This window comes from Mchenga conophoros, linkage group LG1 (genome assembly GCF_057382185.1).
Source record: "Mchenga conophoros isolate Kocher_MC1m ecotype Shallow Benthic linkage group LG1, M_conophoros_male_GT1.1, whole genome shotgun sequence".
NCBI classification, from domain to species: domain Eukaryota; kingdom Metazoa; phylum Chordata; class Actinopteri; order Cichliformes; family Cichlidae; genus Mchenga; species Mchenga conophoros.
In genome coordinates, this window is record NC_140526.1 from 30,346,334 (window position 1) to 30,462,495 (window position 116,162).

Genomic DNA, 116,162 nt, shown 5'->3' on the forward strand with positions numbered 1-116,162 from the left:
AGCATCTCTGGATGGATAACACATCAAACTTTAGCAGATGGGCTACCAGAAGACTCTAACCCCAAGAAAAGGAAACTGAGGCAACAACGTGCACAGGCTTTTAAACACCACAGCCTGAGTAACATGAGTATTGTTGTTGACCGTGTCCATCAGTATGACCACAGTGTACCCACATTCACATCAACTGACAAATCTGCAACAACTGTGCGATGATGTCATGTCAAGATGGACCAAAACCTCTGAGGAATGTTTCCAGCACCTTGTTTTATCTTTGCCATGATGAACTAAGAGAGTTTGGGAGGCAAGTGAAGTCAATCCCAGGACTAGAAAGGTTAAGACCAAAGTCAGTTTAATCCATTCGCTCTTTGGTGATTGAGGACCAAAAAATAAATAAATAAATAAAAAATCATAATGAGGCTTGATGTTGGGGTTTGAATAAATTTAATGCCACCAGAAAGAGCAGTGTGCTACATGTCTTAGGAGATGTTTCAATAAGCCAAAGTAAAAAGTTGCATGACACCTATTTACATGGAGGCCAGGGATCGAGTTCAAAACCTACATAATAGTGTAATATTTACAGTTTCAATTCTACACAGTATATTCTAAAATTTGTTTTTTTAATAATCAGCATTATGCTTAGTCTGGCATTCGATCAATCAATGACCTTTGAAAAGAAAAACAATGACATAGGAGAAAAAAAAAAAAAGAAGCACAACGGTCTATAGAGGCATGTGGTCGTCTTTGGATAGTACAAAGCATTCAAAAGCATAAAAAGTTCCATTTATAGAGTGTTTATAAGTTTGTTCATGTTTTTAAGGAGAAATATTTCCAGAATTCAAAAAGTAACAAATACAGCAATTACAACTTAAATATTGCTCTTGTTCTGAAAAAATGATAATTCCACCAGAATAATTCCTAATATGATTTGATAGAATTAAAAAACAAAACAAACAAAAGACCCAACTTGGTATCCAAAAGATGCATAGTTTCCCTTCAATTTCCTCACAATTACCCATTCTTGTATGTTAAAAGCAAGATGAAAATTTTGAGGGCAATTTAAGGCTTTCTGCGTCTGGAAGAAAGAAAACAAAGACAACCAAGAACAGAGTTTAGTTTGAACTGAAAACCAAAATCTAAAGTACATAAAACAAACACATGCTTTGTGCTTACTTTTGATACCCATGGGATGAATTTGTGCTAGCCGCTGGAGCCTAGGGAGGGAAAGTTTGAACAGGGATTAGAAAGCATAGGTAAAGTTTTGCTCGTGGTTGTATTTACGCTTTTTAAGAGCTTACCCTGTTTTCTATGTCCTCCCCTTCAGCTGGTCCTTCTGCAGATCCTGATCGCCTTTTGCGACTGAAACAAAGAGCGTTGTTTTTAAGTCAGTTCTCTTATAAAGTAAGGATTCAAACCTTTCCCAGTCTCTATTTGGGAACATTTAATAACTTGTATTTGATTAGCATTAATAAGTGCTATGTTTTGGTATTATAGTCATATTTCTCTGTGCACACAGAAATATATCACATTTCTGTACATAATACTGTACCTTGGTGCTAACGGGCACACTTGTTTGAGCGTCTCAATGTCTGTAAATTGCACAGCTTGTCCGCCACTTCTGGTCTTAAACACATCACCCTGGTGAGGTTTAAACAACAAGAACAAAAAAAAAAAAAAAAAAAGAAGAAAAAAAAAAGGAAAGAGGAGGAAAGTGTTATCAGAATTAAATCTGTAAGTAAATAGGAAGGAGCGTCCCACTAAAACACTGTAATCAAGTGAAATTCATGCAACATCTAAAATGATCAAAATCAAACACCAAAAATTAGTCACATTTTTTGATTTTACCTTAATCAGTTTGGTTTCGATCTCCCCGTCAGAGGCAAGCTCTTGATGTCTAAGCACATACTTGTGGCATTTAGACAGAGCCTTCTCACTTGGGGTGGACACCTTGATTGCATTGGGTATGATTGGCTGCATGACAGTGTCTAACTCCAAATTAGAAGGTGGTTTGTGGTCTACCCATTTCTCCCCACCGGCAGAGTGTGAACGCCTGTGTTTTGGATGAACTGGAAGAGCCTTCTGGTGATCCCAATGTGAGAAAGACAAACCAGGAAGTTATTCACATGTGACTCCAATCAAACTATGTCGAGGTTAGTAGGGAAGGTGAAACGCTAGAAGGTGTTAGCTTGTTAGGAAAATAAATGTATTACTGGAAGTCACAGGAAGTTGATGCATTATAGACTTTATTTCTGGAAATTTCTAATCAAAGTTTAATAGTTTATTTAAAAGTTTAACTGTCTTCCAGCAATACACATTGTCAAAGGGTGTTTTCACACCTGCAGTGTTTTGTCAGTTTATATTGAACTCTGGTTCGTTTCCCCCTTGGTGCGGTTCACTTGTGCAGGTGTGGTTCACTTGTGCAGGTGTGAACACAGTAATCACACTCAGGTGCAGACCAATGCAGATGAACTAAGGGGTTTCTTCATGGTTTGAATGTGACCCGACCTCAATCCAAACAAACTAGCAGGTGCATCTTACATGTTTGAGCTACTTACAAGGGAAAAAAAGCCATGTGTGTTTTGTATTCTGGAATGTGGCAGGGTACTAAATGGCCTGGTAAATGGCCTGTATTTATATAGCGCTTTACTAGTCCCTAAGGACCCCAAAGCGCTACATATCCAGTCATCCACCCATTCACACACTGGTGATGGCAGCTACATTGTAGCCACAGCCACCCTGGGGCGCACTGACAGAGGTGAGGCTGCCGGACACTGGCGCCACCGGGCCCTCTGACCACCACCAGTAGGCAACAGGTGAAGTGTCTTGCCCAAGGACACAACGACCGAGACTGTCCAAGCTGGGGCTCGAACCGGCAACCTTCCGATTACAAGGCGAACTCCCAACTCTTGAGCCACGATCGCCCATAGAGATGTGTAAAGATCTGTACGGGTCAGCAACTAGCTGTGAAATGAATGCAAATTCTGTGTTCTCCAAGAGTTCAAAACCCAGCAACTTCCTGCATCTACTTTTGTTGCTCCCGCCCCAGACACATCTGGCCAATTAGCAGACTGAACGTTCTCGCGTGGTCTGTAGTGATGCATTTTGGTTTGCTTGAAGTCCACTTGCGAACCAAATCAAAAGGGGAAAGCTTAAAGTTACAAAGTCATTAACTGATTCAGACCAGAGTAAACAAACTATAGGTGTGAAAATTCCCTTCGATTAAGTGATAGCACTCTAAAGAATTAAGAAATTAATGACAATGCATGCAAAGAAGCACAAAGGTAGCATATCTTGTAATGCAGACACCCATTACAAAAGCCAATCTTTTCCCCACCCACGTTGGCCGACTTATTATCATCCAGTTTTATTGAGCAAATTTCAGCATTAATTTGAAAATTAGCAACACTGGTGCTGCTATAAGGCTCAGGACCGAGAACTCCGGAGGACCGTTGTCAACGGCCTAGACCCTAGACTATTAATACTCAGTGTTTTTTGGGGGGTTTTTTGAACAAAGATGTTTCTGTTCATTTCAATACCATGTTTATGCCATTTTGCTACTGGAGTACAAGAAAAAAAAAAAAAAAAAAAAAAAAAAAAAAAAGCATTTCTAGAGAGCAGTTTGCATCCAGAAAAAGAAAGATCTACAAACATGATGTAAATACTCATGAGCCTTAAGATGCAAGCCAAGAAGATTTCCAAGCATGACAGATCAGTCTGCCTAAGAGCGAGGACAGGAGACACACCAGTCTACACTGATGCTGCTACTCAATGTATTTCTAAACAAGGCGACAGCTGTTGGAATCACAGATGCAGTTCTACACCAAGGCGAAGCTTAAACTACAGGCTCACAGAGATGAACATCTAGGTTCTAGCACACACTGACCCTTGTGCCTGCCTCTAGGTCTAGTCCATAGACAAGAGTGGTGGCAGGGACCTCAGTGCCTGGGGCCCTGCGCTGGCCTCTCCTGTGACCAACACTGCTGGTGCTGTGGCATGTGGCCGGAGTCCGGCTCCTGCATTGGGGAGTCCCGGTGAACCTATTCTGGCTGCCTGAATCTACAGGGAACCTCTGCTCCCACCTAGAGATGCTGGAGGCTACTGAAGAATAGTCAGAGGAGGATGGTGTGGAGGTGGGGTCCTGAAACACCCTAACTCTGGCTTTATTTTGGTGGGAAGGAGTTTGGCTGAAATCCTGAAAGGGATGAGGTATTGTGGATGTTAGGTGCTCCAGATTAACACAAATTCACAACAGAGCAACAGACAAAGTAGAAAACAAAGTGATGTAACCAGTAAGCGTATACATGTCAGGATTCCTGCTCATGATTTTCACAATGATTAGAAACATGCTGATTCAATCGGGTTGACAGAATGATTAGGTGCACATTGGCGAAACATGCAGCATCAGCAAATAACTCACAGGAAGTGGTGATGGAGAGGGAGACCTCTTCTGTTGGATGTTTCGATCTCTCTCCCTTGAGGGCCTCTCGGGCTTCTCTGGACGCTCAGTGGGAGCGCTGCCACCGCTGCTGCTCTCCGTCACTATGGCCTTCAGCTGCTTCAGCTTCTCATCCTTTACCCACAGCTTGTTCTGCATCTCCAGCTGCTTTGCGTTCACCCGTCTCTCCTAATCAGAAACCATGGACAAGAAAATATTTAAAGTCTTATTTGATCGTGTCATATCTAACAATTGGAATTACAAACTTACATGAACGATCTGAGGGACATTACAAAGTGGAGTTTAGTATAATTACATTGCACTGTTCATGTTTTGGTAGATTATGTGGGTTAATCTCCGTGTGTACCCATACAAATGTTTCCAAACAGTAGGGCTCTCAATGCATATTTGAAATGCAATTGTAAAATATAACTTATAATTGTGCAAATTAACGTTTGATTGCAGAAAAATAATTTACAATACCTGATATCCTAATGGCTCAAAACAGTGAACAACTCCACTTACACACTCCTTCTCCCACTTGAGTCTGGTGTCCGTCACCGCGCCCTGCATGCGCTGCTCCATGCGCTTCCTCTCTGACAGCTCGCTCTGTAGCCTGTGCTCCCGGGTCTCCAGCTCCTGCTGAAGTGCACGTTTGTCCTGCTCGTACATGTCCGTCGTCTTCTGCAGGATATCGATCTGAAGACGAGCAGCGTACACAAACAGTTAAATGCAGGCCATTATTTAAAAGAAAATTAACTGAATGCACATTTCCAAGAACATGTGTTTTGTGTCAGTTGTAGAAAGAAGACAGCACCTTATACTCCAACGTTTTGGACTTTTTCTCCAGTCGTTCTATCTCCGTCTTCTGACTGAGAATGACTTTGTCTTTTTCATTCAGTTTGCTCTGTTGATCGTGAAGGAAGTAATCCTTTGCACTGAGCTGGCTGTCAAACTGCTGCAGCATGGATTTCACTGTATTAGCTGTAGGAAGAAGCACACGGATATTAACAGATGTAGATTTATATTTATTTTTAAATAGAAATGTTACTTGTTTGTGAAAACAAAAACAATCCATATTACAGAAAAAAGATTTAGATACTGAAAACACTCAGACTGATGCATCACTGCTGTACCGAATAAATCTGCTCTAACAGCCTAATCCTGAAATTCCAAACTTTGCGTGATGGAGACAAATGGCCTGTACCAGTTTTATTGAATTGTTCTGTCATCATCTGTCGGATTTGATGCCTCCTTTCCAGGACCTCAATCATGCGGGGCAGCGTCTGGTCATCAGCTGGGTCGACCAGCTCGCAAGTAGGTAAATCTGGAAGGCTTTCTATAAGCTGAGTCATCAGAACTCTGTCATCTACTATGAGAATCAGATATGGTAAAGATTGTTTAAACTGAGTAACATACAAAAAATAAAACATCTCCGATTGCTTTAAGTTTAAATGTATGAATGCAGCATAATAACAGCACAATGAGCAAGCAGCAGAGACTTGAAGGTGATCTACCAGCATTGCTGGGCCCTCCTCGTTCTTCCAGACGACGTGAGAGCTCGTCTCTGAAAGCCTGGTTTCTGTGCCTGCGTCCAGGAGCAAGGCCACATATTGGACGGTCAACCGGCCGTGCCACTTCTACCTCTTGGGTCATTTCTGCAAAGCGCATCACCAACTGCAACACACAATATGGAGGACTCTTTAGAAATAGTCTACTTGGCAGGGACAGCTCAGTAGGTGGAGTGGTGGCCCCATGATCGGAAGGTCGGGGGTTCGAATCCACTGAACGGCTACCCTGAGGTACCCCTGAGCAAGGTACCGTCCCTACACACTGCTCCCCGGGTGCCCAATGGCTGCCCACTGCTTTACTGAGTGAATGGTTTAAATGCAGAGAGGAATTTCCCCACGGGGATCAATAAAGTACACACATTATTTCATAAAGCATCCAGCAAGGCTGCAAAAGAAAAGTTTGCTCATGCAGGCCATTCTACCACACGAAAAGAAAATGTCTTACCACAGTTTCTTCATAGTCATCAGCATTTGGGTTGACACAAACAATCATCCTGACTTTTCCCTCCCCATCAAAGTAGTTTTTAAATAGATGGGTAACTTTGGAGTCTCTGTATGGCACCATCTGAAAGAAAACAACAGCTCTGAAACTGCAATGAATGAAAAACAAAAAACAAAAAAAACAAACAACAACAAATGTTAAAAACAGAGATCAAGGAGGTGGGAAAATGATAAAACACGAACCTTATTAGTTCCACACATCTGATTTTCACGCAGGACTTCAATACATGTGCGCAGCGTCATCAGGGACTGGTTAATATTTCCTGCAAATGAGACATCACTAAAAATGCTTGGTCTCCTAAGAAAAGTGATTTCTACATAAAGAAACTTTCAGAATGTGGTTAACATTAGAAAAGCTGAAAAAACAACAACAACAAAAAACAAAAACAAAAACACAAACAACAGACAAACCCGCTTCACGGAGACGGCTTCCCTCTGCTCTGGTCCTGTTAGTGCGCTCACTGCCGGCCAGGTCAACCAGACACAGCTGGCTCACATTCACCTGGTTTTTGTCCTGTTGTTCAGTGACATTGTGTCAGCATCACCAAGCATTATAAAAAACAAAAACATCGGTCTTTCTTTGAATAAAAAGGTATAATTGAAGATACCGATATCACTGACATATGTAAACATGTTTAAATAAGGGCTGCGCGTCACCTGTAGTATGTGGTCCCCATCAGCATCTAGCGGTGCCTGGGCCAGTTTTATTGTGAAGACACTGTGGGAGCGGCTGGATTCACGGTTGAGCTGAGTGTTGGCTATCCTCCTTTTCTTTTGACCTGGACAGAGAGGAGATCATTAACACAATCTGTGAGCTCAAAAACCAGCAGTAACAACTTTAATTTACTACAATTTCCATTTATTTGCGTTAATTTGATTTATCACTTATTATAAATGCTGCCATATCCTCCTGACTACCAGGGGAAAAAAAAGTTGTCCAATCAAATTTTTTTTTTTTTTTTTTTTTAAATCCCCCAATGTTTGTAAGGTAATCAGAAAGACAGAAATAATTTTTTTGGGGAAAAAAAGGTTTTTCTTTTTTAGATATCACATGTCCACTGCAGAGGACATAGGAAGGCCAAGCATGTAAAACTGAACTTTTATGGCAAACATTTGCTTCAACTCTTCACCAAGGAGCAGTTTGAAGTCAGGGAATTTTAGTGGTTTCTTCACCCAAACCTGCAAGTCACTGCTATACTGAAGCCATGAGTTGGTGATTGCCAGATCAAGAAAGTACAGAACTGCAAGTTCAGGAGGACTTCGTCTGAGTACCGTCTCTGATGCTCCCCTTTCTTTCTGCTTGAAGGGCTTATTCCCTATGATCTTCTTCGTCAGACAACTCAAGATCTGAGTTTCCCTCAACAAACTGCAATAAATTTATTTCTGCTTCTAAAAAGGACTCATTTTCTGGTCATTTAAAAAAAAAAAAAAACAGAACAAAATGGAAGAAATGACTACAAATGTCCACTACGGAGGACATTTTTTAAACACTTCAATACTATACTAAAAAGGTTAGAATTAAGCATACTATGTTTTAATGTGTTATTAAGAGCCTCATCTAAAATATGCTAACATTTATAGCCAAAAATTGCTCAATGAAAAGTTTTATGCACTTACTTTTGTTCTCCCCATAAAATGTGCTTGCAGCGATGGCCGCCATGTTCCTTGATTAAAAAACTAAAGTTCCCAAAGGCCCACCCCTTTACATTTGGTATCATTGGAAAACCCTAAATGCCCTCTGTAGATTCCAAAAGGAGGTAATTCTGTAGTATGCAGTGGATGGGAGATATTCAGGTTTAGAAAGGTCCTCTACAGAGGACAAATTTGCATTGCTGGTAGTCAGGAGGATGTCTGTAGGAAGCTCAAAATTGTTCTGCTGTACATCAGCAATCCCAGCATGGCACAAACATTGTAAAATCTAAGTCACTGCTCTCCATTTACATGCAATATAGAAACTCTTTTAAAGCTTATATTTTACAAAAAAAAAATAATTCAGATTTCAATTTATCTGATGAGTTTTCCACTTTGCCTCATTCCATTCTTTTAATTAGCTTTGGCCCGCCCAAAAAAAGATGACAGCATTTCTGGATTATGTTCAAATATGGCTGCTTCTTTGCATGATAGGGCTTTAAACTGGATCTGTAGATGGCAGTGAAAAGTTGTTCTGAGCCTCTGCAGGGATTTTAACCACATAATAATGCCCATTTTAAATCCAGTGCCTTGTAGCGGCCCAGAAGTCATGGTCATCCAATACTGATTTTCGGCCCTATACCCTGCGCACAGAGATTCTGAATCTGTTGATGATATCAGGTACTGATGATAATGATATTCAGCCCATCTTTACTTTTGCAGCCAAATATCATAATTAGTTGCAAAGTCTTCCTCCAGCTGGTTGTTTCTAGTACCACTTACTTTATTGTTTTTTACATTTTACTCAGCATCTGTACTCTTTTCAAACTCATAAGAACTGTTTGATTTAAATATTTTACTGATTTCCATCATAAGAAAAAACAAACAGACACAATACCGTTTAAAATGTTTCAACACATTCAAGTTCTGACTTCTACTCACCCTTCCAGAAGACTTCAAAAGCTTCCTCTGTTGATTTTACCTCCACCTCTGTGCAGCCAGCCACATACATGTTATGATTCTGATCTTCTCGTAGAATCTTAGATTGAGGTGGTCTACAACAAATTCAAAATATTTCTAAGCAAACACCAGTGAGGTAACGCAATTACATGTTGGTATAGTAAGCAAAGCAGCAAAAGCCAGATGCCAAATAATTGTTAGCGCCATTATTTAAATTTAAATTTAAAAAAAAAAAAAAAAAAAAAAAAAGCAATCTAGGAAGACATACACATTCATTTAGGGGTACAGACACATGCACACAGCATTTGCACAAAAGCAGCTTGAAATGTTTAAAGACACTGTTTCCTCTACGTTGACAGAGAGCCAATTAACTACAACGGCGGGAGAAAAAAAACAAAGACAAACAAAAAAACAAAACAGTAAGCTACACCTATGCTACAAACAGACGACTGGATTAATGGGAAGGGAATGCACTGATTACTTAAACAACTTATCAGCTACAGCCAAGTTATGCCTATGAAAAACAGTACTGTGTAATGCAATTTTACTGGCCACATACACATACTCATTGCTCCGCACAGGCGTGCTTCCACCGAGCCACCTAACAAAAAACAGGGTTTTTACAAGTACAATTTGTCAGTAAAGACCTACGAAGCACAAAAAAAATAAAAAATAAAATAAAAAAAACATGGTATCATTTTATACTTTCTCAGTTTCAACACTGCTATCTTCATGTGCACCACAAGTATGGGTGCTGTCGGGTAGCTTTGTACACAGAGCTTTTTAACAAGACGTTATGTTTCAAAAGCATATGTTGATTTCTAATCTCTTACTTTGGTCTGATCGGGTCATACGGAGCATCTTCAAGGAGATCGTAGATGTAGTTGTTGTAGATCTCAATGTAGGAAACAAACACACCGTAACAACCGTCTTCATCCACATTCTCCGATTTACAGGCCTCATCTGGGCTGATCATATCTGCAAATTCAGGGTCAGGCTTCTGCCTAAAAAAAAAAAAAAAGAAAGAAGAGAAAGTAAAAAGTAACCTAACAATGAAATGCAAACTTTAAACTCAAATGTCAACAGTGCTCGTGACCACCATGAAAGTATAAAGTGAAGAGTGGACTAAAATGACTCCTTAGCTACCTAGAAGATGGCGTTTTGGGCACTGCCTGCTGACTGTCTCGCTTCTGCCTCTCGAGGAGAGCATCAACTTGACTCTGGATCTCCATGCCATTTTTATCATCTGGTTTGAACACCTGAAGAGGTTTAAAACAAATATTCGGTAATTTCAGTAAATGCCTCACTCTGCAAAAAAACAAAACAAAAACAAAACTGTTCAGTCTTACAAATCTTTTAGCCTGAAAGGGTCCAATGCTGTTGAAGATCATGTCTAGAGAACGGGGGAGAAGACCACCTTCTCCAGGTGAGCCAGTCATAGTGAAGGTCTTACCACTTCCAGTAACACCATACGTAAACAACAGACCTGTGGTGAAGGTAGGTAGGATATTGCAACATCACAGTAAAGCAACTCTCACAGAGAACCAGCACGGCAAACTAGCAGTAATCTTTTGGCAAGTCTTCAAAGTACACATTACACATGTCAAGTGACTTACCATTTTTACAGTGAATTAGATCCTCTACCAGTGGCTTGGCAACATCCTCAAACAACTCCAACTGAGTGGTGTTAATACCGAATACTTTCTTAAAGGAGTACTGTGTCTGAAGGGTAAACAAACAAGAACATACATCAATGGTATTAAGAAGAATAGAGACAATAATAGCAGTTACTATAATTTATGAAATCGCTGTCAAAAAAATTCTTTGGTAGCCGCTTTCAGGTATTTGCTGGGTTCAGTATTGTTTTGTGATTTTCAGCACAGTTTAACAGCGATAAACTGAGCTCATGAAAGGGGGGGGGGATACTAATCAAGTATGAGTGGCCAGCTTGTTTTACATTTTTATAAAACACACTTACCTCCTTGTATTCCCCATTTCGGTTAGCTTTAAGACCATCAGGAGCATGCAGCTGAATGGTGGTGCTGCTGATCATCTCAACACAGCATTCCTCATCCTCTGATCCAAGGGGCCGTATACGGCAGTACACCTACAATAAATGTTGTTTTTATAAAAGCTCTTTGTTTGGCGCCCACGCATGACCAATTTGTCTGGAGACCCTACTAGAAACAAAACATAACCCCTGTGATCACTGGAACACACAAAGCCCTCCACCATGATGGAGGGTAATTCACGGACATATATGGATTTGAAGTCTGTCTGTGAGCTTAAAACGGACAAAATTATTCAACAGGACTGTAACTAACAATTCTTTAGACTAGAAGATTTTAAGTCAATCAGTCACATGATTAACTGTTTAGTTTCTGAAACCCCAGAACACTGGGAAAATGTGTCAAACTTTTCTAACTCAAGTCCAAGTAACAATCCAGTTTGCCATTTTGCTCAGTTAACAGTACAAATCCAAATATTCAGTTTACTAACAAATACGATAAGCAAGACAACAAATCTCAACAGTTAACTGGCATGGTCATAACAAAGGGCTCAAAAAGGTTGAAATTAAGTCACCTTTTTCTCATTTTTGTTTGAAAAACAGCAATTATCTGTCACAAGCACTGGCAGCTGTAAAGAACTACATCGATCACCTTGTCTTGTCTTTGTTTACACGAAGCACTAAACTACAAAAAAAGAGGATTTGACAGTAATGGCTTCTCCATTAATTATACTTTAGTTTCATGAATAATGAGTAAATAAGTTCACTTACTCCCACAGGATCTCTCTCTGTGTTGGACGCCTTCTTTGGCCCAGGCCTCCGAGGAGTCTTCCCTTTGCTGGAAGTGTCAGTACAACACCATCAACACCAAACACATTATTTAGTTACGGAATAACCGACCTATCTTAACGTGTGTGTGTCTTGTGCGGTATTATGTAGAAACAGACGTGTGCTTAAAGTGCCAAACTACACAGTTAGACAGGGGTAGGTAGGCGGAAGGAAAAAAAACTGTCAGTGAGGGTCTGACGTGTATGATGAATGGAGTCTTCTTATGAATTACGCTAACTAGCTAGCCAAGTTAGCTTCTAACTCGCTAACCACGGTAACGTAATTTTTATTTCTTACTCGATATTATATTTTGAACGTTAAGCAAACCGAAGTCACGCTACCCTTTAGGTTTAAAAAAAGTGTAGCAAACACTGTCAGAAACAGCCGAGGAGTTGAATCTGAGCTTGGAAGCCAGTTGAGCAGTTACCAGACGGTTTTAATTACGCGGCGATAATCTCAAAGCTCCCTTTTCAGAGAACAACCGTAAACTAACGTCCTTTTAATACGTCTCTCATTTATAATGTGCTACCTGTTCACTGTTAGACGTGTAAACGATGATAATACTGACCCCGGTCTTTGCATTGTTTGTTTTGTGAACACCCTCTCCGCTGTTCTCACGAGCGCCTCTTCTCGATTTGAAAATTTCCCTCTTGTAAACGTTCTTCCGAAAATCTGAACTTCCAGCCAATCTCAATACTCTGCAGCGGAAGTCCCGCCTCCATCCTCTCCCCCTCCTAACTCCGTTACTAGCTCTGGATCAAACAGGCAGGTCCGAAAATCTGGTAAGCTGTATTTTCACAAGTTTAGCATGACTTTCCTCTTCATTCCTATTTTTTAGAGCAATGTCGTAACATTTAGCTTCTGTTTTATTTCTGAACTTTGAAACTAGTAATTAACCTTAATTAAATTACACCTGAGACGTTAAAGAAGGGGGACTTGGGTGACAATATATTAGAGTGACTATTTGGGGAAATAACTCGTTTTTCTAATTAATCTGCAATTAATTAGTTCGACAGTTTATTTTTTCCAACACTTCAGTGAGTCGTCTAAGCGTCAGACACCTGCCTGATCTCCTGTATTCTGTTACATTTTATACCCAATGCCCCCCCTATTTTAGTGCAATCTGTTTATTTGGTTGAAGAATTACACAAACGGTAGATAAAGGTTGCATTTATATTGTAGTAGGCCTCACTGGGTCTCTTTATTATGGAAAAATGTTGACACGATGCAAACTCCTTTCGGGTACTGGCATTATAAGGGTGACCAGATGTTACAATTTTGTGGGACAGCACAGCATTTTGGTCCCCTCATTCCACCCTCTGAGTCAAAGTCTCTTATTTTGATTGGCTGTAGTATACAAAAATTAGCAGTACATGGCAGACACTTTTCTAAAATTTGGCCTTTAACGGCTGTGAAGAAAGCAGAAAGGCTTTCTTCATGGGTCATTTGCAGGATAACATGTCATTTTCTGACCAAAATAAACATGAATATCATGGAAGTTACCACATGTGAAATGCAACAAGACTGGAAAAGTGCTTATAAGTGTGTGAAGTCAGTGAAAGTCAGTTTCCAGTGCTTTTCCCAAGTTATCATTGTTTTCAGTTTCACACAGGAGAGGATCATGATATGGAGTGACCAAATAGTACAGGTGGGAATTACCACGATACACTCCATGATACAGTGTGTGGTGGGGCGTGGCCTGTGGTGCCGTGCAGAGGAGGCGGACGCACCTGCACGGCATCCGCAATTACGCCCCGCCGAATTAAACATTGTACTGGGTCCTGTGGTTGGCGTTGTTGTTGTGGTGGTGTTGAGCGGGCAGCGGGAGAGCTGCAGCTCTACGTGTATTGTGAACAGCAACCATCCAGTATTAATAAAGAATGGTTAAAATGCCACTGGGTCTGCCATGGTTGTTTACACAGTGTTATTGCAAACATTCCCAGTTAAACATTGGCAGTATACATTTATTCAATAAGAAAGTTAATGGATAAATAATTTTTACATTGTATAAAGTTATAAAATGAGCTTGTCACTGAAACCTACCAAATGTTGCCATAAGAGGGAGTCAGTCTACTGTAAGTCTGTTTGAATGTGTCCTTGGAAATCACCTATCTGTTATTGGGCACAAAGACAGAAATCCACGTTTAGCTCTCACATATGGAAAAGAAATAGAAAAAACTTATAAAAGACTTGCATCAGATGTGGCCTACTTCATATAGTGAATCATATAAGGCTTATATGATTTACTCAGGAAAGTGGCCACTTTCATATATTATTTTACTAAGTATCCAAAACATACAAGTTTCATTTATATAATTTTTCTAGGGATCTTATATCTGTTTTCACTCTCGTATGCTTTTCATACAAGTTTCACACAAGACAGATACAAACTTTATAAGATTTATATATCTCTTTTCCATATGGGTTATGCTCAGTAACAGTCCTGTTCTGTCGGTATATAACCAGAAAACAACCAACTGACAGGCAGTTGAGTCGAGTCCCCTCGAGTTGTGCAGACTGATCAGAATCAGAGAAACTTTGTTAATCCCAGAAAAGAATGCTACTGTGAATTGTCACAGCAGCATGCATACAACAAATCACATAAAATGAATTTTCTCTTTATAGAGATATAAATATAACTATATACATGAATATAAAAGGACACTATTAACTAATATTTCTGTGATATTAAAGATATTAGTGTACAGGTGTGCAAGTATACATTGTGGAGTACAAAGTGACAGAGTGCAGTGAGCAATGTTTAGTCTGGTTCAGTATGTGTGGGTCTGACCCAAGTGGATGAACTAAAGAGAGTGATAGCAGCAGGAAGGAACAAACTCCTGCGTTGTTCCCTCAGACAGCAAGGTTGAAGGAATCTGTTGCTGAAACTGCTCTTCATATTGTCCAGTGTGTTATGAAGAAGGTGGGAGTCATTTTCCATGATTGCCAGCAGTCTTGGCGACATGTTGGCATGTCTGCATTTCGAAATTAGACAGCAGTGGTTGGCAACCCTTTGAAAATCTCTCTGAGAGTGATTCCAGCCAGTCCAACTCAGGCTACAAGTGTTTGCAGAAAAGTTGCCTCTTATCAGACGACCTGTGCAATTACCTTGGGATCAAAAGTGGTTGTGACTTTAAAACATCCACAATCTGGGTAACCATTTAGTCACCACAAGTTGCAATCAGTGTTAGCAGGCCATTTTTTGTAGATGCAAGCAGGTTGCTGTCCTGCTTTTGCTCACATGACTCTGCCCATATGAATACTATGTATTCGAATACTATATTTGGCCCTCACATTTGACCTGCATAGCTTACATCTGTTTATTCTTTTAGGTTGGACACTCCAGGCCTCACATGTCTCACACTCATACTCATATATTTCTCTCAGACAAACAAACTGTTTGTCCCACATTTAGTTTATTGGGATCTGGTCACCCTGTTATAGGATGTAAATACTTGTAGGATAAACACTAATGTGCCAGCATTATGCAACAGGATGCTCCTAATTAAAATAAAAGGGACACAGACAATCGTAGTTTACAGTTTATATGAAAAACTCATAATAAATAACTTTGTTCTTAAATACTCTGTTTTGTAATCCAGGAAAATGTAACACCAGAAACATCAGACATTCTGAGGGAAATAAATGACTCAGAGGACATCAGCTCTGTGCTCAGTGACCACACTGTCAGTCTATTAAGCTGAAGTTTAAACTAAAAAAAAACAACATCTGATCTCCCTGAACAAAACTGCTTCATTTGTTTGATGTGCATTATTTGACTGATGTCACATTTAACTTAACGGCAGTCATGAGAAACATGAAAAGGCACATTGTCAGTTCAGCATCAAAACCTGCAATTGAAAGGGAAAAAACAGTATTTTACATAGTTTTTGTTCCCTGCAGTCTCTTCATACACCACAAGTGTGGAAATCGGAGAAGCAAAAAGATAAACACACATGCGCTGCCTCGTAATGTAGCTAACCTGCTACATTTGTAGCTTCATGTAGAAACAGGTTTCCTCAGAAACATTTAAAAGTCGTTACATATTATGAAACTTAACAAACACGTTGTTAATTTTCATGCTATGTTTGTGTACCTTGCACCTATATTTTCAGCCTATCAGCACAGCAGCAGGCATCTCATTGATAATTAAAGGCCAAATGCAACCGTGATTCATTTAAACATCATGTCAGTTCCTCATCTGGTGCACCCTTCACTATGTTATACCATTTATATTACCCATAATGCAATTTCTTTAGTCTTGGGACCATATAAAGTGTATGATTTGGATGAGTTAAAGCCCTTTAAACCATGACCAATGAAGCTGGAGGTTCAGCTGTGGGGGCAGAGTTTGTCTTTCTTTGGTCCTCTACTGTACTTCTTGTCTTTGCAGACTGGGCCCAAGAGGAGAGGTAGGCTGTAGAGGAAGATGACAACCAAATTCAACACCACACAAAGCAGCGCCGGACCCACTGAGTTGGCAAATGTGATGGGGATTGAGTTTTCCACGAGCCAGGAACGGCGTATCGTCATGTCCTGCTCCATGGCCTGCATCTGGAAGTGGGTGCCGAGGATGGCGCACACATGGAAAAGCTGATGGCTGTGACCTGCAGAGGGAGCAGTTGATATGTGTTTGTTAGAGGAAAGAGGTAGACTGCAAACGTTCAGCACTGAGCAAATGATTCACATTGGAAGCACAACATTAACACAGGATATGTGAAAAAACAGAGGTGATTATGCATTATTGTTGTAGCACAGCAGAGAGAATACTTTTTAATATCCACTTAATAAAGTGCAGTGCTGGAAAATGATTTAAGTCAAACTAGTCAAACATTTGTTCAATGCTGGTTTGGTTTATAATTGATGGATGTTTTTCCGTTGGAACTCTTTATGATCTTTTTGTCACTGATTAATTACCCCTTAGTGTTGGTGAATGCTTATTAACCTCACCTTAGGATCAGAAATTAGCATTAAAATTCACTTTATTTGAAGTACAAAAACCATAAAGACGTGAAAATCACAGACTTATTGCAAAAAAATAGCCAAAACAAATGACTTATAATAAATAGTACATTGACCATTCAAAAAAGCTAAAAAAAATTTCATGCTGAAGGAAAAGACAAGAAATGCAGCACAATACAGCGATGCAGAGAGCATTTTTAACGTAATCTTTGCCAACAAAGAGACAGTAGTTAAAGTTCTTTCATGGATCTCTGCTTTCAGTAGCTTGTAAATGTCTCTTTTGTCTGTCTTCCTTTCAGTGCTGAGCAGGTTGTGTACAGTGGTTTACTTTGGGGGTTTTTGTGAAACTCTATGTACAGCTAAGAGGAACCGGCGATAACGCTCTATCAGTAAACAGGCCGAAAAAGCTAAACATGCTAATAATTATAAAGAGTGCTCGTCAGATCTGGTTTACCTATGAAGTCGAAGCTTCCGGGTGCCAGGCGCTCGGGTAAATGGGTGGCAAACAGAAAAGCAGTGAGAAAAGCCAGGGTGATGTGGTAGTAGTGGAGGATGTTGGTAGCGTTATCTGTACAGCCCTCCCCTTTACACAGGAACACCTGCGAACACGACAGCACAATCGCTTTTAACTTCAATGGTTAAATAGCCGATGACTGTTTTTTACTTTAACACCCCAAAATTTCTTAATGAGGGTCAAACTCTCTGCATCTGCCAGTGGAGCTGCTTTCATGTCATAAACGCAGATTGAGAAAAAAACAAGAGTATTTTTTCACATTTATGATATTTATGATATTGTTTTCATCATAAATGTTAAACGCATGTATCTAAACAGGGAGCTAATTGGTTGTAAAGTATTCAGGTGGGTTCCAAACATGAGCAATTGGCTTCTGCTTTGTAAGTCTTTCAAAGAAAATACTCGGCTCCTCTTGATATACACTGAAGGGGTTACGTCATTTTATAGAAGGTTACCGCCTTCAATAAAAGGAGTTTATTGTTTTATGATATAATAAAATATTTTCTTCAGGGGTTAGTGATTTTTATCTGTTTATTATGCCCTTTTCTGTAGTAGCTGTGAATTTTACCCTGTAACATACATAATTTTAGATTATTATACCAAGGATGCAGCAATATATTGAATATGTATTGGAATATTAGCCCCGTACTATATAGCTTCTGTGTAGCCATCTACTGATGCTATTTGCCAACGTTTTTCTGTTGTTTCGCGTCAGTGTTTGCTGGCTAAACTTTCAAAGGCAGTGTGATGATAAAATTAACTTCTGCATAACTTGTGTAAGGGAAATAATTGTTATTTTTGTTTATTTAAAGCAGCAACAGCTTTAAAGTTAAATCTGAGGTAGCGTTGATGGCTAAGTTATACAAATGGAAGTGGAACATTGAGCACCAGGGTCAAAAACCCTTAAAAAATGCTGTGTTTTTTGGTGTAGCAAAGAAGTTTGAAGATGATACTCACACAGAAAATTACAAACACACACATGCTTTCAGTCTGTTACCTATTGTATGGTTACCTCTCTAGAACTAACCGCATATTTTGCTTTATAGTGTTTCAGGTGTGTCTTGTGAGGCAAGTGGATGTTTAAAGTGCCTTACCCGGTAGAACAGAGGAATGTTGTCAAACAGGTAAGGGTAGGCAAAGGCTACGACTCTAAGACATTTGCTAAACTTTGGACTCTGGTACTCAGGGAATCTGGAGGGGGAAAAAAAAGAAAGAAAGGCATTTTCAGTGGAGGAAGCTCTACAGAAACAGAAACAGAATCATCATCGATAATGAAAACATTATGTAAGAACTGATTATTAACCTGCTACATTTTTTAAACAGAACATAAATTAAAATGGAATTACAGCTGAAAACAGCTTGAATGAGCCAGAAATGATAATAAAACAAATCTTTCTTTAAACAACTCAAAATATAAATACACGCAAATATATTTAAATTTACGAAGCATGTGGACCATGCTTCGTAAATTGCAGTGCACGCTCCTTTCCTATTGTTGCGTGAAGCCAAGATTGACTTTGAGTCAGTGAGTCAGGCTGTTACAGAACACGTTTAGCTGCCCTGTGTGTCAGCTCCTCCAACCTGCTCCAATTGAAACTGTGCTTGGAGTCAGTCACCGTTCAGGGCTGGTCCGTATAGTTGTGTAAAGCGCTTTGGGGCCCTTAGGGACTAGAAAAGCGCTATACAAATACAGGCCATTTACCAGGCCATTTACAGATACATAACAACAGTTGTGTTAAGAAGCAAGTTGCTCAATTCCACCTTCGAAATTCCATTCACCTACTGTGGTGTGTCCGAAGACTTGTCAATACTTTAAATAGATGACTCGCATGTTTTACGTAGGCACCTTGCATTTAAATAATGACAATGTAATGAAAAATACAGTTCAGAGGACGATAAACGAGACGGAGGAGCAGATTATTAGCAAATACGTTTTGTTTACCTCTTAATGATGTCGTGATTATACTGTAGAAATGGTAAGCCAAGCCTTAGCGGTGGGAGAGATAAGTGAAAGAACAATCATTAGCTAGACCAAGCCAACATTTTCCAGTACATAAAGGTAATAAATATGATTATTGCTGTAAATGGAAAACGTGGAAAAGTGAATACTGTGTTTTGCCTCTTATGATCAAAGCAAGCTTTACATTTTCCAAGAGTTCTGATTTGCAGTCGCTGAGAATGATCTAGATTTTGATGTAAGCCACGCCCACCATTGTGCTCTACCAGACACGGTGCTCAGGCTGTTTGACAAGATTTACGTGACTCATGTACTCAAGTACAACCTCGAGATACAAAGACGACAAATATTTGTTAGTTGTCACATTACAATGTTGTCCTGGACCAGGTTCTCCCAACTGCTATAAACATATTTTCCTTCTTATTAGTTCAGCTGGAGTTGAAACACTGACTGCGTAACTGTATGCTTCCTAGAAAGTGTTACTGTGCTAATGACGACACGATAACATGCATGTTCGCCTATACAGCGTTACGTATAGCATGGGAAAAGGAAAAAGCATTTAGTGTGTTATTATGAGAGGATGCAAATGTTAGATCTTAACTGAATTTCTCAGAGGACTCCTCTAAAGCTTTCCATTTCAAAGTTTCACCCACAGCTGGAGCTTTAAATGGGCAAAAACGTTTAGATCAAACACACAGTCACACAGGCTAAAAAGGACCTGCAGCATGTTTGTGCTCAGTTCTGCACCATGCACCCGCAAAAAAAAGCTTTACTGTTGTTAGTTTTATTGTATCTGCACTCTTATGCGATGGAGAGGTTCTATCCTGTTTTTCCCCCCTTCATTTTCATACACAGTGAGGCACTTATATTTTATTCATCTTGCATAAGATGAGCTTTTAGATTTTAGATTGGCTTGAATCAGTTAAAAATTGATTTTGAGCTGGGGACGTAATGTTTTTTTCAGTTGGAAAATTTTGTTAAAAGCACAAAGTGAAGCCATCTGCTGTTAAGAAGGCTCGCATGTTAAATTGCATAGTACAGACACCTCGTCTTGCATAATAAAAGCATAAATCTAGGATAGAAACAGCATCAGCAGTAGGGATGTAAAAGTCATTTTTTCAGCTTACCTGGAGTAGCATGCTAGGATGGTGCAGATGACGGTGTTGAACACAGTGATGGTGATGTAGGACTGGTGGAAGGAGCTGTTCACCCACTTGTCGGGGAAAATGTAAGCTGAATAGACGATCGCTGAGCCTGCAGCCGAGCACACCATAAGCATGAAAATCTAGTCTTCCAGCACTCCATAATTCCATTAAAATCTGACCTAGAAAACTACCATAAGTTTAGACTGCGCCTGAACTTTAGAAAAGGGAATCCACATTGGTTTCACTGAACATGTAGTGGACCCACTACTGTGCAGTGGACGTCCCTGCCCCTTTCGAGTAGAAGTACAAATTCACCCATCGTGTATCTTCCTCGAACAGCTTTTGTTTTTCACTTACCCAGGCTGTAGAAACTGATAGAGCCATAGTCAAAAAAGAAGCAGATGTGGCGTGCCCGCACTGACATGGTGCTGAAGGTGTGAGCGCAGCTCGACGCCAGTGGATAAATGCAGCAGGTGAACAGGAAGATCACCATGGGCCAGGTGAAGGAGTCCTGCCACGCTTTCTGCATCAGCACCACCGTTACTAGTTTCCATAGGAAGTACCTGCCGGGAGAAAAACTGGGTTGAAGAAATCAGAATGGATGTAACACATGCTTATGACAGATGCGTCTAGTTATAAGGAGTATTTAGTAGTTTTAATTCGTTTAGTTTTGGAGTGTGATTATTTGATGGTGTACTCAGAACAAAAAGGGCTGTGTGCACAGACAGACTGCAGGAAGAAGAAACGGAGAAACACGATGCACGTGCTTTCATACGGGAAGGTCTAATGAATAGTTTGATGGTATGATATAAATCGAATGCTATGGCTTTTATAGTCACCAAATCAATGCTGCTGAACAAACATGGCAGATTTTCCAGCCGTGGCAAACAGAGCTCTGAGTCTGTTTAGGGTGACACTTTAGGTGGGGTTTTCCTTTCATTCGTCAGACATGGAAAAGGTTAATTATTAACTAAAGAGCACTGTAGCTAACTGATAATTATAAGGTTAAAAAAGAATCTGGCAGTCAAAGCTGAAAGACGCACATCGATGACTAAACCCAACTTCTATCATTGCTCTGTTTTGTTAGTAAGCTGCTCAGCGCTGAATTCACTGTGGTCATACCATTTGCGGTCACGTATAAATATGAAATAATATACTCTATATGTCAGCTGTGAGCACAGTAAACACACGTTGGCTCCCATGTTTCACACGGCTTTCTGTACAACCACTGAATGTCATTTTTCACATTTCTGTTTGCTGAAGGATTAAAGAACCACAAAGCAAAGTCTCAAGGACTACGAGGTGACATCCCAGCTGTTTCCCCTTCAAGTCTGTACACTGCGCTATGCTGTCTAGCTCCATATTTTATACACAGACCTGAGAGTCAAACTTTTCCTCAAGGCAAGAAAACTAATAAGTTTTTAAGTGTCCAGAAGTATTAACTGGAGCCGGAACGTCCAGCTGGCTCCGTGCTTTGAAGCGACACAGCAACATTAAGGAGGCCAGAAAACCTACATATAATAGCAGAAAGTTGTATGTAGCACCTATCAGTGTAGAAAAAGTACTTTATTACTCAGAAAATGATGTATTTGGCAGTTACCTCTGCAGCTGACTTGACTTTCCAAACACTTTTATCCTATCATGAGGATATTGTATTGCCTTGTGTATTGCAGTCACTGCCTCGACTTCTCAGAGCGCCTCACTAACAAATCAACATTACTCGTGCTTTTCCCATCACCGAGCAGTTAACTAATTGTGGCAGTTTATGCAAAAGTCTTCAGCACAGATCTGCTCATTACTACCTAGGTCTACATAGAGCCCCTGGACACCAACACCCATGTGTCCTTTGCTTATCTGAACACAAAGACACTCACAACCACCCATGCAATCAAAGGAAGGAAGGAAGTGCAGAGCGACTACTGGGAAAAGAAGCCTCTGAAGTACCTTTAAATCCTTACACAACAAGAACAGCATCGAGACGTTAGCTACAGAGCTGCCACAAGTCATGGACAGAGTCACGTTTGTCAAACAGACAGAGAGGAATCGCAAGTTTAGGAGGCCGAGGAGCCAAAACTACTTTAGAAAAGAGTCCTCGGTATTTTTCTTTGTCCACCTTTACTTCTGTTTGTTAGTCATGCAAACTCTTACGTTGGGTTTATCGTTGTGCTAACTGACGGCTTTAAACTGGACAGGCTTAAATTACTGCACACAGTCGTCAGACTGGATTCCTTATCGCAGTTTTCAGATTTTAGTAATTCCCTCACGTAACGCACTGCCTAATCAGTGTAGCTCATGCTGAAACCACATCTACACTTGAGTCTTGAGTATAAAAAAGGACATTAAGTCTCCATCATAACTATGCTCAAATAGAAAAATGAAAGGTTTTCTGTAAATGCCAGGATGAATGATGATGAGCTAACTAGATTTAATGAGTTACTGATCAACTTTACAAATTTGAAAACTTCTTTGTCTGTTGTCTGGAAAGCTTTGTAATCCTCCTTCGTCCCAAATAGTCACAAATTTTGGTCAACAGGACAGTGCTGATAATGAATTGTGTAAACACAAACAGGCTCATATTAAGATTGAGCATCGTCATACGCAAAATGACAGTGACAGGGAGGCACGGTGATGGGGGACCCGCATCGTTGCTGAAATCACAACAAACATCTGTGTATATTCAGTCCTCGTGTTACGTAAGTCAGTGCAAACAGATGCTGCTGAAGCTGCAGGTCCCGTGAGCCTTTTGATCTCCATTCTGTGAAAACTGGCCACGCTACTTTTAAACTTTTTTTTTTTAGTATTAGTACTGTAACGTGCCACTGATCCTCTGCCATCTGTTGAACTCCATCAAGACGTGCACATAACATGAATTCCAAGCGCACTGTACTGATAGAGGTGATAAGACTTAAGTCCGACTGCAGAAAATGCCACGAAGGTATAAGGTAAGCAAATATTCAAAGAAAATTCTAGAAAACTCAGAGTCCTACGAGCTTTACAAGATGTGCAAGATTCCTTCTTTCATGAATCCGACCAGGCTGGTCAGGAGGGAGTGTAAAATCACGTACACTCTTCTCTGCTTTAAAAAGCTGCTTCTCTGCTGCCCCTTTATTCACAGCCGGGTCAGCACAGCCGGGAGCGCTGCTTTTCTGCTCAGCTTTGCTTCTGTATTAATATTTTTATTTAGTAAACGGAGAAAATAGTAGAAAGTCTTCAGTAACTATGATGTAAGACTGTACTTGATCGCTCAGCTGTCACCTCATGTACAAACCAGGCCACCTGCCAGCTGAATCTAAATTCTGTCAGGTGTGTCGCATGTTGTCAATCTTTCCAAGCACACAGCAGGGGGGTGAAAACAACTTTGCAGTGAAAGAAAAACAAGAGAAAAAAAATTGTCAGCTGTACCAGGTGGGCAGAAAATGGGTCCAGATATTGAGCGTCTCATTGGTCATCTGGAAGAGGCTCAGGATGCAGTCGGTGGCTGAGCTCCGGGGGTGCCGGTACCCAGTAATAATGCCGTCCTCATGGAAAACCTCAATGAAGAAACACTTGCAGTTAGTGCTCTGCCCAAATGTGAGAAGACCAATTTTGTTTTCACCTCTTCTCTTTAACAAAGAATGCATGACTAGGACTTCTCAAATATAAAAGCGGTTTGTTTCTTTTTCAACATTTTGCATGTTTGAGATTTGTCTTTGAAATTTTTTCTTTTTTCAAATTTCTAGCACTTATAAAAAGCGAAAAATTGTAAAGATTGAGTGAAGGTAAACTTACTTTGGGCACTTGATTGATGGTGAAGACTCGTGGCAATTTGATGAGGCTGAGCATGACTATGGCAAGGTGCTGCTGTCTGAGAGGCGAGCTTAACTGAAGCTATAAGCCGGGTGTGTCTCCGTCTTTTATAAGGTTTGCGTTGTCATGCTGTTCTCAAGGTTCCTCCCCTATCGTGTCCTCCCTCTTCAAACCCAACGAGAATTTCCAGTGTACCTGTGCCACTCCTACTCCTGCTGTCTCTCTGGAGGCAGAGGGTATGCACACACATGTGTATGCTAACATAAACAGACACATACACACACCTGCTGCTTGGCCACAAAAAAAAAGTTTGACAAGACTGGACCAAAATTACTCATGTCACAGCGACATTAGCGTTATGAAACAAAGCTATTGTTATTTTGTAATTGCGTAACACTCCTGTGGCAAAGACAGTCTGCCCAGTAAGGCAGGTTTTGCAACGGAGGACAATATTTTTAGACAGAAGTTCAGAGTTTCAGGCCAGATAAGGCTGACATCATGAATGTAGGGTGTAAATCGGCCTGGCAGAAAAGTCAACAGAGTTCCTTTCACGCACTTTCCTGCTCGCCTCCCTGTTAAACTGACATGTCACCATCTACCCTCCACCTCCCCACCCCCAAACCGAGACGGCCGAGCCCAGTCGGACCTCCCCGGGCCTGTTATCTTGTTCAAACTCTGAAGCAATGAAAGCAAACATGTCTCACTGCTCCTGCAGAATTAGGAAGGGGAAAGTAGGATAAGCCTTTTTATGTGGCTTGTTAGATCCTTTGTGTTGCACATGAGAGAGAAAATCAATTTGGTTCTTTTTTCTTTTTCTATTTTCAATTTGGCGAAATAATTTTAAATCACGAAAGAGTTTTTGATCTGAGTAAAACTACGAGCTGTTATAAAAAATGTCATGCTGGCTTAAGAATAGACACCAAGTTAATCATCCATCTGGTTTTATTCCTCTAATCCTTGATATCAAGCTTCTGTTTTCACATTCCTTCAAACTATTCTGGACCTGTTTTGTTTTAAATATACACAAAGTCCCTTAAACCACTCGATCTTGTACTGGTCTCCAAACCATCACTATTGCACCCTCAGTGATCCACCTTTTCCGTGTTGGGTTGTGAGCTGCAGCTCAGTGCCATGAACTAACGCGTGCACTGCAATGGAGCACCTTGGGATTTCATTCCGCGTTCCCTCAGAGGAGCAGAGCTGCCAGAGCAACATCTCGAGTTGAAAATCCACCAACAGGAGCTGCTCGTCTCACCGGGAGTTTGGCTTGGCTCGAGGTCAGTTACAGTTAAAGTGTGAGTTAATATGTAAGTATTTAAGAGTTTTAGGGCCAACAGTGTAAACAAAGTCAAGTGCAGAGGGTTGTGACTTTGGTAGAGGAGAGAAAAACAAGGTTATTTGTAGGACACCCCAAAGCACACCCCAGTGAGAGCGAATTCATGGTCTCCCTGCGGAGTGAAGAGAGAAACGGACGAAACATGGTGTCTGAATTTTATAATTACACCTCATTTTTTTGTTTTAATATAATTATACTCATAAACTTGACTTGAGTTATTCAATACAAGGGAGGAAAAAACACAATGAGAAAACAAATTTCCAGAAGTTTCTGCTCACACTCATCCAGCTTTACTGATGGGTGTGGTTGGCACACAGGACAACACATTTCACGCGCTAGCTTAATCCTGAACGGTACAGGCTAATGGAAAATTTCTTGTGGCAATGTTGTGGTTGAATCTGCACAGACGAACAAAATCTTCTACAGTGTTGTTTTGGTTTTTGTACTTACAGTAACTACAAAGTACTGGTACTGTCCAGTTTTACAGTATTTTTTCCTCTTCAGTGAGTCACAAATCGAATTAAATGAAGTGTATTTAATTTGATTACCTCCATCTATAAGTCATCTGCGCAAAATCATGTTGCAGCATGTCTCATTTAGCACACGGTTACTGTGAAGAAGTGAACAAGGAGGCGCAGGAAATTGTAGCTGTGTACGCTCTGCCCTGGAGAGCACAAAGACTTCATTTAGAAGTGTTGCTATGATTATACTTTAACTGATGTGAAGATGTGATGTGGGTTTTTTTCAGTGTTTGTGTGAACAAGAATAAGGTTGACATTTAACTAGCAACAAGCCAGTGAGGCGAATCACAACAAAAGCTGAAACCCCCACCATCATGCTGTAATTTAAACTGAATTCATGCTAAATGAACATGATTAAGGCCCTGTTTAGTGTTGGGACAGGTGTTTTTAAACATTTAAAGTACTGAAACATCATGAAATAACTTCTTCATGAGATCACAGAAGAAAACTGCGTTGCCACGTTGTTAGCTATACCCGTTCCACTGCTTGTTAACTCAAATGTTTAAGTAGCCAATCAACTTGGTGTATCAACTGATTTTTTGAACATGACAATGAGTTTAACAGCTCAGCAGATAATACTTTTATTAATATTAACATCATATCTCCTTATCTCAGCAGATTTAAGTCTAATAGAGCGCCGTGGGATGTAGTTGAAAGGGAGTTTGTACTGTAATTTTTACAGTGGGAGCCTGTTATAGTACAAAAACTTTAAAATAACAAATAGAGCTGGGAGTACTTTACTGTAATTTAACAGGGTGATTTCTTATGGTGTGTCTGAAAACATTTGCACGCTGTAAAAAGATTTTATCGCAGTGTCTCTACCACTTCCTGCTGTTTATCAGCTGACAGAGTCTGCACCGAACCTGTCGCCTCATATACCGTCTGCCCACTGTTTCATTAGTTTTTCTTACCACTGCAAGGCCTTCACCCTATGACATCCAGCAAATCTCAAACCACCTTCTCATATTACAGGAATAATTAACAACAGGCAACAGCAACAAGCCAGTAAGCAAGCCTCAAAGACCTGCTGCTCTTATACACATTAAATACACTCCTTGCATTTTAAAATTTGTTTCTTAATCTTGAATGTTTAACAAATAAGACGTATTATTAATGACAGCATTAGTAGTAATAAACTGGATTTTTAGCTTCCAGCTGATACCTGGTTTAGTTATTTTGGTATCGCAGAGCTGACTGAAATATTATATTGGTGAATATTGCTCCTGTACAGACAGGTGAGTTGGTGGAATCTCTGTTGTTATTACTACTTACTATGTACAATGCCATGAAAAAGCCCCCTCCTCTCGTTTCTTCTTCTTCTTCTTTTTTAAAATGATTATATTAGACAAAGATAACCTGAGTGAACATAAAATGGAAATGATTACTGCAAGACAAATCACTTAAATAGAATCTGTTTGAAATGGGTCTAAGATCTCAAAAAGCAACACATCATGCCACGATCTACAGAAACAACTAAGAAACAAAGTCAGTGACATCTACAGTCAAGGGTCAAAAGTCATTTCTAGGGCTTTGGGACTACAGTGAATCAAAGGGAGAGCAATCAATTACAAATGGAGAAACTATGAAACAGTGGTGAACCTGCCCAGGAGAGGCTGGCCTACCAAAATCAGTGCAGCGATGACTCATGCAGGAGGCTGGCAAAGAACCCAGAACAATATCTGAAGAACTGCAGGCCTCACATGCCTCGGGTAAGTTCCACAGTCATGAATCAACAATAAAACAAAATGGACAAAAATGTCAGGAATGGCATTCAAGTAGAAAATCACTTCTGACCAAAATGAACACAAAGACTTTGTCTGTGAAGGTTCTCAGTCATCCAGGTCATCGTAGTCAAAGGAGACCCAGCAACACGCTCAGACAAAAACTGGTTCACCCGAAAGACAAAACGCCAAAACACAGACTTAACAATGTGGTGTATGCTGTACAGTGCAGCGAGGAATGCTCAGACCTCTACATTGGAGAGACCAAACAGCCACTTCACAGGCGCATGGCACAACACAGAAGAGCCACCTCCACAGGACAAGACTCAGCTGTCCATCTGCATCTTAAGGATAAAGGACACTCTTTCGAGGATGCCAATGTTCACATTTTGGACAGAGAGGACAGATGGTTTGAAAGAGGAGTGAAAGAAGCCATCTATGTCCACTGTGAGCGACCATCTTTGAACAGAGGCGGTGGTTTACGACACCAACTCTCTGCCATCTATAATCCAGTTTTGAGATCCCTTCCCAGACGCCTTAACGCCCACTCACATCCTGGGACAGCTGATCTCAGGAATTCGCATGATAAGGTGGGGCCAGGTTTCACAATGAACTCACCCGAAACTCTGGCTGATTGGGACCCACACCCAGTTTCACACCTTGGCTCAGGCGATTAGAGGATCATCAGGGGGTCCTTTTGTCCCTCTGTGGGGGGTCACTCCCACTAGGGTTATATCTGGGACTCTCCACCATTTGACCTCAGAACTGAAGAAGCTTCTCGGATGAGAGGTGAAACGTCTTCAAGTAACTTAAAGAAGTCCAGACGCTTTTCTTTGCAAGCTCCTTTGACAACACAAAGACTTGTCTCACATTTACCAGAAAACATCCTGATGATCGCTGAGACTTTTGGGAAAATATTCTGTGGGCTGATGAGGCAGAAGCTGAACTCTCTGGAAGGTTTGAGTCCCACCTCTGCGTAAAACTAACAGCATTTCAAAAAAAGAAAGAAAATCATAGAAACAGTCAAACATGGTGGTGGTAGTGTGATGGTCTGGGCTGTTTTGCTGCCTCGGGACTCGGAAGACTCGCTTTGGTAAATGGAACCATGAATTCTTCTACCAAAACATCTTGAAGGATAACATCCAGCCATCGGTTCATGCCCTGAAGCTCAAGCTCACTTGGTTTATGCAGCATGACTGAAAACACACCAACATGTACACCTCTGAATGGCTCAAAAAACAAACTGGCGTTTTTGTAGTAGCCTATTCAAAGTCATAACTGTAAATAGATGTCGTCCATCTAAAGCGCCAGGAAGAAGCTGTGATGGCAAAAAAAGAAACAGCTGGAGAAATGAGAGAAAATATAAAAATATAAACTGCAAATTTATTTTTAAATTTATAAAAATGGACTTTACTGCTACAAAAATGAAATAAAAATAGCCAAACAATCCTACATCTCCCAACAATGATCTGTCTAATTCTAATATACATCAAACACCATCATTCATAAGTTCCCCTCACACTGACCAGCTGACGTGCAGTAAAAGAGCTGCGATATCGACTGAGGCGAAACATTAAGGTGATGACATATTAAAAGGATAAACTTGAGCTAATGAGCACAGAGACATAACAAAGGCATGATGATGATCCCATACAGGGTCACTGGAAGGTTTACTGAAAACGTGACTCGAATGCTGTGACCTTTACGTGCGTCAGTATTTGATGCCGGCTGAAGACTGTTATAGATGACTCTGATGTGTGAAACAGCTGTCTCCACCATCATCAGTCAAGCACTGTTTTAAGGATCATCTATAGAGAAATAATGCAAATGTGAAGAATCACTGATATGAGTGGATGGTAGCAGACAAGTGCATTTTACTTCACGGACACCCAAAATCAAAATAAGACTCTCTGTTAAATTGGCACTTGTAATTTCCCATCTTGCCACAAGGTGTCAGTGTTTTATTTTGGATTCTTACCTTTGTTTTCCTCTTGGATTAATTAATTTGTCACTCAGTGCACAGCTACTTTTTTTTTTTTTGTTTTAACCTTATGTCACAGGGAATTAAAGCAGATCACTGTAGGGAGAGAAAGGTCTTCATGTGCCGCTAACTCCTTTTATTGACTGTTAATGAGAAAAAGTAACAAGTTCGCTTCAGGCTAGAGCCCCCCTCCTTCTTCCCTCTCCCCTCTCCCATGCAAGAGATGAACCTCCTGTGGCAAGCCCTGAATGTTCGTGTAACATCAGCACAACCACCGTGGAGCTCTCCTCGCATTAAGCATTCATTGAGTCATTGTTGCTGAGGCAAACATTGCCGTACTTAAGAGAAGTCGGTTTCTGCTTACTGCGGATGACTGCACAAATATTAAAACCAGTCTTCTCATTTTGATGGAAGAAAAAAATGATTAAAAAAAAATAAGTGAATTTAATTTTCAGCATCTTAAAGCCACCCTTCCACTGAGGTCATTTCTGATGAGGCTTCAGTGAACAGCAGATGGGTTAACTGAAGAGTCAGATGCATTTCTCAGGTCTTTGCCAGGTTTATTCTGATGACTTTCAGATACTGCTACAGACAGTTTTTTAGGCCTATCTCTTCTTCGTTTATTCTCAACTTGTCCCATTTTCTCATTTTTTTTAAGGACACACTGCAACCATGTTGATAATTAAAATTGTTTCTGTTATGTACAGTGTTGGGAAGGTTACTTTTCAAATGTATTCCACTACAGATTACAGAATACATGCCCCAAAACGTATTTTGTAACATATTCCGTTATGTTACTCAATGAGAGTAACGTATTCTGAATACTTTGGATTACTTAATATATTTTCATGCTTTTACAACTACATGAATGTACTATTGCTGTGTGATTTATTACTATTATTGAAGGTTACTCGCCATAATACCAACTAGATTTTTAAATCTTAATATAAATGAGTAACAGTAGGTGGACATTAGGTAAGGCTGCACTTTTTGCAGTGATCTCGTGTTGAAAACTATTCCACGCGTATATAAAACAGGTCAGCGGCCCCGAACCGTATCAAAGGGACCTCTGGCTCATACGTCGGGTTCCGTGTCGGGCTCGTAGCTGAAAACTAGCTTTACTTTGTTGTCTGGGTCAACTTTGCTAGCGAGAGACAGAGAAAGGCTACTCCAACATACTGTTTCGGAGGAAAACACGAACACAGTGTACAGTCGAGTATTAATAGCTTGTTTACAACTGGGCTCGTCAGGCACTCATTTTGGCTGCAGTGGTTATTATTATATTTACATGCTTCCAGCTCCCGTTTCTGGTCGGTGACAACTGGTACTTTTTGATTCTCCTTGTTCTAATAATAACCAAAAATAGGAGGGCATAGCCTAACATATGAAACAGGAAAAGACTGCTGTGTAATCCATTTATTTCAACAAAGTAACTGTATTCTGAATATCGCCTTTTTAAATGGTAACTGTATTCAGTTACTCATATTTTGTATTTTAAATGCGTAACACCAGTACATGTATTCCGCTACTCCCCAGCCCCAGCAGGTTACAGTGGGGCAAAAAAGTATTTAGTCAGCCACCGATTGTGCAAGTTCCCCCACCTAAAATGATGACAGAGGTCAGTAATTTGCACCAGAGGTACACTTCAACTGTGAGAGACAGAATGTGAAAAAAAAATCCATGAATCCACATGGTAGGATTTGTAAAGAACTTATTCGTAAATCAGGGTGGAAAATAAGTATTTGGTCAATAACAAAAATACAACTCAATACTTTGTAACATAACCTTTGTTGGCAATAACAGAGGCCAAACGTTTACTATAGGTCTTTACCAGGTTTGCACACACAGTAGCTGGTATTTTGGCCCATTCCTCCATGCAGATCTTCTCAAGAGCAGTGATGTTTTGGGGCTGTCGCCGAGCAACACGGACTTTCAACTCCCGCCACAGATTTTCTATGGGGTTGAGGTCTGGAGACTGGCTAGGCCACTCCAGGACTTTCAAATGCTTCTTACGGAGCCACTCCTTTGTTGCCCGGGCGGTGTGTTTTGGATCATTGTCATGTTGGAAGACCCAGCCTCGTTTCATCTTCAAAGTTCTCACTGATGGAAGGAGGTTTTGGCTCAAAATCTCACGATACATGGCCCCATTCATTCTGTCCTTAACACGGATCAGTCGTCCTGTCCCCTTGGCAGAAAAACAGCCCCATAGCATGATGTTTCCACCCCCATGCTTCACAGTAGGTATGGTGTTCTTGGGATGCAACTCAGTATTCTTCTTCCTCCAAACACGACGAGTTGAGTTTATACCAAAAAGTTCTACTTTGGTTTCATCTGACCACATGACATTCTCCCAATCCTCTGCTGTATCATCCATGTGCTCTCTGGCAAACTTCAGACGGGCCTGGACATGCACTGGCTTCAGCAGCGGAACACGTCTGGCACTGCGGGATTTGATTCCCTGCCGTTGTAGTGTGTTACTGATGGTGACCTTTGTTACTTTGGTCCCAGCTCTCTGCAGGTCATTCACCAGGTCCCCCCGTGTGGTTCTGGGATCTTTGCTCACCGTTCTCATGATCATTTTGACCCCACGGGATGAGATCTTGCGTGGAGCCCCAGATCGAGGGAGATTATCAGTGGTCTTGTATGTCTTCCATTTTCTGATGATTGCTCCCACAGTTGATTTTTTCACACCAAGCTGCTTGCCTATTGTAGATTCACTCTTCCCAGTCTGGTGCAGGTCTACAATACTTTTCCTGGTGTCCTTCCAAAGCTCTTTGGTCTTGGCCATGGCGGAGTTTGGAGTCTGACTGTTTGAGGCTGTGGACAGGTGTCTTTTATACAGATGATGAGTTCAAAAAGGTGCCATTCATACAGGTAACGAGTGGGGGACAGAAAAGCTTCTTACAGAAGACGTTACAGGTCTGTGAGAGCCAGAGATTTTCCTTGTTTGAGGTGACCAAATACTTATTTTCCACCCTGATTTACGAATAAATTCTTTACAAATCCTACCATGTGAATTCATGGATTTTTTTTTCACATTCTGTCTCTCACAGTTGAAGTGTACCTCTGGTGCAAATTACTGACCTCTGTCATCATTTTAAGTGGAGGAACTTGCACAATCGGTGGCTGACTAAATACTTTTTTGCCCCACTGTATGTACACAACACTGGCTCAACCCTTTAGCTGGGTTCCTTTGATAGTCATAGATCAGTGTCACAAACAAAATCAAAAACCACTGAAAATGGAGTGAAAAAGCAGCAAATGTCTAAAACCTTCAGTTCGGATGTAGAACGAATGCTCCACATCCGAAGCCAGATATAAAAGTGAGGGTGCACAACACTATAAAGTACCTATAATACACACATTGACCAACTACAACATCAGAATGTTTGGTGCCTTTAAACAAGATGGTCCTTCGCTCAAGTAAAAGTAGCAATGCTACGAGATAGTTTCAAAACTTTAATCTTGCACTTGTAGTACAGATTAACTGCTGTTGTTACTACTACTCATAAATTATCATGAAAGCAGCTTTTATTGTTGTATTTGATGGAGGTGCCACTATTTTTATTAAGTGACAGGGAGTTAAACCTGTAACAATACATCATGTTTTTACAAGCACGGTTATAAAATTCACAGCTACACATAAGCAAACTGGCATTAAAAAATACACACAAGTACAAATAACATAGCAAGATACACATGTTACAATCAAACAATCATCTTCCTGCTTCACAGTTACCATTTTTAATAATAGTAGCGATTGTGTTCTGCTGATTCTGTGTTTTTTTGTGCGAGTGTCGGGGAATACAAAGAGACCAATCGGGCTGCTGTGCTGCAGCTGCTCAAAGACTCTGCTGCCTCCCTGGTGTTTTGGTTGATGAGGTGTAGTTTGTGTCTCCAAATGAGGAGCATGTGTGGCAGACAGCCCCCTGATACATTATTAATAGTTGCTAGACTCCAGGCGCTCTTTTCTTCCCTCTGTTGAATTTCAGACCTTCACAGCTTCTTCTTCTTCGCTCCGTCTAGAAACACTCCCACCACACACTTGCTTTCCCCCCCTCTGTACATCAGTGCATCATTTTCCTGTTTACCCTACCCCCTGCCGTCACCCCATCCCCTCATTGTTCTCCACCAGCTTCCATCTTCATACCTGACTCAGCTGCTGATTAGCAGCGAAGGCTTCTATTCTCTCGGCTGCGTAAACCAAAGTCTGTCAGCTTCTTATAAATGAGCAAAAAATAAAGCAATTACCTGGCTTAGAAACTGAAACAGTAGATTCATTTCATTCTACAGTAATGACTTCTTCTTTGTCTCTGGTGTTCTTTTAGTAGCGAGGATGAGGCCGAGCTGAATTTGACACACCGTCAGCTCAATAGCACAAATGAAACCAGATAAGAAGTGAAGTTGGGAAATGATTTGGCAGAGCGCAGGGAGAAACAGATTGCCTGACAACAGTAGGTAAAAGCTAATGAGGACTTCAAGGAACTTCAACAGTTTGGAACATGTGTTTCTTCTCTTTCAGAGAGCAGATCGATTGATTCTTTAGGAAAATCAACCTGGTAGTAGCTGGCTTACGGGGATGTGTTATATGTGTTATTTTGTGTTTAATTGTCTCAGTTTTTACAAAATAGTTTAAACTGAAACATGTTAATACATAGAAGGTTGAGATTTAGCATATTGGAAGGGCTAAGCTAGCTGTCCAGACCCATGAATTCTTCTTGCTAAGCTCGTTGGTTGTTGGTTGTAGCCTGATAGATCAATTAAATAACTATGAACGTAGCATGGTTGGAATATCCTGTAACCTAAATAACCACTAGTTATGTATGCAGAAGAGCGTCTCTGAATGCACATCGCACCTTGAAGCAGATGCCCAGCAGCAGAAGACCACACCGGGTGTCCTCCTGCCAGCTAAGAACAGCAAACTGAGGCTATAATTTGCAGAACCTCACAAAAATTGGACAACAGAAGAGTGGAAGAACACTGCCTGGTCTGATGAGTCCTGATATCCGCTCTATCATTCAGATAGTGGGATTGGAAGTGGACGTAAGCTTGGATCTGTCCTGCCTTTTATCAGTTGTCCAGTGGTGTAATGATGTGGGGGGTATTTTCTTGCAAGTATTTTCTTTCTTTCTCCATTTCAGGATCTATCCAAAAAGTTGCTTCTGATCATCAGGATGTAGCGAGAAACAAGTAACGAGACACGTTTCTCCTCCTGAAAATGTCCAGATGAACAGACTCAACTTTTTGGGATTTCCTTACCTGGATGTTTGAGCATAAAGACATTTCAGGATCGAGTTTAAAACTCGATTACTTGTATTTAAGAGTGCCAATGGTTTGGGCCCCCGTCATTGACAGAGTGTTTGTCACCCTACAGTCCTACCAGAGCACTGAGGTCTACTAAGCAGCTGTTTCGAGCTTAAACGCAGAGGTGATTGGAGCTTTTCAGTGGTGGCTCCTAATCTTTGGAACAACTTACCCTTTTTCCATGAGAGCTGCTGTCTCTCAAACATCATAAAGCATTTTTAAAAACCTGCTTATTCTTGCTTGTTTTTGAGCCTAGTGTTTGTATATTATTATGCAAACACGGCCTTTTTTACTGTATTTTTTGTTGATTTAGTGACTGTGTATTGTGTATACGTTGCAAACTTGTACAGCATTTGTTCTATAGAAATAAACTTTGACTTGTTGCAACTGAGCACCATTTAAATGCCAAAGCCTACCTGAGTATTGCTGACCACGTCCATCCCTTTATGACCACAGTGAACCCATCTTCCAGCAGGCTAATACACCATGACACAAAGCTCAAATCACCTCAGTGTGGTTTCTTGAACATGACAATTGAGCACCTTTAGGATATCAGTAGATGGACCAGAATCTCCGAGTGCTGTTTCCAGCATATACATAAGTATTTCGATCAACGTGTAAAAGACTACAAACTCCGTGGAAGTTTTGAAGTTGCACTGTTGCACTGTTTCTGTTTTCTTTCAGCTCGATATTTCCACCTCCATTTCTTTTCTTTTCCCACCTCCCCTGAGAACCCAGACAACACACAAACAAATCCAATAACGCAGGGTTCAACGGTGTGTTAATTTCATCAAGTGGGTAAATTTATGGACACTATAAAGCCTGTGGCTTCTGGGCGCCAGAGTACCAAGTATTCACTGTAATTTTATCATGGGCATCTCAAAGGCATCTGAATGGCAGCAGAGGAGGTAGAAGAGGCTGATACAAAGGCCGTGAAGAGGCCGAGCTTATCGGGTTTATGTAGGGCTAATTACAGGACTGGGAGACAGACTCTCTGTCAGGAGGCACAGTAACATCATTAGCGTCAAGAAAAGAGGAGGAATGTGACGTGTGGGGTAGTGAGGGAGAAATTATGGGTGGATTGTATTAATGCCAAAAGGTAATGAAAAATGCAAGCGGGTGGCAGGAGATACAGTCCTTCTCAGGTGTCTGCGCTTTTTCACTGGACCAGAATAGCCTAATTAGGATTAATAATTAATCAGGATTGTTTTCCTTCCCAGCAGTTTCACAGAGACCGTGTTCAGTATGGATAAACTGTTTCTATAATACAGTCAGAAATGCCTGTCACCCATAATAATGTGTGAAGTTGAGTTAGAAATGTTCGAAAGAGCTCTGATACAAACAGCAACTTTACCAGAGGCGTCAGGTAAAGTCGTTCAAAGGAAAAGATCTGATCGGGTGTGGAGTGTCACTCAAAGTACCGAGAGGAGCCAGTTGACATGTACAATCTGGCACTGGAGTATATCTGGAATAACTGGGAACTAGTTAAAAGCCACTCAACCCTCTCTGATGACAGCGAATCAGAAATTAGAGATGTTAATACAGAGGATGGCAGAGCAGGTGGTTTGATTATGAGGCGCACAATTAAATTATACAGGAGGGTTTGTCATTAGACCCGAGCAGGCAGAAATGACATTAGTGGGGTGCAGGCTTGAGTGATGGACTAAATGGTTACACTGATGATCAAATCAATCCCGCTGGTCTGGTTTCACCTGAACAGAATTTTTTGTTGCGACTCAGTAATTCCAACTTAATTAGTTTCATGCTGGCATGCAGTGCTGCGAAAAAGTATTTGCCCACTTTCAGATTTCTTAGTTTTTTGTATATATGCCACATTTACATGTTTCAGATCATCAAATTCATTTCGATATTGGATAAAAAATTAAAAAAAACCTACAAAAACACAAAATGCAGTTTTTAAATGATGATTTCATGTATTAAGGGAAAAAAGTTACCCAAACCTACTTGTCCCTATGTGACAAAGTAGTTGCCCCTAAACCTGATAACTGGTTGCGCCAGTTATGGCAGCAAGAATTGCAATCAAGTGTTCAAGTAACTGGCAACGAGTCTTTCATAATGATGTGGAGGAATTTTGTCCCACTTTTCTTTGCAGAATTGCTTTAATTCAGTCACTGTGGAGAGTTTTCAAACACGAGGGGCGTGTTTAAGGTTTGTGTCTTAATCTGATTTAATTCTGGACTTCCTGACTTTTCTTTTTTGAGCCATCCAGAGTTCGATTTCCAGTAAGTCGTCCAAGTCCTGAAGCAGCAAAGCAGCCTCAGACCATCATGCTACCACCACGTTTGACTGGTGATATAATGTTCTTTTTATGAAATGCTGTGTTAATTTTACACCACATGTACCAGGACTCAGTTTCCAAAGTATTTTCCCAGAGGATCATCAAGATTTTTTTGTCATTTTCGCTCAGTCTCTTTCTTATTGTTGGATTATAAACTCTGACCTTAACTGGTTGAAGTGAGGCCTGCACTTCTTTAATGTTGTTCTGGGATCTTTTGTGACCTCGTGGATGAGTCGTTGATGCACTCTGGGAGTGTCTCTGATGGGCCACTTTTCCAAGTCTTTTTCTCTATTTGTGTATAATGGCTCTCACTGTAATTCACTGGAGTCCCAAAGCCTTAGAAATGACTTTGTCACCCTTTCCAGATGATAGAGGTCACTGACTTTGTTTTCTGAGCTGCTTCTTTAGATTGTGAGATGATGCGTTTGAGGATCTTTTAACCTGCTTCGCTTTCGTCAGACAGGTTCTACTTGCGTTAGATTTGCGATTTCCCTGAGTTATCACAGTTAATCACTGTATTTGGCAACTTCACCCCTTTTATCCAGAAACCAATAGCAGACTGACCCCAAATTATTGTGGTCACAATGCATCATTTCCCCCCAGTGTAGCTGTAGGATAATCATTTGGAGTCATTGTTGTATGGACGTGGAACCTCTCGGTGTGCGCTGGGCTTGTTTAGCACATACTGTCGATCAGACGTGCATCTGGTGGTTCTTTGTGTTCCCCGACCTGCTCCTGAGATTGTAAGAGACGGCACAGCAAACGAACTTGCTGAGAAAGCTGCTGCTGTCGGGCAATCTTGTTGCTGTGGGTGTGCTAGTCTAGGCAACATGCCAAAATAACATGAATGTCAGCAAGTGTTTGCAGGCTCTATTTTTCATTTTCTATTGCAAAATAATACTCCTTAGAATACAATTTAGATGTATCCTTAAGATATAATTATAAATATTCAATTATTGAAATTGTAACTTTTAATATAATAACTTAATTTATTTGCATCTCTACTGATTTCCATGGATCCACTGTTCTAATTTCTTGAAGTCCATGGTGCCATCTTTACGTTAAAAATCAAATATATTCAGTTGTTAATCAAATATGAGGGGAAAAAAATATAAAAGTGTCAGAAATGAAAAGCTACAACCAATAAATGTTTTTATATTTTCTAGAAATCTAGAAACTGATAAATGGCTAAAACCGATCACCATTTATCGACAACTGATTGATAATTGCATAAATCTATAGCTTCATTAGACATATCTATTCTTTATCTATTCTTCATTAGGCTGCTGTGTTCATGTCAAACCTCTGAAAAACAAAACAAATCAGGAATTTAAGAAAAAAAATGCTTTTATTTATTGATTTTTTTTTTTTTTTTTTTTTTTACATCTTTAAAAAGCAAAACCTTAAAGCACAAAGATTTACTCTGTATATAAACACCTCTCTTCATTGGACTAAAAAAATGGTAGCATTTGCACATTGTGCTTCGGTTGCAAAGTCTGTACAACAACTCTGGGTCTCTCGTAGTGTCACGACCCCAGTAAACATTTTATTGCATAAATCACATTTGACCTCAGTGGCCATTTGCTGACGTGTTGAAACAAGGAGTGTAGAGACAGAGGAGAGGGTACCACTGAAATGAGGAGAAAGAAGCTCTCATACCTGTTACACAGTGAATAACAATAGCAGCTTTCTTAATGAAGGCGTTGCACATTGTCCTGAAAAGGAAAAAAGTAATCCATAAAAGAGAAATACAACTAAACTCATGTGACAATAATCGACAGTTGTGCTTTTGTCTAACTAGAAAAACTCTTATTCCTCTGCAGAGGAAAAAAAGAAATAAAATTAAATAAAATAAAAAAAACTCAAGGAGAACCTGCAGCTATTGGCTCATTTCCCTTTAAACAGTAGCTTACTAAACACTAATCTCTAGTTGCACACAACCCCTTTTACAATAAGCATTTACATATCTACTCAACCTACATCTGAAAAAGTAGCATTTCTCAAAAGGCAGTGTCTCTCCATGACATCTCCAAGGAGACTTTACATCATTAAAATGCTGAATGGAAGTCGGTTTTTGCACAAAAATATACAAATACACCTCGAATCAATGACTTTGGTATAAACAACATGGAGCTCGTTATTCTCACACAAAGACTTCTACTCCTGAACGTTACCCCCCCCTCCCCACCGGACATATTTCTGCTCGTCGTGTATAAATTATGCAAGTGTTTACAGGAAGAAAAAGCCAACAGGAAGTAAAGAAAACTAGAATCAGCAAAAACAACAACAACAACAAAAAGAAAAACCCTAACAGATTACCCAAAGATCTCAAACATCTTTTATGGTATAAACATTCCCACAACCTATAAAGGAGAAAAATGAATAAAAATGAATATAATCATCATTAAAAAAAAAAAGATTGATGGAAAATAAATGTTAAAAGTTATAAGGTTTCCTCTTTATTGGACACAGTTGTAATTTTTCAATTATAAAACAAGAGTACAAAAACAATAAATGACAAAGCAGGGTTATATAACAAATAGATTAGAGACATGCTTACACATTAGAACCATTATTTTGAGAACCAAACGTTTTTTTGTGATTAAACTTGATGTTTAAAAATGTGCATTATTGTGTTCTGCTTTTCTACTGAAGTCAGGATTTGTTAATCAGTTTGGAAAAAGGGAACTTGGATGTATTTTTGTCCTGCCAGTGCAAACTCAAACAACCTGAAACGCTGGCTTTGTGGGAAAACGATTTTTGTCTCAAAAAACTGGCGTTATATATATATATTTTTAAACAGGATTCAGAAGAAACCAATCTGCAGCTTCTTTAAATCTTCAAAGCTGGATCAATGAAAGCCTCATTGCTGCTGAGGGCTCCGCTTTGTGTTGTTTGTGAGTACGACGCCGGTGAACGCTGACTCATCCGTGAGCAGCGACTATACCGTGAACAGGCTCTCCAGCCTATTAGCCGGGTGAATTGTTAGAGCACAGGCAGGCCTCTTTCTCTGCGCTCGGCGGTCAACAGGGCAGCGCTCAGATTAAAAGCGCCGAGTTCATGCACTCGCAGCGGCTGAGAGGAGCAACGAGAGCCTGCTGGGACCGAGCCTTTGCATGCTCGTCAGGAATTTACCTCCAGCTTTAGTACTTCCTGGCATTGTCTATTTAAATGGTGTGAATTAACATTGTAGTGAGATGCAGCTGTGCTTCTGCTGCCCACGTTCATCTCCTCCAATACACAACAGAGACATCTACACCACCCACGCTTGTATCCTGCAATTATCATGTTCCAAGTATGAGTTACAGAAGAAAGGCTTTTCAGACGAGTTCCCGAGTAAACAACGAGCTGAAAAGGTCAAAAAGGAGGAGGGGAACGAGGGGGGTGGGCACAAGAATGAATTAAAATGTGGCTACGACTGACGGTGCTGATATTCACACCAAGCAAAAAACACAGATCTGAAATTATAACAATGACGTGGGGAGCTGGAGTTTGGCATTTAAAGTTTCACATCACCTTTTAACTGATGCCTCTTGGTTAATCTAGTATTAAATGTTTAGCCTCGTTCAGGCCTGCGATCACGCGTGTAAGTAGGAAACACAGTTTTTCCTTTTGAAACAAAACTTTAGATTGTGCAGCTGAAAAGAAGCGAGCATTTATCCTGGTCTTAAATTCAGCCAGCTGGGATTTCTCACATGGGACACACATGTGTTAATAAACACGCTGAACTCAAAGTTAATCATATGTGAAGTTGCAACCTTGAACAAAAACGGTTACACGGTGGTATCACTGCCTGACCATCGGATACAGGTAGCAACATTACAGAAGCTACAGCTAATTATGATAACTTCCTCATTTTTAAGCATTATTGCAGGGCTGCATTGATTTATCTCAGTGAATACCACAGGAACAATCACATTGCTACTGAGAACGAGCTCGATTATTACTCAGAGCAGCTTTCAAGCAGCTTAACAGAAGCCTCACATTTACTTTAGAGGGGAAAAGATAAATCTACTAAAGACATAATACTATAATTATTGGCTAACATTAATCTGTGTTTAGACAGAATCATAAAACGTTTGATTTTCTAGCATTTCCACAAAGGGATGAATTCTCTAATAAACATCTCTAACCAAACATTAAATGTGAGACACTTAAAAAAAAAAAGTCCTGCGTTGTAATTTAAAACTGTTTAGTATTGAAGGGTTTGCATTAAAAATGTTGTTGTGGTGAAATATTCGAATGCTTCTTATATATTGAAAAGATGCGCTTTTTTGTTTTTTGGCAACGTTCTCCTTCAAATAATTTATAATATATTCTGTTATATACAGTTTGTTTTAATAAACTTTAATCTGAAATGACGTTAAAAAAAATACAATTGCAGAAGAAAAATGTGCTGGATGCATCGAAGAATGTCTGAAATGTGATTCACAGAGTTTTTAATCTTTCACCAATGTCATATATTCTTTTTAAAAACGCACACACACACGCACACACGCACGAACACATACACACTTTCTTCCTGAATGCAGACACTCTCACTTTGAAATGAGGTTTGTGCATAACTACAAACACTAACTCAAGAGGTGAAGGAAAAGAAAAGAAACAGGGAGAGGAGAGCTACAGTGGATGTTGCAGAAATTAAAAAACCTGCAACAGAGCACACGAGAGAGTATTGAGAGCTTCAGCTGATTAAACTCATACTTCAGATTTTGGACTTCAACCAGATCGAGGACGTGCACGCGAGCATAGGCCGCTCATTCATTCCTTCAGTCGCACAGAATATATCGATCTTCTTCTCATCTCAGCCTTTATAGTGTGTGGGTTGGAGTTTAGTCTAATTGTGCTTGGCACGAATCCCCTTTAAGTAGGTTTTCCAGCGCTTGACCACATCCTTGAAGATGGGGGAGTTGTCTATGGATGCCAGCAGCTGTAGCTGATTAATGTGTGTGGTGTGATAGTCCCAGCGAGCCAAGTTGGGCGCAGTGCCCAACATGAAGTGACGCAGGTCATAAATGCTCCCAGACCCGGTGTCATAGAGCGGCAGCATGGCCTTCAGCGACTCCATGCCGCGGCTGAACAGCTGCCCTGCCTCCCTGCCGAGCTTCTCTCCAGCTGTCTCAGTCAAGTCGTAGAGCCCCAGCAGGGAGTAGATGAAGCCGTTGAGCACAAAGGAGCTGGGTGTGGTGGGGTATTCTTCATACCAGTCATACTTGTTCATGAACACAGCTTTGACCCCATGCTGTGCTGAAGGCACCTTATAAGGTCCTACTGCCTTCAGGGCAGCGTTGAGGTACGCCTGGTCCTTGGTGAGGAGGTAGGCTCTCACAAGGGTGGACATGGCCTGGCCCTGAGCCATGGCCGAGTACCAGCCGGGCTCCAGAGGTCTGAAGCCTTCGCCTAGTTTACGGGTGACCATGATAGGCCATCCGCCTCGCTCGTCCTGGTTGCGCAGCAGCCAGTCGCTGGCGGCAAAGAAGGCGGCCATGTGCGCAGTGGTGGAGATGGTGATGTTGTCAACAAATCCACGCCCATGCAGGACTAATCGCACCACACGTCTGGGCATAATCTGAAAAGAGACAGTAGATGAAGGGAGTTAGGACTTGGCATTCATGAGTTCAACACACTGCAGATTTAGTCTTCATAAAGCCAAATAATAACAGTATTTAGTTCACATACATGGAGTTAAATCTAACACAAAGAAACCCTCTGACACAATACAAGTGGCAAAGACTTGTAAGTAGCTTTGGTAATGAAAAGCATACATCACCATAAATGTAACTATACTTCCTTAATGGACTGTTTTCTATAAAATGTGAGAAAGTAGTGAAAAATGTACAAAAAGTACATTAAAAGGTTTTTTTGTGGAACTTTTGCTTTTAAAATGAGAGCTGCCAGTTCAACTAATCAACTAATTATCCCAGCTGCAAGTGCATCGTCACTAGACCACAAATATTTGAGCAGAGGTGCTTTTTGAACCAGCGCTTTGAGTTGAACGGACCTTTGTGGCCTTAACAGCCTTTGTGTTGGACAGCCCGACGCCCTTCCTGAGGTCGGTGAGCAGATCCCGGGTCAGAGTGCTCCAAGCGGTTCGCGGTCCAATCCCGTAGGTGATGTCACGCTCTCTGAAGGCGATGAGCTGTGTGCTGGTCACGTAGTGGATTGTGAAGGGAGGGCCCTTCTCTGTGGTTTCAAGGATTACAGACACGCTGCCGTTGGAGATAAACTTGAGGTCCAAGCTGAGGATGAAGTCTTTGGAGTTGCCCATCTGGAGGGACACGCCTTCGGAGGAGTCTGTGGTAATGGGAAGTGAGTGGGGTGGGTGCAGCAGATAAATAAGTCAAAATTGCGGGAGAAAAAACATTTATTCAAAGACACTTGGTCTCATTTGACTGACTTCTTTAAGAACTTGATGATTACTGGCTGATAACGTGCTATTTTTAGTTTACTGGAAGCTTTTTAAATCCGAGTCTGTCTCTTAATACACTCCTCTGGTGGTCTGTTTATATAATGGCTCATATTTTTTTTCCCTTTTTTAATACTCTCAATGATCAATCACAATGAGCCTACTTTAAAATCAATCACTGGTCAGAAGCTTAACATTTTAACTACCCTGGATTTTGTATTATTACCCATGTGATGTTCCTTGCTGTTTGTGTGTGTGTGAGAGAGAGTGCACACACACACACACACACACACTAGGACGAGCTTCTCCTGGGATGTGCAGTACGGCTGTGTCTCTGCACACTGAGCTTAATAAGGAGGACAGAGAGGAGAGAGAAGACAGTGTGGAAAGGAATAGAGGAGCAGTATGAGGGAACAACAGAGTGAAAGAAGAAGTTGATATACTGCAACTTCTCTATTTGCATCCCCGCATCTCCTCCAGTCAGAGCTTAAGTAGAAACTCGGATGATTTTTACTTTCCACACTGCCACCTCTGACACTGGATCACCTTTGTGTCACTATAGTTCAGCTCCGACTTCATTTCAAGACCCCGAAGCAGCGAGCGGTTCAAGAATGATCTCTGCTTTTGCCTTACTCTTTGGTGTGCACAGCAGAAAAACAACAAAAAAAACGAGGAGAATGTTTTCTAATCGAGGCTCCTCCAAGGATAAAGAAGAGAAAGGGTCAAAAAGTCAAGGAAAAGGAGAGTAATGGAGTGATGGCTCACACAAGAGCTCTTAAAGCCAGGCCTAGATGGGAGAGGGTGAAAATGAGCCAATAGTGAGGAGACAATTGAAATCAGAAGACGGAGAGATCTCACATCACATACGCTGAGAAAGCAGAAGCAGATGAGGCCTAGTGAGGCTCAAAGACAGTCGATCAGGAAGAGAATGAAGGAGAGAGACAGTCTGGCAGGGGCCTCTGGATGACTACGGCTCTTTAATGCACTCATAAATCCATTACTTAAGGCAATGCAGAGAGTAAGTGGATTTGTACTCTGGCCCTGTGATTACTCTGCCATCAATAAAGGATGGGCAGGGAATATAGACGAGATTCCACCTCCACCGCTCGGGCTCCCTAGCTGTTTAGCAATAAGTCTGGAGACAGGGAAGACACGCGGCTAGAAATACGCCTGTGTAAATCACGCTTGTGTACATGACCGAGTGTGTGAGACGAACACTTGAAAGCGTGCACAGTGCCTGCAGTACATGTGCGGACAACAAAAGACCTGACAAGTGACGAGACAACAGTCGATGGAAGTGTGATTTTTCCATCACTACAGCACACGCACAGCTAAAACAGCAAATTTAATTAAAAAACAATAATAAGTGGTGTTTTTTTTGGAAAGTTTTAATGTATTTAGGACTGCAAAGTGGGGTTTTTTTTCGATATTGATTAATCAGTCAGTTTTTTCCCCCCAAACTGTGAGAAAATTCCTCTTTGGTTACTTCAGTCTTCAGTCTGTGCAGAAAGCTCTTCAGCAGCTTTACACCTAATGCTCTGAAATTCCCCTGCACCATTCTTCTTTGAAACTTTGTGTTATTTTGCACGGGGATTGTGAGCAAACAGCATTTTTCCAAGACCCTAGAAGATCTCGATAAATACTCAGCCACGACAGACACTGTTGACTTTGATATGAAAAGATACAATTCTAAAGACTTTTTTGAAAATCACACCTTTCTCTGCAACACCACCTCAAAGTATTTACATGCAGGATAATCTCTCGGTATAGTTGCATTCTTTTTCCTGTGATGGGTTCAGATTGCTTAATAATCCACAAAGGATTCAAAGAAAGACGTTTCACGCCTGTGACCCGGCGCTACCGCTTTTGATGTCGAATCCACCGTTTACAGTTCAGTCTCCTTTACCTCTATCAGAGCTGTTTTTAAGCTGCTCAAATGCAAACGCCACATCTCTTATCTCTGCAGCCTCACATTCAGCCATCAGACGAGAGGTGGGCGACTTCTCATCAAGAGCGCCCACAAAATAGGACTATAAGAATTAAAATAAAAACAAAAAGCACCAAGATTTGCAAGGATGTAACGGAGCAAAGAGCAGCTGCTGGAAGTTAACCAACCTAAATGATCCCCGCTGATCTGGGAAAAACTACTTGTTCTGTTCGAAGCATGAAATCAGATTGTGGTAGCAGTTATTATTGACTGACATATTTATTAGATCACTGACTGGGTTTGGTTGAAAAAGGAAGAAAAATTCCTGAAAGGATATTTTGTGTTCATACATTAAAAAAAAGACAAAGTAAGCCGACTGTGGTTCAGTATCATCACTAAACCTCATGTAGCTGATGTTAGCTGTTCTTCCTCTCCATCTACATACATTATTATTAAGTATTTACTAAAGTGAAACCATGGCTCTGTACTAATCTGAGACATGTCAACCATAATGCTTATCCTACAAGCAGTGTAGCTATTAGCCATTTCTCATGAGTAACACCGTTTCTGTAGCAAAACTAGTAAGTGTATGTAGTTGCTGCTCTTTTGCCGAGGGACTAGGCTGCTCTTTAACCGGTCTCAACATGACAGTAATGATACAGTACAAGTCTGGAAACTCAGACACAGACACAGGCTAACTCGCTTTTCCTCGATTGAACGAGTGGTGAAGGGTGACTCGTTGCGGTCACAAAGGATGGCACTGTTCATGCCAAAGTTGCCGTGCAGATTGTACCACAGATACCCGCGCAGGGTCGTCTGCACACACCACAAAAGCTATTTTTCTTTGATAGCGTGATTCCACCTTATCAGGGGAACAAAGTGCATTTCTGAACTATCAACCAACCACAAGGGGATTGAGAAAATAAAGGTGCTCAGTGGCAGACAGCGTTTGGGCAGGAAAGTGCAGATGGTGGATGGTAGGTTATTATCAGGGGACTGACGATTGATCCAGTTGTCAGAGGCTTGGAGAGATTGCTCAACACTCGTGCCCTAGATACAGTAAGGAGGAAAGAAAAAAAAAGAAGGACTGCAACAGGAAGAAGGGAGTAGGAGGAGGAAGTGTAGGGAGGCAGAGACAGAAAGGAAAACTGACAGCAGAGGAAGAAAATGAGGAAAGTTTGATGAGAGACAAGAATAAGGCATCAGAATGGATTGGGGAAATATGACTGCAATGTTTAGGAAGCACAGGAGTGCTGAGGGGCGATAAGTGGGTGGAAATAAGTCAACAGAGGTGGAAGACTGACAGAAATCTGGAGTAGACAGGGAAGATAAATTGAGAATGAAGGCTACTTAGTGAGAAATGATCATGATAACATGAAGTCAAGGTAGGAAAGAGCAATAATGGTGAGCTCAGCTTTAAAGCAAAGTGAGCAAGCAGCAGGGAGAAAAAAGTGGAGGGTGGTGGAAAAAAAGAAATTGGTGATGATGAGAGGTTGAAAGTGGAAGAAGGGGGGGGGAGATTACTGTAGAGACAGGAGCTCGGCAGAGGACGGGACAGAGAGTGTGTCCTGGAAACATCAGCAGGAGATCAGAGGAGAATAAAGACAGCTCACAGTCAGCACCGGGTATAAGATGTTGACTTCTTCCGATCCCCAAAATAACTCTGCCAGCTATCTCCTGGCCTCGGTCACTTTAAAGCTCTAAAACTAGGCCAAGATCTCCAATCTTTACTGTAACAACCAATCTGATGAGTAGAGCTTTAATTTACCACTCGAAAGATGCACAGAGGTGCTGCATTTCCTGTTTCACAACATAATAACAGAAAACACTGCACACTGTCTAGAGTCTGATCATGTGTTAACAATAGAGCCTGACCAAGTTTTAAGACCATTACTGATATTAAAGTTTATCTTATCTTATATTTGGCGACTTAAAAATCTCCTATCAGCTGATGTTTTTTCACCGTTTTAGACACATGAAATGAAACATTTATCAAGCTGGTAAGAGTATTTATTTGAGCATCAGTGTGAATCCCAAAGCAAAAGAACACGTTTGGAGTCCCCAGCCTTAGCTGAGACCACCGTTTCATGCTCTGCTACCTTACAGTTAACCTAAATGAACATTAGCCCGTGCAAATCCTGCTTTTCCTGGGAATATTATTTGTGTCAGTGGTTGATGCTTTTATTATAGAGATACTCTGCAAATGTGACTTTTACAACAGCCAGTGCATAGCTGCCGTTTCACACTGTGTATTTTGTACTTGTTGTTAGATCATCGTTGGAATAAGGTATGCTACAGAGTGAACATCTCAGGTGCAGTGCTGTCTTCGATAGTAAAGTATAGTGTCGAGAAAGACGCCCATATTGCAGCATTCCCAAGGGATCCTCTATATTTATCATCCCCTAGGATTCTCAGACTATTCTCACACTTCCAATTTTAAACTATAAACTCTTGCAAAAAAAATAAAATAACAAACTGAAACAATTTGAAATAAATGTACTAACATATTTGTGACAAGTATTAAATCATAAGATTAATGGTTCTGTGGGAGCATCTGTGCTCACTAGTTTTCTTTACAGTGTTAAATCCAATAACTTTGTGCTACCTGCAAGCTTATCTGAAACAAACATAAGGTCGTTTGTTAATGTTTGTACTTCTACAAAGAATCTAAAACTGAGTGTAAAGCTACACAGAAGAGCACATTAATCAAACACCAGCCGAGTCTCCTTTTTTTTTCTTAATTTGCCGACTCACAGGATTAACACGGACATGACAAGAGTTGAGTAAATACGTCACAGAGAGTTAATAAATCATAATACAAGCTACAGTCTAAGCACTCTTAGATCAACAATTTCAGTCTAAATATGCATATATGAAATTATTCAGGCATACTCTGAAGCAGATGTAACAGCAATTTATTTCTCCCTAAATGGCACCGCGTCTCCTCCAAGTCAACCACACGGTGAGAATAAGAGTCGCCTGCTCAAACTTGCAGTATCTTATCCATACCCACCACATGCTGCAGCCCTCAATACAACTCTGTTTGGAACAATGTAAAAACATGAAGTGGGAGACTTGTTCCTTTTTCTTTTTTACCCCTTTTTATAGATCAATTTTTAGATGCATAAGAGAGAAGGCCATATGAGTGAGTGAGCTGAATGAAATTAGATTCCTCATAGTTGAAACAGTGCGAAATGGCAGCAAGGACAGCCCCATTATTCAGTCTGTTTTATTACAAGTGATGAAATTCTCCATTTTCTGAAGCCCTATTAACTAAGCACTTATGGAGAAATAGGCAGTATATGTTAATATTCATCAGTCTCTGCTGCGGTTCTTACTGCAACATTCAAATCTCACTGAAACCTCGACAACAAACAAAGAAAACGTCTTCGGTAGCCTTCACTTATCACGAGCCTTCATAGATTATTAATAACACATTCTGTTATGATACTGCTAGTACTGTGTTACTAAAATACATTTTAATTAAGCGTTAAAAAACTAATTGTTGATGAATAAACTCTGGGCAACAGTGATAAAATCATTAATACATCACTTCTGACAGTGTGACAGTTATCTGATGACCACTCAGTGACACTAGCTTGCCACTGCAGCATAGTGAACTACCATTAGCTTCACAGCTATTAATGCTTGTACTAGTATACCGTAGTAGGCAAATCAGCATTAAAAACAATTTGCTTTAAAGGGTTAATCTATTCTACATATGTTTATTAACACATGCAATGGAAATACCCACATACAGTCTAGTAGAAATGTACTTTGAATCGGCTAAAACAGATACTTTTTATACTGACTGCTACAACAGGTCCTGGCAGGAAATAGCTCCTTTTTAAATGGTATAAGTACTCTTGTGTTAACAAAAAGTGACATAAAACAAGTCCTTACAAAGAACACAATAACCTATAATGGCTTTATTTTGCCTGCGACTAATAAAGATGGTGAAGTTCCATTTCAACACCTACATTTACATACTTATGTTTTACCAGAGAGGGAAAAAACTGAACTAATCTCATCAAAATGTTTTTGTCTCTAACACCAGCTGCAATTTCAGTGTCTGATTAATAGGACAAAACAGGATGAAATGTGTGCTTCTTTAACCATCACACTGTCTAAGAATATCATTATGCTGTGGGTCCACTGTCAGACCAGACAGCCTGTCAGCGTACTCTTCCTGTGGCGCTGACTCACTGCAGACTATCATCCTGTCCTCAGGGGATGCTTGCTACAGCCACAGTTAACACGAGATAAGCTTCTTGCCCAGAGGCCATCTGGGCTAATGGAAGGCTTAAATACCTGGAGCGCTGAACTGCCGCACGGAGGTAGCCCTGGTCTTGTCATAGACGCGGCTGAGCCCGCAACCTTTCGGTACACTCCAGGTCGCGGCGTTGGCTCGGCTGTCCCTCTCCTCGGCCGTGTCATAGACATCAACGTGGGGAGCGCGCTCGGTCAGGTTTTTGCTGTAATGGCTCAAACCGTACTGGGAAATCTGGATGGCGTAAAAGTAGCCCTGAGGGCCCCACTGAGTGGACAGAGGCACGCCTGGGTGGAAAGAAAGAAGGAAGAAAAGGAGGATATTAATGTTAAATAAATACTGGAAATAGCCTGATATGCAAGAAGTGCAGTCGCTTTAAAACTGGCTGGAACTTTTATGAAGCACAGCGATGGTTCTTAATCTTGGCTGACATGATAAGCTGGGTTTTCTTTTAAGCTCTTTGCAGTTTATTTCAAGCAGATGTTCTTTTTAAGATGACACTTGTCATAACATTGCCTTACTTTTTTTTTTAAACTTTGTTGAAGAATGACTAAATCTGTTAAGTGCAGCATGACACCGAGTTCATAACCACAGTATAAAAAGAAACTGGTCCAAAATTAAATATTAATACAAACACTGTACAAAAGGGTTAGGGTTGTGTATGGGATTTCCTATGCCCCCTGAATGCACCATCGGGGTGCATGTCCGCAACTTTAGTTCAGAGACAAACGACAGCCAAACAACGGACAGTGTGTGCGTTCATAAGACCGTAAGTTAATGTTTTACTTCACTCAGTTATGTTGGTGTTCAGCCATGAGTGTATTTGATGACTTACCAGCAGTTTCTGCTTCTGTTTAAGTGACGTTATGTACAAGTGGCAGTTCGCTAGCATAACAGATTTGTTTGCTAATTAGCTTCTAGCAGAGAGATTCGTTGTTATCGTGTTGTTGATTCTGTGCTCTAACCGATGTAAAGTTGCCTTCAGTGCATAGTTGTATGCGGTGTGTTAATGCATAATGTCTGACTTTAAGTTTATGTAACCAGGCTGAAGTATAATGTCAGCTTATTTAGCTATATACTGTACTTGAGTACACCTCAGTTGTATCTTTATGTTTATTATGTAATCTGATTCCTAATTGATTGTATTATTATGCTTTGTCTGCAGAAACCACACATACACACACACACTCTATTTCGCCCAGCTGCGGGCACATTCTCAATTGAAAATACAAAGAATGACAACTTTATTCCTGGACTCTGCCTGTTTGTTCCTCTCACATCTGAACATTTGCAAGTGTCCTGACCCGACACTCTGAAGTGATTGCTGCCAGCTCAGATTTCTTTAACCCTTCTGAACAAACACTATAAATTTTAGAACTTCTCATCTCCTGGAGACTAGAGGCCGACTAGGGCAATAAAAAAAAATACCTTTAGTAAAACAAAAACAAAACAAAAAAATTGTTTAAGAGAAGAAGAAAAAGGTTAGAAAATAAATGCCACCAGCTACAATAAATGATTAGACGGTGCGGTGAAATTCAACCTAATCTATTGCATTTCACTGGAGGCGAGCTTCCATGTTCATGCAGCCAAAAATAGCTCAGCCAGGAGAATCACTCTGATTAACAGATAGCTCATTTTAAGACCTTGTGACAGGGAATGCACACGTGCTACCCAAACCCCATCTTTCTAAGAAGAATGTAATAAACTCAGATTAGGGCTGACAATACGCCGCCTCCTTCTAAACTAATCACCACCGCATACATAGCAAGTCCATTTTAGTATCTCCTGTTGTACAGTGTAGAAGTCCAGCTGCCCGACACCAACTCAGGAAGGAAGCTCAATCTTTTTATGACTGAAATGACTTTTTAGGACCCTGTGCACATAAAACTCAGCTCACAAATAAGAAGGAAAAAAAAAGAGCAGGCAATTTCAACAGCAGTTAAAAAGACAATGGATGATTATTCACACACGTAGAAAGGAAAGAATCCATTTGCACACATACAGGCACACTCTGGTCAAAGTAGGATCATGCAGCAGTCTTTCAGTTCTTACCCCCATTAAATATACAAAGAAACTCTAATTATTCTCCTTTTATTCAACACACAATTCTTCCTTTTACTTGGCAGCAAGGAGATTTATCGAAACCTCTCCACCTCGATTGATCCTCCGCACGGGGCTCCCAAACACTGCACCAGGAGTTAATGCAGCAACAAGGACTTATTGATGTTCTATTCAAAAACACAGGTATTAGTAACCAATGGCTGCCCATCCATTACGAAGCACACTCGCAGGGGTCTGACCACATGTTCTGTTTACAGTCTACTTCTGCACGCAGAAAACTTGACACAAATAGCTCTTGAGAGATTAATAGCTTACATTTCATGGGCTGCATGTGCGTAAGTGTGAAGAATTATTTCAGAGAGAATTCTTCTTCTTAACTGCAGACTGGCAGTCACACTGACAGGCAGAAAATGTGGCACAATTTTCAGCTGCTCCCCGCAGTGTTTCCAGCGCAGCCTAGCTGCACACATTCACTCCGATCCACAGAGGATTTTCCACGTGCCTGCACTCATGGTTTCCCTTTCAAAAGTCAACGTGACATAGAAGTGGCCATCAATAAGTTGTGTGAGCAGTCCGTCCTTGCTGCAGCAGGTCAAGCAGAGCTAAAGCTCTTCCGCCAACACCCCCACCCATACCACTCAATTACGTGCTTTGAACCCTGTGAGGCACGCTTAAATTAACAGTTATGCTTTATAACAGCTTTATCACGATGCACTTCATTTTTCTTGTGTTAAAAAGTTCACGCATTAGTGGGTCGCAACATGCACGACTAAAATATTTTTAATAGCTAACATTAATCGGGGGCACATGGCTTCAATAAATACGTGCCATCCGACTGCTCCAATTATCCTCCTCCTCTTAATTTTGGATGGCAGTAAAACCAAGTTAGGAGGCACTGAACAAGTTCATGTGGTGTCTTTGACTCAACGATGTTCTGAACGCTGTTAATAACCTGTCAGGAACTTATTTTAGTGTTTAGATTTCAAGAGACAAGCACAAAGGATGCAGTGATGCCCCAAGAACTGATATTTCACTATACTGTCCATAAATAAGAGCCCAGAAAGACAGCTTGCACGCATTTATACATTCCCACACACACACTTCCATGCCTTAACTCCCTGCCTGGCTTGTTACCGGCATCTCCCTTGACAACTTAAGGAAAATGACTGTCAAAATCCTAACGCTGTGCTACCCACTGCATAACACCAAGTAATCCATATGGAAATGACTGTTAAGCCTCCATATATTTTGCTGACTCCAAAGAGCAGACTTTTCTAGAAAAAGATTGGTCTGTAAATTGCAGTAGGCTCTGAGGCTCGATGCCTACTGGAATTTACACGGAGAGGAAAACTGATACAAATTTTTTTTTCTCTCATTTAAAAAAAAAACCAAACAAAAGCTTTGTTTTTGACCTCTACCAGGTCAGGAATATGTAAGCTCCACTGAGCATTTCTTTAATATTAAACAGTGAACCACCGCCGGTAATTTGTAACTTGCTGTTGTGCTGAACTTAGAGGGATTTCAAGCACTTTTGCAGATTTTAGCTTTGTCTAAATGAAATATTTCTTTTCTAAAACACCTCAGAATAACTCACTGTCAAGACAGCCAAAGTACATTGATGGAGAACATTCAGCATGTAGGAGCTAAAGGTAAAGATGTTTTCCTCAGGAGTTGGTGGTTGCCTAAAGCGGAGCTAAAGAAAATAAATATATCTGAATATTCAAGTGCCTTCTTTCTCAGTTTGTCAAAAATATGATGTCAGTGGGATTTTCATGTTGCTCCTTTTCTGCTGGGAGCTTAAATAAAGTAGAAAACAGTTACTAACAACTTAATAAATGAATGATATATTAAGGTTGTGTTTCTGTGAGGTTTTGTTGCAATTCTACTGTATGATAACTAAAAAAAGACTTAATGCAGCTTTAACTTTTGCATCATGGCTGTGTATTTGAGCTGAATACATCAAGAAGCACTTAAGGGAAATGATTTTCTGTTTATTCACATGGACATTACAATTTCTGCAAGTGTGTATAAGAACCTGCTCTAAATGCAGCATATGCTGTAGGTGGAAGGCCGGTGGATAATTATACAGATCAAAAGAATGACTGTATTTTGATTTAATTTGTCAGGACACAGATCAACTTGTTCAGTCTACTTGACTGAATTATATTATGGCTTCTGTGGACTAACTGTCTGATACATCACACTGGTTTGCACCAATATCCTAGATTCTTTTCAGAGAAAATTCATCCAAGTAGTAGAAGTATCTATTAGTGAGTGTGCGCAGGTGCTAGGTAAAATATATCAAGCGTCACGTACGTATGGGCACAGTGTGCAAGTAATAAAATGGCTGTTTGAAAAGGTCATAAAACGTTTAGGAATATATATATATATATATATATTAGGGGTGCAACGATACACAAAATTCACGGTTCGGTTCGGTTCGATACTTTGGTGTCACGGTTCGATATTTTTTCGATACAAAAAAATGTTCATGCATTTTTAATTTGTCATTTATTAAAATTATAAATATATATTTTAACTCAAAAGTACAGTTTTTAAATTTAACCCTAACCCTTGTGCGTGTTTTTTATTTTGACAGCGAATGCGCACCTGCAGACCACTTATGTGCAGCCCTGGTTATTTAGCTCATCATATTGCAGCCACAGAAATTCTTTTGTCCATGAAACCATAAAGCTGCACTTTCTTTTTGCCTTATAGTCTGATTTGTCATAACTTCTCCGTTTTGTGGTAAGCTTTTCTTTGGCTGTCACTTCTTCACCCTGACCTGTCTTATTTGGCTCAGCAGAACTGAAATGCTTTTACACGCTCACTCACATAAGCTCAGCGATTCTCTGCGCGATCAACCTCTCACATGTGTAAGCTGCGGGAGATTTCACTTGTCATGTTTGCATAGTAAGCTAACGATTAATAAGACGATGTCAGGGGAATTGGTGCACAAATTATCATCACTCACAGATCAGTGCTGTCGCTCTCTATACACAGTTCGCACGATTGCAAAGTGAAAGCAAAAAACAAGCGCAAATTCAAACGTGACATCAATATGTCACATATTGACAGTGGCTCACCGATGCCAATGACATAATTACCCAGCTACATTTCTGAAAGAATGCAAAAGCATTGACATATATTTTTCCTACAATAGCCCGACGGGCAGGGAAGAGATAGATTTTGGTAGCCCGACTGAAAAAAAATCGCTAGCTCCAGGACGTCGGGCTAGCGATATTGCGAGCCCTGTATCTGATTGAGGAATCACTCATCTTTGGAAAAGAGAGTTTATTACAGAGAAATGTCTCTTTCCAAAATAAAAGCTATACTATCCGCTTCTTCTGGGCTATATTCTCAGCAGCATAAGGAGAATCATGTGCTAACAGCTGTCTAAATGACTCGGCTAAAGTTAGTAGCATGCTTGCTTTTTTTTGTCTGCTTCCACTTGTCTTTGCACTAGGATGATGTCGGCGTAAATGTGCAGTCATATTCGTTGTGTTCCCACTAGTGCTTTCAGGTTAATCTCGTTGAAATGACCTTAACACCACAACACGGCAAATCTCCGTTAACGAGCTACCGCCGATCGCTCCGTGCATGGGGCTAGACGGCCAACACGTTAACGAGCTAACTGCGCTAACACACTAGTTCACACCCATGTAATTGAGCATTGCATGGCACATCCAACATACTGTTTTACTTTAGTCCATGACTCGCTTACCTTCAGGGTCATACGTCACATGAAAACCAAAATAATTCCAAACGCCAGATCTGAATGAGGTTCAATTTGCCTGTTGCAAGTAGAGCTTAACTTCTGTCTCGCTAGCTTGCCCTGCGCTCTTCCTTCTGACTATGCTGTCTGTGTTGAGCGCTCAGTGGATCTGCGCTCGACAGTGCAGCCTAGGCGGAGTAGTCGAACACAGATTCACTGAGCGCTCCACACAGACAGCATCGTCAGAAGGAAAATTGATAAAATAAATTACAAATGTTGTATTGTTCGATACATATGCGTACCGAACCGAAAGCACTGTATCGAACGGTTCAATATCGATACGAATATCGTTGCACCCCTAATAAATAAATAAATATATATATATATATATATATATATATATATATATATTGTTACACCCCGGCCTAGGCAACCGGAGTGCAACACGAAAAAAGTAAAAATAAAGGAAAAAAAAAAACACACACAAAAAACCCCCACTAAAGCTCACCACCAAAATCCCGAAACGAAAGTATCGACAAATCTATTTACAACAAACTATTTATTTACAACAAAACACCAAACTATTTACAACACGGGGGAGATCGCGACCATGACACACTGAAACACAGGGTTTAAATACCTAGAGGGAGCAATCAGGAAAATGGACAACAAGAGGGAAACACAGCTGGGGCAACTCAGAACTGACGAGACAGGGAAACGTAAACTGAAAAGACTAAGATAACACAGACTTTCAAAGTAACACAGGAAACACATAACAGTCACGCCAAAAACAACACACTGACAACACCGAAACGTAACAATATATATATATATATATTTTAGGGGTGCAACGATACACACAATTCACGGTTCGGTTCGATACTTTGGTGTCACGGTTCGATATTTTTTCGATACAAAAAAATGTTCATGCCTTTTTAATTTGTCATTTATTAAAATTATAAATATATATTATAACTCAAAAATACATATTTTAAATTTAATGTTGTTGAAACAACAAAGTAATAAAATAATTAATCTATCTGATCGAGAAATCACTCATCTTTGGAAAAGAGAGTTTATTACAGAGAAATGGCTCTTTCCAAAATAAAAGCTATATTATACGCTTCTTCTGGGCTATATTCTCAGCAGCATAAACATATCAGGTCCCCATAAGGAGAATCATGTGCTAACGGCTGTCTAAATGACTCGGGTAAAGTTTGTACCATGCGTGCTTGTTGTTTTTGTCTGCTTCCACTTGTCTTTGCACTAGGATGATGTCGGAGTAAATGTGCAGTCATATTCGTTGTGTTCCCACTAGTGCTGTCAGCGTTAATCTGAAATGACATTAACGCCACAACACTGCAAATCTCCGTTAACCAGCTACCCCTGATCGCCCCGTGCGTGGGGCTGGACGGCGTCAACACGTTAACGAGCTAACTGCGCTAACACACTAGTTCCCACCAATGTAATTGAGCATTGCATGGCACATCCGACATACTGTTTTACTTTAGTCCATGACGTGCTTACCTTCAGGGTCATACGTCACATGAAAACCAAAATAGTTCCAAACGCCAGATCTGAATGAGGGTGGGGGAGGTTCAATTTGCCATGTTGCAACCAGCTTAGCTTCTGCCTTGCTAGCTTGCGCTGCGCTCAGTGGATCTGCGCTCGACAGTGTAGCCTAGGCGGAGTAGTCGAACGCAGATCCACTGAGCGCTCAACACAGACAGCATCGTCAGAAGAAAAGTTGATAATATAAATTAAAAATTTTGTATTGTTCATACATATGAGTACCGAACCGAAAGCACTGTATCGAACGGTTCAATATAGATACGAGTATCGTTGCACCCCTACTATATATATTTTTTTTATTTTTTAAGGGCTCTTTTCTTGTGCATATATTGGAGTGACGTTGGTCTGCACCAAAACAATCAACAATCAGAGGATAGTGGTAGGTGGAAAAAATATACCAGACAAAAATTAGACAGAACGTGATTTAAGGTTGTGTTACTGCAGAGTATTATAACTACAGTGGTGTGAAATTTTTTTGCCTCTGTCCTGATTTCCTAGTATATTGAATATTTGCCACACTTACATGTTTGAGATGATCAAACAAATTTTAATATTAGACATCGATGACAAGAGTAAATACATATTGCAGTTTTTAAATGAAGATTTCATTGATTAAGGGAGAAAAGTTATCCAAACCTATCTGGTCTTGTTTGAAAAAGTAATCCCTCCTCTTGTTAAATCATGAATTAACTCTAATTACCCACATTCTTTGGAAAGCTGAGTTTAGTTTCACTAAAGACACTCAAACCTGATTACTGAAAGACCTGCTGAATCAAGAAATCACTTAAACAGAACCTGTCTGACAAAGTGATGATGGCTAAAAGATCTCCGGAAGCAGCACCTCATGCCACGATCTAAAGAAACACCTGAGAAACAAAGTCACTGACATCTACCAGTTTGGAAAGGGTTACAAAGTCATTTCTAAGGTTTTGGGACTTCAGTGAACCATGGTGAGAGCCGTTATACACAAATGGAGAAAATCTGAAACAGTGGTGAAACGTCCTAGGAGTGAACAGCCAACCAAAATTACTCAAAGAGGACAATGACAACTCATCCAGGAGGTCACAAAAGACCCCAGAACATCATTAAAGAACCACAGGCTTTCAAATGTCTCAGTTAAGGTCAAAGTTCATGAATCAACAATAAGAAAGAGATTAGGAAAAAGGCCATCCATGGGAGAGTTCAAGGAGAACAAGGCCTGTTTTGCTGCCCCAGGACCAAGTAATGGGAAATGGTACCATGAATTCTGGCTGTCTACCAAATCATCTTGAAGGAGAATATCGGCCATCTGTTTGTGACCAAAACACACCAGTAAAGGCTGAATGGCTTTAGAAAAACTAAATGAATACTTTGGAGCGACCTAGTTAAAGTCCTGACCTGAATCCAATTGAAGTGCTGTGGCACAACCTTAAAAAGGCAGATTATGCTTGAAAACCTTCCAATGTGGGCCAAAATTCCTGTGCAGTGGTCCCTCGCTATAACGCGGTTCACCTTTCGCTATTTCACTGATTTTTTTGGGTGGAATTTTACATGCTTTTTTTCCCTTTCTTACAGCGCTTTGTGTTCTGGGTCTTGAGTGGCTGTAGACCATTGTCAATCAATCGCATGCAGTGTCTTCTGTACAGTACAGAATGAGTTCAGCTTGTCAAATTACATAAATCTTCGGTCACTAGCAGTGTGACTCTGAAGTGCTGCGCTGTATGTTTGTAAGTTTTCTCCCCAACAAACAACAAAAGTGTCCTTGGTTTCATTCTATAATACTGGACTTATTTTTCCACGAAGGTTTGAACTTTGAGTTTAAACAAGAGAGAAAAGTGTGAAAATGTTCCTGCCTGTCTGAGAAACGTGTATAAAGTGTGTAGTCCGGTGTTTTACAGCCTTAAAACGTCTATAATAATTGAAAAAAATAAAGTTGGTTACTTCGCTTATTCCACCTATTGCGGGTTATTTTTGGAATGTAACTCCCGCGATAAACGAGGGACCGCTGTACAGCGCTGTAAAAGACTCTTTGCTAGTTATCGCAAATGCTTGATTGCGGTTGTTGCTGCTAAGGGTGGACCAACCAGTCATTAGGTTTAGAAGAAGTCAGTTTTTCACACAGGGCCACGTGGGTTTGTATTTTTTCCCCCTTAATTATAAACACCTTATTTTAAAAACTGCATTTTGTGTTTACTATCTGTAAGCAAGGAAGCCAAAAAGAATTTCCACTTGCATGTCAGGATTTATTGACACACAACATTTAAGCAGTCTCTGTATGCAAGCAAGTAAATGTTCAGTCTTGAGTAAAAAAAAACAAAACAAAGAAGATCAGTTAATGCCTTTTAAAATACGCCTGCATTCATAGTTGGACTGTAAAATTCACCAGCATATGAAACCGGACGTTTTGTCCCAGATAGTCGTTATCTGTCATTGGATGGTCGCAATTGAAGCCCTGAAACACTGGCTGATGTCCCTTGTGGCTAAATCATGAGAAGATAGCCAATGGGTTTTGTGACTGTGTACTCTGACAAATGCATTACTTATCAATATACTCAGCTGCGTCCTCTTTGTCTTGGGCTGCAGCTGGCGACGGCAGTCAGCCATCTCATCACAAGCTGAAAGTGATGTGCTGATCGCAGTAACATCCTCCGGCACTGCAGTTAATCAGCAGAGCGGGTGGGCCAGGTCATAAAAATTAACATGATTAATAGCATCTGATTAGCAGCAGATGAGTTGTGAGTGAGTGAAATAATACAACATTAATGAGGGGGGGAGGGGGGGGGGGGGGCGATCTACCTTTCTAAAATGCTTTCAATTTGTTTCCATGCACAAATTAGCAAAAGTCTCCTGCTGTGTTGGCTATTTATATTGCTCATAACCAGTCTTAATTATAAAGTTACTATTCTATAACATAACAAACCTCCTATTGATAAATAACGTTAATGTGTGAGGGTCTGTAAATGAAATTTGTTTTGTGTAGGGTGGTGAGCTCGGTGTGGCAAATCAACCAATGTCCTTTGTAATAATTTGCAGTGACTCTCTCCTCTAAGGCACCAAGAGGACCCAAACCATCAAATAGACCCCACACCATAAGAGAACCACTTTATCCCCTCACGTGCCCCCATGTATGTTTAAGGTCAGGTCAAGTTTCTCCTTTAGTTTTTCCACCCGTCTCACCTTTAAATAGTGGGGGAAAAATTCCAGTCAGTACTCCAGTCACCACAGTCAGTGTGGTGAGCTGCCTCAAATAAATCGATATATGGGAAAGACTAGATTGTGGATGGGCTCATTCACTGGGCCAGATTCTAAAATAAGAATTAAAAAAAAGAAAAAAGGCTAAAATAGGCCACTAAATATACTTGGTCAGGCCTGCCTGAGTAAAATCTCTATGAAAACACTGGTGCTGTTAAATAACCTTTTCATGGTTAACAGGGGTGCACTGAGGAAAAATCTTTCATGACCTTGTTTAAGCCCTGCGGTAAATCTAAATGTGACAGGCTAATTAATGAACGCCTATTTTCACCTGTAGAAATGTTTAGTAGAACACTGATGTTTATTCCTTCACATGTAAAAGCACAAACAGTAAGAAGCCTAGAGCTTCATTAAATGACCTTGGTAAATTGTGAGTGCAGTAAGTATGTGCTTGTCCTGCATATATCAACATACATACATACAGCTGAACAACTAACTTCAGGATTAGACAGATCAGACAGTAGCCAACTAAGTACTGCTTCTATAGGAAATGCTGATCAGCAAATGTGAGCCTTCTTTAAAAAAAAAAAAAAAAAGTATTTAGGTGGTCAACACAATGCCACAATCTACCCAGGGGTGGATATTCCTTCAAATCTAGTGGACAGTTAGACTGTATAACACTCAGAAAAACTGCAAAAACCCAAAAGCTACAACTCTGACTCTACAGGCCTCAATTAGCATGTTCAAAATGATTCAAAATGATTGCTTCTAAAGGTGGTTTTGCAAGCCACTGAATCATTTTTCCTCTCTTTTTTACATGACTGTATATAGGACACATAACCTGATACTGAATGCGCTGAATTATTTTTAGTACTTAAAAATTGGTTTCTATAACCCCCAGCCAGCATCGGTCAGGCTCTCAAAACAAGTGCTTTGAATGCAACTCACTGTGCTTTGTGGACAAACTGAGAAAATAATAAATTATTTAATTTGATAACTAAAATATTGCTAAGTTGCAGAGCTAATAAAAACAAAAGAGAAATTGCTGAAAACCAAATAAACATAACAGAATTATTGCTTTAAATGTGACCTTCTGACCTACCCAAGCCTTTTAATGTCATTATTCTCTACTGTTTTGCTTGAAGCACAATCTCTTAAAGAGTTTATGAAGAATTTGAAATAAGAATTTAAAATAAGTCCCAATGAAATCGTGATGTAAAAAAATTAAATAAAATAAATTGTGGGGATTCGCAATTTCCATTTCAGCAGCTTCAGCCACAAGTTAAAAAACAAACAAAAAACTAATTTGCTGCTGTGACACTGCTCTCACAGACAGTAGCCATCATTATTCATAAAGCTTACCAGACATTTTGCTACTGAACATTTCCTCCTTACATTTACCCGCCACCACAAGAGCTTTCTTCTCAGATGGGTAAAGGACTCAAAACTGTGAATCCTTTACCTCCTGCTTCTGTCATTGCCAATAAGAACACTGATATGTCTGGATTTATAAGATTGTGTTTTGGGGGAAAAACAAACAACATATTCTGTGTTCATAGCCGACACAATCTCCTTTCCCCCTTTTTTGTGCCTGTAGCTATTTGACAAAATAAGAAAGATAATAAATATCTATTTTGTAATTTCAAGCAAGTACAAAGAGCCACTTCTTCAAGCAAGCGAGGAACAGACCTATATTGATGACAAAGTGGTTTCAACTAATAGGCTTTTAAAATGAGCTATTGATCTTTCCTGGCCATTATCTTAAAAGGAACCTTCAAAAGAAAACAGCTTTCAGGACAGACCAGAAGCATAGAGGAACATGGACAGATATGGTCACTTAACAGACCCCCAGCTGCTTGTATCAATACAGACTAATACTGACAATGAGTGACGAAAAGAAACATTTTTAATGGATTCGACACAAATCCTATTTAACAGTGTTGGTGTTAAAGAAAGGCAAAAGATGTTTGGAACCGGGTGGCAGAGAGTGAGAAGGTGCTCTGGAAATCTTTTTGAAATCTGGCCCAGCTTGCTAATCAAGTCTCAGCTCACTTTCTCACAGTTTAAACAGGTGATTTACAATGTGCCATTTTACGGCAATATGCTTAATTAAGCAAATTACACATTTCTCTGAGATGTTTGTTTGGGTTTTTTTTTTTTAAAGAGTTTTTTGTCTGTTTGATTTTTTTCTTATGAGATGAGCTTCTCATTTTGGCTGCACACATCAGACACTACTTGTGCAAAGCCTTAGTTCAGTAGGATCTCAACAACAGAAAGAACATTAATATTCAGATGCATGAGCACTTCTATTAGGAATTGAAAACCTGAAACCTGCGTGCAATCGAAACCTAAACAAACAAGACTTACCTTCCACTCCGCTGATACACTTGACCCGGTCACGGACCTCCACGTTGTATCCCTCAAACGACATGAAGACTCCATTGGGGTGGTAGGGTTCTCGCTGGGCGTAAACCTTTGAATAGCTGTGCTGAAACTCAAAACGATCGTAGCCATCGTACTGCACTATTTTGCCGTACACTTCAAAGTACTTTTCCACCCAAGAGAAGGGCAGGTAGACTTCTCCCCCCTCTCGCCGGCCTTTGACAGTCGATTCATCATTGATTAAGCAGTCAATTTCTTCATACTTGATCCCCCCGACAACTCCGACAACAGGCGGGGGCTCGGGAGGTTGCGGGGGATGCTGCTGGCTGCTGATGCTAGCATCGCCGATCTGAGAACTCGTGGCCACCGGTGCAGCACGGGGCAGGAAGCGTATGGAGGTGTCACTAGAGCAGCGGTTCCACAGCAACACAGTGATGAGTGTGAAGAGGGCGCAGATAACGATGAGGGTCTTGTAGTTCACCCGAGCAGCCAGGCAGCGCATTATCACAACCTGCCTGTACAGCACAAACGAAAACAACTCATTAGAAGACTCTCATTAGAGTCAGAGTAGCCTGCAAATACATTTATGCTTAGCGTCTGCTATTATACACCAGCAGCCTGCTCTTTATGCTCTAGGTTAAAAAGCAACCACCTTGCACACACCTAAAATCTGCCTTTATAATAAAGCAGGACTGCATCAGACATTTTTATAAAAAAGGTGTTTTCATCTGAGCAACTGGAGGAAGAAGGAAAGAAACTATAGTGTGAGTTTGTTTTTCTTTTTGCAAGCACCTGTTTGAAATTTATAGACGGTGAAAAGTTTACCACAAGGATCGCACTGCTGTGTGAGCTTTCTTTTTATCCCGTGGTGCCAAACACATGGCCGCGACATCAGCTGTGTGCAGGAGAAATCTGTAATCCCATACCGCCATCACTGAAACCTTGTTCCTCGTTTACAATCGCTTTAATGGAGAGAGCTGACTAAAGTGGTTACTTAAGTGCATGTGAGTAACATAACTGCTCTGATCTTTTACAATGACTTCAATTTTACAAATGAGTAAAGTCAGCTGATTCACATTAATAGCACTTGCACTGAGTAGATAAATGGAATGAGGTCATTATTGCACTAAAAAAAAGTCAGAACATAACCAAGAGAAACTAGTAAAAGATACAATCTAGCATATAACAGTAAAGCTTTATGGTGAATGTCACAGTGTGTAAGTGCCTGGAGAGTGTAAAGTGCTACTGTTCTCCAGTGATTCTCTCACCAGATCATCAAACTCCAGATAAACCTGAGTGAAAGCCGCTTGGAACAATTTTCCCTAAATAGATGACATGTTGTAATTTGTGTCAAACACAGAGTTTTGCCTGCTTTTGTCTGGTGAGGAGGCCGTGTTGCCGTGGATGAGTCACGAGCACCTGAAGACAGAGCTGGTGCATTCATGTTGTAATTAAGACTGAACAATGTGAAGAAAAAAATAATTTTGTGTAGTCTAACTGATTTTTATTTTTCCCTTCTCTTTTGCATCGAGTCAATTGTGGTCTTCACTGCAACTCAAACTCCTCTAATCAGGACACCTGCATATGAAGGGGTAGTACAATATGTTAAGCTGGCTCTTACTGCATGGAAAGCTCAAGTCCACATCACGTCTGAAGTAGCTCGCCTGGCTCAGATCACAGAATCCACCAAGCAGAACCTTTAAATCTAACTAATAATAATGTTATAGCTTTTTAACTCCCACAGAAGCTTACATATATGCTGGGCTACTTCTTGGCCAGCAGCAGTTGCCAAGCAACCAGCAGGGACTCCAGAAAGTTATAGCTCCTGCCCAAGAAACACAGTTACTACAATTACGATTATCTTAAATAAAATTTTATAACCAAACTAAAAATAAATCTTGTATTTTAACTCATTCACAACAAACACAACAAGACTTGCACCACATTTTTGTCTCACTGCGCAATCCCTTACGTGCGCAAACCCTGCACCTCCTTGCAGGTCTACTTTTACTGCTGGTGGGCTTCAGTTCAACTTACGCTGACTGCCATTGACGTCTATAGACATCAATGGCAGTCAACGTAAGTTTTTCAATTGACGTCTATGGCAGTGAATGAGTTAAACTGCAAATTTCTTTAATTTCTAAATATAATTGAACTAGTGAAGAGCAGACGGTCATTGGTAGTGGGTTAGTGCCAGGTGGGAGCTTCTTTTTCTTAAGTCCATCTCATAATGACCTGAACTAAACCAAAGTCCTTTAGTAAACACCTCCAGGGACTTATCGAGCTTCAAAGGTCACAGAGTTAAAAAAAAAAAAAAAAAAAAATTATATATATATATATATATGGATCTGTAGAATAAACAGTCAAATCTGGTGAAGTCAAAAAGTCTACCCCCCTTGAAGTTACACTTGTACAACAATATTTGCTGCAAAGTTCTCCCACAGATTTCACATCATCACTCTTTGACTGTCATACTTCTCCTTAAACGGTGTCTCTGCCTAAGCAGTGAGTGACCTTTAGGACTGGATAAAGAGCACAGATGTAACAGATGTGACTCTGAATTTATAATGAAACAAAATGAGGACGACACTGCAAAAAACTCTTTTAAAAATCAAAGCCACACCTTTATGATCACTTAACCTCAATACATCAGACATGCACTTCCCATCATGACAATGCTCAACTTCTGCTTAGATAAATACTAGAGGCAAAACAAACCATATCCTCCTGATGCTGGCTTACCATCAGTCGCTGCAGACAAAATTTAATTTAAGGTCATTTTGTTTAATTTTAAAGCATTGCATCCTGCTCAGGCCATATTGCAGGTCCCTTAGAGGTTCTCCTCAATTACCCTTTCAAAAGGTTTAAACCATCTCTCATGTCTTAAATTGACATTTTTGATTCCAGTCTTAAGAGATATTTTCCCCCCTAATTGAATCTACATAAAGGTTACTGTCACTATCATTTATATTCTGTATCAAATTATGTGCTCTGTGCATTTCCACCTTATGGATGTTAAATTTATTACAGTAAACTATCTGGGTGCACTTTGGTTGATATGCTGCTTTTCAGATTTTGAATTAAAAAGCAGCATGCAAATCAGACGTGTTACTTTCTGCATCAGTCTTCTGTTTTCATGTCCTCTGTGTGTCTCTGACATTTTCGCCAAGCAAACAAGAAATCAATACACATCCTTAGGCCTCGCCTCTTCCTCCACACTGATTACAGCTTACTGCTGATAAAATTTACTATTACACTGATGACAGCGCCCCGTCCTCTGATGACAGAGGAGGGAGAAAATCACTATTCGCCAAGTTCATTTCACTATCTCAGCTTAAACTAGCCACAACTGAAGGTCAGCTCAATCAATGGGCATTAATTGGACAAAAGTAATCTTCTGTAGCGTTGCAAAGTCAAATAATCACACTAGTGGCCTCTTAAGAAAGTTAAAGTGTTAGATTACTTGCAACGAAAAAATGCTTTGAAATACAAACACAGAAGGAACGCATGCTGTAGCAGATGAAGCTGCGGCTCCGTGCACGACAGGGGGGAGTATTTTCTCCATTACTGGATGGAAAAAGTTTTCAGCTGGATTTTATGAGAAAGAAAAGACTTTGGTGCATGTCTGCAGCTGGTTACTTACTGCCACACGTTAAAAACCATCACTGATATTTAGAGAAATGACAGCGCGGTACAATGATAAAAGATGAGGCTGATGGGAGCTCTGACAATGTTGAAAATGTGAGGCGGAAAGACTGGGGACTGCACCCTGAAAGATAAGTAGAAACAGCCCTGTCAAGGATTCCAACTATAAATAAAAGGCTCTTTTTATAGTGATTCGTTGCTAGCGTTGAGGCTTGGGCTAAAGGTGGATATACATGGGCTTTAAGTGTGGCAGCATGAGGAGTATCCTAAAACCTCTTGCTCACTTGGTTTACCTAAAGGCATGTCCCATTTCTCAAACGTAATTTACATCTTCACGCTAGAACAGTAGGCACACTGGAAGAGAGGTTAATGTCACGGGTGAGCAAATTACAAGATGCGGTTTGTTTACGGATCACAAACCATGAATGTTCTGTCTGAGGAGATTTCGCACTCTGCCACGTCTTACACCCAAATAAGCATTTGCAACGTTTCTGTAAGGTTGGGACTAGCTGTAGAAAGCCAAAATACCCCTAAAAACTGTAAATAACAGCAGAGATGGAGAAAACCGAGAGACTTAAAAACTGTTTATTCTAAGAAACTGGAAAGCATGCCCTCCTTAGAATGTAAAACTTAATTTCCATCAAATTCTTGGCAATAAATATAAGCAGAAAAATGAGACAGTGTTGAAATTTTATCAGTGAAAGAGTGGTGTAGCACTTGCAACATCAAGCATGTTTAAATCAGAAAGTTAACAGTTTTTAAGAATGGGCATCTGTCTTTTCACAACAGGTGAAACAGGGCACCTTCTGAAGCATGCTCTTACCTGAGCACATCAAAACACCTTATGTAAGCCACGCCCATATGTTTTCTCTGTTGTCACCATGATTTTTCTTTTGTCATGATCACGGCAGAAATATAAAATGAGCGCATAATTTACAGACCAAATGTTTACCTTTTGCTTTTCTAGTTAATCTTTAAACAAAGAATCTGTTACTTTGTGTCAGAACACAGGACTGCTTTTTGTCCGAATCCCCACTTAGTCAGAAGAAGCGTTATATTTATTGGAAAACACCGTCCAAATGAAAAATGTGAACTGTCTGTATTACAGTATGTAAACCAAGTTGACACAAAAAAAATTAGTTTGATTTATTGTTCCCTCGACTCCGTTTCCACAAATGAACTTCTTTGCAAATCATCTCTGCCGCTATGTTAATTACAAGACAAAAACAACACTTCGTTATGCAGACACTAGCTGCGTTGTCTCTGGTGTATTTTGACCCAAATTCACTTCTATCTATCAGCAATCTGTTTTCATCAGAAAAAACAAATAAACAAAAGACAGCAGTGTTTTTTTAAAATTATCATTGAAAAGACTTGTGTTTATGTCTTCCATATGAATTAATGTAAATGAATGGCTGCTATGACACAGCAGAACAGGCAGTAGTTGTATGGTATTGACGGGGGACTGCTGAGTGAATTCAGCACTATAAACTCCAGTGATTCGATTTGATGGAGTTTATTTATTTAAGCATTACCTTAAAGATATTAAGATTAAACGGTTAAGAAATCCACATTTGTTACTTAGTGGAGGGCATGGAGGTGGAAGATCAGCAAAAGCCGTTCTGAGGACTTGTTTATACGATACACATCTGTGTAATCCACTGGTTATCAGATAAGCTCCGGAGGTTTTGCATAGATGCACTCCCTTGGGTGACAGTACCGCTGTGATCTGGAAGAAAACTACACTGTACACGATACTAAAACATATCTTTACAACAGGCACATATAGCTGGACAGCAGGTGAAAGACAATCCTGTTGGAGGATAAAAGTCTTCCATGCCTGACAGATTAGGGAGAAAGCCACTGCAAAACAAAAGCAGCTTTTCAGCTTACAGGATCCCAGTGTTCTGGTTATGGAAAATGAGAAGCGACTGTAGGTACAGGTGAAGGCTTTTCTTCTATATTCTATAGTATAATACGATGGCACTAGGAACTTACAACAGTAAATTGTTTTTGAAATTATGTTTTGTATTTTTGCCCACATCAACTCTCATGTCAATCTGTATCTTTCATTCCAACAAGACCAAGAACAAAACCTGTAGTTTTACAAAGTAATTTTCCCTTCACTCGACATGACTAGAAGAATGCTGGAATCACAAACACAGCACCCAATTAATGTACCGACAGCCCCCTGCAATACAAATGTGAGCAAACGTGTGGTAGAGACTGAGCAGTGAATCTGCACAGATGCAACTCTCTGCACTTGAGTGCAAGAATATAATTAACTGAATCCTTTTCGTCTTTTTCTGACAGATGTGTCAAACACGCCGGCTTTTTCCAGTGTCAGGCATTGGCACTTTTATTTTTTAACTTGCAAAGATTGGAGTTTTCTGTTGGTGCCACAAAACCTCAAGAAACCTTACAGAAGTCTCTGATACAATCATTGGCTACTGGTGTTTTTTCACTCTTTCCTATTTTTTTTTTCAAACAGAGTCAAAGACTGACAACCCACACGTTGACAGGTATAATTAATATTATTCAGTTGTTATTGTTAATTACCAGAATATTATAAAAAGCCACTGTATATGCAACTACATGTAAAATCAAAAAGCTGCTGGTAAATCACATCTGACTTTACACCCAACTGAAAACTCCTAAATGATACTGCTGACAGTCGTCACTGTAGTCGGCTGAGAAAACATCTGCTTCACAAACACACAGGTCTAGCAAATTCACAGTCACGAGTCCCTGGGGTCACAGGGCACTCGTATGTCTAACAACACACAGATTCTCTGCTGCTAATGCAGATCAGAGGCTTGAAAATCTACCTTAAAAATCCCCATAAAAATCACATCTCTTGAATGGGGACTTCAATTTAAACTAACTACAAATCTCGGTCCAGGTCTCCAGTGCAGAATGTACAACATTTATACCGAGTGAAAACTGTTGTGGCGTTGGGCTTACAGATGGGTGAATGGAGTTGTTTTTCTTCTCCAGCTCCAGGGGTAACAGTCACAAGCAGTCATCACAGCAATAAAAGCTTGAGTGCTCATGAGATATCCTTGGGGAGCTGTTGGAGCAGAAGCCCAGAATGCGTGAGGTGCAGGTTTTTGTAGCCTCAACTAAACTCCTGGCATTTCACAGCCTTCCTCCAGGGGTAAAGTAAGGCAGGGGTTTGAGACTGCCTGTAAATTATCAGCTTATGCTGAAGCTCTGAGGCATGTTAGCTCCTGCAGAGATGTGATGGAGTTTGTGTATGTGTGTGTGTACACTCTGGATGTGTTTTTAAGCCTGATTATGATAGCGTAGGCAACAGAACAATTCAAGGCAACAACTGACAGGAAAAATAAACAACTTACATCTTTATCCATGAACCGCTGAGCATGCAGCAGAACTGCGTGTATCACCCGTTATATGAGGCACAGTCTATACTCCTATAATCCTCAGAATATTATAATGTATAATTGATTTTGCATGCAAACATAAAACAATCTGTCATCAAGATATGTAAATACTCTCTCAGCAATGTAATCAATTGTATATTTAAGACAGGTTAAACTTTAGAGGTGGGAATCACCATACATCCCACGATACGATATTATCACAATACTTAACGCACGATACGATATTATTGCAATTTTAAAAAAAATATTTTGCAATATTCAGATTCTGTACATAAAGTTAAACTTTATCAATATTCATTTTATCTAATATCAAAGTCTCGCACTCAGTCTTTCTCTCATTTCAGTCAGTTTTATTGTTGACAAACTGAACGGTTTGTTTTACAGTCTAGTCCAACTTAACTGAATGCAACCATCTGGTACAATTATAGCTATTCTGAACTATGCAATTTATGAAAACTATGCAGCCCATTCAGCAACTGAAGAATTTGAAAGTAAATTAAAACAAAATATAAATTTACATTAAATAAAAAAAAGTTTTAAAATTAAAATAAAACATGTCTTAAAGTAAAATAAGTAAACTGTCATGTTTATTGCTGCCAAAAAAAAGTTAAACACATTTGGACAGTGAAGGAATGTCAGGATTCTTCCTCAGAAAAAAGGATCAACATGCTCTGAGCACAAAAACCTTTTTTGTAACAAAATATCGATTTCTGCTGTCCCTGTATCGATACATTATTAGCAAACAAAATATCACGATACTACACAGTATCGATTTTTTCCCCCACCCCTATTAAACTTATACAAGGTCAAAGCACTCATCATGCTACCACAAACGTAAAGGGGCATGAGACAATCCAAATGACTGACTTAGTCGGATCAGACATTAAACAGCCTTTAACATGCCAACTCCCTAGTGCAAAGTCTTTGTTATGTCAGACTGCATCCACGTGAGAATACCCGGGTAGCTTTCATGGTGACCCCAGACGGTTGGTGAAATCCTCAAGCCTCAAGCTCAGACTCATCTTTACATACAGTCTACAGCTTGATTTAAAGAGAGTATTTTTTTTTCGTTACCAAGAATAACAATATTTAACCTCCTAGGACCTGGCGTCCATATATGTGGACATCACATTTTGGGTTATTTAGACCAAAATACTCAATTTTGCTCTACAAGGACCTGATATCCACTTACGAGGACATTATACTGCTACTGTTCTATCAAAATTTTAAATGAATATCCTCATATGTGGCTCTTATTTTTATTAAAAACAAAAATAAGGTGAAAAAAAAAATCTGGTAATTCTTTGTTTTTACATTCATCTGGCCCCAATATTGTCCAAATATCAAAGAGAAATTTAAAATGCATGCTGTGGAAGAGTTCGGCTCTTAGGAGGTTAAGGAAGTAGAAGTATGAAGTCACTTGAGTACAACACTTCATTTCACCTAAACCTATATCAATATCTGTCCAGAAAAGGTATGCCTATCACTGTCGCTTCAAATACTCAGTAATAGTAGATCGCAGCTATCAGTTCTAAACAGACATGAGAAACCTTGAAACCCTCATCACGCAAAATTATTCCGTTTTGTTTGGAGGCAGCGGAAAAGTGAGTGCACTGCTTTGAAGTTAATGCGCCTGTGTGTTTAATCTCTGCTTGGCGGATTAAGCAGGTCATTACTAAAAAGCTTATAACTAAGGTCTGCTGAGATTTTTAGCCAACTCTTAATCAAATGGAGGGGAGACGAGAAAAATACAGGGTCATGCCTGGTGCTACAATACCATAGAAACAAATGCAGGTTTACTAAACACAGAGAAGCAAAGGGATCTAAAATAAGGGAATGAAGTCTAACCTATGGTGTACAGTTGTAGCAGATTATTGGGGTCAAGTAATTTCAACTCAAAGTAAAAAATAAATCATCGCCAGCATTTAAAAAAATAAATAAATCATTTATTTCTGTAATTTTATCCTGTTATTTAATAGTCTTCTTCTTCGAGGAACAAATAACTTGACAGCAGTGATAGGCAGAAATGGCATTGTATGTCTTATATTAAGAAGAGATGCACTGATTGAAGTGTGACCTGCTGATCGCCAACTGTCATTTTCTTTTCTCAGAACTATAATTACCAGCACACAAAAACAAAAAAATCTACTTCTGTTTTACTTTTTCTCTTCTGTTCTGTTACTGATTTATAACTAGGGATGGGTATCGTTTAGGTTTTATCCGATACCGGTGCCAAATCGGTACTTTTGAAATGGTGCCGGTGCTCAAACCGGTGCTTAAAGAATGGAGAACACAAAATTGGTCCAAAAACCTCTCATGTTCAGCTGTTTTTTGTAAAAATATAACAATGTTAGCCTTTTCTGCAGCTATGGGGCATATATGGTATCACTCTTGGCTGGAAGCAGTGCTTAAACAATGGAAAAAACACAAACTTTGTCCTAAACCTCTCATGTTTAACTGTTTTCCACTTTTTCTTTGGTCATTTTAGCCTTTTTAGCCAGGGTGAAGGGAGTATCTGCCATCAAACAAGAGGACAGCCGCATGTAGCTATGATGATGTTTGCTAGTTCACCTTACATGCATTAATGTAATAACGTGGTTAGCCTACTCAACGTAAATTAGCTACTCATGCAGAGAAGAACGGCTGCTGCTGCCATCATCCGTCATCATTTCTGCTACACTGGCAGGGCTAGGGACCAGGACTCTCCTCTTCGTGTTTTTGGGGGATGTTGCATAACAGGCAACCCACCCGCAGTAGAGGTCTCGCAGCAAGCTATCAAATACGGCGCATTTCTGGGCTTTTAAAAAAAACGCTATGCGTCGCCAGGTGTTTCATCGGATTTGAGGTGTTACCTCCTTTGACAGTATCACAGTATCAGCTTAAAGCACTTGTTGCAGGCTGCTGAGTTTGCATATTTTGCTATGAAGTACAGCCAGACTTTTGACCGCTTCGCCTTGGACATTTTTAATCTGTAGCTCTGCTCTAACAGAACGTATGTACCTGGCCCCGCCTACTATCCTCGGAAACGTAAAATGATTGGCTAGAATCTAAAGTGTATCACAGCTCAGGAAAAAAAAGCACCGAAATGTGCGCTGCTTTTCGGTCTGGTTACTACCGTTTATGTCAGAACCGGTACCCATCCCTATTTATAACTACTACTTTTCTTCAATGCAACATTTTATTTTCATAACAATATTATTAATAATAACAAAACAATAAATTAAACTTTAAATATTCCCTAAAACTGCTATAATTAACAGGATTGGCTCTTGTTGAAACAAATATAAAGCGCTCTGCTCCTGGAAAAAGGCACAAATATCATAGAATTGGGTGGTATAAATGGTATAGAGTAGAAATGATATGAATTTGGCCAACGGTAGAGATTTTTACTATACCGCTGCTATCAAGCTGTGCCTGGTCAAAATCATCGCAATCACTGCAAGCATGGAGCTTACACGTGGGGAGGAGGAGGAGGTGCCCATGAAGAAGAACGTCGGTCACATGCACCTGGGTTTGGGTTTAAGCAGTTTGATGTTAAGCAGAAAAATATCATCTGCAAATTATGCCGGGTGACAGTAATAGTGAAGAGACGAAGCACGTTCTGGAATATGAGAAAAGCCAAAAACTGCGCTCTCCTCAAACGCCCAGTCAGTCAAGTGGAAAGAAAAAAAGGTGGCCCTACACACCGGCAGACTGATCTTTTCCAAAGGCACATTTTATTTTAAACAACTTAGAATTTAGTGTTCTACTGATATTCTACGTGTATTTTTTATTCAAAGATTTTTGCGCATTTATCTTCATTTTTATTTGTTATTTAAGAATTTTGTGTTACATTGTTTGAAAAAAGATCTATTACATCTTAAAAATCATTTTAAAAGTTTTATAATTAAAACACAAACAAACAAAAAAAACGTTTGCACAATAAATGTTCTTAAAATGGCATTCTATACTCTATCTATATACAGAAGAAAAGAATATATCGCAATATAGATCATTACAGCACATGCTTCAAATTATACCGCCCAGCCCTAAAATATCATATAACATATTTTAGCTTACCAAGCAAAAGCAGGTGCAAGAAATGTATGTAATTACACAAATGTGTGTTACTCACATAACCTTCCAGCATGTTTATAACTATAACACCAGATAACAAGACACCGACCCTTTGCCTTTTTTTACTCATCTCCATTATTTCCCTTGTAACCACTTTGATTCCTTGCTCATACCGAGGCTGCTGGCTAGCTTTAGCGTTGCCCACTTTGCCTTTTTTAGTTGGCTTTAGCTGGGTGAGGGTGATTTAACCGTCTGGACAGATTTGTTGTTGTGAACTGTTTTGTGGTGTTCACGTGCCGTTTACTTTGTCGAACTTCGTGCCTTCACTCATAGAATACTTCCATGCTAATGACATGTTAGCATGTGGCTGTGAGAATATGTGCAACTATATTACAAGATGTTCTTCATGTAAGTGTTTCATGTAGGTCTCTCAGTACTTCCTTAAATAACTGATTTAAATGGACACCATGTACTGAATCAATTATTTATTTAGTGTTACTCTAAAGAGTAACACTTTTAAGATTTCACCAAAAATAAGGGCCAAAGAGAATAATTCAATCTCTAAAGAGAAACACTGCATAACTGGTTTAAAGTTCAAAAGCATACAAAAACATCTTACGCAGCACTACAATGTGATATAAGTTACAGCCTTAAACATCAGCCGTGGATTGAAATGCTGTGCGATTATCTAGCACTTAAAACAGGGCTGCATGGGGGTGTGTTTCAGTATCTCAAGGCCAGCACTTTATCCTCACACAGATGCACAATTACCTGTTACGCAAGCAAATGAACAGTTAGTTCCAAGAGCTCCGTCTTTCCCCATGCTATCAAAAATGTTTCAGAAGAGAAATGCAGCGCTTAAAGGGACTTGTAACAGATATGCCTAATAATTTCATCATACAAGCGAGACCAGGCCATTTTTCACAGTGGATATAAGAGCAGATTTAATTTGCCCATGTAATGCAGTTAAGCACCAATCTGCATGTGGAAGAGGTTTTAGTGCACATCAAGTGTGTTGGTTAATTTCATTATTTATTTATTTTTTTAATATCGACAATGTTAAAACTTGTCACAGTCAAGGAGCGTGCATGAACCAAATATTTACACAAAATGTCATTTAAAGAACAATCTCTCCCCCGTCCGTGCTTCCTGGACCACAAATATAACTGTCTCACTCTAAATCTTGACGGTGACGTCTGTAAGGACAGTGATACTAACCTCTTCTATTCATTTAGAAAGAGATAAACAACTGGCTGAACATCCTGTCACACTTCACCCAGCGTCCTGTCCCGGCTCACTCTTCTGGTACTTTCTGTCTGCAGTATCTGTAACACCAACAAAGGAGACACAAAACATGAAAAGTCACTATTGTTTCTCAAAGGTGAACTCATATTTTTTTATTTTGCGTGCATGATGAGGACAATGTATGTGTAGGTGTGTAAAAGATAAATACTCCACAAAAAACATCTTTTTTACATGTTAAATGCAAGCTGACAGATTTCATGGGATGTACTGCTTTTTTTAATATAACTGAATTGCTTTTATTTGAACTGAGCTCTTCACTCAATTCTAATCATTTTTCATTAATGTAGCCACAAAAAACCCCACAGCCTCATAAGCAGACCTTGTTACTCAAACATTTTTTTTTAAATTCATTTCCCAAAATCTGTTATTGCTATTGAGGGTCACATGAAAGCAAAAAATGCACCAAGTGAAATGCACTAGGCAGCTGTTGGTTACAAGCCCACTTCAGACAGGTAAAAATACTCACATGTGAATGGGAAAGGTTCAGTTAGCATTAGCTGATAGTAGAGAAGAATGAATTCCTCCTGTGCACTGGTTTAAGCAGGCTCTACATCGCTCAAATGAAATCCTTTAACTGGCTAAACGCTTCCTGGGGTAAATTATGACTGATTGCTCCTAAGCGGCTTTTCAATACCACCTTTTCACAGAGCAGCAAAATTAGCCAGTGTATCTTTTTTTTTTTTTTTCCCCTCAATGTGGCAAATTATAACTTTAAATCAATGCTACAAACACAGATGCACAATAAATTACGATAAGAAAACCGATGCATATTTGTAATTGCAGCTATTGCAGGGTCACTAATGTACGCCAATCTATCAGTCCAAATATGCAGTTACATGGATACTTCCCTCTGCAATTAATCTTACTAGTTTATTTCTAGCTGCTGCAGTGGCAAGCTATTAAATTAAAGAAGGTACTAAATCGCTACGTCAAAGAGAATATATTGATCTTTTTTATGAAAAGTGCTTATTGACAGAGCAATTAAATTAGATATCGAAGAAATTAAACCAGCAGAGCTTCATTCTGTCAGTGCACGGCCAACTGCAATGTGACAGACGCAGAACGACAAGGCCACTAACAATTTGAAACTGGCAAATCAACAACAATTACAATATTTTAAAATGTAATGGTATCCAGTTACACAAGAGTAAAATTGTCCCAGTGATGTTGAGGTATCTACGTAGATCCTTCTAGATCACTCAGTCGGGAACATTTTAAGCAAAACTATCTGATGGCTACCACTCCCTCAAACTAGTAGCAAGTATATTTTTGCTTTTTTCCTCTTTAGCTTTCATCGTCGAGTATGCTGATGACCTGTGTTGCCACAATTCTGTCTATTCATACAGCTGGTCTATAACAAGTTGCCATAAAAGATGCATCCTGGCTAAGAAACAAAAGAAAATACGTTAATGAAGTATTTCAATGACACTCTTGATTCTTTAAAGGAGGACAGGACATGCGTGTTTGTGGCCTTTTATTTGAAAGAAAGCATACTGCTACCAAGCCTGAGTGAAAAGGAGACAGAAATGTCATCAGTCTTAATCAATATTCTCTGGCTATTTTATGAGGATACTGATGTTTTTAGAGGCAGGTGTGCTGCAGGCAGATGGTAAGAAATGAGAGTAAACATCAGCCTGGAGCAGCTCATTTTTCCCAGAGCGAATCCTGCAACAGCCATGCCAGCATTTCATTCTACACACCTCTCTCTGAACATCTGGATAAAGTGTTGCTTTGCTTGAATAAGCATCTTTGTAGCTGGCCTAGTGCACATGCACTGTAACCCACACGGACAACCGCACACACGCGCTTGTACTAAATGCTTCAAGATGACTGTGAAGGTGCCATTATGTTTCCCCATCTCTTCTCCGCAACCCTTCTGTCCAAAGTGGATAACCAGTTTCTTAAAAAATAAAAAATAAAACAAACCCACAAACAAACACGTTTCAAGCATCAAATGGAACCAAAAGCACAGTGTAAACTTGAGCTCAGAGGTGCCTTTAGTGGTGTTTTGAGAGTGTATAAACCTTATCTGTCCTTCTCAGATGGTTTATGATTGTGGCAAAAAAGGCTTGGCTGGAGGGAAAAAAAATCCACGTATATCAGATGAAATTAATTAAAACATAATATGAAGGATACTGAGCTTCAAGGAAAATGATCTGTTGCACTGCATCAACAGTAAAGGTCATGTATTTAACAACTGAGTGAGGTGACTACTACACTGAGAGATTAAATACTCTAGATCTGTCTGTTTGGGCTCAGGGGGTGATTGAATACTAACACTAGTGACCGATTTCCTAGGGGAAATCCTGTGTATGCACAGATCTTATAAAACAGGCTTTGAAGGACTTGATGAATGAGTTTATACTGTGTAAGAGAACAGACTGAAGGAGGGACAGATATTTTTCAAGAAACACCAATATTTGAAATTCTAAGAAGTTAAACGCTCAATCAGTATGAGTTCTAAAAATATATATAATCTCTTAAGGATGTGTAATCAAGAGCAGAGGAAGCTGAGCAGCACTCCAACTCCTCTTTAAGGCGGTTTAGCATGTCCCAGCTTTGCTCTGTGCTGACACCGTTTTAACAGCCTTTACATACTGACCCATTCAATCGCCCTCTCCTAAGCAAGGGGCTGACACCTTGCATATGAATCACGGACATCAACTTTATGGCTGTCTCCTGTGAATACATTTTGAACATTATCCTGAGGATATTTCTTTTATGATAGTTTGACTGAGAATGATATTGGGCCATTAATTACTCAAGTCGCTACTCATTTGCTGGCGCCACCACACATGCAGCCATCTATCATGACTTGTGAGGGTAAAAAAGAAAAAAAAGAAAGAGAGAGAGATGGAGACCCATCTGTTGGGCATTCATAAATACATTCATTTTCTTTGGGGAGTCAATGGCTGGCCAAACATTGAATGATCGCACCACGGATGCCACCATGAAGCCAGCTATCATTGACCATCTGATGCCCAGAGCAATTTCCAAGAATTCTGCGTCTGCAAAGTGAAGCGCTCAATTAGCTGAGATTTCTGCTTGCAGAGCTGGAGAGCGAACTGATTAAACGCGATTGCTTATCATACAAATAATCTACTCCATTCTGCCCACACATACACACAAACACACACAAGTCTGAAGTATTCTGACGCACAGTTAAAAAAAATAAATAAATAAAATCAGTATGAGCTGGTTCCAAGGTCACTGGATAAAAATAGTCTGCATAGTATAATCTAAATGAATTGCTTGGGAGACGAATCTATATCCCAAAAATAAATAATAGTCTGAACCACTCTGCAATACTGCAGATGATTTAATCTCTGGTTGGACCGGAGTCAAAAGCTTCTCTTTTCAGGCAAATTTACACAATAACCTGTTATATACAAAACACTCCTTGAAAAGATAACTGAGAAAAATAGGACTGTGTACATCCTTATATGGTCTGCTATAACAGAAGAGAATGATTTTACTTGTAGCTGCTGTGAAAATTGAAAAATGAATAAATAAATGAATGAATAACTAAATCTGCATAGAGCAAACCTCAACAAAAAAAAGACAAAAATCGTTACTTTTAGGGCTTTTCTATACAATCCTGGAGGCCCATGCTAGCCACCGTGTTAGCTGCATTCTCCCAAAGCACCAGTCCCATGCCAACCTCTCCCAACTCTCAAAACATTAGGGTAATTTTCATACTGGATTTAGCAAACAAAGAGGGTTTCAGAAGGCCTTCGTCACATGCTGAGAGATGCGTTGTGGTTGTCACAAGTGTTTAGGGATATAGATAGTAAAATGTGGTGTTATTTAGTGCTGCTTTGCATATATTTATGGGCTGTGTCACTCCCTTTTTTGTGCTTGTAAAGAAATGCAGCTTTGTTGCACCAGCTTATTCCCAGATTGGGTGCAGCTGTTCTCCACTGTTTGCTCTCTCCCTTTTCTCATGCAGAAAAAATTTTCCATTTGTGAATCCCCCCCCTAAAAAAACTCCATACTTCTAGATTTCCCTTGGAGCGTCATGAGGTACTTACCCTTTAAATACACCTACACTCTGAGATGCTTTTTGCATTCAGTCGTGGGAATGTCAGTGTCAGAGTGACACAGTTAAAGGTTGAGGCAACAAGAACTTGCAGGCTCTGGGGAGGCAGGTGGAGTCACTGCGCAAGCCATACAAAACAGATACTTGGAAAACTCTGTGAGAGCCACTCCTGATTTGCGTTCCAACTCTAAACTGAAGAAAACAGGATGAGAGGATAAGTCTCAGAGTGGGAGGCAGCAAAAAGCAAGCTTGCATTAGGAAGCCAAGATGAAAGTAAATAAGAGTTGGGAAGTTTTTAGAAGCACAGCAAATACCCTGGCTGCCTGTCAGGACTGTAGTGAACCCCGTTTTTCATGCTAGCAGGCAAACACTGCTTACAGTAAGAGCGGACCATTAGATACCAGCGATATGTTAGGGAATGAGAGAATAAACATACACAAACAACGTTAAGCAGCAGCAATTAAGACAACTCAAGTCTTCATTATCTCAGTATCTAGCACAACTGAACTGCTATGGTGTCCACGAGAGGTCACTGCAGATAGTGCTGCTCACTTAGAATCGACATATTCAGATTTATCTTGATTTGGAAAAAAAATGAGCAAGATTGCAGCTAACAACACCTTCCAGTTATTAAATAATTCAGGTCTAAATAGAGGGAGAGATGACAGACAGATGCACCTACAATGCCACAGCGAACAGCCATAGTTAGCATGCAGGCTGTAGTTGTAGGATGGCAAAGCTCTTACTCACAGTCTTCAGGTCATTTTACAGACTCTTTGTAGATTTCTGAGATGTGGTATAAAGACAAATCACATGAGAACATTCCCTTCTGGGCTCTGTACATCTGACGAACAGCTCTGAACTTGTTCGCAGCACAGACACCTCGGTGTGAGCTCTGTAAAAGAGGAGGGCTGTGCCCCAGCTGCCTTTCACATGAAGACAAGACTTGCATCTTCAGAACCTTGTTAGTTCTCTGAAAAGGCCACCGACTAGTTTGGAATATTAAGCAGCTCGTGCTGTCGGAAATCAAAAAGGATTTTGGGAGAGAGTGGGAAGTTTCAAAAAGGCTTTGATGGTATATATCGCTCAATCTCCAGAAGATATGGCAGGATGAAAAAATAAAGACAGGAGAACAAAGAGCCTCTCGGGGAGGAGGGAGGCAGAGGTTATTCTTCCCCCCTCTCTGTTCTGAATATGCATATATCATTATTCCTCAATCAGAGCGTCTTGCCCTTAAAATGTCAAGATTTCTGACTGAAAAGACGAGAAAGCGAGAGACAGAAATAGAAACTAAAATTGGGGAAATGGGACACCAAATGTTTCAGGTCATCAGACACACTCAAGTAATATAGTCTCACTTTAAGGAATATACAAATGCAGAGCACAGTGAAATAATTCATAAATCTAAGGCCTGGTAGCACAGTTTGTTTAAAAATAATTAAAATAATGAAATGATTACTAGATGCCTGAATAATTACAGAAACAGTTACATCTTTCTGAAAATCTTTAAAGACACGAATGTGCACAGCATGCTTCTTGGTGCGCTCTAAGACAAATATGTTGATTTAATAACAGCACCCTTTTGCATTGAGAGAATTGCCATCGCTTTGGGAGGAGATTAGATTAAGCATAATAACACGTCTCCTGCAATATGCCTTTCCTTCAGTCACAGTAAAAATAGGTTGTTGCCAATAAAAAGGGCTTTCTTTCAGGAATATATGCAAAATCTCACTTTTAAATTTTAAGGGAACAAAGTTGTTTGAGAACCGAAGAGAGAGTTAAGACGGTCAAGTCGGTGAGATTTAATATGTAAAGCACATTGGCTCACACAGCTAAAGAATTTGACAGAAATGCCAAGAGACTGCAAGCCATCCAGCAACGAGGTTGAACATGTGTGGCAATGAAGAAAAAAGCTGTTCAGAGGCAAAGTAAAAGCCCTGAGGTGATTTTTAAAAAATGTCTCTTTCGAGCTGACCTTGACTTTACCGTATCCTGCAGGTTTACCTTTAACTGGCCTTACCAAGCAAATTATTACCCCTGTCAAGGCTGCAGTGTCCTGCCAATCTTCTGCTTTCTCTGCCTTGAATGCAATTGCTCGTGGATATTTCTGCTCAATTTTCTTCTGCCGCTTTCAGGCAATTTAAATCTCTTTTAGTTCATTCGCACATGATATATGTGCCTATAGTGGTCCAGAAATATTTAAATTGAATAAGGGAGATAGTAATTCTGTTGGTTTTTAATTATGGGGATTACGGAACGTAGTGTTCGAGCTTTACAGATTGCACAGCAAGGCCATGCCAGTTCTGTTGACACTGCTCAGAAGTCTTTCATGTTGTAACTCAGTTTGTAACCCAGAATGTCCATGTGTGTGGCTATAACACTTCTGTCATGGTCCAAATGTCTACTGGAAGCAGAGTATCTGCAGTGTCTCCACAATGTCTCCTTCTCTCACTGTGTATTTTAACACCAAGACAAGTTACGTATAAACACATGACATGTATGATGACATTACTTTTAATTTAACTGCGAATGCGAGACATGAGCCAAACTGGTATATGTGCAAGTTAGATTGAGATTCATTGAAATGATCAAAGCGTGTGTATGCTTGTTTTTGCTTTTTCCAACTCAGTCAGGGTAACTGTCTGAATGTGTGTGGGGGCATCTTAGAACAGTCAGGTTTACATAAAAGGAAAAACCAAATGTACTAATTGTAGGACATTGGCGAGGCTCTTTGACAATTCCAGAGCAGCTGTCACTACATATGAATGTGGTTATTTATAGCGCTGTTGCATACCATTTCATCCCCTTAGATGTATGCACACAATCAAACCATTCCCTCCTCCATATACAACAGAAGTCCTCCTCAACACAATCTAGAAAAACAACCAAACTTTGCACTTCTTTGTCTCAGAAGGCTCCAAAAATCTCCACCATATTTTATAACCTTAAAATAAACCCACACTGCTTGTGCAGTTACATCTGGGAGAGAAAGCTGTTGACTTTGTGTCTGCAGAGTTATATAAAAGCATGTTAATCAAACATGGTTTTGATGATAATTAAAATGTCAAAAGGCGATACTAACCATCCAGCATAAACAAGGAATTTTACCATGGTAGAAGCAGAAAGCTGTTCCATTTGTAATTACTGCCATTATTATCCACTAACCCTTTAGCACTGAATGAAAGCAAAATGAACATTAATGCAATACCACAAATCTTAGTTCTTACCCCCTGAAGAAAAATAATGACTAGTAAGTGTTCAAAAATCTTACAATGTTGCAAAACTGCAGGTGAACTTGTAAAGAGGTAATCAGGGGAGTTTTTGACTTCTAAAAGCGCTCTACAGCTGCTTTTCTGAATGGTTCTTGTATATGTACGCAAAGTAAAGAGAGACAAGGTTGCAGATAATGACGCAAAAAAAATAATAACAACAAAAAAAACTACACAAAAAAGTCCATTAAACAACCCTTAGTCAACAAACTGTCTATTTATGATCATCCATACATGCAGCATCAATTAATTACACCATCACACACAAACAAGGCTGTTCCCTGGGTACTACTATCAGTGTCCCTTATAGATTAGATCTATACAGTCACTTGAAGATATGACGTTGAAAGAGCCAGGCTCCATCACATCCGTCACTGCTAACAGGGCTGTCAGAGCTGAGCTGAATAGCAAATATGCTAGTCAGGCATGGGGACAGATATAAAGTAGATAGAGGCACCAGAGAAGCAGGAGAGGAGACATGTCTGTACTGTAATGGTAAAGCCAAGCCTATTTATGCAGCTGCACTTCTTCATGTGTAGCTCTAGAGATGCAGTAAGCCTCCCTCTAACGTGCACTAGCCAGCACTGATTTGCAGTGTTCATCTGGGACTCTGTTGCCACAAGAAGGTAAGGTGAACTGCAGCAAACGAGAGGCCCCAGAAGGGTCCCACTCCTGGGGAGTAAAAACAAACTATGCAGAAAGGCCAACATATTTAAAACTTCTCGCTGTGAGGCAACAGTGCTCCGCACTCAGCTATTGTGCTGCCCCGTTGTGTGTTAAATGCCTTCCTAATTTTGTGGTAATATTTGGGGGAAGAGAGAAAAAAAAAAAAAAAAAAAAAAACTGCCTGTACATGACTAGTTAGCCCAAGCTTAAATCCTTTTTGGCCTGCCAGTTTGAGCAGAAGCTCATTAGTGCAGAGGCTGCTGAAATTAGAAGAAAAATGTCCTGCTCATTTGTATGTGGGAAAATAGCAACAGAAAGTAAATTAGGAAGCCTAAAGCTTTGGTCTGTGCACCAGTGTACAAAGCATCTGGCTCTATCACAGTTCCTGGACATGCTGCCACATGTTATTCCAGCGCTTTCCGAAATTCACTTGTCAGCGTACATACTAGAGATGGCACGATACCACTTTTTTATGTCCGATACCGATACCATAAATTTGGATATCTGCCGATACCGATATGAATCCGATATAGTGTGTTTTGTAATCAATAAAACTGTTTTTTAATATCTTGCTGCATTTTGTATAAGTTCATACTCAAGTTTAAATAAACAACAACACTAAAGCTATTCTGTTATACCTGTATGTAAAAATACACTGCACCCAAAATATTTCATAGTTCAGCAATACTGATCAATCTAATAAACTTAAACCTACTCCATCCTCCCTATTCTGGTATTTTAAAGAGTACTTAGCAGAAATATTAAGCAACCTAACTAATAGGGTTGTAAACCCCAAGCAAAAAAAAAAAAAAAATAGGGAACCACCCCCCACCTCATGATGCTTAATCGACATAATCAACTTTAATTTGATGCAGTGTGGAGAAAAAAAATGCACAGAAATAAATTCTTTTTCAAGAATAATTAAATAGATTCAACATCTTTCTTCAACAGAACTGCAGACTGCACAGATGGTACCTTCCCAAAGGAAAAAGTAGTATAGCTTACTAGGGTATATTAGACTTAACAGTTACTATATACAGTAATGGACTTCTATATATTTTACATAAGATTAAAACTTTGGGTGTAAGATTCAGATAATTATTTATTAAAAGCTAGACATTTAAAATGAGAATAAGAAAGAAGTGTATGTCTTTGTGCCCCCCTTTTCCCTGTTAATGCCCTATCGGCCCCCCTGGTTAAACTTTGCTAGATCCGCCCCTGCACAGTTACCAGCGTCAGCTACGTAGAAAAAGATCCTGGTGTAGAAAGTAATATTAAATACATTCTAACAACAGCTGATCAAGGTTAAACGTGCTGCTGTTGTTCAGCCGCTGGTTTCCTCTTTCTGGCGCGAAGTGGGCGATGAACGAACAAGAGAGACGGACTGGCGACAGAAAAGCCGATCAGCTGATCATTAATCAGTTTCACGATTGAAGTAGCAGCTGGAGAGGGAGAGAAGAGGCAGTCGCTCCATATATCGGTTGTTAAGCTTAACGCTGGAATGCTTTACAAACATTCAGAGATGAACTTACACACTTGCTTTACTTCTCTCTGGGATCACTTCCTCAGAGATGAAATGCTAGTTTGGTAGCGAGGCTACAAATACACACAGCCGCTCTATCACGTGACCACACTGCTCCGACGTGCTACGGTTATGAACCGATTTACGCCATGTCGCAAGTTTTGTGAGGTGCTTTTTTGATATTTAATGGATCAGATTACAATTTTTATTTCTCGCCAGTATCCGATCCAGTAATATACGTCAGTATCGGACCGATACCGATACGTAATATCGGATTGGTCCATCTCTAGTACATGCATATAATTGCAGAAAGCTGGAATACATGTTTCGTTTTTTTTTAAGTGAAGAATTTGTGACTGGCATTTCAAATAAAAAACATTAATGGCATTTCATTTTACTACTTTAGTTCTCATATCAAAAATATCTTCAGTGACTGCTCACATTTAAAAACACAGCAAAACTGGTAGATCAGTAGTTTGGAATTTGACTAATTGGGGGTCTTATGATCTTAAGGTACTGAGTCTTGATCTGAAGTATTTGGCTGCTACCTGCTACCATGTGTTCAGACATGAGGCTCCAAAAGAGCCATGAAAATATGAAACAAGCGCTGATGAAGCAGGTCCAACTAAATTCTTCTGAGACGTCTTCTGAGCTTAGTATGTCCAGCCAATCCAATAAAGACTTAACAGGTCTCTCGGCCCAAGGTCGTGCTTCCTGCCCTAAAAGAAGGAAAACTTCATTTGCAGGCCTAATCAAGCGTGAACGTCACAGGGGCATAGCGAAGGAAGGTCACGGAAGGCTAATTTTGCTCGGGGAAGATGAGACAGCTTTTGAGTCTCCCAGTTTTGCAATATTGGAGGGTGTCGAGTTGTAAAGATGGCTATTAAAACAATTAACTAAGACATTCTTTATCCACATTGGGTAGTTAGAGTGGATAGCTCTTATGAGAGTGAATGCAAAATGGTAGCCCAGGGAAATTTCACTACTCAAGCTTCATGCACTGAGCCCTTCAATTATCGAGCTGGATGGAAAAGAATTTCTCACAAATACAATTGTAGCCTTAAATTATTCTTGCACCTGCTTTGATAAGAGCCAGTGTAATGCTACACAGACTTTTGCTTGTTACTACAAGAGACAGCGCAAGAACTTGACTGTGAGGTCATTCACTCTGTCCATAAAAATCCTTTAAAAAAGAAGAATAAATTACTCGAGAATATTAAACTACTTAACCACTTTCATTATTAAAAAATAAAATGCTAATATATTTAGTTTACTACTAGGAAACATTTGGCATTTTTGCTTGAAAAATGTCTCAAACTTGTTGCAGTTTATCAGTTTTCTGCGCATAAATAGCAGACCTTAAACAAGTCAAGTATGTTCAACTCTCAATATCAATCAAATACTAACACAAACAACACTTCCTGCAGATGCTTCTTGAGCAAGAGCCAAGTGAATCACTGCTTTACGTGTTGCCAATTATTATTCAAGCCATTTTCCTCAAGCTTGTGCATTTCTTTTATAACAAAATAAGGTAAAAGAATGGGCCATTCAAACTCTGTATGACTGAGTGCACAATTAACACAAAGTTATAAAGAAAGGGGATTTTGAAAAGCACACACACACTGCCCTGGCACAAATACCACCAGCCCAGGGCAGCCTCGACAAACATGCTGTTTGTGCAGCTCGTGCCAAGTTATTTTTTCTCTGTTTGGTTTTTTTTAACCTCGGTTTCATTACAATTATTTGAACAAGTGAATGGCTGTAGTGAGTAAAAGTGAAGTGAGAAGCATTTGGACTGTTAGTATAAAACAAAAGACATTGTTAACTTTTACTGCTCAAAACAAGCTGAGACACAACACAATGGCATTGCTATGCAGTGCCACTGGAAAGGCACTTGGAGTAAGGCAAGAGACAAGAACAATGCTACATTGCTAGTTTAAATGTGTGATTAACTCATGACTATAAAAAAAAAAAAAAAAAAAGTGGTGGGCAGTGGGTTGTTTGGTTTGAGTATTGATAAAAGATGGGACAGAAGGCGAAGGCACAAGCACACCACACAGGATCATGAGCCAGACAACCAGAGCAACTCGCTCCCTGTAGAGTGTTACAATTCCTTGGAAAGCCTGATTGAACCCACCATCTTTTAATCCGATCTGCATCTATAATGCTAAATTAATGTTAGACAGTTCAAAAGTAAAGTGCAGAAGATGACCAGACTGTGTCTCTTTTTCAGGCCCACTTTCTTTAGCTCTGCAGGGTGGTACTTGGTGGGACGGAGGGATAGAGCAGAAAGTGCCCAAGGGAGGGTTACGGCTCCAAAGAATGCAAATATAAGCTGTCTGCGTGTTGCCTTTGAAGCAGGCTATGGTTGGGTGTACTGTGGAGGTCACAGGGCAAAGCAACAGCGGTGTCCCACAGAGAGACTGGGCCAACCCAACCCCCTCAACCCACTGTTAAAACGAACAAAGAGCAAAGGCTACAAAAACATAAACATGAATGCTGAAGACTCACAGAAACTGTCATTGTAAAGGTGCAAGCAATTAAAAACAAAACAGTTTAACATAATTTACAGAATTTGCAACAAGGCGTTACACCAAAAAACTTGCACGCCCAAATGGCTTGCCTTTTCTAACAAGGTTCAACAAACTCATCTCAGAGCACTGATCCAGAGGGACAGAGAGCACCAAGTGGCTTCACTGCTCAAGTGTAACTATGGCAAAGCAGTAAAAGGATGAATCTCAGTGCTGTCAGGTGGAGATCAGTCCCTGGCACTTCCGCAACAGTAAACTATGACAGGTAGGGGTCCACTGTGCAGCCTGCCGAGTCTCTTGGCCTGATCACTGCAAGAATTTGTGACTGATTGCTTAATCTGACTGTGCTGATCTGAAAATTGGAGATTATTACATACAATCATATAATCAGGGGGGCTTTCTTTCAACTTTATTGCGCTGAATACCCAAACATGAACTGCACAAAAGAGACAAATGATCCTCCACCTTCCAGCGTGCAATCATCAGTCAGCCGCTTATCAGAGGATTGGATCCCAGTGACGAGGGTAGATTTTACACGTTAGGGATTAGAGTTTTGGAAGCATCAACCATGCATCCAGCACAGAGAAGACCTTTGTGTGTTAGCCCATTATTAAACACTGTGGGAAAACCCAGCTTTGCTTGCATTGGAGACAAAAATCCCAGCGGGAGATAGTAGCTAGAGCAGCAGGAAAGACCCTTTTAGACGTGTGCTCCTTGCCATTATTCTGACTGCATATAAACCTCAGCTTTAAAGCCTTTTCTATGAAGGTAATGATGGTGAGCTTACTACACAGTTCTTACACACTTTAACAGCACAGTTTCACGACTATTCTTTAACTATGTCATAGCATGCAAGATTTCCTGACAACACATTCTGAAGTATCTGTAAATGTCAGCAAATAAAACGACCCTCTTCTCCCTTTTCAGGGTAGAAATCATGGTCCACATTCATTATACACATTTATATTTCTAGCTCCTTAGATTAAAATCGAGCTCTTTATTTAATCCTGCTATCTTGGTGAATCCTGGTATTGCAGCTCCACTGAGCATGACTTTTTTCCTCCATTAATGCCATACAAGTTTAGATCACAATCATCATAGTAAGCTGATTAAACTGATTATGGCTAAAATTATTATAATTTTGATCAATACAGAGATCATGATAATCTGTCACAATTGTGATTAACTGATTCTAAATTAAAAAAATATATATTTTTATTGCACTCACACAGAACTCTGCTTTCACATTTGTACAAATCTCTGCATCAAAATAAAATATAATTAAAAAGAAAAACAAATTTAAATCAACAGGGCACCACTTTCCCCTTTACACTATGTTACATTCCTGTAATTTCATCTTTATAAAATAATCTTGACCCAAGCGCATCTCCTAAAAGCAAAATGCAAATTCTTCATTTCCTCCATTTATTGTGCATGAATGAAGGATCTGAATAACACTGGCAGCAAAGTACTCAACAGCCATGACACCCCTCTCCGTTTCCTGTGCGTTGTTTTACATACGGCACAGGTATTTCCACTCTGGAACAGAAACAGTACAAGATGACGACCCCCTTTTGTTTAGTACGCTGACAGTCTTCCTGAAGCTCTTTAAGTTTAGTGAAAACACATCTTTGGCCAAATGAAATGTGTCTGTTTTGGTGATTTCAGTGCATCTTTGCGTGAGCTCAATGTGGATATGAAATGTTGGGACAATTCATCTTAGCAATCATTCCATTGTTTTTCTTGGACTTCATGAATTAATTATATTACAGTTTGAAGTGTGGTTTTTTTTGTGGATGATGAGTTATTTATGCTTCTTTGCAGCGAGGACACAGCTCTACAGCACTCTTTGCATACGATTTACTCCTGGTTAACATACCTTGTGCTACGTCTAATGCATTTCCAAACAACAGATCGAACGTCATGAAACGATCTGTTCACCTTGTGCTGTGCCAAAAATGAATTTTGTTCCATAAATGCGTCTTTTATTGTAGTGTTACTCTTCCAGAGAAGTCTGTGGAACTTAAAGATGCATGATGCAAGTAACAGCTAGGTATGGATATGCAGACACGCAGTCAGGTGGGACCACTTGATTTCCTTTTGCCTTGTGTTCGACTGGTGGAGCCTGCATTTTTAGTATCACATGATCATGTTCATTTAACTGGGAAACCAAAACCATGACCAAGATTAAAATGTGATTAACTGTGCAGGCCTAACCTAACCTATACTACCGGTAATTAGCTACCTTTAGTGACCAAAGTCACTAAAGGTAGCTAATTATTTCTGTTTCTGGACATAGCACCTGATGGCAGATGGCAAGAAAACACAGCTAGTGATGAAGACGAGAGTCTGTCTGTGCAGAGCTGCAATATGGGAAAGGCTTCTTGATCATGGCTAGCTGGCCATATTTGATATGTCAAACCTTTTTACTTCCACAATTTACCAATTGTCTATCCTGGAATCAATCCATACCCATGAAGCCAGACATTTTTAAATCTGCATTTCCATGGTCCACATCTCAGGCTACAACTCACATTGAAGTCTAACACACAAGACTACTTAATGTCAAGACAAACAATTAATCTCCACAAAAAGTTATGACTAGTATAAAAATATATAAATATATAATCACTTATACTACTTAAATGCAAATTTCCATGACTTTTTCAGCAATTTATGTTTTTTGAAACAACTATAGTCTGAGTCAAAACTCCATGCAGTTACCTTAACAGATAGACATGTAGATCACAACTACACAAGGCTCATATGTTAGTGGGTGGCTGTGGCTCAGTATTTAAAGGGGGTCATACACTAATCAGGAAGGTCAGCGGTTCGAGCCCCAGCAACTGCTGTAGATATATCCAGTGGTGTGTGGGTAGAACCTGTATGCACAGAATAAAGTGCTATGTGAATGGGTGAATATGGCTTGAGATGTGAAGTGCTTTGAATGGTCAATAAACACCACAGAAGCATGCTATAAATACTTAAATTTTTTAAGTTGCTAGGCTTAAAAGACAGGACTGTTCTGGAGACAAGTTATCTCACCAACTCAGTTTTTAATTTGCAAAAGAAAAAAAAGAAAAAAAGAAAAAAAAGCACTGCACAAACACTGATTTTACTGGCAATTATAGAGAATTAAATGTTCAAAGTGTGGCTGCACTTCACTAGAGGCTATGCTAACAATGATAGTTGCCATAAGCATAAGAAGTCTTTTATACATGTGACAAATATTTCCCCATCTGCGCTGGCTTTCCCCATCACTTGTGTTTCTGACAGAAACCATGAGAAACGTGTAAGAGTGACTCATCACACTGACTGTTGCTATAATCAAGCCAAAAGAACAAAAAATTACAATGCCTTGCCATGCTGTAGGGAGGACTTGTGTGGAAGTCTGAAATCAAATGTTGCTCAGACAGCAGAGATTTCTGAAGAAATGCCACACAACCAGCTCTAAATACTCAGGTTGATGACTGTTATACAGTTAAACACCTAAATATTACATGGATGTGTGGTCTGCGTGAGCTGCATATTTGATGGAAAAATATCACCTTAACACCACACATGCTACAGAGAACTGAATTATTGCTGTTAAGCAGAGCAAGGAATTTTAACAGAGTTTTCCTAACATCTTAAGTTTTATTTTGCTTACACTATTTTGTGCAGAGAAACAAAATTTCACAAAAACCAAAAACTACCAGAGTCAAACTCATAAGCTGATGCTAACAGTCATTCGCGTATCCTTGTTGCTGGATAACAGCCTGCAGTCATCTATTGTAGTTTTTAACAAGTCCTACACACGTCTCATGAGCATTTGCTGCCCATTCAAATCTCTAGCTCCTCCGGATTCGATGGTCTGGCATGGACCTTAGTCTATAGTTCACCTCAAAGATTTTTAATGGGATTCAAATAAGGGTTTTGACAGTCTAGTCAATAACATTTCCTTTGGTCTTCTTGACGTAGTTCTTGACCAGGGCTGACACATGTTTGGGGTTTATGTCGTGTTGGAAGACAAAGTAACAACACAGACCCAGTTTTGTTACTATTTGTGGTTCTCTTTCAAAATCTCACATATCCTTCTTTATTGATTTATTCCTTTCACCTTGACGAGATTCCCAGTTCCAGATGCACTGAAGCACCTCCATATCATAATACTCCCTCCACCATGTTTTACTTTGGGGCCGATGTTCTTTGGATAGTGCACCGCTCCCTTTTCCCCCCTTCAAACATAAGCAGCCTTTCTTTGGGAAAACAGCTCTAGTAGCATCTCATCTGACCAAAGGATGAGCTTCCAGTATGCATAATCTTTCTCCAGGTTGCCCTCAGTATACTTCATTCAGGGTTGAAGGTGTCTCTTCTTGCAGAAGTAGAGTTTTTCTTGGTATGCAACCTCACAGTACATTCCTTTGTAGGATTTTTTGTAACCGTCTTCTTTGAGACTACAACTCCTGTTTGCCGAAGTCTTTCACTCACGTCTTGGCAGTTGTTCTGGTCTCTTTAGACACATCTCTCATTAGTTTTCTCTCCAGAGTATTTGAAATCATTCCTTTCATACCTCAGCCAGGCTTGTTCTGTACTGTGTGGCTTAATTTGAATTTCTTGAGGATACTTCTATCTCTCCAGTTCTTGACATTTTGAAATGATGTGATAACTTTGTATATCTATCTCCTGCTTCGTGAGCATCAACAATTGTTTTTTCTCAAGTCTAAACTGATTTCTTTTGTTTCCACCATGATGCCTTCTCAAGTGACAGCTCAAGTTTTTTACTGTGTGTAAATTGAAAGATAACCCCCAGTTTTAGTTTTAACTTGATATTGTGTGCAAAGACTAATAAATTATGCTTTGTGTTAAAAAAATAAATAAAAATCAGCGCTCTGTTAAAATAAAGAAAGAAATTTGACAGAAACTAGAAATTTTGGAGTGGAGATGAAGAAAAAGCTGCTTGGACCTTTGAATCCAGCCCTCTTTCCTCACTCACCACACCGGCACATATCACACGCATGTTTCTCTAGAGCAACTGCCTGGAAATGCCCACCATCACGGCTGTTTTTGAACAATATCTAATCTCCACAACCCTCCCCCTTCTGTATGACTCACAACTATAAACACTTGATTTTCAATGAGGCTGGACCACATGTCCTAATAACAAGTTCTGGGAGATACTACCCAGCCTTTAGATCTTAGCTGCTGTCGTCTTTCGTAGAGATAGACATGCCTGGACTTGAACTAGTAAAATAATGTGGAATTTTATTTATTTACATGCAACAGCAAAATACAAACAGCAGATAGATCGAACACAAGTAGTCTCAGATTGGTCTCAATTTTAAGCATAATAAGCATCATAGATATCTGGTTTCCACTTTACTCCCTCTCTGTGAAACCCCTACCACAAAAAAAAAAGAATGACAAATGAGTAGAGTTCAGTGTAAAACATTGTTATCATTTAACAGCTTTCTGCACTTTTCTACTTCAGCCACAAGGACACTTGACAGTTCCAGGCAGTGTGGTAAAATGTGCTGATTAAGGGCACTCATCAGAGAAGAGATCGAAATGGCTGTGGAAGGACAGACGTCAACAATAAATCAAAGCACAATGACATAAAATTGCAGGGTACCGAATTCAGCAGATAGCCCTAGACGGGACACTGTGTTTAATATTTACTGGAGACAAGGGACTAAATGGTGGAATGTGGGTTCAACAAAGAGTTCAGAAAGAATTTGTTGCAAGTGCAGTAGATTAGCATATGAACAACAGCTCTGGTGTTCTGTGGGCTGGGTGAGTAGGCTCTGTCAGAGGACACCAGAAACTGGAGAAAATGCAAACATGCTAAGAGATCAGAGGGTGCATGCATATCTGAATATTTTAGTGGAAAAGTGGATAAAACACAATCATGCTGGAGGAGTGACTTATGAGAAGGTGCATTTTGCGTCACATCAAGAAAAAGCAATAATGCATCCAAGTCAGCCAGGTAAAGCTGTCTGATCAACACAAGCGACTAAAGGATTATTTTGAAAGTGCTTCATGGATTTTAACCCTTTAAAGCCGGTTGGAGCAGGCACGCTCTGTTTTGCGTAACTATATTTAAATCCCGGTAGAACCAGAACCACATAAGCTAGCGCAATAATTTTTTTGCATATGAAACCAGATGAGTTGTACTTACATCTTATGCCATCAGCTTGTCCTAGGTCACGGTTTTCTTCCACATAAAGCTTTGCAAAAATTGCATAAAAAGCGCTTGCAGGAACAAAAACATATTCCAGAAACGGGCTTTGCCGATCCGATCAGTTGTTCGGAACACTTCCTACATTGAAATAGACGTCAGTGCGAACTATCGCATGTCCGCCATTACCTCCACAAAACCGGAAGTGACGTCATTTTCGCGGAAAATATAATTTTTTACTTGTAGGCCTTATAAGCCTTTACTGGTGTTTTTATAAGTCATGTTTGACTCTATACTTTTCTGAATAGTTTCTAGGATGCTTAGAACTCAAATTGCACTGCTTTAAATAGTTTATTTTGATGCACGTGCTGTTTTCTCTGCAAATTTGCATTATAGGATTGTTTTTCGATTTTTCTGCAGTATATAAAAATTGGTGTATCTCAAAAATAAAACCATGAAGACACTCAAAATAAATTTCCTGTTGTTGTAAACTATTTTTTGCAACTTTTTTGTATTTAAAGTTTTGAGAGATAAACCTCTTAAATTTCTCTAAGTAGAAATATATGTTAACAAAAAAAACGTAGTTTTCTTTTGTAGTTTATTGCACTTTTTGCAATTTATGTAGTTACTATGGACTTAATGCATACATATTATTAAAATTTGGGCTATAATGGTTGTATTGATGTATAGCAACTTGAAATGCTCCCAAAAATGGCTCCACAGCATGTAAAAATATAAAGTAAGCTCTGGCGGACTTGGTTCTATGGTAGGTCATAAAGGGTTAAATAATTACATTGTAAATTTCATTCACAGTGATCACATATTTGCACAAATATTAGTATATACACCATCTCCTGTCTTCTATAGGATTTTTTTTTAAATCAGCTCTCTGTTCTGATTGGCTGACTGTAATCAGCACATTGGCAGTTTCTGCCAGCGTTACTGCAATCTGCCACAGCTCAAAAATAGTATGAATTCACGCTCCACGGAATATGGTTTTATTTCTTTAACCATGTAGGCACATTTCTATACACCCTCGCTGGCTTTTAAACAACAATATACAAACTACTTCTTTTCTATTAATTGGCACCATTTCACATTTGTTTGTTTGCTTACTCCCACCAGCTGGCTGGCACAGACTGAGGCACCGTTAACGTTTAAGCAGCTTTAGTCACTAAATGAGTTTTCACGCATATGCAGCAGCCCTGAAGTTTTCCAGATATCACCCAGAGGTGTACATAAGAACCCAAATGTCTGAATCAGTCAGACTGGACACTAAACACACTTTTAACCCTGCCAGCTTCTGATTGCAGAGTGTGTGTAACGGAGCCTAATAGTGCAGGCAACTATCCAAGAACTTCACAGTGAATCAGTGGGATTCATGTGTTGTACATCCTCGATGCCCCACCAAAGAACCACTGTAATCCAAATGCTCAATTTCCATTCATGAGATTGTGTCTGAGAATAATCTCTTGACACTATCCGGAATTCATGTGGAAAAACTGCCTTTGTAGAAAACATCTATAATTCGGAATAAGCAAGCTTTAATTTCTGTTGAAAATGTACCAACACTAATACTGCTTTACTGTATGTAAAATCAGAGCACCAAGTGGAACCACGTAGCCCCCAAGCTTTAGAAGGGGATGAATGTCAATTGGCAAAGATGACAGAATAGCTGCCACAATAAGGTGATAAAGTTTCTGGATAACTGCACAACGTATTTCAGTTTAGGTTTGAACTATAACTTTGCATTTTCAGGGGCTTCCACTGCATCTGTGTCATGTCAACATTTTCATTGACAGAACTGAAAGTGCACTCAAATCAACAACAACATAAAGGATAAATTTTTACTATGATGAATTTCCTGCTTCTGCAAATGCTTTTAAATGGATTTCCAGCATCTCATTTTTATGTGGCGTCCACACTTTACATTTACTGACTGAAAAAAAGAAGATAAGTCCTCTATGTAGACATTTCAACAAAGTATGAAATTCAAAGATTTTTAACCCATATAAAATGGGTAAGGGCATTCATCACTGAACATGAGCTGCAAATACGGCTGTGCGATATGACAAAATATATCGGATGACAAAATTAAAACATCTATTGTTTGTTTCGTAGTGTTGCAGAATACACCGTTTACTGCAATATTTTTTCATCATTTGGATGGTCACCACGTGGATGCAGCAACAGAGTATAAAAGTATGGCCAGTGATGATGAGGCAGAACCAGGTAGCTCCAAACAGAAGGACCAGTCAAATCAAGGACCTTTCTCCCAAACGAGCAGCTACCTCTGTAGCATGGACAAGGTTTGGTTATGAAAACTCTGACACGGACCAGAAAACTGTGCTATGCAAACCATGCTGCAAACCGGTCCCCAACCTGTTCTACCACAAACACAACAATCACGTGAAAGAGTATGGACAGAGTTTATGGATGAGAAGCAAAAAAGAGCCACCAGGTGCTCAAAATAAACCTTACACTCAAACGTTAGAACAAGCTTTTCCCTCCAGCACGCCGTGTAATAAGCACTCTCAAAGAAAATGACAGCCATTACAACTTCTATCTAAAATATAAGAAAAAAATCAACTCCAGGTACACAACACCCAGCTGAAAACACTTCACACAAGTCTAGTTGCCCAGAATTGTGATATATCTCGTTATCGGGATGAGAAATGTCTTATGTCGGGATATGAGATTATGGTCATATCGCGCAGCCCTAGTTGCAAATCTATCATGTAAAAAAAGAAAAATCGTGCCACACAAATGTCCTCTGATGTGTTCACAACCTCAAACAAACAAACAACACTCATGGGAATAAACACAGTATAGGGGCCATCGATCTAAATGTAAATCAGGTTGTATGCCATAAGTCTGGTTAACATTTAGATAAGTGGATTTTAATTTCCTTTAGAGAAAAATCCTCATTTTCACACAAATGAATCGATATGCAGTATGACTGCATGCTAGATCAATAAGACTAAAGCTAGAGCCATAAATATACTGGCAGGATTTAGTTTAGGAATGATAGTATTGCTGTGTACAACGGAGAATATACAACAGGGTGCAGAGTATACTAGAGAGTTACCTTCACTTTCAGAGGAATAACCACAAGTGACCAGTAATAACAGAGTTTTAAATAGCTATCTACCCCTCCTCCAACAATTACAAAAAAAATGTACAAATCAATATGCATTTTTATTAATTTCTGAAGACAGTAGGTCTCCTTAATATTCATTCTTAATGGATGTGCCATCAGCTCCTATTATTTGTGCCAGGATTCACTTTAAACTGCTTGCAAAGTCGTACTCCCTGCTAACAAGTGACAACTGGTAGTACGAATTCAGTGTCAAACACACATGAGCTAAAACATTATGACATCTCACAGGTGAAGAGAATAATTCTGATTGTTTCAACGCAATAGCGCATGTCAAGGTCTGTGACATGCTAGGCATTAAGTGATCAATTAATCCAGTAGGCCTTGAGGGGCATAACCAGTGACAACTGAAAAGAACCTCCCGGCAGTAGTTCAAGGAGGGATAAATAACCTACACAGTCTGAACCGCTGCAGCTCTCTCTGTAATACTTAAAAACAATGTCCTGCTGTCTCATCACCAAATACCAAATGATGATTTCAAAGATCTTAGTCTACGCCTAGGTAGCTCAAACTGCTTTGTCAACACAGGACTGACCATGATCATATTTGGAGTGTTGGTTCATAATTCTACACAGTGACCCGGGAGCAGAGAGCAGTACGGCATGAACAAAACACACATGACAACTGCTGTTTCACTTACGATTTTCTCAGAAACATCCTTTTTTGAGTCTACTAAACATCAGTCCCTATTCTAACACTTAGAGTGCAGAAAACTGTTCAAAGTGGAGTAGACTGGTATTGGCTGGCTCTTTCTCGGCATCATATCAAACAGAAAGGAAGAGACACACCCAAAGTGGGCAGAGATTTTTAGTAGGAGATCCTGAATACTGGCACGCACTTGCATAAACACATGCAGTACACCATGTAGGCAGAGTCTGCACACCATTTAAAGAGGCAGCTGGTGCATATGCCAGATTCCATGCTCAGTTCAACAAGCATATGTGCCTTTCTTGACCATATCATGCAAACACAACAGACTAAGTCTTAATGCTAAGCAACAATGCAACCACCATTTAATAAATAAATGCATCTTAAAATTTACTTATTTAAAAATTTTCCTGAACAACCAGACATTTATTACAGGAATAACCGTTCCTCTGGGCAATCACAAAAAACATTTAAAATACAAAAACAAAATATAAGAGATTCTCCTTCCATCCCCTTCATCATTCCGGGATACATGACTAGCACGTCAAGGAGAAAAACAGGCACACCCAGGGTCTTACATATAACACGGTCACTGCTATATTACAGCTTATTTTATGTTAGTGTGTTTGGTTTTACAATGAATGTGTACTTTGTAGAGCCTGTAGAGCCTGGCCAAACCTATAAATTTGGTGACAATGATCTCAAAATCAGCACAGATGAAAATAATGCCCATATAGAAATGTTTTAAGAGTTACATTTTAAAACTGTGGCCAAATAATCTGCAGACCTTTTTCCTTTCCTCCGACAGCTTTATCTGGCTCGTAATTTTTCTTGCCTGGAGTAAACACATTTGTAAGAGTATGTAGAAAAACCAACAACATGAACATATCAGTTCCCTAAAATCACCCCATGCCATTTAAAGAAGATCCATAACAAAGGCACACAGTTAACAGCTGTGTAGTTACCACAGCAGAGAGCTCAGGCTGCTTAAGTTCAATCTCTGATTATTCTCTACTCCTCAAAAGGCTTTTTACACATAGCTGGTTTTTTATCTTTAGTGTACAACAAACTCACAGCTAGAGGTATGTGTGGAGTAAAATCATCTCTGTAGATAAGTTTGTGCACAAAAAGATACCTTCCTTTGAACCTTAAGAGGTACTAGCATTAAAAGTCGCTATTCTGTTGCAAAGACTTGTGGGTTTAAAATTATTCAAGGTACTATAAACCAAGAGCAGAACTGTCGCTTTAAGTATCAATGCCTGCAGGTTAGCTAACCGGTGAACAAGTTAAGTTTGTCAGTTTCATTCACAAAAAGCTTGCCATGGCTCCCTCGCCTCGCCACCTCACCACCGCCTCATCGACAGGACAGTAACCCAGAACTGTGTTGAGTTTGCAAGCGAATTAGCCAGCTAGCTAGTGAGCAAGCCAAGTCACTTTATACTAAGCAGATGTATCGTTAGCATACAAGCTAACAGGGATATCCATTCCAGAGACAGAGTCGACAGTGAGCTTTGAAGTTGCTGCTTGCCCCCCCCCCCACACACACACACTCTGGTTCCGTTAACACACGCCGACCAGCTGGAGGCTTTCTTCATGACTTATCGACAAAGTGCTTTACGAGGATAACTTAAAATGTGACAGAAGAGGACGCGAAGACTGGTGGGGGGGGTTAAATGTTGCTTTGCTGGTGTAAAACTCAACTGTGAAAATATCAGCTAGCCCTGTATATGAGTGTCTGGACAGCGGGAGCCAACAGGACGATAAAGGTAGCAACCTTACCTGGAGGATGAAAGGTGTCTTGCAAAGTCGGAGTTTGGCCAGACACGTCAGTAGCTTCTTTTCGCTTTGTCGGTCAGTTTAAAAGACTCCTGCTTTACCTTTGGCTGGATCACGGTCAACCAAAGATACTGCCTGACTCTGCTGCCTCCCAGCCACAACAGCGACTGAATACAGTTCAGCGTCTGCTTCTCACTGGGAAGAATCCTTGGCATCGCGAGATAGGGCGAGAACTCGGGGGTGTCTACGGACCAATCACAGTAGCCGGCTGGAGCGAAGCGTTTGTTTTTGTTAGGGTTTGTGTGAAAGTCTGAGAGACAGTCTGCTTCTCTATCAAATAAAATAAAATAAAATAAAATAAAATAAAATAAAATAAAATAAAATAAAATAAAATAAAATAAAATAAAATAAGCATTTTTATTTTTCTAAAGTTAATATACCTTTTAACTAACTTGAAACCCATTTTACATATTATTATTATTATTATTATTAGCATTATTATTAGCATTATTATTAGTATTATTAATGCAACTAACATTAGGCAAATCATTTTTTTAAAACTACCTGAAATAAAATACTAAAACAAGAACATAAGTGACCAAGTGATTATTATTATTAAGGCAACACTGCATTAATCAAAAGCCTAACTGCTACAATCTGCACATACCTCTGCCTCAAGAAAAATGTGGAGAACTGCATCAGTTGATAGCTAAAACAGCCTCAGGTTGCCTATAAGGTGTGTGCAATGCAGAGAAAGGACACAAGAATTATAAAGCAACTGTTCTACATAATGTAAATGACGGAGGCAGAATGCACTGCAGTATTTTTGACTAGAATGAAGAAACACTGATGAAATTCTCAGATGTGTTACATTAGATGAGATTATTTAAGTTTTCTTAGACCTCTAATATCTTTTACAAGAGACTGCATGAGGGTATTTCAGTAAAGCATTAAATAAATGAGAAATCCAGTCATCTTCACTATATCCCATGTCTTATGAAGTACAACGTGAGAAAGAATAAAAGAAGATGATATCATCATAGGCAAAAGGAACCCAAAGTGCAGCACATGCATGATGCAAGACTGCACCACTCTCTGATGGGGAAAAAAAAACAACATCTGAGCATTCTCACATTTTCTCTGTGAGTGTCGCATATCCCTGCAGTTAACTTAACGGGCACTAATGCAGTCTCAGTAGCTTTAGCTGTCCTAGTTGTGGATGCTCATTAAAATCAGGTATAGATTCTCCAGTCCACTGGTGCTTAATAGTTTAGTGGACTCAGAGGAATCCAGATTTCTTTTATTTTAAATTCTTCCTATTTTTTTAAATTTACTTTTAAGATTAGCAAGCCAGCATCTTCAGCCCTTCTTTCATCTAAAAATATGTTTAAAATTCAGTCAGCTCTGTTTTTTTTTTTTTTGTTTTTTTAAAAACATGTAGAAAGATCCTGTATGTTTTTCTTTCATTATGGTTTGAATACTGAAATGATTTTGTTTTGGTGAATTAGAAGTCAATGAACAGGATCATCTAAAGTAAGCAAACCACAACCAGCACATCACATCGCATTATAACATTTTAAGCTGCACAATTAATTAATGGCATTTGCCTTTGTTGATGAGGTGTTCTTTTTTCACAAAGGCAAAGTTGCTGTGTCCCCTAAGTTGGTCTATAGTGCAGAATTCTCTTGGCTGATGACTTTCTTTGTGCTGATATTCATGTTCCCAGAAGATGAATATCATCCTTGCCAAACCAACGATCTGGTGCTGTGATGGACCGAGCAGTGAAGGAAACTTAGGCACAGGTTAAAGTCCAAAAAATGATTTTTTATTTAACCCAAAAAACATAATTGGTTACCTCATGCAAAAAGAATCAAAATCTTGGGCCCATAAATGAGGTCAAACTAACAAAACTCCACTCAAAGTTGACAACACAACTGATAACTCAAAAAAAAACTGACCTAACTTAACGAGACAAAGGGGAAACTTAAATAGTGGCTGATCAGCCCACAAAAACAGGAGAAGGGGTAAAACACACAAAACCTAACTAAACCAAACATAATGAACTCCAATTCCCCCCCCCCCATGGTCCTGAGTTATGGCATGAACCAATTTGTAGTCTTCCTTTAAAGCTCACTCCGCCCCTTCTCCACCTCTTGGCTCCTAAATCAAGGGACTGGAACAGTTGCAAGTAAGGTAACTCAGAAAACAAAAAATTTATTATACATAACAGTGTAAACTAAAATGTGCGCACTTATTTTAGAATGCAGTGTTATGTGGATATGTGAATAATTCTAAACCAAAACCAGTTATTTATTGTTCTGTAAATAAATTCCTATATTTAAAGAAAGAAATGTAAATGCAAGGTTACTTATAAGCCTCTACACTAACATGGTGATATTACCACTGTTTGGCTGTAAGTGCAGCCATCACAGGTGCATTCATAAAAGAGAAGCAATCCACCAGTTAGCTCATAAACAGCAAAATTCCTGGGAGCCCACAGAAGACAACTGCAGTGGATGACTGCAGAGTTATTTCACTGGTTTAAAAAGTGTTCATAGTTTCTAGTCAAGAAGTCAAGTGTAGTCAAGAACACTCTCAAGGAGATATTGTGAAAGGGGTGGCTGTAGCTCAGGTGGCAGAGCAGGTCAGCCACTAATCAGAAGGTCGGTGGTTCGATCCCAGGCTGCATCCTGGCTGCATGCCAAATATCCTTGGGCAAGATACTAACCCCGTATTTGCCTACTGGTGGTGGTCAGAGGGCCCGGTGGCGCCTGTGTCCGGCAGCCTCGCCTCTGTCAGTGCGCCCCAGGGCAGCTGTGGCTACAATGTAGCTTGCTATCGCGTGTGTGTGAATGGGTGGATGACTGAATGTAGTGTAAAGCGCTTTGGGGTCCTATGGACTAGAAAAGCGCTATACAAATGCAGGCCATTTACCATTTACCATGAAACTACAATCAAGAGAGACCTTCAAGAATGGAAAAGATTAAGTGTTTACACCAACATGCAAACCACTGACTACACTGAGGATCAAGAAGGCCCGGTTGTTTTTCTGAAAAAAATATTCTTTGGACAGATAAAGCTGAGATTAATCTATACCATAATGATGGGAAGAGAAAGGAAGAGAACCTCTCGTGATCAAATCCATACCACATCATCTGTCAAACAGGGTGCAGGCAGTGTTATGGCATAGGCATTTAACTAGATCACTAGCACTGATGATGTGACTGCTGATAGGAACAGCAGAATGTATTCTGAAGTTTACAGGGCTATACTTTCTGCTGAGATTCAGATAAATACTGCTTCACAGTGCAAATGGATAATGATCCTAAACAAACTGCAAAATCAACCCAGCAGTTTCTCTGGGCAAAGAAATGGGAAATTCTTTGTCGTTGCAACATTATGGTTGCTGTTCAGGCCAAGTCAGTCATCTGATTTCAACCCAGCAGAGCATGCGTTTCAGTAACTGAAGACAAAACTGGAGGGACCCACAAATAATGGTGTCTACAGTAAAATCCTAGCAGAGCATCTCAAAAGAGGAAAGACAGCATTTGGTGGTGTCTGGTTCTAGACATCAGGCAGTCATTGACTGCAAAGCATATTGTCACAAACCAGCCCAAAGGTCAGACAAAGGGAGGGAGATCACACATATAAATTTGTCTTAGAGGAATAAAAATGTAAATTAAAAGAAATAAAAATGTAGTGGCCAGATCAGTCACGTGAAGAGTGTGAATTCACGTATGTTGCAAAGGTCTCTAAATGAAAAGTGAAGTTAATCCAAAGCCAAACCCAAACCAGCTGTTCTCCTGCCTGCTGGAAAGAAGTGAAAACATTAAACATTAAACCATTAGCCAACCATTAGCCAAGTGCCAACAGATGTGCCGTCTCTCAATATCTGCCTATCACAACCTGCTGCCTTCAACACAAGACCAGAAAGAGGCAGAACAGAGAAGGCTGAGTGGGTAGGGTCATCATAGTATTCATCACATTATTAAAAACAATGATATTTGAAATTATTTTAGGTTGTTTGTTTTATTTTGATCCTCTGAAAACTGTGGACCATGTTGAAAAATGACTGTAACTGCTAAACAGATGATACAACATTTTTGTTGAATCCCTTTAATCAAAGCTGAAAATCTGCACTTCAATCACATATTGACCGCTTGATTTAAATTCCACTGTGGTGGTGTGTAAAGGCAAAGCTACCATTGTCCAAAAACAAATGGACCAAATTATACATGGCAACACCAACATATTTATTTTCCTTCTTTTAAAAAAATTATCTAGGACTGCCATTACTTTAAGAAATGTATCTAATCTAATCTAATAAAATTCTATTGACTATATATTATATAATTTTAGCTATATGATTGTTCTAGTGCTACTTGGAGAATGTTAGCAAAGATAGACCGTTAAACCAAGATAAAATAGCACGGTTGTATTTAGCTACAAGCAAAGGAAATGATAGGTTTTCTATGAGTGAATGTCACATGTCATGATTCCTATCATTTGTTCGAGCTAGTTGCTTTACCCTTGCTAAACTGCTTAAATATAATATCCATTTGCTTTTAAAGTCCAACATTGTGGACAAAGGTAAAACTTTTTATATGTTACATCTCTCAAATAGTTTTAATGGGTTGTTCCAGCCCTTGAATTGAACACATCCTTGGGGGCTATTTCCTGGTCACTAACGTTTAACCTAGCAATTTTCCCAAGTGCAAGGATCAATGAGGAGAGCTACTGTTAGCGGGTGTGGCAGCTGATTGCACTCAAGGTTTGCTAGTAAGTTGCATCATTAGAGTTTTAGTGGGATTGGCATTTAGACACAGGCAGTTAGAGCTAGGCCAGTCTCTTCAACACCGATCTCTATCAGCTTCTATTAACCTATTAGGGAAAAGGACCAGACTCTGACCTTCAGATGGAAAGCCGGTCCAGACTTCCTTTCCTTTCTTCACTTGCTTTAGACTTTCCTTGTAACTGGGATCTAATGATAAATAATAATGATAATAGCAATGATAAACCACGAAACTAAAATATGATAGCTTGGTTGCATTTATTGCTCCAAAGGGCATACTACAGCAACACAGAGCTAGAATCAGTCCGGAAGATGGAGATAATTCTATACTCACAGAGGTATTTATGTGTTTCTTTGAGCTCCAATTTTAAGTCCAGAGTTTATTTTCCATTCCTTTTAAAATGTTGTTTTTCTATAAGTTTTCTAATATTCCTTTATTACAAAACCAAAGGAAAAATGCACACACGTGTGTGTACACACACTCACACACACAAATCATTGTGATGTTTCTCCTAAAACGTTATACAAAGCTGCGGGGGAGGGGGCGTTATTGTCATTATGAACAACTTGGCAATAGAAACTTCATATTACATCTTCTTTTATAGTTAATGTAATTACCTCTCAGAGAGGTTTTATGAGAGACAATATTGCCAAATAAATGAAGAAAGAAGATATTTGAGTGTGTCGAAATATATTTAAGCGTGGTACAAAAAAGCTATTTGATTTTGTGCTGTGTATTTGTGTCCCTGTACTGTGATGAGTACTCTGATAAACTTTATTGATTCAAATCAGAAAACAAATTTGGATCAAAAGGGACATTATTAACTGTCAAAACTCAAAAAGACAATAATGGGACTGGTAACGGACTGAAATGTAAAGGAAACGTGGTTTTATAGCCCATTTGTCAGCATGCACAGATGCTATTCAGTCATTCATTCTGTGCAGAGCGATATCGTGCACGTTCACTGCTGAAAAGAAGAGAAACACACGCATGTACACACACACACACATACCCAAGAATTTGAATGTGGTATTAAATATAGGCAGTTCAAAAGCGATCGTTTTCTCTTTTCATTTCTTCAACTGTTGAACCCAAGGAGCAGGGCTGAAATGTGAGTTGCTTTTGGTGAACACTCAACAAGGGTCGTTCAGTCAGCAGAGACTATTTCAGAGCTTAATCATATTTCTGACAAGCAGCAGCAACCTTCTCGATCAAACCCACTTGCTGAGCACCATTGCCCCATCCCGTGACTAAATTCTATGGAAATTAAAAGCTTTTTTTTGTTCTTTGGTTTTTTTTAAAAAAAATTTCATTCAAAGGCTGATTAAACACATCGCAGCTGAGGAGATTTCTGAGTGTGTTTTTGTGGCTCAAACACTCAAAGTCTAAACTAACCTCACCACTGAAATGTGGACTCACTGAAGCTGCTGAAAAGAACTTCAAACACCAGTCCTACTTTTAATACCTGTCAGGAACCGTTCCAGAGCAACGGCAGCATAAATTGGGGATTAGCAGGCTTAACGCCCTGTCTTAAAAATCAAAATCCTTTCTTACAAATGATGCACAAAGTGAAGTCTCAGGGGCTCAACTTTTCTCTGGATTTCCCAAAAGCAAAGGGAGGCCGAAATATGGCAAAAATATGGTATCAGTAGCAAAAGCACGAGCAGAAAAATAGCTTCTTTGAAGAAACTGTCAAAAATATAATAACAATGTTGAAGGCAAAATTGAATGCGATATGTGTGTAAGATGTCCCTGTTTGCGCTGCAGCCAGAGGGCTTGCTGAGAGAACCTCTGAGCCCATAGTCTCTCCTTTTGGTGTCTGGGCTCCAAAATGACTGACTGAGTGAGATAAGGAGCTCAAAATCCCTACCATTCATTTGATCTGTGGCTATTTGTATTCCAAGTCTGTTTCTCATTTTAACTTTTGGAAAAGGAGGGTAGCGGCATCACTTTAATGCGCTGCTCTCTGTATCTGATATCAACCTCAGGCACTAGAAAGAGATATAAACTGACTGACAGCTCTGTGTGGACAGAGATAGTGGGTGGAGGGGAGGTCTTCCTGTGGATGAAGGCGTTCAAAACACATTTCTTTCTTCAGTCCGACAACATAATTTTCTTTTTCAGAGGTTTTGCCACCAGTTATTTCCCACAATTACTGAACGTAATACAATTTGCACAAATGAAGAGTGTTTTCGCCGCCGCATAAAAGATGGCAAAACCCACAGAGACCATTCAGACTGATAACAGTTTGTTAGTTACATAGCTAATTTGCATTCTCAGTCCTTGAGAACAGTAAAGTTGTGTTGCTAATGGAAGAAGAGAGCAAAGGGAAATAATCAAATGCTAATTTTCACACAAGGCACCCTGGGACTTGTCTGATACAGGCCTGGCTGCAGCAAGCTTTACAAATTAATATGCCTGGAAGCTTTTCTGTATTATATTTATAAGATGCACAGAGACAGATTTATCAAGAGCAAGTAAAAAAGAAAGATTGAAGGAGTTGGTTAATGTTGCCGAAAAGGACGTCTGTGGCAGGGTGCAGATGCTCGAGTTAAAATGAAACCGAGCCTGAACAGCAACCATAATGTTGCAACGACAAAACATCTGAAGGTGAAGAACATACAGCTTTGTACTTAACAATATATCAGTCCAATATGAATCGATCCATATATATGTATAAACATGGTATCAGTAGTATTGATTGTGTTAAATAAATAACATTTTTTGGAAATGGCAAAAATATACCACAAATATGGACGATGAAAAATGTCTGAACCATTCGAACTGTGTTGACTGTCACACCTATTTTATTTATAGCAGGGGTGGGGAACTCAAGACCTCAAGGGCTGGTGTCCTGCAGGTATTAGATCTCACCCTGGGTCAACACACCTGAATCAGATGTGAATCAAATGATGAGTTCATTACCCAGCCTCTGGAGAACTTCAAGACATGTTGAGGAGGAATTTAGCCATTTAAATCAGCTGTGTTGGATAAAACCTGCAGCACACCGGCCCTTGAGGCCTGGAGTTCGCCCATCCCTAATTTATAGCTTATAGCACATCAACCAAAGTTGAACCCAGAGTGATTTGGAGACAAGCACTTTTACATTCCAGGTCTAGGGGGGGAAAAAATCCAGTTTCAAAATACATGAAAAGCTGAAAGTTGTGTTTTGTTGTGTTAACTATTTATTGTGGAGAGTAAGAATGACACTGATTTAGTGTTGAGATTATGCAAATTGATGACAATTCATCTCATAAATCATGGCACACTGCTCTCCCATGTGTAAGCTGCCTTTATAGGTTAAAAGCACCGGATTGATACCAACGCTATCAGCTACACCTGCTTCTGCAGCTGTAGCTGATTTATCTGAGGCTCCACCATAAGGGCGCTTTACAAAACACAAAACAATTGGATTTCCAGTTTGTCTAAAACAATAAGGCTATCTTTCACTGCAGAGATAGCACATGTCAGTTTTACTCTGAGCCTCTTTTTATGTTCCACTCTTCACACCTACCTCCCCTTATCACCCCATCCATCCTCCACATGTTCTGTCCAGTCACATGTCTGTCACACCCACACCCTCAATCATCTGCTGTCTGTGTATACCTGCTCTTTTCATCCAACATCTCATAGCATATTTTGTGCAGGTCTGAACTCTACAGTCTTTCTACTGTGCCTGTTGGCTTAGATTGCTCATGTTATTTTTGGCACATAAGCGCATTCATATTGTCAAGTAGGGCTACGTGAAATGCTCTGTGAGTGCCTGTATGCTTTTACATTCAAAAAGTTAAATGTGAATCACACTATACGTGCTCCTCATTTTCAGCCAGTAGACTTGCGATGTGTCTTCAACATCATTAGTGTTGATCCCAGTGCCGATCCCATCATTAGTGTTGATCCCATATATATATATATATATATATATATATATATATATATATATATATATATATATATATATATATATATATATATATATATAAACACCCAGCACGCCCCTGCGGGCGGTTTATCCTTCAAGCTCGGGTCCTCTACCAGAGGCCTGGGAGCTTGAGGGTCCTGCGCAGTATCTTAGCTGTTCCCAGGACTGCGCTCTTCTGGACAGAGATCTCCGATGTTGTTCCCGGGATCTGCTGGAGCCACTCGCCTAGCTTGGGAGTCACCGCACCTAGTGCTCCGATTACCACGGGGACCACCGTTACCTTCACCCTCCACATCCTCTCGAGCTCTTCTCTGAGCCCTTGGTACTTCTCCAGCTTCTCGTGTTCCTTCTTCCTGATATTGCTGTCATTCGGAACCACTACATCGATCACTACGGCCGTCTTCTTCTGTTTGTCTACCACCACTATGTCCGGTTGGTTAGCCACCACCATTTTGTCCGTCTGTATCTGGAAGTCCCACAGGATCTTAGCTCGGTCATTCTCCACCACCCTTGGGGGCATCTCCCATTTTGACCTCGGGACTTCCAGGTTATACTCGGCACAGATGTTCCTGTACACTATGCCGGCCACTTGGTTATGGCGTTCCATGTATGCCTTCCCTGCTAGCATCTTGCACCCTGCTGTTATGTGCTGGATTGTCTCTGGGGCATCTTTACACAGCCTGCACCGGGGGTCTTGCCTGGTGTGATAGACCCCAGCCTCTATGGATCTTGTGCTCAGAGCTTGTATGTGCTCAGAGCTATATATATATATATATATATATATATATATATATATATATATATATATACATATATATATATATATATGCGACACATTCCAGTGACCCCAAAGTGCCACTGCACTAAAAAGTGCTTGGCAAAAAGTATGTAACGTACACGTAATGTTTTGAGATCAGCTACTATGGATAATAGGTATATAATTTGTAAAGATTTGAGTGTCTAGGAAGAGTTGGGGAACAGACATAGACAGATAGATACACTCACTATGATAATCATTCTGTAAAAATGTACTTTTAGGAGTCAGGTTAGAAATACGAGTACACAAGTACATCAATATAGCAACACTTTGCGCAGTATAAGTGTTAAATCTTCAGTGCAGCAAAACAGCTTCTCACACTGTCCTCTGACATAGTTTATATATAGTTTATATCCCTTTGCATAGAACAACAGCTCTTTAAAAGTTGAGGCTCGCCTCAAAGGCACACTCTCTCAGATTAAGATTCCACACAGAGGTGAGTCTGTCTGACTGACATTTGATTGATCTCGGCGTCCGGAGTGCACTGTGAGCAGAGCTTCTTTTGTCTTCCACTTTATCTGCTGTCTCAGGGTCATAAAAGATTCATGTACTATGTCTTCCAATGTTAGTTCACTTATATTAAGTAGCGTAAAACAGAGAGCCACAAAGACAGAACAGAAGCGAGCTGATTTTATATATTATATATTTTTGACACATCCTCCATCCGCAAAAAAAGGTCTGTTAAGCTGATTAATGTTAAAGGTAATGTAATAAAGTTGATGAATGAGGAAACACAAGATTTTTTAACTATATTTTCCAAGTAACATTTGCCAGTTTTGAATCTTTATATGCAAATTGACTCCCACTCGATCAGCTCTAACTTTAAATTATTGCAAACAGGCTCACTTGCTGTGTTGAGGACTGTTTTTCACAAACTCCAGTGGAGTTAATTGTACAACAGATTCAGAGATGAGGCAAAAGAAGTGTAAGCATTGTTAGATTATAATATTATTTTATGCCAGGTTAGACCCCTAATTAAAGATTGTGAATTATTATGTAGTTTTAGTTTGCATTATTCTCCTGAATTAGAAGAAGCTGATAACTATTGCATTAGTTAAACTGATTTGCATTACATTAGACTGCTGACTTGTTGTGAATGAATGATATTGTTTTATGATGCATTATACTGCTGAGTTATAAGAAATCTAATTTGTCTGAGTAGAAGAGAACAGAGTGTGCTGGAGTTTTCTGCCCCATTTCAGCAGGAGCAGATAAACAGGGAGCCAAGGTCGTAGCTCAGGCGCTGTGTGAGAGAAAGCATGTGAATGTTTAGGCTTTGTATGATAAGGTGGAGGCACCAGAGGCTATAAAAGTTTGAGCAATGCTCCACCATTTTGAGATTTTGAGGCTGTCTGCATCAGTGTCCATCTCCCACGCGTGTGATCATTAAAATCATCGTTTGACTCAACCCGGCCGGACCAGTGTTGTTATTGTGGTTTTTCTCTTGTTTCCATCCCCAATATTTTGAACCTTAACAGCATCTAAATTTAAATTAAATGCAAATTATACATTCTTCAACAAAGACATTGTAAAACGCATCCTTGAGCAGGATGAAATTCTGAAAAGCGTCACGGAAAGACTCAACAATTATAATGTGACTGTGCTCTTACCCCACCTGATTTGAATATAACTGATTGCTTTGGCTGAAACACTTGTAACACTTCATTTTTGTTATTTACGACTTTTTTAGCCATTACCATAAAGCCGTTCATTTTTTAAAAGGTTATAGAACTGCTGAAGCTGGCAGCTCCTCCTGACAGCCAAATGAAAGCTCAGCTTTTTCACTTACAATCTATCACGGAGCCAAGGCATACGTTTGACAAATCTGAGTCTGTGCACTTTTCAGAGGGTGCACACATTGTATCTTTCAGAGTTACACTGAAAGCAAACCTGTCGTGACTTTTTAAGAGGTAATCCAAAGTCAGAGACGGCTGGCGTAAATCGTGGTCGCTGTTTACATTCTGCCATTTTACTTTTAGTAGTGGATTAAAAATATATCACGTTCTACCAGGACTTGTGGGAAATATTTGGATCACTGAGGTAGAATGGATTGCACCTTTATAAAAAGTTAGCCTTAATATAGTAATAAAAATGTAGCTGGTCATTAATGAGCTTTTGGTTGCCTCCTGGGTTTGAAAAGAAAAGAACTTTAAGCTTCTCTTACTTAATTTCTTATCTAGAACGTAAAGGCATTTTAAGCATAGTAGTTTCAGATAACTATGAAATTTCTGGGAATGGATTTCATAAAACCCTGACTGTAAGCCTATTGCAAATATGTGGGCTGTGCTTAAAAGGTGTCTGTGCAAGGAAACCAAGACACTTGCTAGGGAAAATTTAACCAAATATTAGTGGGAGTGTATGTATATATTTGAGTCTGCATGTATCGTTTTCACACAAAATCCAAAATAAATTCAAAACTGTGGATCCAAGTAATTAAAAATGTACTCTGTACAATCATTCCACCATGGAAAATGAAGAGTTCAAAGCCCCAAATTATCATGACTTTTATGCCCATAACAAGTGGATGGAAAATTTTGACAAGAGCTTTAAATTTCAATACTTTGACTATTGCAAGAGAAAGTGACTAATTGATATTAGTTTTATTGGTAAAGATCACCTAATGGAAGCCTTTATACCAGGGGTCGGCAACCTTTCTGATGATGAGTGCCATCTCAATGTGCCATATCAACCATTGCATTAGCAATACATTTAATAACGCTCTATGTGAACAGTTACACACTATATAGAACAACTTTATAGAACTATATTTGTTCGCAGATGTTGGCATATAGTGCAGTATTGTATTTGTGTGTATGTCCGAGGAGCTGGTCCTGCGCTGAGCGGGCAGCTCCTGAAGCATTTGAAGTAGCGGAACGTGGAAATTTCAACATCACTTAAAAAACTGTCAGCTAGCAACATCTCTCTCACCGGTAGGCTAAATGATTTTTAGCCAATTACAAGTGGAATCCAGTAGTTGGGTTTTTTAGCTAAGATACCGTTTTAAGAAGCGGCACAACTAATGTGTCTATGCGAGCTAATTTGCGATGTGCACCAGTGGCCCAGCCATTTATTTTAATGCACCTTCTCAGATTAATTCCCTGCGTGTCGTGCCATCAGTTAACCCTTCGCGAGCCAGCTGTGGCACACAAGTGATCAGGGTTGCCGACCCCAGCTTTATACTAATGCAGGTCATCATTTCCACAACACGTGACATGTTAGTCTATAACAGGACCTCTGTAAATGTAATTCAATCTAAGCTTGTCTTTATGGTTTATTTCTCAGTTTATTCGAGGGGCCACACTCTGGCCCATGCTTAGTTTACTCAGCATGTTAATGAAACGTGTCCATTGGTTGTTATTCTTATACGGTTGAACAGGCGGTTGGTGACTTTTTGTTCTGTTACTGTGATAATAATTTCCATTTTTCAGTCCAGTTTTCCACCGGTGAGAAAACAGTCATGCTTGCATGTTTATCTACCAACGGCTGCCTGTTTCTTTACCTCCTACAGGCGAGAAGAGACAGCATAAAGTAGATAGGAGGCTACAGCTGTGTCATCAGATCAGCACTGCCATTGTTACAGCTATGCAAACACTCTGGAATAAGTACTGGTAAATTAAAATGGCAATGCTTTAGGACAGATAACGCTTTTCAGACACATAACAATAAAACTGGCTGTTGCTGTGTAGTGTTTTCATTGGCAGCTGGTCATGATTCAGAGAAAATCCACTGCAGTTTTTAAAGTAAAATTCATGTTCGTGTCACGTTCACTGAAGAAAGATGAGGGATATCCACAAGTGAGAGGTATAAAAGATAAAAACATACTGCACAAATAACTACAGATGCATCGGTAAGACTTTCTTGATATGGAATTTTTCCCTCATAAAAACTACAATGCTGATTTTTCTTGTAAAATTAGCCGAGCTGACAAATTTTCTACAACACAGCTAGAACTAACTGCTACAAGCAGGAATGGAGAGCAGCTTTATGAAGCTGGGGCCACTTCTTATGGGATAATGAAAATTATGCAAATGAGGACTAAACTTTGAAAAAACATTAAGAAGTCATGCAAATTACAAAAGTTCTTGATACCGGAAAAATTTTAACTGACCAATCGCTCTGCACTGCAGTGATTTTTAAGGAGTAATTTAGCTGAAACCGTTTTATTTTTTTCTTTCTTGGCACACTAAAGAAATTGTGCACGATGCCCTCCTGTTCCTGTCATACAGCCTGTATGACAGGAACAAGTGGCTGTCTTTAAATGTCAATCATATCACAAAGGGTGCTTCAGTGCGAGACTATCACATTTCTGCAAAAAAGTAAAGAGCGTCTGTGAGACAAACTGGTGAAACATCTGTGTGCAAGATACGTAATGATTTATTATGTTGCTTTAAGATGCTTTGCTTCGCAGCTGTGGTTGACAGAGTGCCGTTTTCATACACGGACATTAAATTGGACCAAAACACAGACACTGCTGTCAGAGATGGAAATAATTTTGACATTACTAGCTGCAGTACACTGAAAGTAGCAAAGCTAGATTGTCAAAGCACGGTACACCAGGGTAGGAGCTTGTTATCTATGACTGAGTTATATGGTTGTGATTGTGCTTTTGTCATATTACAAAATGTACTTTCATTAGGAAGCAACAAACTGCCAATCGCAGCTGACCCGAGTCCAGCGTAGCTTTTTTACTTTAGTTCAGTTATATATCTAATTAGTGCAAATGTGCTTCTTCTTCTTGCTTTTCTTCTTTTTTATTTCAGCTGGTCCCTTCAGGTGTCACCACAGCAGATCATCACCCTATCTCTGGCTTCCTCTTCTGTCACTACAACCCTCTGCATGTCCTCCTTCACTGCATCCATGAATCTTCTATGTGCACTTCCTCTTTTCCTCCTGCCTGGCAGCTCCATCTTCAACACCCTTCGTTATCCACTATTCCTCCTCTGCACATGTCCAAACCATCTCAGCCTTGCCTCTCTAACTTTCTTCCCAAATCACTCCACCTGAGCTGTCCCGCTGATATATTCATTTCTAATCTCGTCCATCCTGGTCGCTCCCGGTGAAAATCATAACATCTCCAGCTCTGCCACCTCGAGTATCGGCCTCCTGTCTTTTTGTCAGTGCCACCATCTCCAGTCCACATCTGCTACATCATAGCAGGCCTCACTACCATGTTGCAAATGTTCCTTTTCACTCTCGCTGCTATGCTTCTGTCACAGATTACCCCAGACACTCGTTTCCACCCGCTCAACCCTGCCTGCACTCTCCTCTTCACCACCCTTCTGCACCGTCCATTACTTTTGATGGCTGACCCCTGGTATTTAAACTCGCCTACATTCACTATCTCTGCTCCTTGCAGCTCATCCTGTCCTTGCACCTGTCTCTCTCTCATTCACACATTATGTACTCTGTCTTGCTTCCCACCAACTTTTATTCTTCTTCTCTCCAGCTCCATTTCTTTGCTTACCCGGTCGATACAAGCCCCTTTTCTCCTTCTTTAGTGTCCACCCTCTGAAGCAATTCACTATAAACCTTTTGGCGCGCCTTTGCCACATCTCTTTTTGCCATATGCCTAGCCTCCTCATGTCTACTTTCTTCACCTCCAGACTATCCCACTTTTTCTTTGCTAATCACTTCCTTTTAATACTTACCTGTACTTCCTCCTTCCACCACCAATTCTCCAAGTGTCCAGAGGATATACCAATCACATTCTTGGCAGTTTCCCAGTCATCAGGCTACTCTTCAACACCACCAAGAACCAGAAATCCACACAACAAACTTCCAGCATTTGGTCCTTACCTCCACCTTAACTTGCTTCCTCTTCTTGATTTCCAAAACAATCCTACAGCCAACCATCCAATGCCACCTTGCCACCTTCTCTCCTGACACCACCTTTCAGTCTTGTATCTCTTTCAGATCGCAAAGAACCTCTGCATTTCTCTCCTTAACACCACACCCACCCAACACCTCCTCATCACCCTTATTCCAATCATCACTCTTTCCCCCTGGGAGGACTCTCTGCCACTTCAGCCAGCTTACTCCAGAATTCCTTTTTCTCTTGTACTTGACATCCAACTTTTGGGGCGTGCAAATGTTTAACACCACCCCTCAAACCACAACATTATATAGAAAACCCCAACAGTTAGAGCACTGGGAGACTTGCAACTACAAGTGTTGATTTGTTTCAGGGATGAGAAGACTAAATGCCTGTGCTGTTACTGCTTGCATACAGATAAAAACCAAAAAACTAATACTTGGCAGCATGGCAGCAGTTGCTAATTAGTTTAAAATACAAAGTAAAGCTGAGGCTAATAGGACTGCTATCCTATTTTCTGTTGCTTATTGATGAATGAAAAGCAGTGTGTTGTATTATCGGTGATAGTAAAGCTAGAGGTAATATTATTATCCTGAGGTAAACATGAACACATCGACTGTACCTAAGCTTGATGGAATCCAGCCAGCTAGTTTGCTAAAGGAAAGTTCAGGGTGACCACCAAAGTCACCAAACAGAGACTTGAATGTATGTTCAGAGTGCAGTGGAGTTTGTGTGTGTGTGTGTGTGTGTGTGTGTGTGTGTGTGTTGGTACTGACCCCTCTGTGTAGTGAAGCCTCACAATTTGTGCCTCAAAGGGTCAGGCTCGTCGAAATCTTCTGTTTTGCCTCCATCAAGGTCTCGAGGACAGCCTGGTTACTTGCTGTCTGTGCTGGGATTTATAGTGCACAACCTCACTGTGTTTCTTATCAGGAGATGAGAGCAGTCACAGGAAGGTGATAAATAAAACTGCTGAATTATAAACTTCAGAGAGAAACCTGGTCTCATAAAACTTCCATCACAAACTGCTTCACAGTCTAAGACTGAAAACAGCGAAAGGACAATGGATGAAAAGAAGAAACGAGAGAAAAGAGGAAATGTGTAATCTGTGCAAGTGCTACAAAAGGTTTTATCTGTCTTAAGGTGAGTTTAATTCATCTGCAGTAGAAACTGTCATCCACTGACCCACATTGTGAGCCTCTGAAAGTCATTCCCACAACCTGCACAGATGATAAGATCTGTGTCAAATGCTCCTCTGACACATAATTAGCACGAGGACACTGCTGCACATTAGCACAAGGCAAATATGTAATTATGCATCACTCACCATGTTTAAATACAATTGGCCACAGGCGGAGATGTTTGATGATCTATATGCGAGGCAGAGATTTAATGTATTCCTATGTATTAGTGTAAGGCGAAACACTGTAGACTAAAACAATGTCATGAAAGCGAGCTACAGGAAACAGAAGCAGGAGTGGATTTGAAAATCATGACGCAGGTGAATGTGAATATTTTTTGCCTTCATTTATATTCCACATTTTCTCAGTGACTGAGAAATAGGCTGAAAATCTTCCATTACCTGTACTGGATCTCACATTGACAATACAAAAGAAATCTCATCCTACATTAGTCTGATCTATCATGGATGAATTCTTCTTCAATGGGCCTCACATATGGTCTGTTT

The 116,162-nt window shown here is 39.9% G+C and overlaps 3 protein-coding genes across 12 annotated transcripts; all 3 read right to left on the bottom strand.

Annotated features, from left to right (window-relative positions):
* Positions 1 to 424: 424 nt before the first annotated feature.
* LOC146583605 (kinesin-like protein KIF23) lies at positions 425 to 12,639 on the bottom strand. 9 transcript variants are annotated; one of them, XM_085274453.1, is made up of 24 exons: positions 12,498 to 12,639; positions 11,873 to 11,939; positions 11,072 to 11,200; positions 10,710 to 10,815; positions 10,443 to 10,579; positions 10,240 to 10,352; positions 9,927 to 10,097; positions 9,653 to 9,694; positions 9,076 to 9,188; positions 7,162 to 7,283; positions 6,916 to 7,018; positions 6,688 to 6,767; positions 6,449 to 6,568; positions 5,950 to 6,109; positions 5,640 to 5,801; positions 5,250 to 5,416; positions 4,958 to 5,131; positions 4,415 to 4,621; positions 3,881 to 4,189; positions 1,843 to 2,076; positions 1,547 to 1,635; positions 1,296 to 1,356; positions 1,171 to 1,211; positions 425 to 1,072 (listed from the first exon to the last, which is right to left on the bottom strand). In XM_085274453.1, the coding sequence occupies exons 1-24, from the start codon at positions 12,509 to 12,511 to the stop codon at positions 1,057 to 1,059; spliced, it is 2,937 nt and encodes a 978-aa protein (XP_085130579.1). In that variant the 5' UTR covers positions 12,512 to 12,639; the 3' UTR covers positions 425 to 1,056. The 9 variants fall into 9 exon arrangements, with proteins under 9 accessions (XP_085130579.1, XP_085130570.1, XP_085130595.1 ...); XM_085274444.1 differs by having other exon boundaries at positions 5,640 to 5,804; XM_085274469.1 differs by lacking the exon at positions 9,653 to 9,694.
* Positions 12,640 to 15,339: 2,700 nt separating this feature from the next.
* On the bottom strand, positions 15,340 to 24,358 carry paqr5b (progestin and adipoQ receptor family member Vb). 2 transcript variants are annotated; one of them, XM_085274527.1, is made up of 8 exons: positions 24,276 to 24,358; positions 23,910 to 24,037; positions 20,865 to 21,070; positions 20,490 to 20,616; positions 19,348 to 19,392; positions 18,500 to 18,596; positions 17,346 to 17,490; positions 15,340 to 16,536 (listed from the first exon to the last, which is right to left on the bottom strand). In XM_085274527.1, exons 1-8 carry the CDS (start codon positions 24,327 to 24,329, stop codon positions 16,262 to 16,264), a joined length of 1,077 nt encoding a protein of 358 aa, XP_085130653.1. In that variant the 5' UTR covers positions 24,330 to 24,358; the 3' UTR covers positions 15,340 to 16,261. The 2 variants fall into 2 exon arrangements, with proteins under 2 accessions (XP_085130653.1, XP_085130662.1); XM_085274536.1 differs by lacking the exon at positions 19,348 to 19,392.
* Positions 24,359 to 38,135: 13,777 nt separating this feature from the next.
* On the bottom strand, positions 38,136 to 99,562 carry glceb (glucuronic acid epimerase b). The gene is made up of 6 exons (XM_085274548.1): positions 99,138 to 99,562; positions 75,283 to 75,389; positions 62,945 to 63,474; positions 50,100 to 50,345; positions 43,457 to 43,749; positions 38,136 to 43,024 (listed from the first exon to the last, which is right to left on the bottom strand). Exons 3-6 carry the CDS (start codon positions 63,459 to 63,461, stop codon positions 42,293 to 42,295), a joined length of 1,788 nt encoding a protein of 595 aa, XP_085130674.1. The 5' UTR covers positions 63,462 to 63,474; positions 75,283 to 75,389; positions 99,138 to 99,562; the 3' UTR covers positions 38,136 to 42,292.
* Between the last annotated feature and the right edge of the window lie 16,600 nt (positions 99,563 to 116,162).

What these genes read in the sequence shown, in the direction of transcription:
- glceb (XM_085274548.1), bottom strand. Translation starts at nt 63,461, where the DNA reads ATGCGCTGCCTGGCTGCTCGGGTGAACTACAAGACCCTCATCGTTATC. An exon ending in GCGGCAGTTCAGCGCTCCAG is followed by an intron (nt 43,750 to 50,099) that starts GTATTTAAGCCT and finishes CCATTACCACAG; the next exon opens with ACTCCTCCGAAGGCGTGTCC. An exon ending in AGGCTGTTAAGGCCACAAAG is followed by an intron (nt 43,025 to 43,456) that starts GTCCGTTCAACT and finishes GTCTCTTTTCAG; the next exon opens with ATTATGCCCAGACGTGTGGT.
- LOC146583605 (XM_085274444.1), bottom strand. An exon ending in ATGGGGACCACATACTACAG is followed by an intron (nt 7,019 to 7,161) that starts GTGACGCGCAGC and finishes ACTGAACAACAG; the next exon opens with GACAAAAACCAGGTGAATGT. An exon ending in TCAAGTGGGAGAAGGAGTGT is followed by an intron (nt 4,622 to 4,957) that starts GTAAGTGGAGTT and finishes GTTTCTGATTAG; the next exon opens with GAGAGACGGGTGAACGCAAA.
- paqr5b (XM_085274527.1), bottom strand. Translation starts at nt 24,329, where the DNA reads ATGCTCAGCCTCATCAAATTGCCACGAGTCTTCACCATCAATCAAGTG. An exon ending in CCATCAATCAAGTGCCCAAA is followed by an intron (nt 24,038 to 24,275) that starts GTAAGTTTACCT and finishes TTCTTCATTGAG; the next exon opens with GTTTTCCATGAGGACGGCAT. An exon ending in CGGAAGCTTCGACTTCATAG is followed by an intron (nt 16,537 to 17,345) that starts GTAAACCAGATC and finishes CTCCCTCTGCAG; the next exon opens with GTCACAGCCATCAGCTTTTC.